Source organism: Platalea leucorodia, assembly GCF_965183815.1.
Source record: "Platalea leucorodia genome assembly, chromosome: 6".
Taxonomy (NCBI): Eukaryota; Metazoa; Chordata; class Aves; order Pelecaniformes; family Threskiornithidae; genus Platalea; species Platalea leucorodia.
The window spans coordinates 17779980-17924158 of record NC_138828.1 but is presented as its reverse complement, the minus strand read 5'-3'; the positions used below and the strand labels follow the sequence as shown (position 1 = coordinate 17924158).

Genomic DNA, 144179 nt, shown 5'->3' with positions numbered 1-144179 from the left:
AGACAGCTAATTTATGTTTGCTCTGAACTCGGTGTATGCCATCGGTATTCCCAGTTACATCGATACGTAAAGGTGGTAAGCATCTATGTAGTGCGGTACACTACTGGTGCATTGGCTTGAAATTAACTTTACAAAAGCCAACAAATGGCTAAAGCACAGACTTTTATACATGCTGTTATGGAACAGTATTATTTTGCAGTGATACATTTTTCTTACTTTAAACAAAAATAAATTATTTTAATATTTTAATAGCAAAAAAAAAAAAATCAAAAACTGCTGACTTGAGCTGAATTCTCATATGAAACCTCTCATCTCAGATTATTTTCTGCCCCAGGTATGAAATACTAGATAAGTTTCAACTAGTGGTCAGTTTCAGCACGTTGCAAGATGTCTTCTGTCTTACAGCAATTCCGCAGTAGGTGCTATTTCTGACGGAGATGATTGCTTGATGGGTTTTTTCCTCTTCTGTTGAGGTTTCTTGGTTTTTTTCTTGGACTCCCTAGGTAATGGAATAGTTATAACTGTAAACCACAAGAGAGAAATATGAAGAAAATAGATTATTTTTATAGCATAAACAAAAAAAGCCCCTTCAAAAAAGCTGTTTTAGAACATTCTCAAACAAAAATGACAGCGTTTTAAAACTTCAAAGCTGATAGTTAAGTAGCAGTTTATGAAGTCGGGATGGTGCAAATATTAAAATATTAGTGTACACTGACCCTGAGTATTCACCTGCAGATACTTTCCAGGGCCTTCAAAAAGGTCTGTGTTGAGTGGGAGGAGTCCTGCTGAATGACTTCCAGGACTTCCAGCAGATGAATCCCCAATAAGGGCGAACTCGTTCCAGAAAGCTTCTCATTGCACATGGTGTAGGAATTAAGAGGCTGGGCATTATTGACTTTTGAAATCTGAATTGTAATATCCAGTTCATGAAGGCCTGTTAAATCTTTTTCTTTACCGTGTTTATTTTGGAAACATAGTGAACCTGTTCTCTTGACACAATGTGTAGGAAAAATCTCATATTAGTACTCAGTAAATGTTAGTCACTTGTTGCACAGTGTGACTGTGGGAAGGAGTACCTTAAGCCTTTCCTGTGTTATATTTGCTGAAATTAATTCTACAAGATAAATCTAATATTTTGTTGTTGTTGTTGTTTACCAGACAAATATAACAGCACTATAGCATCTTCTGTGTTTTATGCTTTTAGATTTTGCTTCAGGATAGAATATGTTGTTCAAAGATATTGTTCCTTTTTCAGAAGATGTATGATTGAAGTGTTTTTTGCAAAAACAAAACTTGCATCTAGGCATAAGGTTGTACTTTTTGTTGTAAGAAAAGACTGAACAGATGGGAAGTAGTTTGAAGGAATCAGATGAAATGCTGATGGAGTGTCACGTGAAGAACCGGACAACAATGAAGTTCCCATATAATATGAAAAGATTACATTTTTACATGAAAATGCGTATTTACAAAGGAAAGATTATTCAAACTGAAGTTTTCGGAGTACTTCAGTAATATTGTGTGGTATCGCTTTAGTAAGATCTCGCATCCATCAGAGAGGTAGCCTTTCTGCACCAGTGAAATGGCTTTTTAACCAGCTGGCTGTTATTTAAATGTTCCCTCTGTGTGATCTATAAATAATGTTAATATACAGAGTTTATATAATAATTGGCAGTCATCACTTTGATGTAATTGAACTCTGAAACTTTCTATCTGATCAACATAGCAGCCTAGCAGCAAATCAGTTTTCTTGATTTACTTACATTTTGCTGAAAGCACTTTTGTCCAAATGTCATATATTCTGTGAGTACATTTGTACTTCTCAAATTGATTTCAAACCTTTTATTGTTTTCCTCGATTTTTATCATAGGAAGCAAACTCAAAATTGTGAAATTTGTAAAATGATTTTAGAAGACTTTTCTTACATATATAATCTGGTTTGGTTGATGTATCCTTCTGAGAAAGTACTGAATCGCTTGTTTTCTCAAGAAGTAGGTAAAAGATAGTTAGATTAGCTGGTGCTTCATTTAATTCGGATTTTATATTGACATAAAATCACATAATTAATTTGCCATTTAAAAGTGCCCTACAGCCTCTGCAATCATAGAATAATAATTTAGAAATGACTGTTTGGCTGTCTGTGACTTATCATAATTAACTGTCTTCTCAGCATAAAACGTAAAACGGAGCATACTCAAATACTTTATATTTTAATGTGTTGCATAATATTATCGCACCCAGAAATAGTAGGAAGTGTATCTCATATTTCATCGTGAGATAAGTTTTTAGTCGATCTCTAGTTTGATCTCTTTTTAGGGAGAAATTTTTCTTTAAAGGAGTTCCTCTGTTTTGCTCAGCTCTTACAGCTTAGTGCTGAAAATACAGAAAGTGGTCTTTTTAGGAATTTACTGATGGATTTAAAATGTCAGGATCCTGTTTTGTTTTGTAACATCACTGAAGCTGAAAAAAGAGCGGAGAAAGACCCAGCAATACATACCAATTTCTTGTTATCCGGTAAGGCGTATCTTCTTCTGGATGTCATTAAACTACAAGAAAGTTTTGACTTTGCTATAATCCCGCTGTTCCTTTTTAAACGTAGTTTCCAAACGCCTAACATTTTTTCACTGAAATATTGCCATAAGCTGACGTGAGATCATGTGCTCTTCTTTTATCTTCTGAAGCTTGAATTTTATGATTTAAAATGTACTTTAGTCACTTAAGGAAGAGTGATATTTTATGCTATTTTCTATGGGAAAACAGCTTTGCAGAAATTATTTATTGGAATGTAGGAGAGTTCTTTTGAAATAATTTGAATGGTTACTGTAAAGGTAAAGTATTCTGTCCATTACTGGAAAATAACTTTACATATACCTCCTGTGACTTAAATAAATCACTGACGACATTTGTTGCAATGTGAACGTGGCATTAAGATTCCTACAGCATTCAACTTCAAGTAGCAATCCAGCAATGGTATAGACTAAGGATGTTATTATATACTATGCTGAGAAAAGCACATCTGTAAAACTGTTGTGTCTTGGTTATTAGTGCTAGGATTTGAACTATCTTTAATCTCATTTGACTTGTTCATCTTCCTTAAGGATCTCCATAAAGATGCACTGAGTATTCTTTTCAGCCCTTAGTTAGGGTTTGCATCAGTGGTCGTAAACCTGCTTAGCGGACAAAGGCTCTTTTCCCTTTGAAGTCACTTCCCCAGCTTTTCAAAAGGTCCGCAAGCTGGTTCCCCTAAAACAATTTAGAAAAGTTTGAAGTGGTGCCCCTTAAACCAGCAACAAAATAAAATTTTCTCTTTGCATTATTGAAAACCATGACAATCTTCTGAAGCAATAACAATTTAAAAGCTTTTAAAGAAATCTGTTCTGCTCTACAACCAGCTTTTAAGTCGACCCCATTATTTGGAAAATCAGAGGCTTGGAAACCCCTAAATACTTGACATTCTTATCAAAGGAGTCAGCCTGACTTCTCACAGGACTCCTCTTTTACAGTATTTATTCAAGTCCTAATTTCTTTAAAGATACTATTCAGATTTCTTCTATCTCTTTTTTTGCATTAAAGTGTTTCTTTAGAACAAATGTAATTTAGTAAACAGTTGCTATAATTTATGAAACACTGATCCTGCCACCTGTAGATTTATACTCTATTATGCTTGAAGTCAAGTCCAAATTCTAAAAAGACTGCGAGCGTTACTTATGTAATTTTCCTTTTCTGTGGACTGTGATAAATACATATGCTCAGTTTCTACTTCTTGTTTTAAGAATCTTCTCTCCTACATTTTACATATATAGTTACTGACAGCCTAATGTAGGTAAAGCCTACAGTAATGTAGTTGCTGTAAGCAATGTTTACTAGAAAGATTTTGTTTATCTGTACCTCCTAATAATTCATTCAGACATTGCTTCTTATAAGTCCTTCTAACTCCAACATCTTATATTCATTACCTCCACTACAACGTTGCACATTTAAAGCTTCTCTGATTTCAAAAGTTTCATTAACATGTGTAGTATACAATTAGATTAATTCCTTGCTGATCTATGCAAGTATGTGCTGCATGCAATTTCTGAAAGCAAGAGAAAGCAATAAAGCCAGAATTCTAGAATTTTGCTAACATTGCCAGCTCATTTAAAAGAAAACAAACTAACAAGAGCTTTACATGCACAAAGCTGCCTCCTCTTTTATGGCTTGGGGACAACAGGCAGAAAGAACTGGGTCAACAAAATCAAATTGTTACTGGATAATAAGACTGTTATGGTTGCTGTTACATTTTCCTCTAAAACTTCAAATTTGTGGCTTGTCTACACAATGTTCTTTTAGGAATCTTCTGAGGTGCCTGCCCCATGTTTAGGTGAGGAAGGTTCAATAGAGCAAACTTCCTCCGAAAGGTTTGTGAGGGTGCGTAGGATCAGCCACCTGAGAAGTACCTAGACGTCGTTAAGTCTACCCTTATGCTTCTAATTTGTTGGGAGTTTTTCCCTTGCTTCTGCACTGTCTGCCATACTTCCTGGGATAGAGTGTGTTTTGCCAAACGTTATACGGAACGAAAGCAGTAGCTTTTAATGATTATTTATTGAGACATTAGGGACAATCTCTTCGGAGCAAGTTGCTCCAGAGCATTTTCACATTTAAAATGCTGATAACATACGTGTGTGTGTGTGTGTGTGTGTATGCACACATACATATTTAGTGTATATGCATATATCTAAGAAGAAACAGATCTATTTACTTTTCAATATTTTGTATTGTGGATATAAATTATAGATTGTAACAGTAACTGCAGAATAAATCCAATTTTGAAAGGTCAAAATCCTTGATTTGATACTTTGTCATAGATTATGACCTTTTCTTAAAAGCCATTTGAATGTGGCAGCTATACGGACACTCTGGGATGTGTTGCAAGTGGTCTGAGTAAAAATATAAAATATTGAGAGTGAGCTAAGCTTTTATTTATGCAAGCCCAGATCTACACTTCTTTTCCACAGAAGTCTCTCACTGTACACGTGCAGGGTCTGGGTAGCTACCTGTTTTAATATATTTCCGTAATTTCTGATAAGACCCAGTACCAGTATCACTGGTACTGTTAAGGCTCTACATGGACAAACTAATGACATTATTTGAAAAGTTACAACCCCAAATATAATTTGACTGTTGCTACCTTAGTAGCCAGTGGAGTCAGTTGGCCCTGTTATTACTCTGTCTCTGCAAAACCACCTCCTGTTTTTGAAGTAAAAAAAGTTTGATTTTACCACTGCTTTACTGCCTTCTTGGTATCTCGCATATCATCATTTATTGTGAAGTGACATTGTTCCCTGCTGCTTAAAAACTCATCTAATCCTTTTTAAAACTGCATGATAACATTGCCCAAGACACATTCTTTAGAGTTGAAATGCTTTGTAAAATGCTACGAATGAACTAATTATATGGTAATACAAAAATAATATTGTGATTTCCTTTTACCAGATTAAAATAAAATCCGTCAATGGATGTTTTACTTCATCTTTGAGCACTGTATGTGTCTCCTCTCAGTACCTGTCATAGTGACACTTGTGTTTCTTATGCTGTTATAGGAAAGGATAGTAATTGACTGTGGTCTCTTCCTCTACCAAAAAAAAAAATAGAGGGGGAGATGGAGGGAGGGGAAAACACAAATCTGTGTGCTCCAACTTCTGTTTGTTTTTACTACACACCTGACTTTTATATTAATGTGCGTTAGGAAATGAGCAAGCTGAATTCCTATAGCATGCTGCTGCTGTGCTATGTAGATAGGAGTACTGAACCACCATATGCAAACAGTAGATAGAAGTGATTTGTAGGGAACATGAACTCAAAGAGCAAGGAAACTGAAGACGCTTCAGTGATTGAAAGCAGTGATTTTGGAAATAGATTGTAACACAGGATTGCTTTTATTGTTTTTTCATTGAAGGTGATTTTGCAACTCCTCGAGCTATTTTGACAGGACATGACTATGAGATCACCTGTGCTACCATTTGTGCTGAACTTGGCCTGGTAATAAGTGGTTCAAAAGGTAAGGTAGCTGTTGCCATTTCTTTCCGTTCATGAAGCTATAATCCTAATGCAAAAAGGCATATAGTGTCAGGTGGCAGAATTTATTAACTTTATGGTGGTTTTATTTCTAACCTTTTTTTGGTTGTTGTGGAATTTGAAACCTCTTTTTAAAACTGAGGATTATTCTGACATTTACAAGAGGCAACCACATCAGTTTCCCTGGTATAGCCTACTGATTACTGTTTCTTTTTGTTTGTTTATCCGGTGTAATTGCATATAGCTTACAGTGGGATACAGCTCTCGACTGCCAGGATGGTGAAGAATGTTTGTTATGGATAACTTCTCAGAAAGGGAAGCAAAAATTAGTTTCAGGAGAAAGAGGATGTGCTGTCTTGTTTGTTTGATGAAGGGTATATACAAGCTACCAACTAAAATTTGTAGTAATTCTGTTCAGGCTCTTTGAGCTTAGCTGCAAAACCTGTAATGTGTCCAATTTGTGTTCTCAAAGACCTGCTTTTGGCAGGCAAATTGTAAAGAATGGTGTTGATTCTGTGGACGTTGTTTATCATTTTCCTATTTGCTGGTCCACACTTATTTTTAAACTGGAAATGTCTTAGAATTAGGATCTTTATGCTTTAGTGTTTCCAAAGTAAGAGACACTTTTTCAAAGTGGGGTGTACTGACCATATGCACCTATGTGTGTTTGTTTTCTGCATGTGGACACTTGTGGCTTACATGCAAATCAGGTATTTGTCCAAATATGTTAGAAAGCAAATATTTAGTGGATCATGTATGGGTTAAAATCTTAATATGAGAATATACACTTTTAGAGTACCTACATATGTAAATTAATTACACTTAACCTCTCTGTGTCTTCGTATTTTGAAAATCTCATTTTAGGATTCGGTATACTTATTTTTGTGCGCTCAAAATTAACTACTACCAGTTTTAAAAGAAAATCCTCAACAGAAAATCTGTTAGGTCTCTTAACTAGTTTTGATAGGTGCTCTATAATACCTTAATACAAAGCTCTTAAGGGATAAGCTGTTCATTTTACTCTCTGGCACCCTTAAAGTCATAGACTATCCACTTAAACATGGTAAAAATCATTATAATGTATTATGACTTCTACTTAGGTAATCACTATTATTACTTATTATTTGATATATGATGTCTTTAAATGAGCATGTAAATCAATAACTAGAGATTTTATTCTGTCTCATTAGAAGGACCATGTCTCATACATTCTATGAATGGAGATCTACTGAGGACATTAGAAGGTCCTGAAAACTGCCTGAGACCAAAACTTATTCAAGCTTCAAGAGAAGGCCACTGTGTCATATATTATGAAAATGGCCTCTTCTGTGTATTCAGTGTGAATGGGAGACTTCAAGCCACCATGGAGACAGATGACAAGATAAAGGTGAGTGTCCTCAAATGTGTGCTAGGGACTGTCAGTTCCAGTATCAGGAAAAGCTATCAATGTCAGAGTTGTGTGGAGACTCTTTCTATAGCCAGGCCGTAGAAATATATGGTATTAGACCATAATAGCAGCATTCTGAAAAAACTGTAGTTAAGGGGACCATGTACCTAATAGTACTGGTTTTAATTTTAAAATAACTCTGTTCTATAGTAAGGAATATCCTGTAGGCATTTCCTTGAACTGAAGAATACAAATATTACTAATTGTGACCAGGAGAAGCCGGGCTACTTCTTTACTTTTGACTCTGAAAGCAGGAGGTTGTTGGACATGCTGTTTTGGATGTTGGGTTTCCCTTTTTTGGCATCTCTGTCTACATTCCTTCATCTTAACTTAAGATAGCATGTGTTGTGCTGAGCTTCAGGAAGTTTATAGGCATATGTCTATATTTCAACTCTTTAGCCCTTTGGCATTTGCTGAGCAGGCAGATAGGTTCTACATCTTCAGCTGCAAGAGACATGGAGCAAGTCCAAAACTATGCAGGAGGCATTTTAAGCTCACGGTTTTATGGAAATTATTTGATAATACAAAATGCAGGTCTTTTGACAGTTCCTATGAAATAGTACCTATGAAGCAGAGCAGAACCCGCCAGCTATGCTGCAGTGAACCAGAAATGTCAAAAGAATACTTTCCTTGAATTAAAAATATTCCCACTTTTTCCTTGAATGAGAAAGAAAGGAAAGGGAAGGGGAAAAAAATGAACACGCATTACCGAGTCTAGTAGAAAGTTACAGAATGCAGCAGAGACATGAAGCAAGATCACATTGCTGGGTCAGCATTCAGGCTACCTGAATTATCTGAAGTTATGGTCTCCGTGCCAGTAGTTGTGGTCTGAGAGGCACAGAATCACAGAAGGGTTGAGGTTGGAAGGGACCTCTGAAGACCATGCGGTCCAGCCACCCTGCTCAAGCAGAGCCATCTAGAGCCAGTTGCCCAGGACCATGTCCAGACTGCTTTTGAATATCTCCAAGGATGGAGATTGTACAGCCTCTCTGGACAACCTTTGCCGGTGCTCGGTCATCCTCACAGTAAAGAAGTGTTTCCTATATAAAACTATTTAACTATTTAACATCAGCAAGAGGAGACCTTTGTTGTTGTAAGCATATAGCAGTACTACACCTCCAAGCTGACTTTCATAATCTGATGGAAAAGCCCAGCTGCTGGCATTTCCAATGTTCTCTTGAGTTGAAAACTCAAAAATTTTTCTTTTTTTTGGATTAGGTGTTTCAGAAAGAAAAGGCCTCTTTGCCCTCATGTTCATTTTACAGAATTATTGAAATTCTTTCAGATGTTGTGCAAAATTGTGAGCATTTTAAAATTTGCACCTGTTCTTCTCTTGACTCTATTCATATTGATTCTTAAGATGGAAGAATACGTCAATATATTTGAAAGCGTTTTGATCTGCATCATTTCCATTTTATAACTTACATTGAACCGTGAATGCTCCATTACCACTGAAGTGTCCAGTGTAGTTCAGTGTATTCCACTTAAAACCTTCTAAAACTCTGCTGCGTACTATTAATCCAACATGTTAATGTTAATCCAGCATCCCCGTGTTTTCAAAATGTCAGATACGTTGATGGTGGAATATGCAGAAATAGCTCTCTGTGTAGGTCTCTTTTCCGTAGTGAGAGTGCTGTCTGTAGGGGTGAGAGGGCATTTGGACATTGGATGCTATGGCAGCCACAAGTGCGGATTTCAGGCTGGGGAAATAAAGTAGGAATGCGTCTGTTTCTGTCCCAAGCCATTTTTCCAAATTAATGTAGATTCTTGCTTCAATTTTTAATCTTTCTTCAATTCTCTGAAATTGCACCTTCGGCTGTCCTTGTACAAATGCTTTTGAGATTTTCAGCCTGCCCTTCATCCCAGTTCTTTCCATAAAGCAAGTACATATCACAGGGTTTTCTCTTTGTACAATAATAATGTTGATAATCTGTCACTTTCAGTTGTGATTATGTTGTCAGCTAGGCCAGCAAATCTGTAAAATATCTAGAAATCCCTTGCCGGCTAAAACAATTTCTGTAGTGTTTCAGTCAGTACCCACAGCTTGAGGAATGTTGCTGGAGGCAATGGAAGTTCCGCTCTCTGTGGGCCAGAATTACATATGTACAGGGGTTTGGGTTTTATTTTGTTTTGTTTTGTTTTCTTTCTCTCCCAGTGGTCCCACTTGGGCTTTACGCTTAAACAATCTACAGCGTCTTTCCCAGGGCTTCTGCACTATATCATGTTAGTGGCAAGTGGCAACTGCATGATTAAAGTAGGGCATTTAAAATGAATAGTACCTACCTATGGGCTGTGCTGACAACCACTTTTTGTTGGTTTCTGCTCGAGGAGGATAGAAAAGGGAAGGAAAAGGTCCTAAGTGTTGAATCTGTAATGTAAAATTCTAGTTTCTCTTTTCCTGTGTCATTATGGGCCTGTATTTCCGAATATTATTGACAAAACTAGCAGTTTTCCATAGTGATGTTTGGAGCAACATTCTGATCTTCTTTCTTGTATTCTTGTGCTAGAAAACTGCTAGAAAATTTGAGATGCTCTGGGGAAATTCAAAGTCTAATCAATGCCTTCCACCTGTTTTTGTTTTAAATACTGTATTGCTCAGTGGAGCTTAGGCATATCGCAGTACATCCACCGTGTAATGTTTAGATATCTTAATGAATAACTTAACTCTAAATAGTCTGCTTGTTCTGAGAAGTAAAGTTATTTTACCCTAAACAAAGACTGTATGCTGTTTCACCCAGAGGAACCAATTTATTTTCTTTTCCTGAGTCTGTTTTGAAATGTGGAAGTGCCCACAAGACTCCTGCTGCTGTAAGCCAGGGCTGTCACAGTGTCAGCTCTGCTTTTTACAAAGCACTGCCTTTCAAAAATCTGAGATGTTAAAAGGGATTTGTGCAAAGTTTTGAGACTTTCCAAGGAAATACAAGTCAGAAATGCAGCTTTTAGAACATAGATGAAATTGTGCGCTTTGGGGATTATTTGAGAGTCTGAAGCTCATGTTGTGAGAAAGATTAGTTGCAGAGTTGTTTCAGTTTCATACCTAGCAGAATCGTAGATAAACTACGCTGGGGAAAAGCAGAACAGTAAAATTGATTCATGTCGTCTTCTATACCAGTTGGAGTACTTGGGAGTAAAAGCATCCTTTCGTTTGTTAAATCTTGAAGGGCATGTCATGCAACTGAAATGTTGACAGGGTGACCTTTTCTTCCATTCATTCCTTCATTCATATATATACATGTATAGGCAAGTGGCTGAGAAATGTATTAATAAAGAATAAAAGTAAATAAATCAACATCTTGTCTTCATGACAAGCCAACGAGTTAGTAAAATTGCATAGGTATTAGTAAGGGTTCAAAGCCTATACTTTATTTAATCAAACGATCACAAAACCCACTGCATTTTGCAGGTAGTGGAAGAGTTAAAGATTAATGGCTTTAATTTGCCTTTTAATATAGCATTTCTTCAGTAAAAGCCTCAAGTATAAAATTCAAGTGAACCATAACCATAAGGTTAATGGATTTTCATCAGCTGAATTTTATAAGTGTAGCAAATAATTATTTGTCACGGTCTTCATTGCAATTTGAAAATACCCTTAGGAGACTGCCATTGCTATGGAGAAGAAAACCACCCCATATTGATTTTTGCTTCTAATGAATAATCTTTTTAATAATTGTGTGTGGTATGTTACATCTCATGATCATCGACTCAGTGCATGCAAGTTCCAGATAATTTTCACGGTCTTATCTCAGTTTGTTTTCTACCCCTTTCTTACTGAGTTATTATACTCTCCTAAGAGGGTCTCTAAATGAGTTTTCAAGCTCCTTGGGGCTGTGCTTTGGGAGGTGCTTAGCATATTTTTGTAGGCGGGCAGAAACAATCACAGAAGCAATTTATGGTTGGAACATTTGTTTTTTCGGGGGAGAAGCTTCAGCTCAGAATACTCAGCTCTAACCTTTCATTTCCATACTTAGATATGGTTGGGAAAAAACTCCACATATTCTGCTTTATTGTGTCTAAATTTGCATGTATGTGTTGTCATCGTAATTCAAAACACAGCTGGAATAGGTTTATCATCTGTTCTTTTTTCAGTGTTACAATATTTTGTTTACAGTATATGTTTGTATTTCAATTACATTCATTTTAAAGTTATTGTGTGAAATAAAATTTTAGCAATGTGATTCATTCTGATTACTTCGGAGTTGTTGCAGTAAACACTCAAAATTTATAATATAGAAACTCTGTCTTAAGTGTTGCACATCATATTCTTAAAGGATATATTTGGCATCATAGTAATACAGTACAAAAATACAAAAAATACAGATGTGCAATATGTCTGACTTCAGTTATTGCTGTTCATGAAGCAGTATCTTACGTACACTGTATTTTGGTTTCTAGGCTTGTCAGAAGTCTGTATAAACACTTTAATGTTGCATGAACGTAACATTTTTGTGTTTTAGTTTCTCTCGTTTTTGTGGTGCGTATAAATTCTGTATATTAAAAAAACCAAGAAATTCCTTTTCCTGAGGAATTTAATATCGCAGTATGTTACAAGTTTTGCATATTGAAAAACTGTTGAAGCAGAGATTGCAAGTGCCAAAATACTTGCAGACTTCAGTAGAGAGAGAGAGGTTTGCAAGATCCTGTCTTCAGTTCTTTCTACTGTTTCCTAAATTGAAATTTTTGAGCTGGAATTTTGCTTGTAGACTATCATCTTGAGGCAATTTCCTTGCCTTCCACTTAGTTAAAGTGGATCAATCTCTTTGTAGAATGTGTGTGTTTGGAATTTAAAAGCCATTCCTCTGAATATCCTCCATTCTTACACTGTTCTACTGAAAAGTTTTGTGGCTCCCTGCTGTGGGTCAGGAAGCTGAAATTTATCACGATTTAGTCCTGGTGTGAAGGATGTGTATTTTGTTGAAAAGCTGCCCAAATTTAGCTGATGCACAAATCTCAGGTTAAATGCATTCAGTAGATAATGCTTTGCATCTACATTCTGTACTGAACATCTGTAGCCCAGGGATGCAACCAATCATCCCCTACAGTGAGGTGCACAAAAATGCCATGGCAAGAAATGTGATGAGGTGATCCTGGATGAGGAGGGGGAAGGACTGATAGGGAAGCAGAGGAGAAAGAAGAGCAGAATCGAGGACAGAACCAAGGACAGAATGAGAGACATTTGCAAGAGCGACAGGAAGAGAGAAGTAGAGATGGGAATGTAGAAACTTGACAGAGACTGGGAAGAAGAGGCAGAAAGGAGCGAAGGAAAAATGGGAATTGGAAGCAGGAGCAATAATAATAGATAATACTAGATAATAGTGCTTCGTAGTAGCGAAGATCCTTAATTTCCTTTTGATAACAGCAAATCATCCAGCACACAACCAGCAAAGTTGTTTCTCACCGCTCTGTGTGCTCAGATGAAGAGGATGATAGGCTGCTTCTGTGCCGAGTATTGTGTACAGAAGTAGAAGTAGAGAGCAGAGAAGGGAAAAAGCAGAAGTCAAGCTGAGGAGCAAAAGTCAGAAAAAGGACTGAGAAGAGGCATCTGGAAACAGGAGGGGAGAGTATAGAAACAGGTTTGGGCTTACAGGAGTTACTAATAATGGTCCAAACTGTAGTTTTAAGGGTCTTGGTCTCACCGGTAGCTCATGCTGATGGCATTCCACGTGACAGAATTCATTCAACTTCTTGGGGTTTTTTTTGGTTTTTTTTAGAAAACCATACAAACCCTTCACTTTTCCCAGATAACTGGAGGATGAGGCTATAAAATCAGGGCCTGGTATTTGTCTACTGCTTAAGTTTCTTTTCTGCACAGCAGCAGGACCGGGTCTTCCTTTCAGAAGGGGTTTTGTACTCTTCAGGGTTACTGTAGTAGTAATTGCTAAGACCCATGTTGAAAAGATGTGTAAGATCTTGGTATTGCTGTGAGAAAAGGCAGTAATGGGGTCTTCCAGGGATTGGTGTTGGGAACTAGTTTTATTCAGTGTTTTCCGAGGTGGGGAATGCTGAAGGTCTACAGAGTGATGAAGGCAACGGATGAGGTGAATGCAGAACTGTTACTCAGCAAACCCCACAATATGAGACCTATGGGGTGCTCATTGAAACTAGCAGGATCACTTCACAACAGATGAAACTATTTTGCACTGTAATGAACTTCTGCCAATTTTTTTATTCTTCCCTACAGAAGGCATCAGCAGGCTCAAAAAGAGATTAAAAAATTCATGGGCAGCACGTCCATAAATAGATACTAAAGGGAATGGACAGAGAGATTCTTTCTGGTATTCCTGATCCAGTGGTTGTGGGTGCTGGGGAGCAGAGGGGAAGGGACTATAGAGTGGCCAGCCTCACAGCATCTCCTGCTGCCGCTGTTGGCGATCCAGCACTGGGCTAGATGGATCATGGTCTGTCTGACCCCATAGGGTATCACTTATTTTAATAACATTTCAATTTCAATTCTCTTAAACCACATTTTGGCTTATTTAAACTGGCAAAATCCCTCTTTAAGAAGTATTTCTTATGCTTCCAGTCATCTTAATATCTGATAGTATCATCTAGTATAGTCATCAGGTAACTGAGGAAAGTTGCTGTTCTTCCAGGTACTCAGTATGTATCATGATTTTTCCAACAGCACAGAAGAAATGCCAAAATATATTGAAGACTTCTGTTTCAATAAGTCTTCGCTGTGAAAACCAATGATATCCAATCTTTCTCCATGATCCTGATCCCAGATAAAGATTTCAAATGTAGTTTTGCTGTCAGTCCTCGTGATCCATGCAAAATCAGGGTATAAGCCACTGAATTTGTCACAGGCAGTTTCAGAACAGATGATGAAAGGAAGCACAGTCTCTATTGTGGATCATTATCTTATTAATCCAGAGGAATCCAAAAACACTGGTCTAAATTAATTCTGGTAATTTGTATAACATTTCAGTTCCCTCCATCATTCAGCCCTTTACCAGAGAGAAAAGGATGATAACTCCTTCTAGGGTAGTATTTAAAGACTCTTGGGGAAATGTCGGGTACTATAGTTTAATGCCAGTGCTGCTAGATCTTGTAAATCTAGCTAACTAGAAGAGTAAATGTCTTTAGCTGACCTCATGTTAGATCTTCGGAATATGGAGTAAATCACAGGTGAGGTAAAACTGAACTAGTGACATCTAATGTATTAGAGAGACTTGTGGATAACAACATTAATTCTGTTGCTGGGTAGAGTAGCGTAACAATAATGTTGCTTCCCAAAAGCTTGTATTGATATCAAGTCTCCCTGGACATTCAGCTGTCAGTAATGAAACTTGTTATGAAAGTAAAAGGCGGGGAATAAGAGCAGCACATATTTACCTGACAAATATCTGTGTGATTTCCCCTTAGGCAATTCAGCTGAGTCGAGATGGACAGTATCTGCTCACAGGCGGAGACAATGGAGTTGTCATGGTGTGGCAGATGTGGGACCTCAAGCAGCTTTTTGCTTACCCAGGGTGTGATGCTGGAATCCGATCCATGGCCCTGTCGTATGACCAAAGGTTAGAGCAAAGTCTGGTCTTCACAAGAACTTCAGAGAATATGTACTTACAATTAAATTGTATTTTTGTTTGTCTTCTGATTTTGATTTTCTGGGGATCACAGATCCTGGTGATTATCTTGAGAATTCTGTGCTTGCTTAAGTTTCTTTCTAACATGTCACATTTAGGGCAGATAATCTTTTTCAGGATTTCAGCTCTTGGGGGAATGAAGAGCAATTCAAGAAATGTTACTTTGGCAGACTTTCAAGATAGGTTGAGTTATTGGCCTGTGCCAATGTACAGTGTGGGTCACATGGAGGTGGAAGGTTACATATGTGCTTTTCATGTTTCTTCTTTCACTTACAACACAAATCACAGGAATTCCTAATTCCAGACCTTTATGTTAAAGATAGAACAGTTAGAATAGTTGCAGAATAAGATTCCCTCCACACATTCATATTTTGCTAAAGCAAATATTAATTTTCATTTCCAGAAAAGTTATTTTGTCCACATAAAGCATGACCCTCCTTGAAGGTTCCTTCTACTGAAGGCAATCAGTTAATGTTTTTACTGCATTTTTACATTGCACTTTCCAATGCAGCTGTACTTAAAAGTCCGTCTGTGTTTTTATCACAAAAGTATTGTTTGTTTGTAAGATGGATGTTTACCATTTCATTTGTACACTTTTAGCTTGCAGGCTAGAATTTTGTTTGCTTTGGTGTATTTGCTTAGTGGAGTTCCTGTGTACTTTCCAAGCAGATTTGGCTCCTAAATCCCTTAGGAGTGTCTACATTGTGCAGTAAAGCATATTGCTGAGACTCTTAACCTCCCACTTACTAAAGTCCGTACCGAATGTCTTCACATTTTTTACGTGGACTACATTTCTAAAACTTACATAAAATGAACTTAAAAAAATCCAAGCCAGCAAAATCTGTGGTCTTCGGTCAAACTTTCAACTTCTTGTTAGGCATAATTAGAGATTATAGGCATTTTGGAAGAAACGGTTTTCCATTAAAAAGCCCCTGCTGTTAAAAATGTTTCAAAAGCCGGAGTTACAGCTGGTGAATTTTAGACTTCTGAAATGTATAAAATTTTGCATTTAGACAATCTTTAAACTGTAATTAATGGCATGTCAATATAATCTTCGCATGTCAATAAACTGAAATTTAATATGGACATCTATAAATTGATCCATGTGCTGAAGTTAGGAACCTATTCACTTTGGGTTTGAAGACACAGAAACTCAGAAGAGATTTACTCAGAGTATTTTACTGAGTAATTATTCAGTGATTACAGGTAATTACTCAGAGTAATTTATGTGGTATTCATGAATGTGTGTGTTTGAGTGATAGTGTGTAAAAAGACATTTTAACCTAATACAAAAACAATCAAAATGGTGCTCTTGAAATGAAATAGTGTGCTACTATCAAAATGCAATGTTGTGATGATCTCCTATTTAGTCTCTGTTTTGAAGGAAAAATTACAGCTTTTCACGCTGAATTTTTTTTTTTTTTAATTCTGAGGCTTTTTTCCTAAAATGCCAGAATTTTAGACATCTTCATACTTTTGGTTTTCCTAACACTTTAATATGAGACAGTAGAAAAGACAATATAGAAACTCTTGTAATTGTGTGCTATGTCAGGGTCATGGCTTTGCAAACAGATCTAAATGATCTCTAGTAGTAGGCCAAGGGTAAGGAATTTAGAAAGAAAGAGTGCCTCAGTGGGAAAGCACAGTGATTACTTTCAGGAACTTCCAAAACAATCAAAGCCTTCAGATTGCTTTCAAACCCAAACACTAACATTTCCAACCGAAGTCCTGTGCCCACATCCAATTCCTTCATGTAGATCATGTGCTTAAATGGGGGAGGCAAAACTGAACTGCACACTTCTCCTAGCCTTCCTTCACTTTGCTGCTTCACCAGGGCTTCATCCCACTCCAGTACCCCGCCAAAAACCAACCAAGCAAGCCAAGAAATAATCCCAGGAAATCTGAAGCGGGCTTGCAGGACAGTGGTGCTGGTAAACGATTCTGTGGTCTAACTCTCAATTGTAGCTTCAGGCCAACCATACAAACCGTTGCATGGTGTCTTGTACGTTTTCTGATTCATAAATCTGTCAGAGCTGGTGCAGATGGCACTTTTATTCAAATCCAGCTTGCTGGAGCCCTTGGAAGCCCAGGATGGGAACCCCTAAAGCCTGACTCTTCTGGTATGTGGAGCGCTTCCAGCTCCAGCCATCTTCAGTGAAAGGTGGTCGTTGCCTCGGGTTCTTGGGCCTATATTGATGTAACTCCTCGGTGTGTTGACTCGTATATCTGAGCGGGGAGGTCGTTCACTAACAAATATGGTCTTGTGCTTTCCTTAGGTGTATAATGACTGGCATGGCATCTGGGAGCATAGTGGTTTTCTACAATGATTTCAATCGTTGGCACCACGAGTATCAAACCAGATACTGATCTTCACAGAGACCAAGATTAGCACTGATGTGGGCAGCTGCTGTCAGAAGGAAACTGAACACAGCACGCCTCCCTTGGTGTCTTGCCACAACATTGTTCCCTATAAATAGCTATATTACATCTGAATGTAACTTAAATTTGCTGGAAGAAGCAACCTATTTTTTAAAGTTAATTGCTATTTTTGTAGACCTTGCTTGACTTTTTTGGGGGAAGGGCAAAGAAGCAGAAAAATGGCTGCTGGGTTCTGTAGTTAAAAATCTATATTTTTAGTCATAATGAGAAGTCTATTTTGATCCCTGTATGTAAAAGAAACCTAAAGTAAAGATGGTTAAAACTCACATTCTAGCTGTATTATGAAGAAATAGATTTTCCATCTGAAGCTTTATCTATAACCTTGAGGAATATATGATTTTAAGATAATGGAAATGAAATACGATCTTTGGGGAATTTTAATCTGTGCTATCTGTACCACACTTTGTCTCGTACTTTTCCAAATGATTGTACTACATCAGCACTGAAGTTTTGGGAATCAATAGTAATATTTAAATTATGGTTAATGTAATTTTAAACTTTGCAAATTGTTTCCATCAATGTTACTATTCAAGCATGTTTCTAGGCTTAGACAATTAGTTCTTTTTTAGTTGTATGTTTTGTGCAGTTAAGAGAGAGAGGAATTGGGAACGGAGCTTGTGTTACATCAAGTGTGAATCCTTCTAGTTTCTACCTGGCACCTCCTTCAAAGCACACCAAAATGTGGATTGTTCCTCAAAATCAGAAAGGCCATTTTGAAGACTTTAAAACTCACGTTAGAAACCCACAGAGGCAGGTATTTTTTAATAGGTGCAAGTACCAAAGCACACTTCTGCTGGTTGACTGTGAAAGCACTAAAAAGGCAGGTGTTTGCTGGTGCACGGCCTCCATACAGCAGCAGAAGCACCAGACTTGCAGGCGACTTTCTTTTCTTTCCCACAACCAGCCCCTGCAGTACTGTAGCACATGCCATATTCCTTTTCTGCGTATAGCAACAATATCTTTTCTATTCTGCTGTCACCAAATCCAGTCAGATCCTGCCCAATCGTATTAAATTATCTCTTTCTTTTAGGAAATGAAAAATAATTTATACGAAGGAACAATAAGTTCTTTTGGTGTTGCACAAATCTACTTTTCTACAAGATTGCTGTGCAGAACTCTGTGAAAATACTTGTGAAAAGAACTGTTATTGTTTTGTAAGTCTGTATTGCATAAAAATCTTCTTTGTATGTTGTGAGCTATATGAGTTGAAATTTACATTCCATATCTGTATTGATACATGCATTTCTCTAGCTGCCTACTAGAGCAGTTCCTGTTTTTTCTAAGCATTTAACTACTATCTCTTTCAGTAAAGATTTGGAATGAGAAAATTCAGTTTGAGTGAAGAAATTAAATAAAATTACATTTGTAATTGAGAGCTTCAGTGGAGTACTGGGTTCTTATGATTCAGTGTATATTCACAAGAGAGGAAAGAGGTGCTATGGCTAATGCATTTAAAGTACTCTTGGTGTTTATGCAACGGTGACTAAGTTTTCTGTGCTTTCTACATCTCTATACTGATATGGTTATGCTGATATCAGTAGAGTTACATTTTTGTTTTGTGTAGCAGAAGGATGATCTGATGAAGCAAAGGCTGTGTCATGTCTGTGGTATACTGAGCAGTAACATTCGTTATGCAAACCTTGTACTTCACACTTCCTTAAGTTCAACAACATTCATAGCCTTACATCAGAAGATTTTGAGGGGAAATTGGTATGCTCTTGAAGTGCAATTTGCATTTTTCTCAAGCCGGGGGTGGGTTTCCTATGCTAGGTGGAGGGGAAAAAAAAACAACCAACCAAAGGCGTATTTTGCCAAATGGAAATCCTGAAAGTCTTCTCTCTGTGATCTGCTGACTTAGGAAACACTTTGTTATTGATAGAAGTAATAGTTTCTGATCCTAGAGCCAAAATATTTCACGGGGAGTTGATTTGGTGGATTGCTTGTTTTAGAAAGGGCCCTATTGATCACAAGGTGCTTTCCCAAACGGAAAGCACGACTGTCTCTGTGCCTGCCATCCTGAGTTGCATCCAGCCAGTGCGTGCCGACGGGCAGCTGTGCGATGGTATCGAGCGCTCCTCGGGGAAGCAGCAGCAGCGGTGCAGCGCGGTGTTTTGCACGTTCCGAGTGCTGCAGCTCTTCCGTGGAAAAGGACATCTTCACCTCCTGCTCCGTGAGCAAGCCTGTGAAGACATCCCCCTTCTGGATTGCTTTGCTGGTGGCTTTGGTGAGTAGGACATACACCTCCTTCAGCAGGTAAACAACTGTCCCTTGGGCACTGCCCTGGGGGGCCAGACTGGCGCTTGGGATCTCAGCTTTGGATGAGATGCCATGCTGTTTGTGATGAGGTGGCAAAAAAGGGTTAAATTCCCAACTATTCAGGTAGTTGTTAGCCTATTCAGGGCAGCACCTGTGTCAAATGGATCGCCTGAAACTTGTTTAATCAACAGGTGCCAGGCATTAACCTGCAGCTGGGCCTCAGCTAGCTGTTGTTTGCAGAATATTCTGGAGAAGAGGGAGCTGAGTGCTCTGTTTCCTCAAATTCAGAGGGAGCATTTATGAACAGCATTTTTTTACGTGACAGTCCAGGCTTTCTTCTGTTCTGGTAAGTTCAAGCGGGCATGGTGTTAGCTGTAGTTTATGGCAGGTGCTCTGGAAAGCAGCGTTTGCTGCTGCTGAGAGCGAGGCTGGTCAGCAGCAGTGCTGCAAGTTTGGTTTGTGGGGAAATACTTAGTGCAAGTAGCTTGAAATCCATTCTGTTTTGTGAAAATTGCTGATACAAATGCTGTAGGATCTGGCAAGAGATGATGGTGTGATCAGAGTGGTGGTGTCTCTGAAGGAAGTTCGTGTTGTGGTGTTACTGCAAGCAAAGGTGAATGAATGCCATAATACTTTTGAGAATATTTCTTCAGTTCTTGGCTGTGCTGTGCTGTGTGTTATCAAAAAGCCTCTACCCCTGGAAAGCGTGCCTTGTGCAAAGTATATTGTATTTATTACTGTTTCTGGTCCTGACGTACTTCTGGTAGTCCTCCACCTATCTGCAGTACTTTGTTTCTGCTAAAGATTCCTGCTCTGCTGGTTTAGCACTTAGCAGAATAAATGTCCAAAAGAGCTAATCTGATACCAAGATAATACGAAGAGTAATCTCTGGATGTTCTGCTGATGGAGGTTGTTATTTACTAGGAAAGGGAGAGTTTAGAATCACAGAATCATTTAGGTTGGAAAAGACCTTTAAGATCATCAAGTCCAACCGTTAACCCAGCACTGCCAAGTCCACCACCACACCATGTCCCTAAGCACCACATCTACATGGCTTTTAAATACCTCCAGGGGTGGGGAGTCAACCACTTCCCTGGGCAGCCTGGTCCAATGCTTGGCAACCCTTTCAGTGAAGAAATTTTTCCTAATAACCAATCTAAACCTCCCCTGGTGCAACTTGAGGCCATTTCCTCTCATCCTATTGTTTGTTATAGGGAGAAGAGACCAACCCCCACCTCGCTGCCACCTCCTTTCAGGTAGCTGTAGAGAGTGATGAGGTCTCCCCTCAGCCTCCTCTTCTCCAGGCTGAACAACCCCAGCTCCCTCAGCCGCTCCTCATAAGACTTGTGCTCCAGACCCTTCACCAGCTTCATTGACCTTCTCTGGCCACGCTCCAGCACCTCCATGTCCTTCTTGTAGGGAGGGGCCCAAAACTGAACACAGCACTCGAGGTGCGGCCTCACCAGTGCTGAGTACAGGGGCACCATCACCTCCCTGGTCCTGCTGGCCACACTATTCCTGATACAAGCCAGGATGCCATTGGCCCTCTTGGCCACCTGGGCACGCTGATGGCTCAGTCGGCTGTCGACCAACACCCCCAGGCCCTTTTCTGCCAGGCAGCTCTCCAGCCACTCCTCCCCCAGCCTGTAGCGTTGCCTGGGGTTGTTGTGACCCAAGTGCAGGACCCAGCACTCAGCCTTGTTGAACCTCATGCAGTTGGCCCCGGCCCATCGATCCAGCCTGTCCAGATCCCTCTGTAGAGCCTTCCTACCCTCCCGCAGATCAACACTCCCACCCAACTTGGTGTCATCTGCAAACTTACTGAGGGTGCACTCGATCCCCTCATCCAGATCCTTGATAAAGACATTACACAGAACTGGCCCCAGTACTGAGCCCTGGGGAACACCACTTGTGACCGGCCCCCAACTGGATTTAACTCCGTTCACCACAACTCTTGGGGCCCGGCCAGCCAGCTGTTTTTTACAACTACTGTCAGAAGTTGGCATGATTTTGGGGTTCTCATTGTAATTCTAAAAATATGCAAATCAAATTTCCGTTAGGCTACATTATGGATGAATGTTTTCTGCTGTGGCGCTTTTAACGTGTGGGATCAGGGTGGGGATTTTTAAGGAACGGAGGAGTTTCTTCAGTTATTCCACATACCTGAACAGCAGCAACAAACCCCCGACCCGTGTTTTTCATACAGAGCTGGTGTCCTGGAACAAAAAATTGTATTAATTTCTTTTAGTAGCAAAAGGAAATTCCAAACTGGGACTTCTGTGGGAAATGAATTTTATTGCAACTTCATTCAGGACGTAATTTCTGTTAGATGTATTGAATAAGAATGGCCTGGGTATGGTGACTGGTTTGTAGCTTTTCCATTTTATGTACAAAGTTCCATATTCACAGAGATTTAAGTGTGCTTGTGTTATGGCATGTCTGTTTTGTTTTCTCTTTCTTTTATACTTAGAAGTAATTCAAAGGGAATACAAGATGACTATGTTGTTCTTGAGAAACCGGCTGCAACCTAGTTAAATAAAACCAGCGATGGCCCGTTCTGTGGGTGCTGCCCTAAACCAGGGAGGCCTTTCCCATATAGGGTTAGGATATTTGTGTAACGCTTGAGATGAGTCACTCGCTCGCGTTTCCCATGAGATACAACATTACATGAAATCCAAAGTAGTTTACTTTTATGCAGAACCAACCTAAGATCTCTAGTAAACTAAATACAGTTAATGATGCATATCTGTGCTTATGCGTCATAATTTAAAGCTGCTCTTTAAGAGGTCTGGATCAAAAACCATAGGAAATGGTCTCTGATTTTGTTTAGATTTACTGAAAGTCAACTACATGTAACCTAAAGCCCTGCAATTCAAATACAGCCAGTTTCATGAGGAAAAAAAAGGGATTAAAATATACGAAACAAAATTTGAAAGAATAAATTCTAACTTGTGTCCGTAAATAGTTTATTTTTAGTTGAGACTTTTTATTATAAAGAAGCATATTATAAGGACTATGTAAAATATTTCACAACTTTTTAGAGATTATGGGAAATGCAACTACTTTCTTGTAAATGAATTGAGATAGTATTAGAAAGCATAGTCTTGAAACCAGAGAGGTTTGTCTATTTAGTAAAATCTGAAATGACACGTAACTTCATACTTGGAACTGCATCCTATTAAATGCATTTAGATGTGTGCTTTGGAAATTACGCCGTATTGCATGGGAACAAAGACAAAAAGGCTTTCAAAATGTGGTACTTGCTATTTGCTAAGTGGACAAAGTTTGAGATAGGATCATTTACTATTTTCTTCAAGTTCTTGTCATGTATTTTCTTGCCGCTGTTGCTTTGGTCGCTGGGTATTGTGAGCTCTGAGCTGCAAAATGCTGCAGCACAGCGGAGGCTCGGGGTGCGTTTAGAATTCGGTGTATTCAGCAATAGACTGATCCAGTTCCAGACCGAAGACTTTGCAGATTGCTCTCGCATTTTGCTTTTTGTCTTGTTGATCCTGTGCGCGAGGGATCCTTTTTCAAGTAAGCCCCGATAGCCGCAAAACCAAAACCTGACCATTACAAACAATAGAGCTAACGTCTTTTTAAGCAAAGTGTTTAAACTTTAAGCAGTCAGCATTTAAAGACTCTAAACTTCAGTATTTCGTATGAATTGGCAAATATTATTTTGGGGAGAAGGGAAGAGTTGCTGGTACTTCTCGGTGAAGCTGTGCTTCTCTGAAACCTGCCTCTTACATGATTCTCACTCTGGGCTTTCTCTTTCCAAATACGACAGAGGCACTGAAAATTCAAAAGCTGTTTGAAACAAAATCAAGAACAGAAGCAACAGCTGAGGAAAAACCTCTTGGTGGATGGTTGCGTGGCAGCTTGCTTCTTCAGTCCCTGCCCTGGTGGTTTTTGGTTTTTTTACAATGCTAATTTAGTTTAAAAAAACAAAAGAAAAATCCCTCTAGAAAGGATTCCCTTGACAGAAAAGCTCAGCTAGATACCTATTTGTGTGCATTAGACATTGAAGCTGATGCCAGTAGGAGTGTGTGATTTGCTTGCCTTTTTTTAAATCTTTAAAAAAAAAAATAAAAAAAAAAATCAGTTTTACTTAAGCAGCATTTTGGATAGGTTACTAGTTCTGTGCATTTCTGTTGCTTTCCAATTGCTGCTTGAACCTAAGTTGAATGAAATAATGAGTAAATGTGAAGTATCATTTCCCATTTTAAAACTGTTAAAACCAAAGATAATCGATAAACATGTACATTTATATAAAAGTGAATAAATACTTCAGTAAATTTACTCTATCTCTCTGTAGTAATTAGACTGGGGGAAGAAAGATATGAAAACTAGGCTTAAATGAAACTTTTAAAATAAAAATTTCCAGCTTGCTGTGTAGATTTATTGGTTTAGCCCGAGATGATCAAAATAATTTCTGTGAATAGGAATTTGGACCCCTTTTTGGTGAGTGTAGAGGCAGTGGTATAACAAGTTACTGCTTCCTAGCTAACATGTTTTTTATTTCAAGTAGATTGGGAAAATGAGTCGTCTTCTCCTAAAGGCCAAAGCTGTAATCCCTGTTGGAAATCATATACGGGATCTTGCTTCTGATCTCCTCGGTGTACGCCAGGGTGCTGGAGCGTCTCTTTTATCACCAGAGCCCTCCGAGAGGTAACACAAAGTGTCTGGCACCCGCTGAGGGATGCCCCATCACTTGTATCGTGTATTTTGGCAACCTCTTTCACGTGCACTCGGTGTGATCTCTAAGCACAGAGCAAGAAAATGGCATTCGATGTAACTAACTTGCGGAAGTTACCGTTGTTGCTGTAGCCTTCTCACCACGTACCCAAATCGCAGAACCTCTATGTTTGCGAGAGGTTAGTGAGGTCTTAGAAGCCGCGCTTCCTTGAATTAAAAGCCTGAACTTCCCCAGCAAAACCAAAAAGCTCCATGCTTTTTGTTGCCAAGTCCAGTGCACTGGGTGCACTCTACTGTAGTACAAAAGCCCAGGGTTTGGTTTGGTTTGTTTTATTTAAAAAAAAAAAAATACAGGAGGAAAGAAAGGGAAAACTTGGAGTAAGAAGTAGGTTAAAAATAGTTTCTGGTATCTTACATATATAATTAATTTTTTTAAAAAAATATTATTTTTTTAGTTTAGGAAAAATTACTGCGCCATCTGTTAGTTTTAGTCATTACTTCCTCCTCTCTTCTCTTCCAGTATTCCATTTAGATGGGGAGGAACTATGTTTGCATCTAAACCCAAGAGATCTTTGCTTAGTAAAGTAGTCCAAAGTAAGATTTACTGACCTTCGTGAATATTCTTAATGACTCGCTGTAAGCAGGAGCCAATGCTTGATGAAAGTAACATCATTATAAAACGCCATCTACCTTCATGTATTTTGACAATTACTGTAATTAATTTTATAAGTTCAAGAATGGGGGTAACTGTCTGTAAGGGTAATTTTTGATGGGGATCTTAGTGAACTTAGTGTTACGCTGATTTACAGCAGGGGAAGATTCAGTTCTGGGATTTCAAATCTAGACCGGCAGGAATTGGCTCCGTTGGGATATATGAACAATGACTCACGTTCAAAGGAGCTAAAAAGACCGGGGATTTTTAAAAGGACTCTTTTTTAATAATTCATTTTTTAAAATGCGGGCATGGTAGCAGTTGTGCTGTCACTGTTGAGTGTTTGAAAAAACTGGCATTTAATCAATATCTATCAGAATGGCACATGAATTTCAGCTACTTCTATGAAATAAAAAGGTGACAGTCCTCTGACAAACGTATAACTTGAGTTTACAGTTTCTATAGTCGTTTCTTTCCCTTTATAGCAGATAGAATAGTTCTGTTTTACAATTTCTTTTCTATTTTTGCCTTCTTCCAGCAACTGACGGCTCTACAAAGGGAGAAGGATTAAATGAAAGTGCAGTAGATAACAAACCAAACATACTACTTAGAAGCCTTCCTTAAGTGTTTCAGTGTTAACCAACACATCTTTATTTTTACGTATGTTAAACTGCGATACCCTGAGCAGCGCACACATACCACCTATGCACCCACAGATTTAACATCTGTGGAACTAAATTAAGGCATGGAGTAGTGATACAACTTTCCTAAGGTCGTACACGGAGCTAAGAACTTGCCCAGCTATCCGTGTTTTTATCCGATTATGTTGGTGACATGATCATCTTTTCCACCTGTCGTCACTATTTTTAAATGGGTGTTTTGGCGTAGTCTATCAACTGCCTCTGCTCTGTGGATCCAAATTCTTGTCTAAGAAGGTTTAGATGTTGGTCAGTCCTGAAGTCAGGGACAGGAATTCAGGGTATGTAGGTCTTTACTCTCTTCTTCCATGAGACAAAGTAATAGTTTAGAACTGGCAGCTGTTGACCAGGCAAATTATCATCCTTTCTTTGCTATATGCGTGAGGTGCTGTGGAACACAACTTGTTCGATAGCTCTGCTAATCCGTGACGGTTTTTTCTTCGTAAAATAAATATCTAGGCCTTGCACAGCTGAGTATCCATCCTCTTAGAAAAAACAGAACTCAGCCCAGCGTGCATCACTTTGTTGCTGCTTCCTCGTTACTGATCTCCCAATTCCGCAGCCTGTCACTGCCTTCCCTGCCGGGGGTTCCCTTTCCTTGCTGTAGGGGGCTGGTTAGCCCGCTCCATCTGAAATTACGCATCCTTTCTTCAGCTTAGTCTAGGACTTGTTACAGAAGTACCAACTGCACACACGTGGCTCCCTAACGCACTCTTGCTAGTTTCTGTTCTGACTAAGGTTAGAGTGTTATCTTCTTATTTTTGCACTGTACCAAGACATAAATGTACATACTCTTATGCAAAGGCCGTTCCCATACTCTCCAAGTATCCTGAACTTACTCCAGTGAACTCGTAACAAAGTTAATTCACAATGACTGGTTGTGCCCAACCTTTTTGTCATAGTTTAAGCCACGTAATATGTTTTCATACCCTTACTACCCTTTTTTTTTGCCCAGATGCTGTCGTTCTTTCAGCTGTACCATGACCTTAAGTTAGTATTGACCTTTTTGATCTTTAATTGCCTCTTACACTCATGTTCAGTCATGTATTACCTATGTCTTCCATAGGAGTCAATGAACTTTAAAAGGTTATGGGAATCCCTCAGATTAATTTTATGAAATCTTTTTGGTAGGTACCTAACTGTTCGATCTTTCCAGAGAGAAGATGATGACATTTTCACTGCAAAATAACTGAGTTCTCTTTTTTTTTTTTTTTAATGAAGAAAGTTTATTGCAGGTCTTTCTTTTACAATTCTAGTAGAAAGTATAGCTAAGAAAGAAAATGAACTATGACCAATTCGGAAGAACGAGCAAAGGAGAAGAATAAGCTGAATACATACTATATTGAACTAAGCATTACGGTAAAGATAAAACCTCATCTATCTGTGACTGCAGATTAAGGACAGCTGCTCCCCAACCCTTGTTTCCAGTGCCTGCACCAGGTGAATGGGGGGATAGCACTGACAAACCTCTGACAGCTACTGATGGCAGCTATTTTTGTAGTGGCTCCTCCATCAGCTCACCCTAGAACTAGGAGCTGCTCCATTCCTCCTAGCTTAGATAACGTGCAGCAGGCTTTCCGTTCGCTTATCTAATAGGTAGTCTGACCCTGGAGAAAGGTGTGGACGGGACACTTGTGGTTAGGACAGAAAATGGCTAGAACAAAAAGGCTTCCTTGACTCCAGTCTTTGTTACAAATAAATGTCCAGTGCTCATGTTTACACCCCAAGTCACTTTATATTATCTAAACACTACCCTGCAACCTGCAAGTCCGATAACAAACTTGATGCAAAATCACCCATCCTTCCCTCTATCTCCAATGTTTGTCTCATGATATTTTACAGTTAGTCCACTAAAAAATTTTTTGTGAAAATTTGCCTCTTCAAGTTTAGTAGAAACTTGGCTAAAAACAGAGGCATCGGAATAGAAGGTGAATATAAGTTTTCTTCCCTTGGCTTCCTCTCCCGCTTTTCTGAGAATCCTCATCAGAAGAACAGAACGGGGCCTGCTTGTGGAGGTGAGGCCAGGTAACTGTTCATCGTCTCGCTGCTCATATAAAAATATGGTTAGCTACACAATAAGTTAGTCTATTTAGAGCCCAAGGCTTTGTGAAATGCAGTTAATTAAACTAACACAGATATACCTTAAAAATTACCTAGCATTGCCAGAATCCTTCCCCTGCTGCTGTTCTCAAGACAAGGGCAAAGAGCACTCCAAAAGCACGTTCGCTCACCCGCTACTGGAAGATCGGTCTCCCATGACAGAGCCTGCCTTGGGCTCGCCACGAGAGGGTGCACGCAAACTGAAAACAGACTGTCAGGTGAAATGAAGAGAAATTGTGGCGAGAGTGCAGGGAGCTTCCTTTGGATTTGGTTTCATCAGTCCTACGCACCAGGCTGATCCCCAGCGAACTCGGGAGATGCTGAGGCAGGGAGCGTGGGGGATCTGAGTGGCTCACAAGCAGCAGGGAAGAGGGTCTTGGACCCAGCCACAAGAGGATCATCAGCTGCAGCAGTAATGGCAGAAGTTTTCTCCATTCCAGCTCTAGCAGAGTCCTGACAGCGCTTGCTGCAGAAAATCTGACTCTCTTTATCTAGAGCTGTGTTCTAAAAACAAACAAAAAAACCCAAGGCAAAAGATGAAAAGAGCAGTTAAACCAAAACCCTGTCTTAACTTAAGGTTTAAAACAATCTACAAGACATTAAGGGCATGCATTGGAGCCAGAAAAAAAGGAGAAAGAACATTGGAAATCTTATATATAATTAATTGTAGCGTGTTGTGGTGCTGACTTTGGAAACCATAAGGAAAACTTATCTTCCAGACATATGTTTGCCATGATGGTGCGAGTTTAAAATTTTGTCTTGCAAGTCTGGTGTGGAAAAAAAATATGACATGAGTGCTTATGGTATGGCAGGAACTCTTCATACTAGCTGTTAGCAAAATTTATGTACCTGTGTTTTTGCAGACGCAAGGAATCGCATTCTGTTTAGTGAAAACTTAATAACACATTTTCTGTAAGAAACCACATGGTACAGAAGTGTATGTGTTTGTTTGTGAAGGTGACAGACGAAAACCTAATGATTTTTTCTGTCTTAAAGAAAAGGGTCTACTTGTCTGCTTATTGCTGAGAGTAGGCAAACGACCTCTCACGAAGCTGACACAGTGGCCAAAAATGCATCATTTCTGATTACTATACTTAAAACGTAGTTTATTGGCGAGGAGTGTAGCAGGTTGCAAAGGAAACTGAGAACTCTCTAGTGCAGTAGGTGGATTGTCTGGAGTATGCGGTGTGTCTGCTGAAGCCGACAACTATCATACCCTCTGAAGGATACTGCAAGTTATATTAAACAACGGTGTGAAGTTTAATTGCTCTTGGAATGTCTGAAGTGACCTAGAGGGAAATCTAGTCGTTCCTGTGTCAAAAATAGACATCAAAACTGCTTTCTAAGATTTGGAGGGACAGCGTAATTGGTCTTGTTTCACAGCTGATACCAGTCATTATAAAGCCATATACTTCTTGGCTTAACTATTTACTTTGTGGAAGGTCTTCAAGTACTAGTGGTAATACAGATTTAAGTTAATACAGATTAATTAAGTTCTTTGTAGTTTATTCAGTTATGTAGAAGGGTGCAAGGTACACTTACTCTGGTTATGTACAGCTTGGGCTTTCTACGGTAATCCACAAATGTGTGACACTTGAACTGAGGAGCAGAGCACAAATACGTGTTTCCCCTGCATATGTACGTGTATGCATTATACGATTTTATTTGAGCTGGGATGTGCTAATTGTAAAGTAAGGTCAGGTGCTCTGCCTTTTCTTTGGCAGTTTCTTTTTTTGATTGATTGCTCAGGAGGACTTGCTTTACTAATGTGAAAATTTCAGCGTATTCTTAGTGGAGTTTATCCAATACACTGTTCATTAAAATATGTAGTTTTAGATACTGAAATAATTTTCTGATACAAGTCAAATTCAGGATGTATTTTTTTTCAGATGTGGTTTATTGCATCGAAGTCATCAAGGACAGCAGAAATAAGGTACTTAACCTCTTTTTTTCCAAACTGATCATGTAGCTTGGTAGTGAAAACTTATTTCATAATGGGGTGCCTAAATTCAAATTTCTCTTTTACCTGAGTTGGCAGAGAGAGCTGGACTAGTATCTCCCATTTCTCAACTAGAGGAGGACTTCTAGAATTCGCAGGTGTAGGATGGTGGGTTGTTCTGGAATCGGTCGCACTCAGCCTCTCCTGCTGAAACTATTCTATTTTGTGTGACGCTGTGGCTGTGTGCTGGGGCAGAGGGGGTAGCGGGCAGCCTCGTGATACCTCTCCTCCCCCCAGGGCCTTCCTGTCAGGCTTTTTCAGACCCAACTACTGAGTATAAAAGTTTCCAAAAGAAAAGGTTAAGTGTTTTGAATTTAGGGTGTTTTGGCTTTGGTTTTGTTTAGTTTGTTTAAGTTACAACATTAGTCTACATGCATACAGGTACGGGGAGAAAATTCAATAGTACACAATTGAATTCTCTGCTACTGACAATCGACTTTGCAAATGGAGCATGCAAGGAGATGGCTAGCTGAACTGCATCTAGGCTTTTGAGATCAGCTGTGATGTGCAGTAGTTTTATCATTATCACAGTAGCTGCGAGGCTGGCAGGACTGCATTTCCTCTTTTGCTTTCTGGAAAAAGAGTTGGGAATAAACAGGTTTGTGCTGTTCAGTGGCAGGATAAGTTATTTAAAAGGGAAAGGAAATGCTTTCAGTTCATGCTGACGGTGATTTTCTCCTGTGCTGTCCTCACAGCAGCCTCTGACAGCTGTCACACCTTGCACGTAGCAATACGTACCTGTGTAATGCAATTTAGGTTTGGGTTTTTTTTTTTTTTTTGAAGATCGACGAGGAGGCTTAATTTTACTGTTGCTAAGTAAAATGTTTTTTATTAATCTAGGACTGGATTACCTTCTGACTAGCTCTGTGATACCATACCAGTGACAACTGAAATATTTATTTTAAATGGAAACGATGCTTATTTCGGTGGTTTTGATTTTTTGGTTCTGTCTTCATAGGATTCCCACCTTTTTCTCATTGCTTTTGGATATTGTAAGATACGCACATGCACAAAATTACTCCCAGGAGAATAGACCAAGATATGTCTGAGGAAGTAAAAAATAGCTAGCGATATTGCTGTTTGCTTAGAGTATTTCAAATATGCACCACTTAATACAGTGAAACTCTTTTGTAAGTGTTTAAAAGATTTTCCTTTACTGTTTTTGTGTGGCTGTAAAGCTCTTTCTTTCCACTTCAGACTGGCTGAGTTATTTCTCCTTTCTTCTTGTTACAAATGGAGAACATGTATTTTTTGTGCAGCAGAACAAAGCATTGCAGTTAGTACGTACCATTGCCTTGGACCTACTCAGAGGAAAGCAATGCAGGCATTGGGAAAGGAGGAAAAAGGAAGGAAGCAAGGGACAGAAACTAGACTTACTTTAAGCAGAACTAACACAATTGCAACAAATTTAAATTTACAGAACAATTCGAAATCGACAAAAAAAAAATCAGTAATGAATTAACAGCAACATGCTTTTAGGGGCAGAAAGAGTCTCCTGTGCAAGAACACTGAAGTAGGTATGTGCAGTTTTACTTATCTGCCACATGATGGTATTATCTGCATTGGCCAGATGACAATATTTGAATGAAGTGATGCTAAAAGGGATTCCATTAAATATGCAGGTGGACTGATAGAGCAATGCACTGCAATACATGAGAGTTACAATACTGTGCTTGTCTGAATCGGAATGTTTTTAAGCAATGAGTGCTAGTACAAGTGAAGAACTTCTTAACATGAAGATAACTAAATTTCAATGCTCTAGGTAAACCAGGGCAAGAATAACAGCCTGGGGGCTTAATGCTCATTAGATTACAGTGTTTTGAACAAGAAGTTACTTTTCCCTTCAGCAGTAAGTGGGAGCTGCGTTCAGAAATAAATAATTGTGCATTTACATCCTTCCATACCTGTTAGAAGGAAATAAGGCAGGAAAAGGGAAAATGGAAAGCTTTAACGAGGTGTACTTTCCGGGCTGAAGGAATGTCAGTAGCTAACAGAATCAGAAAAACCCACACCAATGAGAAGCCAGAAGCTACGCTGTGTCAGAGATCTGAGACAGGCTTAAGTGGCATGCAAGTTGGAGAGGGGCTGAGAGTTAGAATTAAAATGGCTCTTATTACATATAGTGCATTTTATACCAGTTTTCAGCTTCAGGCTTATCCATAGTCTCAACAGTATAAAGAATGAAGCTCTGAAGTCCCTCTCAAACTGTCAAGTCAAACTGTCAAATGAAACGTAGACAACAGCATGAACCTGAAATCCATTTTCTGACTTCTCTCATTTTTATTTTTATGTTACCACTTTTCCTACGTTTAAATCTTTGGCCTATTTAATTCACATAAACCTATTTGCAAAAGCATATATGCATGCAGAAGCAGTATTTAAATCTACCTACTTTCAGACGATTGAAACAGTTCTTTGTTACCTAAGTTGGCTGGACTTTGAGAGTAATTAATACTAACGGGGAGGGGTGGGGGTGGAAATCACTGTTATGTTACTACCATAGATGGTTTTATTTTTCTTTTAGTGACCGAAGATAACTTTTTGTGCGCAGCGTCCATCCTTGCATTGGGTAAGAACGGACCGCAATAAGAACAGAATAGCAGTTCAATCTCTATAGCGGCTGCATATTCTCTGCAAAAGGTCAATTGCAAGTGCAGTTCTGAGTACTGATAACGGTAAACTCCATTTCTTCTACCATGATTCACGCATCTGCCTTCTGGAATTACTGCTTATCTAAGTTCAACTGTAGGTCATCAAGGTTCCTTTGTATACTTTGAAGAAAGTTCCCCATTAGGGAAAAGAAAAAACATAGCAGGGGTTAGATTGGGACAAAATTAATGTGGTAAACATTCAATACTACGAAGAAAGTTTTGGAAATGGAGTCTGGTTTCCTGGCAAGCGTAGCGTTGAACAACAGTATGCTCAAGATCAAGCAATACTTGATTGGGCAGAGGGGAAGAGCCTACTTAACTAACCAGGTAGTCAGTATGATAAAAAATTACGGTTTTTATAATGAGAGATTTCAAATCATTAATAAGCTTCATTTCAACATACAACTACTTAGTGTTTACATGTTTCTGTTTGAAAGCTTGTTTTTTATAGCTTAGCTAGCACACTGCGATAGCCTCGGTTGCTCTCAAGCGATGATGAGACAATCCACACTATACACAAATAAAGACTAGAATTAGAGACTATTCTAGCTTTGCTGTTGCTATTCTTGCACCACACATGCCCATAGAGCACTGTTAGGAAAATATGCGAAGTATAATATCAATGTATAAAAATGTTCATTTCTCTTACCATGATGACAGAAACCCCAGCAGATGTGTTATTTTGCTTGGGTAGGGTGTTATTAAAGTGCTGCTTCAGTTTACCTGTTACTTCAGCTTGCATATTATTCTCCTGGGAAGCATCATCCTGTGGAAGAATAAACACAATATTCACACTAGGAAAAAACCAAAAGTATGTTTGAATGTAACTGAGTAAAAGAGAAGTTTTCTATTCTCCTCAGGTACTTCCTGCTTTTTAATGTGAAGTAAGCGTTCAGACAGGCAGCCCAAAAGCGAACGCCCTCTGCTACGTGAGATATGGGTTAAGTCAAATTACAGAGGAAAAGAACTTAGCAACCACTGTTTTACGTATGAACTTCTATTTCTTAAAATGCCATGTGATGCTGTATACTTTCGGTCCATTGATTTGTCCTGCAATTACAAGCTGCAAGTTTGATTCAAACGTGTTAAAAATAACATGCTGGAAATAATGTTAAAAATAACAAGCATATGTGTCATTTGGCTTTCTTTAAATCAGCATCTTAAATGGTCCATCATGTCCTAAGTGTGGAAACATTATATGGTACCATAAATACGTTTGAGAGGAGCTGTTATGCATAGACACTCTCATTATAGTTGTCTCCTCTTGTTTGAGGGAACTCCATAGATCTCCAGTCCCTCTTTAAAATGTGTGTGGAAATAAACATTGACTGTGTACATGTAAACCTAGTATTTATTAATAATGAACTGATTTTAAATCGATAAGCAATGCACTTTGGTGTTCCCCATCGCTGCTGACCAAAAAGATGAAGGACCCAGCAGCCATCAGCTTAGTGCCTATTAGGTATTTGCGAATTTTATTTCTTTTATGAAGCTTGAACCACTTCAAGAAACAGGAGATTGTACTTTAAGTAGCACTGCTGCAAGTAAGATGCCAACATGCACAACAGTGCTTCCACATACACGTTTTTGAGATGACTTTTTCTAGGTTGAACGTGAAACAACAAAAAAGATGCCCACGTCACACATCTGCCTGTCGTGTTATGTTTAAGCAGGGTTATCGCGATCCCCAGCACCTTCTAATCACAGTCAGCAAGCGACATCTTTCACTCTGTTCTTTCAGGGCACAGAAGCTAACGGTGCTGTCGGAGCTGAAGCCAACTTCAGACTCTTGCTGTTCTTCTACGTGGAAATGGGACTAGGGGGTCAATGAACAGAAACGGGCAGAGTGTAGAGGTGTATCGCTGCTTCTGAAAACTATGCTTTAAGGGTTAGATTTACAGATTTAATATCAAATTGGAGACAAGTAAAATGTAATTTACTCACTGACACCCAGGGATGGCTTAGGATCTGTGCTGCTGTATATCGGGCTTCAGCATTCACATGTAACATCAGGCTAATTAACTCCTTTAGTAAAAAAAGAAAAAAAAAAAAAAAAGTTTGAGGAGAGCGGGGAAGGACATTACAATGGAAAATATTGTGGCACCAAGTTCTTCTCAGTGCAATTTTCTTGCTACCCGGGTGAAAAAAAACCAGCATATGCTGATAGCAGAACCAGTGATACCAGTGTGACTTTAGTGGAATAAAAAATTTGCCGTTTAGAGCATGCTGGACAGCATAGTTCATACCAACTTCCTTATTTTATTCATGTTTCACCGAGTCTTTTGAAACCAGATGAAATGTTAAAAAAATCAGCTGTAATGTTCCAGTTTGTTCTCTATATTTTCATGCAGGTGACCAGAATGAAAACAAACTTGGGACAGATGAGATCCTCTACGGGCAGTGTAGATCCTCTATGGGCACATAGTAACAGTACGTAAAGAGAACAAATCAGAGGCAAGCAACTGCATCTGAAATTCAAGAAACTGCTGAAATTATTTGAAAACTATGTTCTCTTCTGTGTTGCTCCGGAAGAATAAAAGACATTTAACTCATTTCATCAGCTAATGATCACCTGGTATAGGAAAAAGCATATAGACAGAAAGAGAAAAATGCTTAATTCTACTAATTACATGGTTAATCCCAAAAGATTTGTTATTGTGGCTTTCATCATATTTTAGAGGCACTACAGCAGGTGTCTTTAGCTTTATCAAATAGTTCCATGGGCTTTCTCTTAACGGTGCCTACAGAAATGATAAACCTTAAGAGGTCATTGATACAAAGCAGTCAGTAAAATAAAATTAAAAAACCCAAACCAACTTTGTTTATTCATTCAAGTTTCTCCTTATGCAACTAACAACTAGTTTAACTAACTGATGTAATTCCTGGTTCTACAAGGCTATTAAGACAAATATGTCCCCCTCCCAAATGAACAACTTCCTGTACTTGGAGCCAAATCCCTCCTCAAAAAACCTTTTGCCAGTCTCCATATTCTTATCAAGAGTATTTCAAGGAAATTGTTCACCACTTCAGTTTTGGGAAATGGCTTCTTCAAGTGCTGGGTCCTACACTTGGGTCACAACAACCCCAGGCAACGCTACAGGCTGGGGGAGGAGTGGCTGGAGAGCTGCCTGGCGGAAAAGGGCCTGGGGGTGTTGGTCGACAGCTGGCTGAACATGAGCAAGCAGTGTGCCCAGGTGGCCAAGAGGGCCAATGGCATCCTGGCTTGTATCAGGAATAGTGTGGCCAGCAGGACCAGGGAGGTGATGGTGCCCCTGTACTCGGCACTGGTGAGGCCGCACCTCGAGTGCTGTGTTCAGTTTTGGGCCCCTCCCTACAAGAAGGACATGGAGGTGCTGGAGCGTGTCCAGAGAAGGGCAACGAAGCTGGTGAAGGGTCTGGAGCACAAGTCTTATGGGGAGCAGCTGAGGGAGCTGGGGTTGTTTAGCCTGGGGAAGAGGAGGCGCTACTCTCTACAACTACCTGAAAGGAGGTTGTAGCGAGGTGGGGGTTGGTCTCTTTTCCCAAGTAACAAGCGGCAGGATGAGAAGAAACAGCCTCAAGCTGCGCCAGGGCAGGTTTAGGTTGGCTATTAGGAAAAATTTTTTAACCGAAAGGGTGATCAGGCACTGGACCAGGCTGCCCAGGGAAGTGGTTGAGTCTCCATCCCTGCAGGTATTTAAAAGCCGTGTAGCTGTGGTGCTTAGGGACATGGTGTGGTGGTGGACTTGGCAGTGCTGGGTTTCCAACCTAAGTGATTCCATGATTCTATTACCTGAGAGGTTTCCCAACCAGCTAAGTTATTTAGTCTGTGTAAGTAAGTCTGAAGTGAAAGGTCACCTTCAGTACCAAGACTGCGGGCCGCCTTTGTTCAGAATGCATGTCTGGAAGAGCGTGACATGACTGGAGCTTGGGAAATGTTGGGAAATTGATCAACAGCCACTGGAAAATGCAGAAAAAATGCAAATTCTTATTGGCTAGATAACAAATAATCTCCACTTGCTAATTAGAGTCCTCAAGTATCATTCAGAGCACCTTAATTAACTTGAGAAGTGGGGTTTAAAAGTTGGAACCCTTGTCCTACAGACACAATTATTTTCAAATGGCAATGATAATACAAGAACTATTAACAAAGGCAAATCAAGCTGGCTGCACCTCTTGAAAAGTTCCAATAACTGGCTCAAGTAAAATAGGAACAAATTATGTCAACTGCATCCAGTCCACAGAGCAATAATTTTTCTTTTTTAAAAGAGTGATGAGAGGGAAAAATGCAGAGAGACACTTATTTTACAGCTGAAGCACTGAACCTGCTGTAATAGTTCATCAGTAAGTAAACTGAATAGCATGTGATGTTCACTGAATGCAATTGTCATTCTGCTACACTCACTCACTCAGACAATGACATGACGGCCTGCAAAAAAAACCTGAGCTTTCATCAAGGACTGTTGAGCTAATGAACTAAAGAGGGACAGCAGCTGGAAGAGTGCGTAAGAGTCTGTTCCGAATCTTCTATTTTACCTTTCCAACATAGCACAGTCTTTTCAGTGACTTGTCAGAAACACTATTTCAGGTTAGAAAACATTATCAGTACCTTTGCTGAATCGGTGATGTTATCCCAGTAGGGAGAAGGAAATTCCAGCTTCCCAACAAGTATCTGATCAAAGAGGTCTTCCTGAAGGTTGTTTTCACTGTAGAACAGCATAATGAAAAAAGATCATGAGAAATAAGTCAATTTGTCATGCAAATTTTTAACTTGATTTGGGGATGGAACCAAAATGATGTTATTTCAACTACTATAATAAATGCGTAATTTGCAAGCTTATATAGTGGCAGCATTTCTGAGGTGTTTGCCATAGGTACGCTGTCAGGAGTGATGAGAATAGAAAAACTAATACACTGAGGTGAAAGGACTTCCACTGGAATAGAGATTACATAGCTGACATACAGCAACAGGAAAGGGGATTAAAAAATAAGTCACTTGCCAGCCTAGTTCTAAGGAAGGGACCTGCTACAGAAAGCATATGATAGGGGGAAGAAGTGTAGTGAAATGAGCCTCTGCTGTTAGACTGTCACAACAGGAGACTTTTCAAAATCCAAAGAGGAGATATGGAAAACACATGATACATTTAGTTTACTGAATATTGGCAGGCTACTGATACTGAAAGGATAAGTACTTTTGTATCAAAAACATGGTATCATGAATATTCAGTGATCAATGGCAGTGGGTTTTTTGGTTTTTAACCTCTGTCTTAGCCACTGTGAACATCCACCCAGCCTATTTCTGTAACAAACAATTTACCTCTTGGGTTGGTTTTGCAATAAATACTTAACCTTGGTTAAGACCTGATTCTAATAGCAGAGTATGGACATTCTCCATGGCCAACCCCCAAACTCTATTCAAAGCAACTGCCATTTGCTTGTATAATATATCTTTCAAAACGTGTTTTCAGTTTTAAACATGAACTAACCACAGGCAAAAAACGAATACCCTGAACTAAATGATAATTTTTCCATTGACAATTGTTATTTTGCAAAGAATACAATATTATTCAGTCTGGTGATTTTTAGTTAAAAACTAAGCATTTTGTTGTAAAAATGGAGAAACAGACTGTGCACAAGTAACTTATAAGTTAAGAGGAGAATTCCTATTAAAACGTGCTAATTCTTTCTCATTCCCGGGCAAAAAAATTGCTGAGGCACAAATCAATCATATCCATTTGATTTTTAGTAGCACTCACACATATTGCGACATTGAGTAGCAAGAATCATGTTTGCAAACTCCATCGCTCCTAGGACACTTACTTACCAAAAGATTAACAAGGTTAAAAATGCAACACAAGCAAATTCTGCCCCCACCTCAGTTTACCATTAACCTTCACCCTCAAGCCCACTAACCAGTAAGCTGCTGTGTCCAAGCAGAAACACGAGAGGGCGGAGTATACACGCTCACTGAACTGGGCTACACATAGCGGACAAAAGGAAAAGAAACTATGCCCTCACACCAGTGTATCCCTGCGTAAAGCAGTAAACCAGTTGCTCCCTTAGAAAAATAAGTAAATCGAATTGATCCCAAAACCTGACAAGAGGGACAAGTGAAAACAGTTTAAAAAGAGAACAAAAAGGTAAAGAAAACGTGTCAGTCTGATCCATTGAAGGATGCCTTCTTCAGTGAGATGGATAGGCAAGACTTCCTCAGAGAGAACTTGGTTCTTTACTATTTTTCCCTTTGATATACAGGGACACTCACCTGCGAAAAGGTGGAAATCCACATAACAGTATGTATGTGATCACACCTGCAGCCCAAATATCCACCTTTAAGCCATATCTGAGAAAACAAGACTGTGTTACTTGTGCTGGATTAAAAAAAAATAAAAAGTCATTCCAATCAAACAATTGATGACATTTACATGAACATATATTGAGAATCTCTTCTAAGTTACTTGCTGATGATGTGGAAATGTATTTTGTACCTAAGCATCATTTTACTTAGCAGCCTTCACAGTCTTTAGGAAACCATGCTAACGTCATTTTTCATTGCTGTTGGTTTGTTTTTGTTTTGTTTTGTTGGTTTTTGTTTTTTTTTTGGTTTTTTTTTTTTTTTTTTTTTTCCCCATAAGCCTCAAGGCTCTCCAGGGTCTTCTGAATATACTCAGATTCAATTCAGTATCATCAAGGTTTCCCAATCCAGAATCACTAATGATAAAAGACGAGGATGTTCCTTCTCAGTCCCCATATTGGAGTAACTATCTCTAAGGTCACCACGTGTTGCTAAGCAACAAGACAGACACCAATTCTCCAGTCTCTTGAGTGAGTAACACAGGGAAAAAGAACTGCGCTTTTCTTTTAAAGCACAGAAATTAAATCACTAGAGGTCAGAAAGAGGTCTTTCTTCCTATTCTTTTCTATCCAGTAGGTTCAGTTTGTGAAAATCTAAAACATGCAGATGAAGTGCCCTTTGATGTTTGAGCTCACTGCAGTGAGCTGTGAAGTATACTGTGAAGTATTTCTCGATATGACAAATGCACGGAACAATGCTCGAAACAATACAACAAACCTCCCTCCATTGGGAAGACCAAATTCAGAATGGTCACAGCTATGGCAAGAGTCAGCTAGGATGGAATGGAGGACTAAAAGGAAAGATGACTTGTGAAATTGTACCATTTTACAAAATTATTTTGTATTTATGCAACCATCTGTAAAATACAGAAAAATGAAGTTGTTAAACCAACAGTTAGCAAATAGCACGTGTCACCCAAACAAGGTCACTTGAATCAACATGATCTAATCAGACCTGCTCTGAGAACAGGTTTAGACTAGGTGACCTCTGGAGTCTCTTCCAATATAAATTATTCCATGTCAAACATGAACACTGCGTTTTTCTCGTCCATTTTTCCCCAAGCAGCTGCCATGGCTGGTACAATGGGCTCTGAACGGTGAGGTGAGGCAGGGAACACAAACCAATAAACTCCACTGCACCAGCGCTGGTCCTTGGGAGATGATAAGGAAGCAATGAATTCTGGGAGCAGGGTGAGTGAGGAAACTAGCCTCTTCAAGGAACTGAATGATGCCTGTTTTCTCATAGGAGGTCTGGTCACAAAAAGATGGAGGCCCATCCTATTAGAGCATTCTAGTTCTTACAACAGTTAGGAGCTACCTGCCAAAAATAACTGGTTAAGAGACCTATGTCTTAGTCAGTCATCCTCACCCTGTCTCTGCAATGATTTCTGGAGCCACGTATGTGGGTGTACCGCAGACGGTATATAAAGGTCCTTCAACCACAGTTGCCAGTCCAAAGTCTCCTAGCTTCAAAGACTTGGTTCCATCTGGATATTCACATACCTAGAATCGGCAAAATAAAAACAGAATGAGGAGGAGAACATCTGCATTTTTTTAAATCCTTTAATTTGTTTGGAAAATAATCATCATCACACCGAGAATATAGGAAAAAGAGGTAACTTCCACAGCCCTGTAGGGAAAGAAGAGAAAACTAGTATGACCATCGATTGCCACAGTGCAGCTGGAGCTAGTGTTCAATGGAGCTGTCTGCCAGCTATGTAGGTCAGACCATGATACAGCCTCAAGCAACTAGGGGGGGGGGGAGGGAGAAAACCCAATCCTAGAATACTGAGAAGTTTTAAATACATTAAGAAAAATATACTACTATGCTTCCATTTGATTGGGACCTAGAGTTTAAAATGGGATTGGCAGCTCCAATCAGATTTGTTTAATATCTCTCACTAATTTGGCATAAATGTAGTCAGTTAGCATATTGGGTATATCCTAGGCAAATGTCTTCCCTAACCTTAGTGTGGGCAAGTTCAGTACAGGAGTGAGAAAGCTGCTGAGAAGTGTTTAGGTTTCTGTGCAGACCCAAGTGTATCTTGCCAAAAGCCCCATATAGAATCTAGCACATTTTGTTCCGAGTCATTTTGTTGATGAAAGAAGCTAAATCTTAATAGAAAGAAAAGTGTTATACGACAGCGATAGCAAGAGTAAATTAAACCAGACCAATAGGAAAGGAAACATCTCTAATAAATTAATCTTGGTTTTGTTCTTAAAGTAAAATGTTTATTTTAACATGACTTCAACGGAATCTACTTTCTAGAATGTAGGACACCAGAATCTCCAAAATGGCTGAATTTATTTGGTTTCCCCAAACAACTGAATACTGCTAAGGCGGCAATATCTTCCTTCATTCCCCTGTGTAATTCGTATCATTAACGGAAACACTCGTTCTCCTTGATATAATACCTTCATATCTGCTATTACTCTTAGAAGTTGTATTTTTAAATGCATGACTAGTAAAGAGAATGCAATTCAGACAGCTGGATGACCCTGTCCAAAAGAACTAACTGCTTGCAATTATAGGTGGCAATTGATGGGAATTATTTGCATTTACATTCAATACCAGTATGTTATTTTAACATTCTGTCACTGTCAATCACAGTGAGTAAGATTTGCATCGGTTGAGTAATCTCTTTAGGCTTTCTAGGCAGAAAGGACCTTTGTACCTATTTATAACTGATTCGATCACTAATGAGAGCTTAAAATTTCTTTGGACTGGCTGTGTTTGAAGATGTACTGATAATAAGTGAGACTTCCACCTTCATTTTCTATCTCTTAAGTGCCATGTTGCTGTGACTACATTTTCCAGGAGTAGTCCACCCCCCTGCCTTTTGCTAAACAATCTAATTTATTTGAGGGCTTATTTAAATTGCTAAACATTGTCAGTGGAAGTAGTTGGGAAAGAACTGACTATTAATTGGAAAATATTTTCAGCTTATAGCCCTATCCTTGTAATAGTTCAAAATCCAGTCTGGGATAAGCCATGACTCCTACTCTAGATGCAACCTCATTAAACAGTATTGACAACCAGCACAGAAGGCTTTAAGAAATGCCTACCAAGTGCTGACAAAAGCTACTAGCGTTCCCGAGGACAGTGGCTCAAGCAGGGGAGATTATGGCCCTCTTTGTTGAGTACACAACATGTAGTATCTAATACACAACATGTAATATGTAAGCATAACCTCTGTGTACAAGCAAGATAGCACACTGTTCCCATTCTATGAATTGTAGTCTAAGCAGTTCCCAAAGCAGACTTCATGGCAATTCTTGTCAACACAGTTATTTTATGTCTCTGCTGAAAACAAGTCAGTCCCCTAGGACAGAATAAATGTACGCACAGAGTTAATTCATGGCTAGAATACTGGTAAATGATCAGGAAGATGTTCCTGCTATGACAGTGAAAGAAAAAGAAAAAAAAATTGCTTGAGATAACATACGATCGTTCAAAGAAATGGCACTCAGCCCACCTTTTCTCCCACTTGCAAACTATAATAAATAATTCATCAGCAGAGCTTTAAAATTCATTGTTTTGTGAGACAATACTCCTGCTTATCCAAATGGCAGCCAATCAAAATGTAAATAAAGATAGGTCTAAGGACAGGTTTGAGCACAGCTCACTTGGGTTATGGTGATTGCTATCTCATGGCAGAAGATTTATTTCATACATACTTATTCTAAATTAATATTCCTGCTGTTCTCTGCTCAGCTACTTGACATTTATATACAAGCATTTGCATTAATGAGAGCAAAGTAAGAGAAAAATATTAGAAAATAAATGGGACATACCAGGAGATTTTCTGGCTTGATGTCTCTGTGCACAATGTTGAGACCATGAAGGTATTTGAGTGCACTGGCTAGATTGTAGACCATTGCACTCCCATCTCGCTCTGTATATTTTGTAGAAGAAGTGATAGCATCGAATAGATCTCCTCCCTAAAGTAATGGAAAGATGAAAAATAATTAAGATGATGGTATTTCATAAAAAAGCCACATAAAATCTTCCTTTACAAAGGGCATGCTCAAATGCCTGTTAAACAGTAAAAAAAACTATTTTGCAGAAAGATTATCTTGTCACCAAGATACTAGAGTGGGACATCTACATTAAATTCTCAACTATACTCCAGGCTTCTTGTGTCTGAGTTTGTGCAAATCACAGCTCTTCTCTGTCTTGATTTCATTCTGTTGATCTTCCTACGTTTGATCAGTCATTTATATTACCTACAGGTACAAGCATACAGTTTCCCTTTTCTTCATCTTATCAATATAATACCTTTACATAGCAAAAAACAGCCTTGATTTTCAGTAAAGCAATATAAATCAGCCCAATAATAAAAAGCCTACCGTAACAAATATTCAGCAATTGTGATGAACTGCAAATTGAAATTTCTGTAGATATTGCAGAAATAGCAAATAAATACAGCTGAAGAGTACAAACAACGTAAGCATAATTTTTTTCCGACCTATGATTCTATGATACACTGAAGCGTAGAACCTACAGGTGATTTCTGAATGTGCCAGTTGTGTAGTCTCTGATTACGGATGCCCTATTCCTCTTGGAATACATAACAACATGTAAGCGAGTTACTGATGCAGCATTTCCAGTCACTGCAACAAATTTTAGGTGGGCGTCTCTGTGATGGTTACCCTGGATACATCTGTAGGAGTGATCTGTCTGAGCGGTGGATGGCATTCCAAGCATTTCAATACATGTGAAAGAGAAGCAGCAATTCAGAAAATACAGGCCAAGATGGTGGTGTATTAAAATATAAAAAAACACTGTTTTAAAACCAAAAAAGCCTCTACTATATAAAAATAACTTCTAGAAAGGAAGAGAAATGGGTAGGCTACAGAAATTACGAATTCAACACCTACAGACTTTCTTTAGAGGTTTCCCAGGCTGGCAACCATTCTAGAGGGGACTCTTGAACCTAACAATGTTTCAGACACAAATAAAAAGTGATGATATACGTTATTTGTTATCTGACATGCCGATTAAGCTGATGTGCAGTGTCGCTGTGTATGTACAGAACGCAGACAAGACAGTGCATGACTAAAACTTGATGCAACTTGTGTATTTGGTTCACCAGGTGACAGCAAAATGAAGATGTTTGTTTTCTCTGTACATGTATGAAAGCAGCATCTATTTTCTGGTGAATTGGAAACAAGGTGAGTAAATGTTTGATACAAGCAAAACAGGTGAGATTTTTTGAGTTTTAATTTTGCTGGACCATAATCACTTGAGTTTAAACTATTCATTGTATCTATTGTCTACTAAGATAAGTTCATTAAAGAGAGTTTGTTTCTTTAAAGCAAATTATTAAAGATATTAGTGGAAAAAATCCAGGTGTTCTGTCAGTAAATGCACATCACTATCACTCCCACATATTGTAAATGTGATATAAAAAACACTGCCCACTTCTCTCTAGACTGCGCACATACTTTGCAAAATCTGTGTAAATAGTCTAATTACAGCTGAATAGACATAAATTCCAGTAATATAACTGAGTGACAAGACTATTTGCATGATTAAAAATGCAGGTTGCCACTGAAATCTTATCTGATTATGTCTGCCAAGATCTTAATGTTCCCAGATACTTCTCAGATTTCTCACCAACACAGAGAATTTAAAAAAAAAAAAAAAAAGTCTCCTTGGTCTTGCCTTGACCAGCTCCATCACCAGATAGAGTTCTGCTGGGGTGTCCATTTCCTCTATAAGCATAATGATATTTGGATGCTTCACTCGACGTAGAATAGACACTTCATTTTCAATCAGGTGTTCCTGGTCAGAAAAGAGGACAGAAGTTTATGTGAATAGACATGAAATTGCCAATACACTTTTCCTTTGATCAGCTGACCACTGATCACTTGATCAGTGAGCAACCTTTTTGCTGTTTAATTTAAATAGTAGAGGTTTATTATCAGATGCTGGAGTTTAACTTGTATTTTAGCGCAGCTGTATTTCATCACTGACTAAATTTAATTTAAAATAGCGTATTTCACACATATAATGAAAGGGATATCTCTGAAAAGAGACCCCAGAACATGACAGCAATTCTGGAAGTGCAGATTATATTCTTATGTGAGTATTATGAGGTGAAACTAAGGTCAGACCTCCCTGCCCCCGGAGCTGGATCATTGTAACCTGCGACCCCTCATCAATAGTTAACATGTTCTTGATCCTCTCCAGCCTTCACCTCTCACTCACTGTAGGTTACCTCAAGGACAGATTACCTAGGATCTATTTTTAAGGACTTTATTTTTTTTAAAAAAGTTGTGGATTAAATACAGGAAGAACATTATAACTGCTTTGGTTATGGATTTCAGTTCATTTTATATGTATGTTCAGATTTACAATCTGCAAAATATGTAATAGCTCAGTTAAGTCGTCGTGGCTCCAACAGCTTAACAGCACACAGATTGAGTTTAATTTCCCCTTCCCTATACTTTTGAGGAAATAATGGGTTTCAAGAACAAATTAGTTTCAGAATGTTTTGTTTTCTAGAACATCTTAGCACTTGGTTAACACTGGAAAGCGAAGAAAATTACATGCCCCTTTCATGTGAAGAATGATTTGCATTTTCCTTTATAAATATTGGAATACAGATATTGTTTAGGTTCACTGCAAAATAAGTAACAATGCCTGCATAAAACACTAGTTTCCTTACACTTTGGCAGACAACAAATCATCTTGCTGGACTTGGAACTTAGTCATGTTTGATGCACTGGTTAGTAGCATGCACTTCATGCATTTGTGAGCAGAGCACTAGAAGATGTGATCCAGTGTGCATAGGCAGTGATTGAAGATCTTATGCTACTTCACCTTCTATTTCCAGAGTTATTTATGAATGCATTGTGTTTTTGCTGAAGCTTTATGTAGCTATGTAACTCAGAAACCACATGCCATGTGCGCATCTCATTTTGTGAGAGTACGGTGCGGCATATATGGGTTAAACAGTCACACCTTTGAAATTCAGTTTGAAAGAGCATCAATTGTCATTCTGAACAAACATATGTCTGCTCCAAGCAAAGTGCTCTGGAGAAAAAAAAACAAACAAACATGAAGCAATTTTGTTAAACACAGTGCTGAATCTCATCAACAGACAAAAGTGAACAACCCCAGCATACTAAGCCTTATGGATGGAAGCCTGTAAATTCAAAACCGGCAGTAAGAGTCCCAAGCGAAAACTAGAGTCTTATTACAGCTTTTTCTACCTAAAGAACAGATAACATATTAAATTTATTACATCCATTAATTATGACTAAGGCACAATAGCTTTACCTGTGCTTGCTTTGTTTTGGTTGACTAGATTGTTAATTGCTTTAAATAAAGCTCAGGCATAAGTAATGTTTATTTAAAATAAACAATAATAATATTTTTTAAAAGGGCCCCAAAATGTCGTTGAGCTACTGTTTTAATACCTGTCCTCAAAATGCTGACTAGTACGTAGTTAGTTATTTTCAGCCACCTCACTGTTTTTGCTATGTTTTGTCATGTAAAAAAATAATAATTCTCAAACTTGTTATAACGTTCTCCTGGAGAGCGCAGTATAGATTTCAGTCTACATTAATATGATTTATTTACAGAGAAATTATTGTATAATTAACGTTTAAGCCGCTTGTAGGAAATATATTAGTCAATTGGATTCAAGTTTTAGGACATCCAAGATAAACTGCTAGAGAGCAGTGAGCAACATACAAGTCACGCATATTTGGGCCAGATGGGTGTTTTTAAGGCAGGGCTTATGCTGGCATGTGAAACAGAGTGAGGGAGGACTAAGTTGTAGCAAAATTTAATTATTTTCTTTGTTGGAATTCTTCCTGGACAGTTCTGCCACTGTACAAACATCTTCCTAACAACAGTCCTCTGCTACATACATCTGTGTGTAGCTATACAGGCACAGAGACAAGTATGCATCCATGGGGTTGATTTTTTTTTTTAATTTGTTTGTTTTAAAGCAGTGAGAATGATAAATAGAAAATATGTCTAAACTCCGCTATATAAAATGGATTGTCTATCTGTGGACCATTCCAATTTATGATACCTAACCAGCTGACTCAGAAAAGTAATAAAAAACATCTAAAGTTGCACACTGTAAACATCACCCAGAAGTTTTCTTTTGCCGTGAAACACACTGGGTCACCCTTCCCACAGCCAAAGAAATGACATTTTAGTCTCAAAAAGACAATTCTAGCACTTTTTCTTGTGGTTATACATTTTTAAGATTCCTTTCTAAATTTTCCCTTAAATAAACCTAGAGAATATGAGACAAAGTGATGGGGAGGCAGGAAGACTTGTCTGCTAGCACCTAATACCCAATTTAAAATCTGCATAGATAAAACATTTCTGTTTGAGGACCTCTACTTAAAGCAAGTCATCACAATAGGTAATGCATTAGTGCACAGTAATATACAGCTCGTTACCATACAAGAACGTCATACAGACTTGCTACGTCTTCCTACAAGGTCACATGCAGCATTTGGAGCTCTGAATTACACTTCAGAGCAGTTACTCTATGTAATTGACAAAAAAGCTAGGCTATCTTTGAATTAAAACCCTGACTTGTTTGCAAAGTTACCTCTAGAATCATTTCAGTGCGATCATTTACATAAAAAAATAAGGTGTTTGCATCAAAAAAGTCCATCTCTTCAGTCACCCTTGAGAGAATGGCATATTTCCTACTCTCAAAGAGACCTTAATCCAGAATTTAATTGCTAATTAATACTGTGCCCTCAGCGTTCTTTTAGCTAACACTAAACTACGATACATTTGATTCGTAAGTTCCTCAAGAGCACTTTGGTTTTAAGGTATTGCAAAGCAGTGAAAATAGCAGTATTTTATTTGTTGTTATCTATTCCAACACTTAGTCTGCTTTCTTGGCTGTAGGTTGGGGTTTTCTTCTTCCTTTTTTTAAAATCTCTGTACTTAGGAGGAAGGCGAAGAGAGGTCTGTGACACTCTGAGATATTTGCTTCGATTATGTAACATGCTGTTCTGCTGTAGAGACAATTATGGGCTTTTTTTAATTGAGCTTGAATTAAAAAGAAAGTTTAAGGAACTCTTTCACTGAGAGATCTTTGTTATATAGGATGGTGAAACTACATAAACAGAAAGAAATGGGTGCAAAAATTTCTTTCCAAATCCATGTTCTGCATATAAAAGGAGCATGTACAAGGCAGAGAGGGGTGGGAATTACATAAATACACATATAGCTGCAGATTTCTTCTGTCATATTTTACAGATCAAAATCTTTCTAATATATTTTGGCCATTTCTCCTCTGATTTCATTTTGGAAACGTATTAGGATTTTCTTTGTTAGTCCAATAAAATAGATGACAATGTGTTTGTGTTTTACTCTGTTATCTAGTAGACTAACACTCACTACTTTTATTATTTGCTTCTTGGATACATTATCACCCAGTTAAACAGATATTCTGAAAATAGAAAACCCAAACATGCCCACCATTTATGACTAATGAGCAGCTGCTAGTGCTGTTTCTGCTGTTTTTCTTATGCATGCTAATTGTTGTACGCTACCTTTCCACAGCATTTAGCCTTGTCTATGATCTTCAGCGCAAACTCCTTTCCTGTGGATCTACCAAGAAAAATAGGAGAACCATTAATTAGAAACTAGCCAACGAATTGTGGCATTATCTGTAAGAGTATACATCATCCTAACAGAATGCCTTGACCCATGGCGGTTGCTGACAGAAAATCCACAGAACGGACTCGATTTTGGTTTTTGTTTTCTCAGCAGCATTTGCGCCTGCTGTTTCCCTGACTACCACAACCTAGCTCACTTTCTGTATTAATCCCAGGCTCCAGCTGCCATTCATTCTTCTGTGACCTGGCACAACTCTCTGTCACTTCTTGAATGCAACATGCAAAATTTGTCTGGAGACTTCCACTTAGCTTTGTTCCACTAGTAGGCTTTAAAGATAAAATCATACACGTTTATGCGTAAGTAAGCAGAAGAAAGATTGACACCCCTAGTGGAAAAATTCAATAGGATTCAGCAGAGCTGAAACCCCATAGTTCATTACAGACTAGTCTAAAATTGCGCAGAATTTATTAGGCACTAATTTTGACCTTTTGTATTTCATCCTCTCTTTATTTTTTTAAGTATTCTATAGAATTCTATAGCAGTCATCTAAAGCCCTACGACATTTAAGAGGGTGGTTATATACAAAGTAAAAGGATTATTGTTTTCAGTAAATACTGTCACAGAAAGGAGCTCTTGTTTGCCTTTTATCCCTTTAAGCAATAAAAATCTTTTCTGTTTCTCCAGAAGGGGAGAAAATGAGGGAAATAAGCAACACAAATGCATTTTTTTTTTTTCTTTAAACAAAGAAGACATTACTACTTAAATTAGTGATGAATTAAAAATCACAGGAAAATGCCATAAGACCCTGTTGCTACTATTTTACGTTGTGTCAGTAGCTACAGACTCCAGAGTGCATCAGACCACCACTAGCATGTATGATAAAAAACACTGGAGGCAGTTACAAAAGCAGAAATCAGGCATGTTTTTAAACTTCCTGGTTAATTTTCACTATACTTTTGGCATTAGATACAACTAGTCAAAATGAGTACCTTACAAAAAAAGGAACTGAATTAATCTCTCACATTGAATTTATCCATTATTGAAAAAATGCAGTGGAGAATCTCTGCTCTGAAAGTGCAGCTGTATCTGCGAGGTTGTCATAGTTACAACCTGATCTGGTCTTTAGATAGAAGCATTATCTAAATGGTATCTGTGAAATGCTATCCTCTTATATTATAGACCTGATGTAAAATCTGCTATGGATACAGTGTGTAATTAAGAATCACAATTTATGCATTATACTAAATTAAGTCACGATTTATGCATTATACTAAATCAAGTGCATTATCTGAAAGCCTGCAAACAACTGGTCAGCAAAACCCACTCAGTAAACCTTCCACACTTACGCTGCGTAGAAAGAGGAGTTAACATTCACAAAGCCAATTCATCAACCAACTTCGAATCCCTTTTGCAAATGTCCTTTACTACAGCACCTAAGAAAAATCCCTGGATATCATCCACATGATTTGTGTGCTAATACCACTGCCTATCATACACCAGAATTGTCTGACAAGTTTCTGGTATTCTTCTGTCTAGCTGTCAGTGTCCATCTGTTGACTCATGTTTTTATATACAGACATATAGGCACCCTTTACAAAAGAGACCATCTTATGCTTTTTTGTAGAACAGCTGATATAAAAGGATCCTGGCTCCACAACTAAGGCTTCTAAGCACAACGCTATTAGAAATGAAGTATAATAATTAATAGGAATTAAAAGACAAGCATTTATAGTTGCCATTTCCTCTCTCATTGTTATTATTAGCAACTATTGTTGTATATTTATTTTATGTAAAATTCATTTAATAATGCTTCACTAAATATAAAGATTGGACCACATACAAAACTAGATTTTTAAGTTTAATTTTGCCTTTTTTTTTTTTAAATAATTGGAAGGTTGTTTTTCTAGTCCATACCCCTCATTTCAAAAAGCACAGATGACATTTTGAAACCCAAGCGACTTAGCAGCCCTTGTCCCATTTTCAGTGGAACTTAAGTGAGTTCCAAAATGCAGTCGATATTCCTGAAAATAATAAATTATGTTATCTTATGCTTTTAGCCTGTTATCTTTCATGAACGTTGATCACTCTATAGATAACAAAGGATGTGTGGCTAGTTTCAGGGTGCACGGGAAAACATTATGAAGCATCATTCATTTGGTACCTGCGCCAAAACTGTGGGTTTTTAAACCACGGAAGAGCCTTTGGGAGACTAGGTATGCTGGGGCCACCTGTCCTGATGGGGAAGACGCATCTTTGGGCGTAAGCTGGCGGGGCTCAGTGAGAGAGCTTTAAACTAGAATCAATGGGGGAAGGGGATACCAACAGGATTGCAAGCAAGTAAGCCAAGGGTTGGCATGGCATCGCCTGAGGGTGGCAATGCTAGTGGGAACATTTACACTGCTCCTGGGAGCATGGAGGGCTCAGGAGCATATCTGAAACGCTTGTACGCCAACACACATGTTATGAGAAACAAACAGGACAGACTGGAAGCATTGGTTAGCTCTCAGAGCTACGATATCATTGGTATTAGTGAGACTTGGTGGAATGAGTCCCACGACCGGAGTGCTGGGATGGAGGGCTACAGGCTGTTCAGGCGGGATAGGCAGGGCAGGCAAGGTGGAGGTGTCACGCTGTATGTAAGGGAGAGGTTTGATTGTACAGCCCTTACAGTTAGGGATGATGTGGTTGAGAGCCTCTGGGTGAGGATTAGGGGGATGGAAAACAAAGGAGATGTTGCAGTGGGTGTCTACTACCAATCACCCAGCCAGGATGTAAGCACTGATGAGTTACTCTATAGGCAGTTAGGAGAAATTTCTGCATCAGTAGCCCTTGTCCTTATGAGAGATTTCAACTTCCCAGACGTCAAGTGGGAATATCATACTGCTGTGGTGAGCAGGTCTTGGAAATTCTTAAAGTTTGTAGGAGACAACTTCTTGTCACAGGTACTCAGTGAGCCAACTAGGAAAGATGCCCTCCTAGACATGCTATTTGTGAACAGAGAAGGACTTGTGGAGGATGTGATGGTAGGTGTCTGTCTTAGCTACAGTGATCATGAAATGGTTGAGTTGTTTAAAATTTTTGGTGTAATAAGAAAAAAGGACAGCAGAGTTGTTACACTGGATTTCAAGAAAGCAAACTTGAAGCTCTTCAGGGAGCTACTTAGCAGAGTACCCTGGGAATCTGCTTTGGAGGGCTTAGGAGTCCACGATTGCTGGTCAGTCTTTTAAGAACCACCTTTTAGAAGCACAAGAGCAGGCAATCCCACTGTGTCGTAAGTCAAGCAAGCGGGGCAGAAGACCAGCTTGGCTGAACAGGGAAATACTTGTGGAGCTCAAGAGGAAAAAGAAATTGTATGATGTCTGGAAGTGAGGTCAGGCTTCGCAGGAAGATCGCAGAGCCGGGGTTCATATACGCAGGGAGAAGCCAAAGCTCAGTTAGAGTTGAAACTGGCCAGTGTTGTTTCAGACAACAAGAAGGGCTTTTTTAAGTATGTTAATAGCAAGAAGAGGTCTAAAGAAAACATTGGACCAACACTTGTTGAAGATGGTCATCTGACTAATAGGGATGAAGAAAAAGCAGAGGCATTCAATGTGGTTTTTGCCTCAGTCTTTAATAATACTGATAGACCTTGGGCTACCTGGGTCCCTGAGTCGTAGGACTACGAGTGTGGGAACACTGACTTTCCATTTGTGGACATTGAAATTATAAGGGACCAGCTGTACCAGCTGAATGTTCACAAGTCCATGGGGCCTGATGAGATTCACCCCAGAGTACTGAAGGAGTACTGGATGTTATGGTAGGACCCCTCTCGATCACCTAGCAAAGGTCTTGGGAGGTCCCTGCTGACTGGAAGCTAGCCAATGTTATTCCAGTTTACAAAAAGGGTGTGAGGGAAGACCCAGGGAACTACAGACCTGTTAGTCTAACCTCAGTTCCTGGGAAAATTATGGAGAAGATTATACTGGGTACTACTGAAAGGCATTTAAAGAATAATGCAATCATCAAGCACAGTCAACATGAGTTCACAAAGGGAAAGTCCTGTTTAACTAATTTGATATCCTTCTATGATAAGGTCACCCGCCTAGTGGATGGAAGGAAGGCAGCGGATGTAGTTTTTCTGGATTTTAGTAAGGCTTTTGATACTGTCCCTCACAGCATCCTTCTGGACAAGTTGTCCAGCTGTGAGATGAGCAGGATCATGGTGCACTGGGTTTAGAACTGGCTAAAGGGCAGAGCTCAAAGGGTTGTAGTGAAAAGGGCTACATCTGGCTGGTGAGCAGTCACCAGTGGTGTTCCTCAGGGTTCAATTCTAGGGCCAGTCCTGTCCACTGTATTTATCAACAATATGGATACAGAAGTTGAATGCACCATTAGCAAGTTTGCTGATGATACCAAACTGGGAGGTGCTGTTGACTCTCTTGAGGGACAGAGGCCTTGCAGAGGGATCTAGATAGATTGGAGAACTGGGCTGTGATTAATGGGATGAAATTGAACAAGTCAAAATGCCAGATTCTGCACCTAGGACAGAATAACGCCAGGCACAAGTATAAATTGGGCACAAGAGGCTGGAGAGCAGCCCTGCAGAAAGGGACCTGGGGATGCTGGTGCACAGCAGTGTGCCCTGGCAGCCAAGAGGGCAAGACGCATCCTGGCGTGCATCAAACACAGCATAACCAGCCAGTCAAAAGAGGTGATTGTCCCGCTGCATTCAGCGCTGGTGTGGCCTCACCTTGAGTACTGCGTGCAGTTCTGGGCCCCACAGTTTAAGAAGGGCATTAAGGTCCTTGAATGTGTCCAGAGGAGGGCAACAAAAGTGGTGAAAGGGCTGGAAGGCATGTCCTGCGAGGAGCGGCTAAGGACTTTGGACTTGTCCAGTTTGGAGAAAAGGAGGCTGAGGGGCGACCTCACTGCTCTCTACAGCTTCCTGAGGAGGCGATGCAGAGAGGGAGGTGCTGATCTCTTCTCCCTGGTATCCAGTGATAGGATGTGTGGGAATGGTTCAAAGCTGTGCCAGGGGAGGTTTAGACTGGACATTAGGAAGCGTTTCTTTACCCAGAGGGTGGTCAAACACTGGAGCAGGCTTCCTAGAGAGGTGGTCGATGCTCCAAGCCTGTCAGTGTTTAAGAGGCATTTGGACAGTGCCCTTAATAACATGCTTTAACTTTTGGTCAGCCCTGAAGCGGTCAGGCAGTTGGACTAGATGATCGTTGTAGGTCCCTTCCAACTGCAATATTCTATTCTACTCTGTTCTGTTTCACTCAAGCCTCTTATGTGTAGCTTCTTGCAAAATGAAATGGACAAATACAGTTGCAATTAAGCTGGCTGTGTTGCCTTCTCACAGTTTTTGTAACAGACCGGCAGTGTTTAAAGCAGTAGGGACATGATTACACACTGATGTGGTAATGCTTGTCAGGAACCAGAGTTTGTTGGTAGAAACTGTTCAAAAAGAAAAAAAAAAAAATCAAGACCTTGCAGTTTAGATGTTAACACTGATGAGAACCATTATCTTGAACCTGCACATGCAACAGGAACTTTTTTGGAGCAGTAATTCTAGCATATGCAGATCACGTTTAGCCGTTTTTTTCTTTATCAGCATTGTACTTGGCTAGTATCTCTAGGAGCTGCCACCTCAGTCTTTATTCCTTACTCTATAAACCTTGCATGCTGGTACATCACTTTCTCAAAAAAGTATTAAAAATAACAATTGTTATTTGCTGCTATAAACCAGAAGGGCGTATTAGACATTGTGTTACATACCACCCGCCAGTACTATTCTCAGTAATTGAGAGAAATAATCCAGATACAGTATGAAAAAACAATTCTCTTCAGAAAAAGCAACAATGGCTGCAGAAAGTCATGGACTGTAAGACCCATTCACCTATGTTTCAGTAGAGGAGGCCCTAGGTTCAGCCTTAGTGTCCAACCCTTTTGGCCCATCTGGATGACTCAGCAAAAGTATCTATCTATGCATCTATGATCTGCTAAGACTGGAATGAGATGTTTCCATTCATAATTATCTTTCTTTTCATTTAAATAAAACCAGCAGATGAGGATCAAATAATAGAAACTGTTTCTGTAACTTTTATAGTTTTTACAGACATTTGCTGAATTTGCCCAGTTTTTGCGTACAAGTTGGAGATTCCTCAAAATATTTAAGAAGCTGACATAACTCTCACATTGGTGAAGATAGCAGAAGGTGGTTCTAAAAAATACACTGAGAAAGTGACAGTCAAATCATCTGTTATGTTTGCACTAGCAGCAAAGTGTGACACCAAGCTTGCAAAGGAAGAGCAGTAACACAGCACAGGTCTGTAAAGGTATCCTGTCTACCCTATGGGAAATCAGACACAAGAATATTTCAGAGTCTGGAATATTGAAGGGTTGATTTGAAAAGTCTCTGGCTACTCACCACGCGACCTCACAGAAGAAGCAAGCATGAGGGAGTCAGTAGCACAGGCTAATAGCCACCAACTGCATGCCTTTATCAGTATACTGATACACAGCCCACAGTATACTGAAAGCTGTGAAAAATCATTTAAGCAGCAGGCAGTAGGGGTACTACAGCAGCAGAATTGCTGAGGCAGAAGGGGGGCCTCCCAAAGACTGTTTAGATGCCACATACAATTTCCTGCCATCCACAACAGTCTGTTGTGTGAGGGGATTTCCTGAAGATCTGTGAGGTTTCCTTAAGAGCCTCCATTAGAAGGTGATACCTCGTTTAGTTTTGGGGATAAAAAGCCACGTTCCTCTGCTGCTCTCATATCTCTTTGCTGGAATAATATGTAGGAAGCTCTGTGTGTTTTGCTATGCCTAGATCTCCTGAAGCGTAGGCATATCTTTACAACTGCTCTTTGCCTTCATCTCATCACATCTTCTATGAAATTATGCTAATGCACAGGGCTTTATCAAGTAAAATAAACAGAAGTACTGAACAGTTTCCTTGCTCACCGTTCTACGCACTCCTTTACAACAGCAAAATTGCCATCACCAATCACCTTCCCCACTTTATACTTCTCAAGAATGGTAGATGACCCTGAGCACTTGTTCCCATTCACACCTGCAAAAAAGCAAGGTTAATAATGCAAGCTGAAGAGAAGTGTCAGCAGGATGTAACATATCCCCAATGGGCTCCACAGATACAGAACAGTCACAAATGCAAAACAAAAAAGTAAGCTGTTTTTTTCACAGCTTATTCCCTTGTTTTTATCTCAAACATAAGAAAGAACAAGATAAGACTAATCAGAGCTGTTTGACCTTTTAACACACAAATCAAATATTACTATGTTTTTGTGTGGACATATTCTAAAAGTAATGAATGCAGTTAGAAGTCCTTTGACTAAATATTTTCTGAACTCAAAATACTTCTTTTGAAGTATCTTTTTGCATACTCAAAGCAAAAATGCAAATAAGATTCATCTACAATGCACGTAAAAGAACCGAAAGTTTTATCTGCTGAATTCCTTCAAGTTCCCTTACCTGCTGCTGAAACATCCAAAAGGCAAATAAGATCGATAGCCACCTATTTCAGTATTTTTAAATTAAAAATTTGACTCTAAAATGAGATTTTAAAAAAATTTTAAAATAACATTGCTTTAAAGAGATGAGGAATGAAAGGTTAAGTTTAGCTAAGGTCAGTTGACAGGCTAGTGGTTCTACCTGAAGCACAATGTGCTGTTTTGAGGAGAGCTCCACTTTCTATCCATCCACAAACACATTTCTAGTGATACTCTGTAGGTCATGTTCAAAATCACTCAAATTCCTAATAGTGACTGTTGAAGAGCAGGGCCCACTAATATTCTACCACTTGACAAAAAAAGAACAAAATTTATTTCCTAGCTTTACTGCCTTGATGTAGAAAATACGATGTTGACAAGGTATCAAACATCTCAGAACACAAAATGATTTGGAGTCATCAGAAAAAAAAAAAGTGCTAAACCAACTGTCACCTACAACAAAATTTTTGCAAGGATTGTTAGCAACTATTGGTGTCCTACCTTCGGGACTCTGGCAATGGAGTGATTCAGGTACACCATTCACGTTAGAAGAAGATCCACCATGTGGAGGGATCTGTGGAAGTACATAAGAACTTATTATTTCTGATGGTAAAGTAATCACTAGAAGAGGCTAGACAAAAGAACAGCAAGTTAAAAAAAACCAACTAAAAAAAAAAACCACACCCTAAAAAAACCCACCTATACAGAGTCAGTTTACTTTTCTACTCCCATCTTATTTTTATTCTTGCTTTCTCACAGTTCATCATCATTACAATACATCATTGTCACTGGCACCGATTTAAGATTCAGCCCTGATATTCCTATTTAGATAAGCAGTTGAACAGATTTCAGTAAACAGCAAAGAAAATTCCCTCCAGCTGCACCAAGTTCTATCTAAACACTATAGAGCCAGCGTGTGCGGGTGCAACATTCCCTCCTCATTCTACTCAACATGATCATTACAGTACACTCTGATAACATTTTCATGTAAGCCAGAGACAGCCATCTCCAGACAACTCTTCAGTGGCCAGCACAGCAAGCACGTGCTCTCATGCTGTAGTCTAACACATCTCTTCATAGCTGGCACTGTCTGAGGTTTCCCTAACTGAACTCCGTCAATACAAGCTCTCTTTAGATTAGCACTGAAGCATGCTAGGAAGGTAATGTAGAAATGCTTGCATGGTCCTACTAGTTTTTATTTAAAGAAGAGAATTTTGGCATAGGTGGCTGGGTACATCTGTGATAGTTAGATTTGCTTGGTAACCTAGCGGTCTATATTTTAGGTTCTTACGGATGTGAAGATTTATGACATCTACAAGCATTTCAAGTTAGAGGTCTGATATACATCTAGACATAGATCCAGTTTTAGTAACTGTGACACTGTGTAAAAACCAAATATCTAAATGATTTTGAAGAATGAAGGCTCAGGAAAACTACTTAACTAACAACTTAATTGGTACTCGATCTGAATCTTCACAGTTCTACTGAAAGTCATCCTGTAATATTGCCCAGGGACATACACAACAATCGATTTTTATTTTAAAAAGGGGTGGAGGCATAAGAATGAATGCCATAAATAGTACAATGTACTGGATGTGTTCTATGCACCACTGTTTTATAAGCTCTTCCATTACAGTTAAGTATAGGGACACTCTATGAAATCAAAATGCATTTTAGATCATTCTCCCTCCTCTACATAACATTTCTTGCTGTTCTGTGAAGTCCCGTATCTTGTTTTCTTCATGGGCTATTATAGCAGTTCTCACCACTCGCCACATAACGGATTAAAATGCTTCTCTGCCTTAAGCTCAGTGTCTGTTGAAATGGCTTTGCATGACACCAGGAATGCAAATGCAGCATTTTCCGTTTTAGCTGACATTGTCTGGTTACACTGCTGAATATTTTAAATCATTAACACTATTGTCAGTGAAAGAACTGAACTGACAGATAGGGATATTGTCTAAAGGCTCATGAAATGCTAATGAATGCTTAAGTTTCTAGTGGCAGCTGAGCTGCCAAATCAGCTAAAGGTACAGTAACTAGAAGCTGTACAACTTAATTTTGCAGAGCCTCTAAAACAACGATGTTTACTAGCATTTGGCATAGAAGTAGCATCAAACAGCAACCAGTCAGTTACTACTCTGCTCCTTGCTAATAACTTAAAACCATGTTATGTTAATGCTGCTGCCTTTCTGAGTTGTCTATTTATTTAACAAGGATCAGGAACAAGGACATTTGGGTTAAATGACATTTGTTCAAAATCATGAGTCAGTCTCTTAACCAGTCAGTCACATTTTCTTCAAGCATGAAGTGGAGATAACAGAACAGATCACTGCAAAGTATTAGTCATCAGCCAAAAAGATTACTAATCTATTTTGGGTTTTCAGTGAGTGACGATACGTAGGAATATCTAGCTCACATTTCCAGTTTCCTTCATCCTTGTAATCAGGTCAGAGCATGACTGGGCACATTACTTCTTACCACAGTATTTACAAGAGGGAAGCAAACAGCAACAGAGAAAAAAAAGCTAAAAGGAATACGAAAAGGAGAAGAAAAAAAAAAATCTAATGCTGCTGTTGTGGCTGAGATGCTAGATCAGAATCTGAAACGGCAGGTTTAACCTTAGCTCAGCCACTAATTTGCCTCATGGCTCTAGACATGAGGCTGAACTCACTCTACAAGAGAGACTGCCTGTAATTTGGGTGCTGTAGGTCTGTGTCTCAGTTCCTCGGCAGCAAAATCAGTCCAGTCTTTCCCTACTGTGTCAGAGAACAGTAGAAATAAATGCTTAAGATGTCTGTGAGGTGCTTGACTAGCCAGAAAAGGGGGGGAGGAGGTAAGAATTGACAATAAGTGACACAGAATAAAGTAATTTTCTAATCATTTAACTACCCAGCGACATGTAATATTTAGAATACCTTTTACTGTTGGTCTCCCAACAACTGCAGGTATTTTGAAGGTGAAGTAAAGATTTTGGATGTGCAAGTAGACTTGACTGGTTCCCTAGCCATACCTGAAGTAGCAAGGAGAAGAGAAAAAGATGCATATTGCTTTGATGCTACACTAGTGAATATACATCTACAATCACACCACAGATTAGGTTTTGCACCAATTTTTCCTCCTGTTTTCTAGTCCACACAGCACTACCGCTCTCTTCCAATACTGTTCCCCTTACAGATGATAAATTCAGGTCTTAAATCCACTCTCTCACTCAGACCTGAGGCAGAATTTGATTCCTTGTTTTTAAAAGCTCACAGAGTAATTTAGAGCAGCACTGGCTATCCAGCCCTTCGAATAAAACAATCGCCTCAGAATGGGGATGCTACTGGCCAAGAACATCTTACACTGACAGTCATTCCTGTTGCATTTAAACGTTATGCAATATAGAATACAACAATTATTGCTTTTACTTCCCTCAAGTTGTCTCCCCGCAGTTAATTTGTGTTTCAACAGCACATTCAGAGCCAAATGCACAATACAACATAGTTGTTAGAGATACTGAGAATATCTTGGTGAACACACAGTTTGCAAAACTAGTTGCATATCATTTTACAGATTAATTAAAGATGCTGTAAAAAGTTACAATAGGTACTGAGCTGAAAAAAACCTGCCCAACTGTTTTGTTTTCTTCACATGCTGAACTATTTTCTGTGGAATAACCATTTCTCCAGGTTCACAAAAATACCTAATCATGTTTCTCTATATTTTATATTATTTTATACAGACTGACTGCGACTTTAAGTCACCAGGTTTATCAACATGATGTGGTTTTGTGAGAAACACTCACATTAGATCTGTCATATCCATAAGCTTAACACACCTACTTTAGTACTGAACATGCTTATTACTAAGGACGACATAATAACTAAGGAACAGGTATTTAGCATTCTTCCTTTCACCCCTACTAATATTCAACCCATTAAAAACTATGTTTTATACTTTGCACTGTAGGATTTTTTTAATTATTATTATTATCTGAAGCATCCAATGTATAATGTGCCAGACAGCTGCATCCTGCCAGATACTGTGTGTATCAGGTTTTCCACTTTTAAGTTAATGATAAGAAATTGAAAACACCAAAAAAACCCAAAAAACCAAAAAAACAAAAAAAAAAAACCAAAAAACATAAAAGCCTTTAAACTATCACAGAGTCCAAGAGCATGAACTGAAATGGGTGTGCAAATGTAAGGTGATGTATAAGTAGCAGGGAGGGACTGGCCCAAGATTCCCTTAAAATCTGGATCAGAGCATAAGTCAGTGATTTGGGCATGAAAAAGCAGCAGCTTGACAGTCATTTTAATCAAGCTACATCTACTGGCCCAGTAGCAAAGATTTTTAATAAATCTTTTGAGTTAAAATGCTACCATATACCTGAAAAAATGTAAACATAGTGCTTGTATATATAAAATAGAAACGTGCAGAGACATAAGAAAGTAATCCCAGATAACTACATGTCTGGTGGGATTTTATTTTTTGTCTCATGAGAGTGTGAGGAACAATCCACAGATATAAATCCCTATTTTCTCTTGAAGTGGAATGGTACCTTAGCTCACAAACCTTTGCATTGGGAATTGGATTAAGTGCCCATTACACTAATGTTTGTGGAAACATTTGGGGCTTTTTTTCATATTGAAGGAAATACCTAACTTCTTGGGAGCTACCTGGGATGCTGCCTTCTAGAGCATCCATCTAAAGGTTTCCTGTGTCTGTCCTTCTTGCCTGTCTGGACAGAAATGAAGGACTTTTGCCATCAGGTTGCTAGGCATACAAAGGCCCTGTGTACATTTTCCTGTACACATACGTGCAAGCGCTTCTTTAACTTCAGTCAGACCTCCTATCGTTGCTCAACACCACAGTATGTCTAAGACGCACCAAATCTGCTGCCCTTGTCCTCCAGCACATTCATAATGCACTAAAGAGACTCTGAACTGTATGGTACACGTGTACACGTATGTACACACACCCACACCCTTGTGTCTGGAAAATTCCAGACAGAAATATGGGACCCTTACACAAACATTATTGTTATTGTTTTGATCCTGTAATATTCTGAAAGCACATCTAGCCAAACTTAGAAAAAGTATGTCTAATATTGTTAACTTTTCCTTGAGTTCTGATCTGGCATTGCTGCGGTAATCTTTCATCTGAAGGCTAAGAAGAGAATGAACTCTCATACCTTCAGAAAACCTCCTTGATATTCTCGACGCTTTCTCTGTCTTTATGAAAACATTCAAATTGGTGATGAATCTAACTGTAGACTATGACTATTTTCGTGAAATTGTGAATTAACTGTTTGCAGAGGTATCCTATGAAATCTGGGGACACTTTTATAGTGTCACTGTAATTCATCCTGAAAGGCTGCAGTAAGAAATGGCTAAAAGATATTTCAAACATAAACGAGAAGTTATTTATATAACCGGTATTCCAGTGAGATGTTGTTAGTATTTATTATTATAATGCCTAATAGTAACATAATCTTTAAGACAGAAACTTACAGTTTTTAAGCAATACTTAAAACTGCTAGTAACCCAACTATACCGAGAAACTACTTGTAACAATACAATAGCCAATTAGAATGTGGCGATTTTGCTACTATTAATTTGAGCATACAGGGTATAGCATACATATAATGTCATGCATTTTGCTGCACTGCTCTGGAAACACTGAAGAACCACATAAAAATTTACCCTTTTTCTAAAGAGATTTTGAATTGCATCACATTATGTAAAGCATTTAGCAAACTGATGACAATGGTGGATGGACTTGACACAAAGTGCAATACCTCAGTTTCCCTACCAGCACAAATAAACCAACTCTTTTTATCCACTGTATGCGCAAGAAAGATGCTGAATTGTAAATTCAACAAAGGCAGCAGTTAAAGAATTCCTCCAAGAACTGCTATCGCACCTGTGTCACGAGGTTGGATAATTGCACGTTAATATTCTTAACACGTAACTGCTAAGAGAAGCATATGTGTACAAAACTGAAGAGATTAAAACCTTGATGAAGATAGGCACTAGTCCTTCAAATCACTTAAGCACATGTTTAACTTTAAGTACATTAACATCCTCGTTTAAGTAAAAAGGACTACTCAATAGCTTAAAGTTAAGCAAGTACTTAAGTCAATTGTTGGATCAGGTTTTAATGCCCTTTCACTTTGTTCATTTGGTCAATCAATCGAAAAAGTAATACTGGGACAAATTCAACCACAATGCTATTTAGCATAATTGGGATTCTAAGAAAGGCCTCAACTGTAAAGCTTCTTGATTTGTACAATTCTATCTTCTTTTTAAGAAGATGACACGACTTTGTGGTACTTAATTTCAAGAGGGGACAATAAAACACATCCAAGTAAGCATTAGGAAGTTACGACACCACTTCCCAAAATCTCATATTTAATCTAGTTTCGGGATGATTTTTATGGTATGAAGTGTGCATAGTAACAGATGTACTAGAAGAGCTAAGAGTCAAAGTACCCCTAACAGCATTGCATGTCTGGGTATCTATAAATGCACACTTAGAACCAAAGAAAAAGTTTAAACCTTTCAATTGTTACCTGCCTACAGAACAGCAAAAGGACTCCTCTCAGTCAGTTGTCCTGTGCCACCTAATGCACTATTACCATTATTTCTTAATCCATGCACTAGTTTTAATCCCTATGGAAAAGTTAATAGAAAAATAAACTCAGCACACTGCTCAAAAAAGAAAATCGTACAGTTAGTCATTTACTTCATGCCCATACTTGTTAACTTTTATATCTAAATCTTTACCTTGAAACAAACCCTCTGTGAAGTGAAATGCTTAGTTACAGGCTAAAATTGTGATGTCAAAAATAAACAACTTTAATAAGAATACATAGTAGCATGCAATTGGGTGCATAGTATCCATATTTGTCACTTACTGGAATAAAGGCATTTATTTGGGGTTGTGGGAAAATTCTGTAGTGTTTACTATTCTTAAGCCATAGCATAAATTCCTTACGTCAATATAATCTTAGACTCCAGTACAATTTTTTTAAAACACTTCCGCAAGATTGGGATGTTGGACAGCAAACTGGCTTACTATATGTACTGAACAATTAATAGCACAAGGGCGCTCTGGTTGGAAGATCTAAATAGAAGGAAAGCCCTTCTCTTTAAAGATAAGCTGTTCACAAGGAGTGTTTCCTGCAAGGAGTTTTCTGTGCCGAGTGTACCACTTCTGCTTATAAGGTGTTGTGAGGCAGAAGGAATCCTGGGGGACTGAAGAGACTTCACTTTAAAGGAAAAGTGGCATTTGGAGAATATGATGTAAGACTCAATGTCTGAAACCGAGAAAAAATTGCTGCTGCAATCAGTATCTTTTGCAAGTTTACTGCCTTGATGACTAGCACTGTCACTTAAGCTCTACGTTGATCGTCAAACTTCAAAAAGCTTAGCCAGGTTCTAATCTATAGTAAAATATTTTATTTTGCTCTGGCTTTTCACAGTTTTTAAAGTACAGTTCATGTGCAGCTGCTCCGATGGTTTGCTCTTCACAGGAAATAGAAACATCAACCCTGATTTGTTCCCTTTTCCTGCTGCCCCAAGCTTATATAAAACCATTATTAAGTGTTACTGTTTCACGCTCTACAAAAATAAACAAATATGATTTCTACACAACAAATCAGCCAAAATATTGCCTTTCCAAAGCCAGAAATATACTTTATTCTTTCACTGTCTGCCATGGTATTTATATCTACACTTTCATTCAGCTGTAGTCATGGCACCTTCTTTACATGAGTGCAGGAAGCCACACTACTTGTCTGAGCAGTGATGCAGTCTTAGCAACAAGGAATTACTTAACAATAGGGAAAAGCAATAATCTCAAAATAATAAAATTGGTCCCTGCTTTCCCTGTTTTCCTCATCAGACTGGCCAAGATCAACCCTACAAAAATAAAAATGGGTTTCTTAAAAGAATCTGGTTTTGCATAAAACCATGCCTCCCTGTTACTGGCTTTTGTTGATACTTCACCAAAACAGTCATTACTACTACAACATAATCAAGAAACACGGGTCACTCCACAGTGCACTTGATACTTGATCCTTTTGGAATTTATCCTGAGATTTACCAGATAACTTTCCCTATCTTTAGTCTCAGGAACACAGCTGGGATCCTCCTACTGAACAGATGCATCCTAATGGGATAAAACAAGAGGTACTCACTACTTCAGTAACATGTCAGGACTGAGATGATTCATTTGTTTTCGTTGTTTTCTTTGGTCATGTAGGGATGAATTATTTGACACGAAACCCCATTAGTATCCAGCATCAATTAAATTCCAAAGTGAAAAAGTACAACAGCCTACTTCAGTGAAATTGACAGTGAAAGGGAAAGAGGACACGTCCACTCTACTGAAAATTGCTTACTATCAGAATTATCTCTATCTTAACGGAGATTTAATCAGCTAAAAGCAGACAGGATAACATGGGGGAAAAAAAAAAACAAACAAACCAAATTATCTAGTTTCTAAACTTGTAATTTCATTAAAGAAATACAAAAGAGCGTTTGTTAAACATAGTGCAGAGCAGCTGAGAGCCTCCAGTCCAATGATTTTGGTGTCCTCTACTGTAAGTTCTATAGCAGAGCTATCCAGACAAATTTTAAGACACACAGTTCTAATTTTCAATGTCAGAACTATTACTGCTCTTGAAAATGTTTTATAGAGGAAAGGCCAATCTATGTGCTTTGGACAAAGAGAAGCTATAGGATGGTACAGCTCAACGACATAAAGGCAGAGATCAACACTAAATTGCCTCAATGAACCAAACAACTAAAAATACATTAGAATTAAACAAATAAATCAAAATCTTTTCTCAGAATTATCACAGAAGCCTCACAGAAGCCAGTGCCATACTCCTTGCAAAACAGACAAAGACTTTGGTAACAATTAGCATGTCAAAACCCAAATCTAAATACTATTCAAATCACGTCCTTTAGCCAGTCTCTTAATTGAGAAAACAGTTTTTCAAAGAATTATGCAGCCTCTTCACAACTGTTGTGTTCACCAATGGGAGCTATTACTTGATCAGAATAATCAGCGCGAACCATCCAGTGTGCTTGCAGAAAGGCTGCAATTGATGATTTCATAAGAAAATTCTCCTTGAAAGGACAGCTGCACAAATGCAGCAGAAAGATGCTCAACTGTGCTCCCGACTGTTCCTTTTATTTTACCGAGCAAAAGGCACAGAGCAGCCTCTAAGAACTGTAAATGCTACCAATTTTTAAGTGGGAGAGGAAGAGAATTCTCTTGGTGCAACACAGAGAAAAAGCTGTCAGGCATCAGGCTGCTCTCAAAGGAACCCCTCACACGCTTTCAGGCAGGAGACTGCATTAAGGGGTGAAATTGTGTGCCACGGATAAAGAAGGGTGCTTCAGATGAAATTTTGGGCAATGCTACAAGACTATAAGGTATCCAAAAGAGGATACTACATTTATAGAGGCTGAGGAAATACAAATTACTTGGGGGGTTTCTGCAGTCCACGGAACAATGGAAAATTTGGAGGGCAAATTGGCGTATTCAAGCCACCATCACCCTCTGTGTTTCCTAAGCTGAGAGTTCCATCCTGCCAACCAAAGACAAAATACAAAAATCTTACTTCAGATCTCTTCTCCACTTCAACTCAAAAATCACACTAGCAAGGCTACCCTATAGAATTATAACTTTTTTTTTCTTTTTCCTTTTTTTTCTTCTTCAGCATCGCTGTAATACATCATTCAATAAATAACGGAATTTAGGGGTTTTGATGATTATTGCACTTACCTTGAGTCCACGAAAGCTGCCTGGGCTTGTTGGTGAAGAACTGGATGACTTTGTAGATTTTGGGGTGGATAATTGACTGCTTGGGGTTCCATTAACTGGCCAAAGCAATAAAAGCAAACAAATGAAAGAAAAGATGAATAAAAGTCAGAACCCCTAACTTCCTTTTAAACATCACATACCTCTCTGACAAGCTATCACTCAAGTCTGCACACAAAGACCAAAACAGACTCCTCAGCATTTAGTAATAAATTATACGCTTGCATGCCACACAACTGTGCCCCCAAAACTCACGTGGCTGGGTATAGGATTGAGAAGACAAACAAATATTGCATTGCCATTCTAGAGATTAAAAAGGTCTATTCTGTCCTTTACCAGTGCAAGAGCTATGGGCAAATAATAGCCACAGCCTTTTAAAATTGTATCATTTATCGTGATATTGCACAATAAAACATGGAGAGAGAAAGTGTTCATAAAGACATTTGACCCTCCATCTCTCCTTTTTGGATCAACACCTTACTTTCTAGGTAGAATGTTTCACATAACACAAGTTGTTTTGTTTGTTTTTTTCCAAGAAAAACAAACAAACAAACAAGAAGTATGAGCTGTTTGGATGATAAAGAACTTAAGCAGTAGGTCAGAAAATATTGATTCACGGGGAAAAAAAACAACAAGGTAAAAGCTAGTAGCTTATTTCTGAACTTCCAGTTTAAGTGCCTGTGAAAATATACAATATCTTCCCTCTTGACTTCAAGAGTTCATTCATTTTAAGTCCAGTTTTCCAGAGGCCTGATCTGTTTTATCTCTGGTGACTTGAATATAACTTAGGTCTGTCCTTGTATTTTTCTGAAAAAAACAAACTGATGAATTTCATTACGCAGACAGAATAGCACACTGTTCATCATACACAAATATGATGCAACATTATATGACATGACATTATTTCCTCTCTATCTGAACCTCATTTTTCCTGGGAGAGGAAAATACTAGGCAGAAATTTAAGAGCTAAAAAGGTTTCATAACTGATTCATGGTGAAGAATTATTTTTTCAGAAAGAAAAAACCAATCCTGGCAAATAGAAACTTAGCTTCAAAGTAAAAAACAGTTACACCTGCACATATCCTTTACACACTCAGAGGTCTGTCATGGGTTATGCATCACTTCTTAACCAGCGCTACTGGATTTATTTTACAAGTGTCTATTAAGCTAGTACCCTAACATTCTCTGAGTGCTGAAGATGCCTTCCAAGTACTATTTTTACAACATGGGCAGTCTATCTGCCAGTAGGCCAGGCTGACTGCACTGCAACTTCCACAAATACATTTTTCACAAAAATCTTTCTTTGATGTGTGTTGTTAAGATATAACTAATTATCATTTAGCTACAGCATAAGTCTCTGTTGAAGTCTGATAAATTGGATTTACATTCCCAGATCTCTTACAGGACTAAGAGCTTAGTCTTTTCTACTAAAAGTATTCAGTATGGTTAAGATATTTTTGTCTTGACTTTAACAACGGCTGCTTGTAAGAACAACAGGCAAATTATTTCAGTGTTTTTTTAAGAAATTAAAAGTATTTAGGAGTATACGTCTCTCCTGCAGACTTCTTTTCATCACTTTGTTTTAGATAACCTTCTTGAAACCTGGCACATCAATGCATCCTTGTTTTATTAAGAATTTGCAAGTATGATGATGAAAAGGGCTAGTGAATGCTATCTTACTGTTTTCTGCTTCTCACATACACAATTTGCTCTAGCCATTAGCAAAAATACTGAGGTGTAAAGTTCATGACTAAAAATGAGATACTTCAGAAGAAGAATTTGCTTCCAAATGACCAACTGTTACTACAGGAGGAAAAAATTTTTGTTTATTCACGAATTTTTACACAACTCACAGAAAGGTCACCATTTCCTGAACATGACCATTGAGGCCTACACTGTAAGACATCCTTATCTGTCTCTAAGTCACTACCATCCTTTTAAGCATCAACAGAACCACTAAAGTCTACCTGTGAAATTGGCTGGTTAACATAATCTTCTTCCCTCTCACAACTGTTTAAGGAAGAACATCCCAGCCTACGCTGACAGCACTCTAGCTCTTTGCTAATATCTTAGATATGCTTGGTGGACAAGGGTGGTGGTTTTGAGCCAGAGGTGTGACTAGATGATGCCCAGAGGTCCCTTCCAACTTTTGTCCTTCTATGATTCTACAACACATGGTACATTCTGCTGAGGATCCTATTCAAAAGAGCTGTCTGTAGATACAGCTTTGCCAATGTCTTCTGAGATCCACTGCATGTGAGCTGGTACACAACTGCAACAACAGTAAAAGCTGGAAATGGCCCTGTGTAGGTGTAAAAATTTTGCATCTATAGGGAGTCAGCCAACTGCTTGTGCTGGTTTTGGCTGGGGTAGAGTCAATTTTCTTCATAGTAGCTAGTATGGGGCTATGTTCTGGATTTGTGCTGAAAACAGTCTTGATAACACAGGGATGTTTTCATTATTGCTGAGCAGTGCTTACACAGAGTCAAGGCCTCTTCTGCTTCTCACACTGTCTCGCCACTGAGTAGGCCAGGGGTGCACAAGAAGTTGGGAGGGGACACAGCTGGGACAGCTGACCCCAACTGATCAAAGGGATATTCCACACCATATGATATTATATTATATTGCTCAACAATAAAACTAGGGGAAAGGGGGGGGGAGGGACCACTGCTCGGGGACCGGCTGACCATCGGTCAGTTGGTGGTGAGCAATTGTTTTCATTCCCATCACTTGCCTTTCTTGGGTTTTATTTCTCTCTCTCTGTTACTTTCTTTTTCATTATAATTTTTTATTTTTATTTTATTTTATTTCAATTATTAAACCGTTCTTTTCTGAAACCATGAGTTTTCTCACTTTTACCCTTACAATTCTCTTCCCCCATCCCACTGGGGGAGAGAGTGAGCGAGCGGCTGTATGGTGCTTAGTTGCCGGCTGGGGTTAAACCACAACACTGCTATCGGCTGGGGTTAAACCACAACACTGCTATCGGCTGGGGTTAAACCACAACACTGCTATTGACTTGCTGATTATTTCATGTATGTGCAAAACTTACCTTTCTTACCTATTTTCTAAGTTCTTTTGAGGTTTCTTTTGACATGTATAGCAGCCTGAACACAGAAAAAAACTTCTTCTCTGTTGTTCTTTAGGTAGAACATATTAGGCTACAATTCTTCAGCATATTGGAATGTTTAAAACTGAAAACCCTATGAATACCTTTTAAATTGTTAACTTCTAGTATGGTCCAAAGTCTCAACTTATTTGCTAATCAAAACGTATGTTACTTGTTTTAGAGATACTTTCACTGTGAACTGAAGGTTCAAAGAGGTTTCTCAGTGTTTTAGAACTTAGGCTGAAATAACACAAGAAAACAAAGGAAGGTAAGAAACTGCAAATAAAATTAAAAACTACAGCACGTGTTATTGCACTGCTTTTTTCAGCAACTCTTACCCCTCTCTTTTAGCACTGGCTGAAATTTTCTATTATAACATGCTTTAGAAGACACATATAAACGTATTGCTTCTCAGAATGCTCCTCTACTTGTAGTCAAATTATACCTTTACAAATTTAACTTTGATACCATTAGCAGACGTCCAACAACTATAAAGCATCATTTATATTATTTCACTCAAACGATCTACTTCAACAAAAAGCCTACACCCATTAAGTCTCTGGTTCACCGAATGCAAAAACGTGTGTTTCAAGCTTGAAAATATTCACAAATACAGCAAAAAGCATACAGGTAAATGGAGAGGGAGGAGACACACTAGTGATATACAGCCATAATAGTAATGGCTCACCTGGGGATTTTGCTGAAGAATAAGCACTGGAGTAGTGGCCACCCCTCTTTACTGTACTCATATATTTGACACAAAGGAAAAAGACATTAAGGAAAGAAGTTATTAAACAGCTCTGAACATGCATGAAAGGAAAAAGGGTAAATAAAGATAAGTAAAGACTACGTGAGAAAAAATGGCAAGTAGATAGAAGGATAAACACCAGACAGTTTGGATAAATTTTTCAAATTAACCTAACCAAAGGGGTGTCCAAGTAGAAATAAGTAAGGAACTAACAGCACTGATTTCTAAATACTTCGCATAAAATTCACTGGTGATAGATATCCCATGCGATCTCATTGGAGTTAACAGGATTGCATGAAATATAGATCAGTTGTGAAATTTGCCCTTCATGCTACACTTTTCTTTGTTGTTACTGCGATCCTTCTTTGAAGCTTTTCAGTTAAATATTCAACCTTTATAAACAGATGATAAATATTCCACTTTGAAAGAAGCCCAAAACATAAAATACTTTAACTAGCATCAATTAAGCAAAACAAATATTGATATGAAAATGAGAATATGGAACGTTGCAGTTTTGAATACACACACAGGAGCTGAGGAAAAAAATTAAGTTTTACTGTATTCAGAAATCAAATGCAGAGGTACAAAAAGGAAAAAACCAAGTTTCTCCCTCCTATTTATTTGCATAAAAGACTCAATGGTTGGAACATATGGTGTTCAGCCAAACTGCTGGCAAAAAACACAATGTGAACCTTTCTTTGAAATTACAGGAAGCACAAGAAGAAGAAAAAAATTTTCCCTGTTAATGGGCAATAACATTCCAGAACATCTCTTAAATTACTTGAAACAGCAAAATCCAGTATTTCCAACAATATTAGGCTTATACAGGAGAAACCTTTCAAATTCAAAACACTTAAGGGTATACTGTAGTTCAATGAACATGAATTTAACCACATAACCGTCCTGTAGTTAAGTCTTCAAGAAAATCAAGTGCCATGCTGAAAACATATCGCAAGTGTACAATTAGCACAAATTATTCCAATGTTCATAAACTGAAACTTTTTGTGCCTGTTAATTAAAAAATAGAAACCACATTTCTTCTCAGGATTCAAAAATAAATACAAATTTTATTATAAATTAGTATTAAATCTATGAGACAAACTGAAAAAAACATTTTTTCCCTCAGGAAACAAAGCATGGCACTTGTATTTCAGACAGAGCCAACAGTTTTTTCACCTCATTAAGCAAATTCTAACTTTCATTTGTTTTATGTGTTCAGCTCTTTCCTCGAAGTAGTACCTGAGGCAGGTGATTTGCTTCGACGTGAAGGCCCTGGACTTTTGGACCCAGTATGCCTCATGCCAGATGATCGTGAATAAGAGGACTTCATAACACGGCATTCTACAAAGCAAGCAGATAGAGTTTTGACAACAGTTCAATGTACAGGCTTCTGCCAAACACTACTGTTACTGTTTATTATCCAGAAAATGAATATCAGTATTTTCTAAACATGCTTGCCCAACTGAACGAAACAAATTTATAAGAGCATCTCAGAGCTTTAACCTTTAACTATACAAACATATTTAAGCTACTCAAATGCTGTATGTAACATTCTGCATGTAATATTTCTTCATGTCTTGAAGCTGGATTATTACTATAATTCAAGTTTGTACCTACGCACAGCTGAAAGAGTAAAGAAGTCAGCTGATGCTAAGGTTCTTCCGATAATTCAGTAAATCCTGCATACTGTAATGGCAGCTTCATATAGGGCAACTGCACAGCAAGCCCCATTTACCGTCTTTTGCAAGAAACTGAGATTGTGACCAGCTTTTAAAGAGATGAAAAATGTCTATTGTTTCCAAAAGGCTGAGTCAATAGATTACTGCCATTTACCATCAGCTATATATCATTAAATAAAAGACAACCTAAATGGTGTCCTGGTTTCAGCTGGGATAGAGTTAATTTTCTTCTTAGTAGCTGGTAGAGTGCTGTGTTTTGGATTTAGAATGAGAATAATGTTGATAACACACTGATGTTTTGGTTCTTGCTGAGCAGAGTTTACATTAGTCAAGGACTTTTCAGCTTCTTGTGCTTTGCCAGGTGCATAAGAAGCTGGGAGGGAGCATAGCTAGGACAGCTGACCCAGACTGGCCAAAGGGCTACGCCACACCATATGACATCATGCTCAGTATAGAAGCTGGGGGAAGAAGGAGGAAGGGGAGGACATTTGGGGTGATGGGGTTTGTCTTCCCAAGTAACCGTTACGCATGATGGAGCCCTGCTTTCCTGGAGATGACTGAACACCTGCCTGCCCATGGGAAGTAGTGAATGAATTCCTTGCTTTGCTTTGCTTGTGAACGCGGCTTTTGCTTTACCTATGAAACTGTCTTTATCTCAACCCATGAGTTTTCTCACTTTTACTCTTCCGATTCTCTCCCCCATCCCACCGGGGGGGAGTGAGTGAGCGGCTGCGTAGTGCTTAGTTGCTGGCTGGGGTTAAACCACAACAATGGGAAAGAAATCAATAGGCATACATGCATTGACATTTTGGAAATATTTTAACTCCTACAGTTAGCATCCACTGCAAATCACTCCCAATGGAATCATATAAATTTCCCTCCTAATGTCCCTGTTATTCATCACTACAATGTCAATGCCATCATTATGATGCCACATCACCATCAATAAATAGTAAGTAGAGCCGCATGCCCTGCCAGTCAAGTCCTCTTCCACTCTGTACCTAACCTGCTTTTCTCCATTAAGACTTCCAGAGTTACTAGAGGAAGCAGGGACCACTAAAGCTGAAGAGACAAAAGGGAGAAAAAACCCTTCCATCACTGGGTTCTCAGAAAGGAAATGAGCCCAGTTAGTCCCATGGTGTAATGGGAAAAGCAAACTTACGGCCTTAAAATCTGCAAGGGAAATTATGATTTTGCCCAGACTGGGATTTGCAGTGTGAGTTAATACAACCATGCTCTTCCATTCCTGCATAAGAATAAAATCATATTTTAGCTAATCTAAAACTACGTTTAAAAAATACCCTTCTTGTCACCTCCACACTAGCTGAATCAACATAATCAGGCTGTTCTGGAAGAGTAGCATGCTGGCAATAACAACAGAATGGGAGCCAGCTGAATCCTCCATCCATCCAAATGTATGGACCAGCGGTTAGATATATACCTATACTTCTTGATGTAACTGAAGATTTTGTAATGAAATTAATGGTGTTTGTAAAAATTAGAAAAACAGCAGATTAATTTTTTCATAAAAGAAAATAAGGGTGATTCTACAGCTGAACCAATATAAACAGAAAAAACATGTCTAGTAGAGCCTGTAGTGATAGGACAAGGGGTAATGGTTTTAAACTAAAAAAGGGTAGATCCAGACTAGATATAAGGAAGAAACTTTTTATGATGAGGGCGGTGAAACACTGGAACAGGTTGCCCAGAGAGGTGGTAGATGCCCCACCCTGGGAAACATTCAAGGTCAGGCTGGATGGGGCTCTGAGCAACCTCATCTAGTTGAAGATGTCCCTGCTCATTGCAGGGGGGCTGGACTAGATGACCTTTAATGGTCCCTTCCAACCCAAACCATCCTATGATTCTACAAACATGAAGAAAAATACCTATATATATATAGGTTTTATATATATATTTTTTTCTATATATATATAGAAAAATAGAAAAAAAAAATATATAGAAAAAAACCTATATATATATGATTTGATATTCCAAGCCAATTCTAAAACTCCCTGGTAGAGGACAGAGATTTTTCCTTGAACTTACATTATAAATTTTCTCTTTACAGATAAACAACTTTTGTAAACAAGTTAAATTCATGAGTTGTCGATGGGAGAGAGCATGGGCACAAAGTCCCAGTTTCTCTCATCTCCTTCCCCACCCAACACCCCCTATAACCTCACCATATAAGCAGGCTCAGCACTTCGTCTATAACAGACAAGACCGGCAGGTGTGAATTGTCTAGGAGGACAATTCAAGATCTGAAATGAGCATGGTTATGTACATGATTTTTCAAAAATCTCATGAAGACAGCAATATGGAAATCATCTTATAGTCACAGAGGTCAAAAGTGAACGTTTTTAAGAGATTTTAGATACATTAGATCCATGACTGAACCTTTTACAACTCAACGCTGTTTTCCATGTAACTTTAGGGACAGGGTCTGTTTTCCAAGAACATAGATCAGGTTTGTTAGTTCATTTTGACACTTACAGAATCCAGATGATGGTTTGTAAAAACTTTTTAATCCATAGGAAAATATATTCCCATGTATATTTTCCGAAATCACACAACTCTTGAGGACCGAACAGGGGAGGGGGATGGGAAGGGGAAGAGTTCTCAATGAAGTTGACTATTTCAGCGGGTTTAGGATGTACAGTCTTACCGCTGTGATCCAACACGAAGTCATCCTGAGCATACCGGTACTTCTCAGGCCCACATGCAATGAAGACATCATCATCTCCAAAGAAGTCCTGCAAGCATGTCACCTTGACAGCAAAATATACAAAGCAACATAAACAAATGCAGTACTTTCAAATGCTAAATCTTCAGTTAGTCAGCAACAATTAATAAGTTTGTGTTTTCCTTTTCACAGTGATACCATAATGTTTTTTTATAATGACAGAAACACTCCAGTTCTCAAGTACTCCAGCTCTCCCAGTAGTGCAGGAAACTTCAGGGTCAAGAATGTAAAATATGACTGCCCCTCACCTCCAAAAACACCTTCTCTTACATTTAACACCTGTATTTTTGCCTATAACTACACATGCACACTGATAATTTTGACACGACCGGGTATAAACACTACTCAAATATCAAAGCTTCTTATATTCCTACATTAATTGCTTATGGGAAGATCTGTCAAGTTAAAATGATTGCATCTACAAATTTATTTTTTTATGCTCTGAGGCATTTAATTTCCATGTTTTAATGCCTTGTTAAAAAAAAGTTAATTTCCCCCTTTTATTAAAAGGTATTCCATATTCAAGAAAAAAAGAAATATAGAGTCCCTTCAATGCCATTTGCAGCTCTGACTGTTCTTCATTGTCCCAGTAATGATGTTACGATATATTTCAAGAAGGATGTGGATATCAGAAAGAAAAATGTTTTAGACATTCTTTAAAAACACTAACTCAAAGACCTTGAAAAACTCTCACTCCTCAAAGTCAATAAAAATCAGCTTCTGAAGGAGCAAGCGTCTGCTTTAAAAACAATTAAAATCAAAAATTGCCACAACAAGCAATCCCACCAAACTCATTCTAACTCCTTTGTAAGAAAAAAGCGTTTGCAGGTAGAAAGCTATTTTTTAAGTGTGAACGGATTAAAATTTTACTGTATAATTGTTTCCCTATTCTTTCTAACGTTGCACACCCAAATGAGATCTAGGAATACAAGCTATGTAGAAGCTAAGAAAGTTAGAATGATTTGGCAAAACCATGTAATTAAAAAGGTAAACCAAAATCCTGCTTTTAGGGAAACTAGCTTTTTTCCTTCCCAGATACCTGTCAACACCATTTGCATGTTTTACCCACTGTGATAATAGTAAACACTGGCAGAACTACAGGAAGGGGTCTCTACTGCCTGCAGTATTCTGAGAAACACGCAGAATATCAATGACCCTCAGCTCTCTGCAAGAACACCCACACAGGGCATTCACCAGCAGCGCAGTTGTCATGGCAGCTAACCCAGGAATAGCAGCAAGATCCTCACTACGGTGCCACATGCAGTATCCAGCGTTTGTGTCACTGGGTCATGCAGCCAAAGGACTCCTATCCATCACCAAAATCCTTTTATTGTTATCTTACCATTGCAGTGACAACCTGCTCTCATTGACAAGAGACATTTTCAGCTGTACTTTAAATTGCTGCTTCTGGTTAACCGAAGAGGCAGTAATAACTGGATTCAAAAGGCTGCACAAATTTAAGAGAAGTTTTGCCAACATGGGATTTACTCCTCTCTACTTAGCAACTCTCTCTCCTAATATGAGGACTCATTATCATTTCCACAGATTTCGGGAATCCAGCAACCAACCCAAACCCACCACTACAGGAAAAGCTGTGAGAAAGCTTTCAGAACACTTATCCCAGTAGCACCAAGATGTTCTGTGAGGCACAAGTTCACAGTCAAAGCCCCCAAAACCGAGTGCCATTGCCACAAGCTCTGCCTACCCATCGCTGCTCTACTCATGCCCCCAAAGCCCTTGCAGCGCTGTTTCGAGCCGGTTAGAGTTAAATGCTGTGGTTTAGCAGAGCCTAAAATTAATCTTTCTGTTCTGATTCAAAGCCTCCCCCTCACTCCTTAACCCATCCAGTCTAACATCCGAGCTGAGAGTAAGAGAGGATAGAATGACAGGTCTTATGTCAGACTCTGGGAAACACACAGGGATATAACTGCGTGCAGCATCATCCTTTTGTTGTCTGCAGAGCAGTTCTACAAAGGAAGGGTCAGATCTGTGCACAAAAGATGACAGGAGTACCCTTAGCACCTTAAAATCTTTTGTAAATGGCTATTGGGGTGGGGAATAAAGAACTTTAAGAAAGGTATTAATTTCCATATGTGTTTTCCCACATATTCATGTATATCCAGTTTCCCCAGGCAAGAACAGACAGGAGAAATCATGAGTACCAGTGATCAGATAAACTGCTGGAGATGGAGCAAGGGCACCTCCATCTTGGAGCTCAGGCTAATGCCAGCCTCGCAGTCTGCTCGCACACTGGGTACCAGACCTGTGTGACTCCCACCTGTCAGTCACAGGCCAAGACAGACTTTAGCTTACTGTAAAAGATACTAAACTACACTTATATAACTGGAAGCCAGATAAATGCAAGTAGAGATGCTTGCTATATTCCAGCAGTGAATATTGGAAGTCCTCCTTCTCCCTACAAATAGTCCAGACTGGCTACACGTAAAATATACAAGAAAAAAAAAAACAACATTGAAAAACTGCACTCAACAAGGAATCTCCTAGAACTTACCAATCCCAAATAACCACACATTATGAGGTGAGGGAAGTATTTTTAAAACCAAGTTCATGGAAATCTGTTTTCCTAAAGTACAACCTAATGGTTATTCTTCTAGGCCTTTATCATAACAAAGTCAAAGGAGTAGCTCCTAAGATGCAAGCAGATGCTAAAATAAACAGTCTTCATTACCTACAGAATTAAAATTAATGTATATGCTGCAATTAATGATAACAGGTTTTTGCTCACTTAGTGTGCAAAACACTATTAAGGGAAAGCCAAAATTAATAAATTGTTTGCATGGGATTTTGAACGCTGCAGGTCCACTGTGGTCTAACTTGCAAATCACACAATTCCGCTCCAAAGAATATCTATACTTAGATCATATAGCAATTTTTTATAGCTTTGAGCAGGATTCAATCAGTTTAGAAATTTAAAAACAAAAAAATTTTGAACACTTTTTTTTTTTTTAAGAGTTGCATTAGCATTAGAACTTATGCATATGCATAGCATGTGAGTCATTCCAGTAACTTAGGGATCAAAATCTGGTTAGTCAAACTAGTGTATGACAAATGCTGCTTCTCCTTCCACTAAGTGTCTATACTCTCTTACCCATTCTTTGTTTTGCTGCACTTGGTGTTAAAAAACCCCATTCAGTCCTTCAAAATACTTCCTAAAATGCCTTTCAAAGGAAGATGGTATTAGCAAAGCTGCACATAAGTGTACCATAGCAAAAATAGTCAAATATGTAGTCATTCATTCAAGTAACAACTCCCTTGCTAGTCCTGATGCTGTGAGCTTCTATGCATGAAACTGAAAATGTGAAAAGCTTTAGACACCTTGAAGAGGTTAAGCACCAAAATGAGATCTGATTTTCAATAGTGTTGAGAGCATTTTTAGAATTACAGTCAATAGATAATTTTATGAGATTCAGATCTGGCCACTTCCTAGTTTACATCCTCAAAAGCTCTATACAGGTACTTAGAATGCATGCTTTCCATCTGTGGTCTTGCAGTAAAGCTCAATCAGAACGTCTCTCTCCCGTCTGTGGCTTTAATTACCACAGATAACACTCTCTTAAAAGAAAAAGATGAACATGATTTGTTTGTCCACAGGAAAAAAAAGATCTATTTTAAATCTGATTTTTTTTTTTTTTATGGAAGGCATATACAGAGCTGCATAAGGAAGTTTTTTAGGGTTTATCATTATAGCCAACACTGCAAAGGCTTACACCAAAGGCATTTCACGCTTCCTTGAATACTTCCCACCCCCACCCCCCCCCCCACCCCCCGTAGAAAAGTGAAATATAGTTTGAAAAACTGCTTTAGGAACACTTTAAAAAAATGTTATCTTGTTAAGTCTAGATGTTTCAATTAACATGTTTAAAATGTGTTAAACCTTATTTATTTCTAAATACAACACCCTTTCCTAGCCAAACATTGCCTATGTTCTGCTGGTATTCTGCTCAGAATAAATATAACTGGAAGTCAACATTACAGTTTTTTTTTTAGTAGGGTCACCCACAGCATTATTGTGTGTCCATTTCAACAGAATCCATTCACTTGCATTCTTACCATAGCTTTCTGAGATGATGTGTAAATGACTCTGGGCATCACTGCTTCCTGATGGGCTCAAAAAGGCTGTGCTCACCATTAGACTAAAGACCAGAGGACAACATAATTCAAGCGGCAGCACCAAGAGAATTAAATTGTAATTGGCTTCAATTGCAAGAAACCCAAAGAAGTATGCAAGGGGCTCAATGGTCCAGGGATTCAAAACTTGAATTGCTTGTTACAAAAAAGCAGCCTTTTCTCATCAAACTCCCCCCCCCCCCCGCCCCTAACTGAGGAAATCTTAGGACACTGAATGGATGAAGTTTTTTGAAAAACACAAAGATCTTTCTAACAGACGTACATATTAATAAATATGCATTACGTTACAGAAGTGGCATGACTAACAGTAGTTTGCAAGACCGTTAATGGTAAAAGCACTTCAAAAATCACACAGCTGAAAGCACAAAAATGTGGTTTACAAGCAGAAAAAAATGAAGTACAAACTCACAGGAATGGGCAAAAATGTTAAGTCAAAATGTGAAAATAGGGTGTTGAAAGGAGAAAGAAACACATCTATTTGAAAAATCAATTTCCTGATCCCCTGTTGTCTACTAGTGCAGTGTTTTAATGTCAAAAACACACATCGTATTTACCTTCTAAAACACATTTCTATTTCTGATGCATATTTATAACCAAATAAGTTTGCTCTTTCCAAAGAAATACTTCTTCAGTCAGATCAAGCTACTGGACTAGAATATACAAATTGTGATCCATACAGAAATCCCTCTCCCGTGACCATCACACAGGCCTAGAAGTATAATTTACACCAACCCCTGCTTCCACCTCTGAATCTAACAAGCAGAAGATACATTCCCACCAGAAGAAACATGAATAATGACCGATCTTTTATAGACAGAATTCAACAGGTACTTAATAATTGTCCTGTATGATGAAGTTACAGTTTAAAAAAATTGAATGATATACACGAACCTTTATCCACAAGATATTTGTCTTCCAACCTCCAGAGGAAAAAAAAAAAAAATACTGAAAAAAAATTTAAGGGACTGACACCATGGAGGTTTTATAAACACCTGAAAAATTACTAAAGAATTCAATTCCTCTCAGATCTTTAGGACTAAAGAGAGTTCTGTAACCATATACCAACACCCTCCAGCCAGGAGCTCACTGGATAAATTGTATTTATTCCAGCTCTACAAATATACTTCATTCTAAATGTAGAAGGAAGAGCTGTAAAGACAAATAGTTTGGCTCAAATTAGTATGGCTGATCCAATTTAAGTAAGCAGCAACAGGACTGTACAGTTTAAGCCTGGAGAGCCACACCCTGTGTCTGGGGAAAGCTTCTCTGAATCACAAATTCTCTACATCAGCTGAAAATGGAATTAAAACATCAAAACTGGAAAAGATATGCAAGATTATTTGTATTTGTTTTAACAATGGAAGAAATATTTATATCTACTGATTTCAAGAAAACAGGATGCGGCGTAAATATTTAAAAAAGGAAGCACATAACATACTAGGCAAAAGGAAAACTAGGAAAACTGGCATGCACAGTTAACAGCTGGATTTGTGAATGTGTTTTCAGCTCAGCAGTAGTGACAGGCATTTGAGGCTGAAATTCTTAAAGAAATGCAGTGGCTTTTTTTCCATGAATTGCTGAAAAAAAATGCGAATAATTTGTTAAATGTCAGCATGACGAATCTAGACACAACCTCCCTGCTACCACCTTCAGTGTGAGGGGTCTCCACATTTCTGCTGGGAAATTCTACTCCTCTTTGACTAGGACAGATTACAGCTATGCCATCCTGGCGGTTTTGCCCTTTGCCCCTTGCATCAACCTTTATTTCTGAGTAAGCAAAAGTCAAATTTTTGTCTATTTTGCCAGTCAGGTCATATTTGTAATCATCAATTTTGTTTCCCCTTTTCAAATAAAGTTAGCGCTGCCACTTGTCTTCACTGCCATACAAACAGTCTCATTAAAATTCTTGCAGTGTTTTTGAAGCTGTCAGGCTTACAGTTCAAGGGTTTATGCATGTCCTAAAGTGTAAAATGCAAGGAAAGTACTCCTGCAGAAACAGGTCAGTTGTCTGTTTTCTATTTCAGTTCCATCACCAACAGGGGCAGACAACTTTCAAAAGGAAGAGCTTCCTCTGGGCAACCTCAGGAACTCAAAAAGGAAGGTGAAAAGGGCATTCCCACCCTTCCCTACTGAGTACTGTAATTTTAACACAGATTTTCTTACCTTGGAACTTCCCCTTGGTCTCTGCACTTTCACAGAAAAACTTGACCAAGGGAAAGGGGGTGTATGTGTTTAACCAATATTCTTAACTACTTACTAAGCCATCAATATCCTTCATGACTGAAACGAAGACCAACACTAAAGAGGTTCAGTACTAGCTTAAGGCAGCGATTTGCCTGGTTATACTGAGTCACATTTCCTGCCGTATCTTCAGTAAACAGGGAGAGAGTAGCCAGATGGGTAGCTAGAATATACCCAGGAAGCAGAAATACAGACAAAAGTCAAACCAATGAGCCCCTGACACGCCCTTTAAAAAAATACTGTAATTGCCAGTATTCTTTTTCAATTAACAACCTATTCATTTGGTAGAAATGACAAAGTGTCAAAGGCAACTATGCTAAATGATGTGGAAGCAGGCAAAAAATAAACCATTCAAGAGCCAGGCAAGTATGGTAAGCCCACGTTGTACACAAGAACAGCAACAAAAAACACTGCTATATCAGATACGTAGTAAACCTGGAAGATCAGGTCAAGTGATAAGATTCCTGCTGGCATAGAGAAGAAGCACTTGACAATTGCAAAAACTTCTGTTCCTTACCAGCTTATGTAGTAGAGCTGCGACAGCTCTACTACAGAATCTCTCTGCGAATTCCCAAATTAAACGAAATTCCACAACACCAAAAGAAGGGTAAACAAGCTACTAACCTCTGATGCAATGTTTGAAAGAGCTGAAACGCTACTAAGACTGGGCACATCTGCCGAAAACAGCCATAGGGTAGGCTGGGGAGTCCTAAAGCTTGAGGACATATAACCTTGAGCTTGATAGACTCTAGGCACCTTTCCTACTGGCTGTAGCTGCTAGGACTATGCAATGGATCATAGTAACTTCCCCAACAGCCAATTTCCATAAGGTCATTAGACCAGGACAAAAAAAACCACCTCCTTTGTTCTCTAAAAATAATTCGAATTAGGTCAAATACCTCATAATTTCTGATGCTCAAATGCACAATTATTTTGTCTGCAACTAAAACATGAAATACAGTAACAGAGATCAGATCATGTAGAAAGAATGCAAAAGTATCGACTGTGTTACAAAATTTTAAAATTCATTACCTGATTTTCTGTTACATGACTGTGCACCTTGACGAGCAAATTGACTTCAGATTTTAAAGACTGTGATTTTCCTTTATATTAATCTCCTATACTTCTTGACAAAATAAAGAAACTTTTTAAAAGTGGGGTTTTTTTGATTGTTTGTTTGCAATTTAGTCAGAGGCCCTAAGACCTTTCTAACTCGGTCTCGGTTAATCTGTTTGTGAAAACATGTTGATGGTCCTTTTTCTCTATAGCTAATTCAAATAGTTCACCTGTTTTTTGGTCTCACTCTACAAAGTCCCTTTTTAACCCATGCAGTTGGTTAGCTTTAGGCTCGAGGGCAGTTCCGCTGCAGTCAATGGAATTATTCACATTCACGAAGCTATGCACAACCACAGCTTGTGAAAGGTCTGAGGGCCTCCCCAGCTCTGCTGGACACTGCAATAGAACTATATAACAAATCTGATTTCTAGGTCAGAACATCAGACATTGTCTGATTTACATTTGAGGTTTGGCATCTGACACCCTTTTGTCTTTTCCTTCAAGTTTATTAAATTCAGTAAACAGTGAGAGAAAAATGAAATTTCCTGTTTTAGAAAAATTGTAAATGTTGAATTTGCCTGCCCTGGATAAAGGCAGCTCGTTAACCTATTTAGGAAAAAAGAAAAAAAAAAAAAAAGAATATTGCAACAAAGACCATAATGAGAATAATTCTTCTAGGCCAGCTTCCTAAATGACTATTTAATCAATGGCTGTGTCACATTATTACAGTCATCATTAGAAAATGAACCTCCTTTCACTGATACTCTGTGATGAGGAACAGCAGTGAAAAAGGAGGAGACAAACCCTTCTGTCCCACCGGGAATCTAAAGAGTAAGAAAGAAAACAGAAATGTTAAATCTTTGCCTGTTGCCTTGTAAACAGAGAAAGTCTGGCAGGAAACACCTAATACAGTATGACAATGCAGAAAGACTGCATAAACAGAATGGTCACGTCACCACAACTCATATGGCCGTACAGCTATTGGGAACAGATGACAGAATAGAGCACATATCATGTTAGTTTTATTTCAATTTTAGACAGATTTTTGCATATATTTTTTAACATCTTGAAGTTTAATTCAGAAAATGAACACACATGGAAATGGAAGATCGCATTTGGGTGCGATTCAAATACATCATCCTCACTGCAACGGAAATGACAGTAAGAAAAATAAGCTGCAGAAATATGCACAAGTTAAAGTGAGTTCCTACACATATCTATTTCTTAAAGCTGTCCAGTACTGTACGACTTTCTGGCAAGTCCATTCACCAGTTTTTCCAAAGGGCAAAACAGATCTCTTTCTGCAAAATCTTATTTCAAGTATTGCACTGATCATGTGCAGCTGTTTACATATCAGATAATTACAGTTGAAAAGGACTAAAATTCTGGAAATTTTGAATCATTTTGAATCACACTGTACAACTCATCTGTCTATCTCTGTAACACAAAAGACCTCAGAACAACCCTTCCCGCAGTATTATCCACTACTTCAACAAGAGTCAATCATTTCAGCATATTAAATGGTGAAATTTAATGTCATGCTTCTCAATTTCAAGAGTTACACAAAGAAACAACAGCCTTACTAAACATGGAATAAGTGGAAACTGGAAACAGATAATTAACAAATGCAGCTCATGATATGACCAATAATCCAGTCTGAAGAGAAAAAAAGAAACAAAACAACAACAGTACTTTCAGTTACAAGACAAGGATTACATCTTGGTCCATAGGTGCATTAATCACAGCAGCTCAAAAGTCAGTGTAACAGATTCTTTCCTTAAGTGGTATAACTGGGAAGCCTAATACAGAACCAAAAATAGCACCTGACTTCACACAGCTAACCTTCCATCTTACCACTGAGCAGCTAGTCTAAAAATAAAAGCTACTTGTATTAGGAAGGAAGATTAAAAGAAAAAGTGTACATATAAGGACAGATAGGTGGCTTATCCCAATTCAGTAAAATCTTATGGATTTAATGACACCCTGTTCCACGACACAAATGCAGTTAAAATGTTATACCTTTTTTTTTCCCCCATAAAATTACCCCTTTTGCACTATCGTAGAAACCAGTGCCCTTAGCACCCTACTTGAAAAACATGGCATTCACATACTATGGAGAACTTAAAAAAAGAAATCATATGGCCAAATATTCAATGTACTTTCATTTCCGTGATTCTCTAGATCAGAAGAGTTGCTGTGACATGCAGCGATAATCTACTGCAATCCAAGGTTTCCACTGTTCATGGGCAGACAGTATTTCCTGGAGGCGTTACAGAAGCAGCAGTTCTTTAAATGAGAACTATTTTTCCAGAGACAAAGAAGAAATTCAAACTCAGTGTTTGTGGGCAGTGCAGAAAGAATAAAAGAAAAGGTAGAAATCTGGAAAGGTCCTTTGATGAAGGCTACAAATAAATTTTCATGGATCTTTAAGCTTTAAATGGAAGTTTTAAGTTTTATACTGGAACAAGTTGCCCAGAGGGGTTGTAGATGCCCCATCCCTGGAAACAATTCAAGGTCAGGTTGGACAGGACTCTGAGCAACCTGATCTGGTTGAAGATGTCCCTGCTCATTGCAGGGGGGTTGGACTAGATGACCTTTAAAGGTCCCTTCCAACCCAAACCATTCTATGATTCTGTGGTTTTCCTATGCTTGAATTGTTCATGTAGTAGCTGCTAAAGTCAGGTTTCTGTTCAAATTCTATTAAAAAAATCAAATTAAGTAACTCTAAGATTCAAAATATTAGTTGAAATGCATGACTCACAGCATTTTAATGTGGTTATGTAGAGATATAAAAATCTATTGTTTTCTGAGTTCCTGTGCCAGGGTTTCAATCTTGTATTAATTCAAAGCTGTTTCTCACAGCACTACAATAAGAGGGGAAAAAGTTTAAGTACCCTATAAATTCAGGTCTGTCTCTCAGTTCTGTCCCCTTCATATATATCACTTCGCAAAACAAAAAGTCTTGCTAAAATCCACTGAGCTCCTCACAGACTAGAAGGATGCTTTTCACATGTATTTTAAGTTTTGGTCATTTAACGTTTTTAACCCTTAAATTACTTCATTTCATCAGCATTCTATCTGTTTCAGCACAACAGCACTTCCAACTAACCTTGCAATTCTATTTTTATAATATTAGCTTATAGGTTTTGCAATGCTAATTGCTTGCCATACATTCAAACAGCACGCAGACCTTTCAAAGGCATTTGGTTCTTGAAGTATCCTCCTCACTTAATTGCAAACTGGAAATACAGAAACAAAATTAAGCTTATGGATGCTCTCTATTCACCATTTCAAACAATGAAATTTCACAGATGAAGTAACAGAAATTCAGTGTAAAAATACTACCATATATACTGTGAAGGTATTTGGGGCTCAGCAAATCAGCTTCCATGCTTACTCTGCTTTGCCTGTCATGAACTTGTATGTAACATCTGGAACAGTTATGCTGGGCTAGGGGCATCGAGTAAAAACAAAGAGGATATAACTGATTAATTGAAAGATTAGATGGTCAGAAATGTGAGAAAAATTACAGTAATACAGGAAACAGAAACTGTACTTTGTAACTAGCTTTAAGAGATCCAGTTAAATTCCATTAGCTCCCAACTTCGACCAACATTATTTCTAAGCCTGTTGCTTCTGCTTTTCAGTTGCTTTACTAAGCAGATAAACAGATGAAAAACACATTTGAAGATGTAGAAACATCTCTGATTTCATGTTCAGACAACAAATGGATTGGGAAGACAGTGGAAAAGTAACATTTTTAGGCACTGACAAAAGACCAGATGTATCAATACTGTTATAGCAGAACTCCTGCCAGGAAAAAAGGTGTCTCCATCAGTTTCTCCTTTAAAACAAAACCCGACAAAATCTCACACATGTTTCTTACTTCATGTCTGAAAATGTCAGTTCTTCCTTCGAACAAATGTCCACACGTTTCAGAAAAAAAGCAAAATGGACACCACTCCCCCCAGAAGCATGGAACAAAACCAACCCTGCTCCCCGAAACTCTCCAGACCACATAACAGTACAGAAAAGAAGTGCTAAGCCCCGTTTCTCAGTCACTTGACATTTGTGGCATCTGCTGTAAGGCTTGGGTGAAGCGTTTTAGATACCCTATTTTAAAAATCACACTGAATTACACTTTTATTGCTATGCTGCTATTAGCAGCTTGGAACTTGACTTTGGTGAGTTAGGCAGAGGATTTAGGTGACTCAGTATTTTTTTTAATTAAAGGCTGACTCAGTCTGTTGGGTTTTTTTTAGATAAAGCATGAGTAAATTGGAAGGTGAAAAATATGCATATAAGGTCATAATTCAGCAATAAACCACTAAATATTAAATTTATTAATTTATTATATTATAATTATATTATTTTTAATATTTAATATTATATAATATAATATATATATATATATATATATATATATAAATATTATATTATAATTAAATAAAAACCCTAAAGTGGTCTGGATGACTGTTTCTGCTGAACCAGAACATCAGAGACGCTGCTGAACGTTAGAAGCAGCTGGTAACACTGTCATGTTTTGTGGACCTCTGTATCAATTATATGATAGGTGCTTTTGAAATGCATGAGAAAGACCATCCTGTTTTGAATTAATTAGTCCAGAATTCATTACTTGTATCTGGAAAGAAATTTTCGGAGAGCAGGAACATCATAGATTGTTACTGAAGAACCATTTCCAAACCACTGAACTGTTTTCTTTTGAAGAAACTTTAAAAATACATTCCAGGCCTCATTCTATAAGATACTGAACTATGAAGTGTAAAGCAGAGCAAACACAATCTTCCAATCATAGCATCAACCACAGTGAAACTCAACACTGAAGGCCAGTCACTGAAGGCTCTGCTACCCTCAGAAAACAATGTTGGCACTTTAAAAGAATTTTTCACTTTCTTCCACTTATATTTAGCAATACTTGAATCAGTACTTTCTTCCAAACTCCTACCACTCATTGAAGAGCAAATAAAAACCGTATTTATTCCTGCAGTACAAACCTCTTCTGACTTTAGAATTATATAAATGTGACTTTAGAATTACATAAACCTAATTTACATAATGGAAGGCCCAATGCAAAATTTAGATTTGTATAATCTTGAGATTTTGGCTGACCAAATCTTTTCAGTGCTTTGGCTTAGTCTATTTTTCCAAAATTTTACTCAAGATAACTGCTGCTAAACTGTCAGTCTCCCAAGTTTGTGTTTTTCCCATGATAAAGTCAGAGTTCACTGAATACATTATTTTATCCGATGGCTGTTTTTTCAAATAATCCTTTTTCTGCTACTTAGAAGCATTAATACATTACTGAAAGCCATTTAAATACAATGAGAAATGTGAATTGGGATACATCTGTTAATTTCAAGTTGCTGGTGCTTCGGGTTTTTTTTAAATCACCAGTTCATCAAGCATTTCATCATACTTTGTCTTCATGATGCTTAAAACCTCATGTATCAGACCTCATTATTTTCACTGCATTGATCACATTTTTTTCACATCCAGAAATGGTTTCCTGTATGTGAAAAAAAATAAATGTAAATGCAGCAGTAGAATCCCTTCACATTCCTAGTCATATTGTGTACAAAGCTAGCCAGTCTGTAAATCACTAATCACCTATTTCTTGTTAAATAAAAAAAACACACAAACAACAAGCAAAACCTAGTCTGCTTCAAGCTAAAACTAAGACCAGGCTATGGAACTGGAAGCAAGAGTAATATATGGAGTTATCATCTTTTTTTTCTCATTAACCACATATCCGCAAGAACAGTTATAGTTTTGTGCCTGCTAGTGTCACTGTGCAATATAAATAATACAGCTTCACTGTTCTGGGGGGAATGTGTTCCATTTAATTAGTTTTCTTCAGCATTTGTATGTATCTATCATACCCATTTTCAACTTTGATGAAAGAGGATTTTTTAAAAACATCACTTAAACTGCAAATATAGATAAAAATGTAAACTATGTTACAGTTTACAACAAAACTGGGAACAGATGAGGGTTCCCAGCTGTAATACATACACTGCTAGTGACACGGAGATCACCTCCAACAATACAGAGGATGCTCCCTGTGTTCCTGATCCTAAGCTAGTCTGGGGCAGCTAAGAATAGCAAATGCAGCCCCAGCAGGTGAATTGCCATGTTATTCCACACAGAACTGGAAGCTACTGTAGCTGCAACACCTCTCTGGCATCTCTTATGATGCTCCCATCGCAGCTCCCAACAAGTGGAATTAATCAAGGTCCAGCTCAGTCTGGCTTAATTTAAGCTGCAGCACTGATGCCTTTGCTCTATGCTCCATATTGCAGTTTAAAGAGAATGGTATCAAGATGTTCAATCTGGCTCAAAATATACCTATAGTGCAGCTGATGGAAACACCTATGCAGATAATTTGGGAATCCTTGGATTACAGGTTGGTTTTTTTTTTTTCATTGCCATTATCAGGATTAATTTGCGAAACAGAAAAAACTTCCAAATTCCTTCCTCCTCCTTTTCCTAAAAACCAAAGCAATGGCCTCACCAAGACTAAGCTCTTTATGGCATAAAGAGCTGGAAAGTGTATTCGCAATAGGTTTTGAATTTATTCTGTAATAAGATAAAAATAATGTTGAGGTTGGAGATGACAGTACCTGCATACAAGTTCTACACTTGACTCCACTAATATGGACTCCATCTCATGCAAACAAATCCAGGGTAGCTTTAATCTAGCTATATTCAATACGAACAGCAGCAACGCTCCAGCATAAAACTTTGCAAAAGGCAGTCTGGCATCCTGGCTACCAACACCAGCAGCTGAAGCCTGGGCTGCTGCCAGTTCACTGCAGTTTGTATCAGAGCCAACTTAGAGCCATGCTGCAATTGCACCTATTCACTGTCAAGTGATCCTTCTAGAACTGAAATGTATTATAAACTCGCCCCTGCTCCATGCAGAAGGGAGGTTTGCAGTACAGACAGCTCCACAGCCTGCATCTGGGTACGCAACTGCACAGAAATGCGCACTGTATGCTAAAGTCTGCTTGCAATGCAATAGAATAAAAGGAGTATGGGCAGTCTCTTAATACCACAAACATACCTTGCGACTAGCAGCAGCACCTAGGAGTGCTATTTAGTAGCACATCAGGAGCAGATACTGGATCTGCTCAGAATTACATAGGCTTTGAAGCAAACAATGCAGCAGGCTGTCATTGTCACACACTTCTGATTACACATACAACAACATCACACTAACCCCATTCCTCCAGTTTTCTGCAGTCAGGTCAAGATTTTATTTGTTCCATCTCCAAAAAGTATACAATGTCTGGAGAAGCATCCTAATTTAAGAAGCACGTAGTGTGATTCGTCTTTTTCCTTCCTGCTAACTGCCATTACATGTATGCCTTAATCTACAGTTAGTTGTCTGATCCTGAACAAGCAGATTAAAATAAAAATATATATATTTCTCATTTGACTAATATTTTGTAGGTACCTTGTGTCAGAAACAGAAACATCTGAATTTTGTCATTCTCTTCCTCCTTAGACCACTAGACTTTTATACTCCCCAAGAGCAAAAAATGCTTCATCAGGCATGATTTCTGACATTCTCTTCAAATGCTGAAATATCACCACAGCCTTGAGATAACATAGACCATAAAAGGGTAAAGCAGGCACTTAAACAAAAATGTGTCAGGATATCATCATTGAATCTCACATATGAGTTATACTAACAGATTCACTTTACGCCTCCCGCTCTTGCAATTCCTCCCGTTGAAAGAATTTCTGCCCATACTGGAGTCCTGGTTCGAATTTCAACCACTCCTACATTTGTTTACAGCAGTATTAGCCTTAATCCATTTAGTCACCATTGCTAAAGCAGGAGTATAGTTCTGGCGACTACACCTTCATTATGAGGTTATTGGTGTCCTTATTTCTACTCTCAAGGTCTAAGGCTTTTGCAGCTATTCCCCAGTGCTTAAAGAGCTTCCTAAGCAGCTTCTGGGAACATATGTTGTTTTTACTAGCTCTGGGTAGAGTTTCACTATGTGTGCCAAGCAGACCTCCGTGGGGCCCTGTCAGTGAGCAACTGATTTAGTGTTCAAAATTAGAACCCAAGCCCAGCTACATTTGGCAGATTCACTGCAAGAGTCTTAATTCTTATCTGCATTCAGCACATCCAATCATAGTTACTTCATTTTGCTTACCCTGACATTTTCTCTACTGGTACATTAAAACGGACTGGCAGTACAGTGCACTCTGTACAGTGCATTAAAATGGGCTAGCAGATACCTGTCTGACTTGCCAAGTCTTCCCCAAACAAGCAGCTCTCTTAGAAGCTGCCTTAAAGAAAATGCCTAGAGATACGATTTGTATTGATACAAACCGACTATTCGACATTAACAATAATCTTTTTTAATTCAGTTGCAAGTGGAAAGTCTGAGGGATAACAGGCAACATGGCTCATTTATTCCCAAAATAAAGGCATAATGCTAAAAGGTCTTCTAGAAAGTATATACTGGATCAGTGGAATTTTTTTTTTCCTTTTTCTGAGCCTCCCCAGAAATATTTCTAGCGGAGATGCAGATCCCCGAGAAGTGAATTCAAAATTATCAGCTATTACTTTACTATTGCTAATTAGCTTTTAGAAACCATCTGTTTTCTGTGAACACCATGTTGAAACTGCTGCTAGAATACCGTATGGAAAAGTTAACTGCAACTCCAGGAATCCATGGTTCACACTGTATCTGCTAAGTATTCCATAGATGTTTCCCTGACAGGCTTTTCTTTTGTGGAAAGGGGACTGTAGCAATATTTTTTGTTATAAAACTCTTTGCTTACTAGTCTAAAAAAATCCTTTGAAATTGTTATACAAATATTTACATTCAATACATGGCAGTTACATAATGGTGCCTTTAAAGGAGTGAGAACTATTAATAAACACGGAGGAACTCGGTCATCCTGAAGTTTGTTTACATGCAAGGATTGAACGCAGCTTTCTGCAGAGCTGTATTAAAGACAAACTGATTTTTTTAGGATTCCTTTATTGCATTTAAGATGCAGATCAAACAAAACATGACAGCTCAAAGCCTGCAAGTAAGCAATGGTCAGATTCTCTGGACTTGTGCTGATTTTTCTCAACTTAATATCTATCAGTATGGGTATTCCTGAAAGTCTACCTGAAGAATGCTCCAAAAGATATAGTATGAAGTGCCTGCAGTACAAAAACCAAGTTCAGTGAAAGTTCTTAGTCCTCCTGGGAGGATTCTTTTCTCTGATTTGGTTGATTTATTTGTAATACTTAGGATAACTCTAAAAACAGTAGGCTTAAAAAAAACCAAAAAAAAACCACTTAAAAATTTCACAGTAGAAGTGCAATCTCCCCCTACACACAGTTTCTCTTAATATGCTTCATGTTTAATTAAGTACTGTCAACCCAAATTTAAGTTTACACACACAGACGCCAGAAATGTTCATGTATTTCCCTGTGCATCAGCAAGTTACTACTGTGATAAGTATACGCAGGGAAGTAAAAAGCAATGAGACTCAGCAAGAATAGAAAAGCAGCTGAATTTAAGAATATAAGTTATAAAAATAACACTATTTAAAACACGTACATGTTTCATCTCCCTCCAAGCTTATATTAGAGATGGGAAGAGTGAAAGTTTAAAACATTTTTGTAAAGAGATGAGGTATTTTATGGCTTTTTAGCAAGTATAGAAGTCAGAAAAGTAAATCTCATTAATTTTAATGCCTCATAGGCAATATGCAAATGTATCTACCCTCTAACTGTGCCACCCTCTTGGCCATGCACTTTAGAAGTTATTCCAGTCATTTGCCAACATTTTACAGTAAATATTGACTCTTTCTGTCAAAATTTGCAAATTTCACAGACATTTTTGCTTTTAAAATAAAGGTCTCTAAAATAAAGGCTTTTACTTCAGTCAAGTAGACTGCAGTAAAAGCTACGCTTATTGTGTGTCATTGTAAACTCCTTATATCCAAGGCAAATGAATGCAGAAATCTTCTACGTGGATTTATTGTCTGCCAATATGAAGCAGCAGATGCTGCATCAGCTTTTTCTAAAACCGTCAGGTGACATTCTTTTAAAGAAACACCGCAAAAGGGCATTTAATTTAATTCATGATGGCCCCTCCAATCTCCACTTCACAATTCCTGGGAAACACAATTACTCATTCTTTACTAACGTTAAGCTTGTGACAAATTCGGCCAAAGGAAAGTAAAACTTTAACCCACTGAATTGAGTTCATTTCAAAAAAAATAGTCTTCATTTGACAGAATTCCTAAAAAAATAGCATTCATTTGACAGAATTCCTTTCCTGCATAGTGAGATTATATTTACTTAATTTGAGTGTTTTGAAGCTCCAGTATTTCATCAGTTAAAAACCAAGAAATATTTTTCATCGAGTTGCAAGATTACTTATTCTTTCAATACAGTGTTTTAAATAACTTATTACATCCACAACCAAAAATTCATAGTGGTTTTACAACAGCAACAAAATAAAACAAAAAAACCCCTATTGATATCATTAAGTTACAATGTCCATTTTTTACTAAAAACCATTCCGCACTGGGGGAAAGATTGGAAGAGAGGGAGGAAAGGTCATGATGCGCTACGATAATATGAAGAGGCAGCATTTATGGTTACATTGATGCAATTTTAGAATTACTGAAGTGTTACACCTGTCTTTCAGTAGAAACTGTATATTATCACCAGGAACCAAACAAAGAACATTCCTTAAGTAAAGCATTTGCAACAAATACACAAAAAAAATATTGAAAGCTGTAGATACTCTCAATCCTTTTAAGTTATAAAGATCGAAAAGAGGGAGAGCGTGTAAGCAGGTAAGTTCATCCCTCAACTTGTATGTTCAACTTTGTACAACTAACACCTTGCCCAAAGATGCCTTTATTTACATACCTTCCCTAGCACACGCTAACATTACTGATGGTAGGAGAAAAAAAAAAAAAGGGGGGGGGGGGGGGGGGGGGAAGCGTGCCATACTTAGACTGAAATCACTTGAGGGATTTCCAAGGCTATCTTAATACAGCACAATAGTAGAAGCAAAACAAACGTAAATCAAACCCCATCAGAGAGGTGATGGAGAAGGGTCACAGTGAATGAGAGGAAGGGAGACATCAAGTTCCTGCTAAAGTAGTGATGCAGAACAAGTAATTTGCAACCAGCAATTTCATAATCACAGTTTTACAAATGAATAGCTTGTCAAGTGCTACATACTTCAAGCATATCTACGCACTAGTGAAAACATGCAGGTATTTTGGAAAATTAATTTCTCAGAACTCAGATTTTGCCCTGAGAATTAAATTTTTAAAACAGTTGGAAATGTGTTCGTGAGTTTGGAGATTTTAACTATAGCCTAATGTATCAAACTCTAAGAGCTGTCAGCCATATTTAAGCATCAAAGAATCTAGTCTAGTAGAATATTAAAAGTGAACAATCTGTTTAAACTATACTTTCTATTAAAAAAATAGCCCTATTCTCACAGTTTTTCCATTGTCTAGAAAATATACCTCAATGTGTATTGAGCATTTGTTTCCAAACACTTGAGAACAGGTATGAGGTATGCACCTCGTTTTCCTTAGCTTACCAGTTGACTTTTTTTATTATAATTTATCTTTTGTAACTAGAAGAGTAAGTCGAAAATGGTTTGTACACGACAGCAACATTCTCCATAGGACAGTACCATGGACTATCCCGCTTCTTCTCTTAAGGGAGGCTTTTGATAAACAAACAATGCCCTCTACTCCCAAGCACCAAGTGAAGATCCTGGTGACAGGGCTAACCCAATGGAAGTTGCTTTTATTACGTATTTAAGAATCCTTATTTAAGCAAGATGGATAAACTGAAGTTTTCAATTTCAGATAAGCATTTAGGCACTACTAGGCTTGCATCTGCCTCCCAACAGATGAGGAAAGAAGGTCTAGGATGTGACATGAGGATCTTCCCCACTATGTGAGCATGAAGTAGAAATCTTGGAGGTCTGGCTATTAATAGGTTTGGAGTCCCTCTTCTTTCTGGAAACCTGCTGGGTTCTGAGCTGATAAAAATCCTCGCAGAATATTTTGCCACTAATATGCGAGCAGTGGAGTAGTTTTGCATACCTTGATTTAGCAATACTTATACAAGGAATGCATTAGACTAAGGAGGATTAAGGAGAACGAGAGCAAACAAAGTAGTGTAGCTGGATGACACAGTGCTCTGGCTGTTCTGTCTCCAATCAGAAGTAGCTCAGGAAAAATACAAATAGCTGTGAGGCTATCCTTTATTTCTGTAATGAGTATAGGAGTAAAGAATGAAAAACCCCTCACGGTAACAGTTCACATGTCCAACACAATTTCAAAATGTGTTTTTCCCCTCACATGGAGATACAACTGAACATTGACTTTACAAAGTATATCACTGTTCTACTTGTTCTCACTAGAAAACTACATTCATTAAATCAGGTCATCAGAGACTGAAGGTTTAAAGTGTTGTGATCTGGCCTTATAGAATCTATTTGGCTAAACGTATTTTAATTTTCTTAAACAGCAATCAGGCTGAATTTTCAGAAAGACCCTCCCCCATACTTGATAACTTATATTAGTGTTTCACTCCAAAAACTCCATATAAATCTTATTTCTTACTAAGGACTGGGACAGAGACTTCTTGAAAGCCTCAGATAAGACTATGAAAGGTACTAAACTCCTAATAATTTTTAGAGGTACATAATGTCTCAGTACTGATAATTTTCTGTTCATGTCTTTTCATTTGTATTGGCACAAACAAAATGGTATTTGGTAAGTCTTTTTCATTTCCATTAATATATGTGTAGTGTCAATCATACTTTGCTACATAGGTCTTCAATGAAGATGAAAAACTTTCTTTAAAAAAAAAAAAAAGTTCATCCACCTAATCTGCACTTCTCTACATGCAGTTTTTGGCAAGAAAATTGTTACATAATATAATGACCAGTGAACACTCCCAATATTAGCATTTATTTTATATCTCCCATATATTAAGATACTTATATATCAAAGATGGTGTTACTGTGACGGTAAGTAAAGTTCCAAAATAGAAGTTCAAGGAAGAGAAACTTTCACCTCACACTGATTATTGCCAAAATATGCGAGTAAGCCATGATAGTTACTTTGGAAATTCCAGCCAAGTGTCTTCAATTCATAAGTAGTAGTATCAAACGCCTTCATTCACCCACTTATTATAATACTGTTCTAAATTTTGTATATTTAGTGACATATATATGGGAGGAAAAAGAAGTTGTTTAAATACAAGTATCATAAATACATTTTTTTTAAAGTAAAATATTTGAAAAGTAGAAGATAGGAAAAAATTATGTGCAAAAGAGGAAGTGCACTGAAAGAAATCAAAATGTATTCATGTGTCAAAACCAAGTAAATCTAGATAATAATTACTAGCTCAAAGAGTATCTGAAGCCCTCTCAGATCCTAAAAACTTCTCAAACACCTTTATATCTTGGACTGCACCTTCTCTCATGGGCTTCTTCGTAATGTGTGAAAGAAGACAATGATGAGATTCTCACACATCCCATTAGGTACGTCAGTCCAAAAGCAAGAACAAATCCCTTTCGGTAAAGGAGGATTAGCGCCTGAACTAGAAGTGTGTTCTTAAGCAGGCATCAGACTTCAAGGGCTGCAGGTAATAACAAGTCCATTGTCTATACCAATAGTCACTCTGATACTAAAACTGCAGGAAATTTTATTGTTTATGTATGAAAACAAAGGACAAAATACAGAGCTTTGTGAATCAGATTTCATCATTTGTTCATCTTCTTCCTCTTAGACTTACAATACTGATTTTACTGTATTTATGCTCTAAGAAAAAATGCATAAAATATTATGTATTATGAAATTTAGAGGTAGGTATTAACATAAATATTACAAATATGCTCTAATACATAAGTTTTTACACACTAATCTTCTGTATCAAAGCTTGCACAGGTACCTGCAGAAGACAGACAGATTTTCCTGCTTAACCCCTCAGCTCCAGGGAAGTAGAGAGAATATTCTTCCCTTTGAGGCAAAAAAAATCAGCCACAATGAGAACTGGCCAGAATACTTAACTCTACCAGTAACCTTCACTGCACCATGTTTCCTCTTATGCTCATATAAAGCCAGCTGTGGTATATGGATTTTGTTGGCAGAGATGGTTTTCTGAGTCAGATGTCAGGTACACCAGCGTGTTCTCTTTGCTCATAAAGCCAGAACACATCCAATTTCTAGAATGATTTTGGAATAGCCCATCTAAAATTACTTGGCAGTTTAGGGCCTGAGGATATAAAGAACATTTTTCATCTCTCCCACTCCTTCTCTGTAATACACAAACATCAAAGTCCCAAAGTTTCACAGATTAGCAATCTTCAGTTTGTTACAGGTCCTGGGGATGGATCTGTGACTAGCAGTGTATAGGAGAAGGACACAGTGGACATTCTTGTGAGCTATTCTGCCCATAAAGCATACAAGATTGCTGATGCCAATATAGGCAATCGGATATTCTCAGCCATGCTGTCCCTTCCAGTCCTATATCTCAACAGGCTGTTTACTTCTGCTATTCCTAAAGTGATCATATGAAGCATTCTAGTTAATAGTTACCTTTAAATGTACCTTGGCTGGATTACTATTCCCAGCTGGCAACATGACTGCAGGAAAGAATTTGGGTCTAAATGTGTCTGAAAACTGCCCCAAGTTCTAGGAAAGCCTAGTAACTAAATGCTCAGAATACTTTTGTTTATAGCACAGTATATGCTAGAAACATAATCTATAGACTAGAAATATATTAGTAGAGCAAATCCAGAAAAATCATACAGCTACGATGTCTCAGTGTCAATACGTGTAGTACTGCTCAATCAAATGCCCCTCATAAAAGTCACTCTTCATTTCTGCAGGAAAAGGAGAAACAAAAATCTGAAGCTTGGTAATAAAGGAAATATATCAGAGGCAAAAATACTAATTTTATAAGCTTTTTCTTACTGTCTGACACATGGGAAGGAGGGCCCATAAGAAGAGAAAGAATGGGGAAAAAAATCAATTGCCTCTCTACTACTCCCATAGAAGTCTGGTAAGAAAACTATCACGAAGTGCACACATTCTATTCGGATGGTCTTCACAATAAAAACACTACTTCCGACCTCAAAAAGCATTATATACTTGACTGGGTAAGAATACATTTATCCACATGATAGCAACTAGACACAATGTCAATCAGCCTGCAGTCTGATGAGACATAGACCCCCTCCAGGTCATACAGACCAAAGCTAGCTGGTGTCAAACGTCTGCCTGTACAACCATGTACGCACATTCCAAGTGTCTGTATTATCAGGTCCCTTGCAAAATATAGGGAGGAGAATAAGGCAAAGACTCTTTAAGTAGGATCCAACTTCACATTAATCCATGCTTGAATCTCTCTTGTTCAATTTTATTTAGATGAACCAAAACCTTGATTTCTTCAGAAGAGAAACTGCAAGTTTTCCACATGCAAGAAAATGGCACCTTCAGAAAGCACTTAAAGAGGATTCTGGCTGTCTGGTACTCAACTATCTTTATTTTTCTTAACTAACTGGCCTATTTTCCAATAATTTTATCCAGACTGGAACTCCCTAACTAAATACTAGTTTAGTTGGAGGTTAGAGATAAGAAGGGCAAAGACAAGAAATGCCAAACCTACTAGCCCAAAATTCTAACTTGCCATTTAGTTTACAAGTTATGTTCTATTCTTTTTGCTTTCTTCTGAAATATTTTAGTTTCTTCAAAAAGCCTTCCACAATTGCAGAGATACCCTGTGCCATGTATCAATAAATAAACCACCAAATAAATATGAACAAAATAAATATTTAAGAACATGGCATAGATTGCATATTTGCACAACAGAAGAAAATGATTGTTGACTTTGTAAACAAGAAAAGTGCTACAAGAACACTGAATTTCACTGCCTACAGTGAAAACACCGACTATCACTCCTTCCTATGCAAAGCTTACTAACTTCAAGCCACAAACAGGGTCATTGTTCCATTTAAGTGCTGGGAAGCTCTTTGCTTTTAAAAGTTGGCTTGTGTTGCTATTACTTCAACATTACTTTCCCTTCAGAGTCTTCAGACTACTGTGTTTAAAGGTTCATTGCAAATTAATCAGCCAGCAATATTTTAAACATGAAAGATGAATATGCCTCTCTCTGACAAACTGTTTCATGTTTCATGCCATTAATTTATTATGGAAGAGAATGCCATTTTTCTTAATAACTGATACAAATCTAGAATAAAAGTTCATATTGTAAGATTTTGGTATTTTCGCTTCAATAGACTTAAGAGACACCGACAATCTGATTACAGCTAACCAAGAAGCAACTACTATAACAGATCCATCAACCTGACAACCTGAAAGACAAATCTTAAAACTGGAAAGTCTGCTTATAGACTGTGTTATGAACAGGAATGGATAAAATTCAACCTTGAAATCCTTTCATATTGTGTTGGTAAATATCTTGACACTGTAAGGTGTAACAGGCTTCTTAAAGAAAAGTTTCCATGTTTAAATGTAATAATGCAAGAACTGTTTACTGAAATAACATAGGGTAATTTAATTACAGGAAAAAAAGATTCCAAGATCTCAAAGTAATGAGGAACCTGTGACACAAATCCTAATCTGGCATATGACAGCTGCAGAATGAATTCAAAAGATTTTTACCAGACTAATTATCTGTTAATGGCCAGGCTCAGCGGGACACAACAAATTCCCAAGGTTTATTTTCCAAGTCATGTGATTCGATCTTTAGCATGGCAGATGGCAGACAATGACTGCATACCGCTCTTTTATTCCAAGAGCTACACACACCATTTCTGTAACCCAGCACTAAAATTATGGTAATCATACATCAACAAAGATACAACGTTACCACTGGTGACACCACTATTTTTGCAGTGATTGTTTCCCACACTGTGCAGCATGTCATTTTTATTAAGTGCTGTCAGCTCTTGGTGTGCACAGACAAAAACTGAAAACCCAGTAGGATTTATCCTCTCTATAGATCCACAAAGACTCCAGTAAGTTGGATGTCACGTTTAACAGGACACACATGCTTGCTTTTAGCTAAAATATCAGCAATTTTTTTCAGTTGCCATGCTCTAATTTAAAAGTGCTGACTTCAATCAGGGTCTGATTTTGCATTCATTTTGATAAATACTCTATTATTTTAACAGCCCACTTCACTAACCTGTTAGTTTGATGGCAATGAGTATTACTACCTACATATCTAAACCTTACCTCACTAAAAGATTAAATTCACACTCAGTGGACCTCAGCCATTACATTCTCAGTAACGTTACACCACATCCCCAAAGCTAGAATTACGCATCCTTGCGGGGAGGAGAGAGATGTACATTCTCTATTTCATCTGTACTATATTTTGGGTTATTGATCTCCAGAAAGAAAGAATAATATGCAGGGGGTCCTCTGTCCTTCCCCCCGCACCCCCCCCCCAACAAATTCTAAAGACCTTTGTTCCAGAGAGCCAAGTTTCCCAGTGCTAGGCTGTGGCCATTTCACATGGCAGGACCTTTATTTTTTGGATGTGCAACAAAGCTAAAGAATTTCCCCAGCATTATTTTTCACTGCCAGTTTAAGACACTCTTCTGAGATGACTCACTAGATGTTCAAGGTTCTGCTTCTTTTTTAATACTTTTTCTGTAGCACCTTAAGCATCATAATTTTGTTACTTTTAAACAAAATCCTTACCATTTTGCCTTTTCTTTTTTCCTCAAAATGGTAATTGGACTGATAATATAATCCCCAACAACTGTGATAAAAATTTTAAATACTTTATAGGGTAAATCCTAAACCACACATTATCTGCCTGTGGCCCTTGTACCGCTGCATGTAATTAAAATGCTTTAGAAAGTGTTCCATGACAAGATTTGTAGCTGGAAAAAAGATCTCTGTATTTTCATATTTAAGGTATTTTTCAGATCCCTGCATCTATGACAGGGCACAGTTAATTTCAGGTTAGTTTCAGATAACCCTTCCATAAATAACTACAGATGGGAATATTTCTACATCCATGGACAGAGGCCAGAATTCTCTCCTCTGCTTGAGTACACTATTTCCTCCTTTCTTCTAGCAATAAATAACTACAACTTCCAGTTCTGAGCATACCAATTGAAAGTCCGAACAAAAATATCACGTAGCAGTGCCCATGGGTGAATTCATTTCCTGTCATGCAGACTTCCTCAAGATTAGGGCCACTTTAATCCTTTTGTTTTCCTTAGACTTGCAAGATTTGTATCCCACACTGACTAGATAGACATCTCTCCACAGTTGTTCTCTGAAACAATTCTAACCTCTAGTACAAGCCCAACTTCCCCTAAATCATGTTTCATATAAAATATTAGAAGAGGTTTGCTAGCATTGGGATAAAACTTTAACTGTAAACCCTGCTGTATGAATTCTCTGTGCAGGTGTATATACACACACATTTTAATGTTAACTGGCATTCAAGATTTTTGTTATTTTATCTCTACCTCAACAGCTCTTCCAAAGTTGTAGATAGCCTTTAGTTACAGAAAACACTCAGAAACAAACAAACAAACAAAATGTTCAGAAACCTCAGAGACTGTTAGACTCCATTTATCTACTCCAACAAAAAAATCACCTCTTCATTAATCTTAATTTTACAGTGACTCTTTACCACTGAGTTCTGCTTAACCACTGGATCTGATTAACTTTAAGCCTGTTATTTCTTTTCCTATACACAGGAAAGACACAGAAGTCATTTCCTTTTTCTTTGCTGATAGATTTTTTTTTGTTGTTCATCTCCCTGAAAACTTGATGATCTTTCCCTAGTCTAAGCAATCCCATTTCCTTCAGTCTTTCTTCCCAGAACATGTTTTCTTATTTCTTTTTACTCTTCTCTGGATTTTCCATAATAAAGCTGTCTCTTGCTGCTATCAGACAGAGCAGAATGGCCACCTGACACGTGCATCAGAAACAAGATGGTTGACCATACCTTCTGCATGGATGTTGGCTTTCCTCTCCTATGCACAACCATTGACACCATTAACTCATCTTCAGCTGTGATCCTTTACCACTTCAGTCAGAACTACTTGCCATTTCCTATCTGCATTGTTAATAACCAGTGAGTCTAAGATTACTCAACCTGCCTTATCCTAAGCTATTTCTGCAGTTTGTCAAGATTATTCTAATTTTCTGTTGTCCAGGTTTCCTGTAGCTCATCTGTTTGGTGTATTCTTTGTATTTATTAAGCATATTCTCCATTCCATCTTCCAGGTCACCTACAGTGACTAGTATAGACACACATTCATTGACCCCTACTCAATATAAAATTCCAGTTTTGCAGTGAATCATCAATAATCATTGAGAACAACGGTATTCCGACTGTGCATCCAGTAAGTAGTGCATTTTTTCTAGACCATGCTTCCCTAGCTGACTGATGTGAAAAGACAGTATCAAAAAGCTTACTTCAGATACAAGGAAGTAGCGACTATTGTTTTCTTCTCCTTGTCTCCCTCCCCAGTCAAGTCATTGTTTCGTAACTCTTAAAAAACCACCAGCAACAAAAAAACCAACCCCACCACCACCAAAACCCCACATCATACACTCTGTTGAAGCATTTCGTGTCCTGAGCTCAACCCAAAACAGCAGGCTCCCTGAACAGACAGGTGCTATGTCAGAGCCCTTCTCACCTAATAACACACATAAAGGTGACTGTACCAAATAATGTGGAATTTTGCAACTTCTAGGTAATAGAGGTGTTCCACTGCTACATATTTACTCTTAAAAGGGGAAAAGGATCCAGCCAACCATCAGCAAATGATTCACAGTATTGCTTGCTCAATTTTTTTTCCCCATAAGTCTCAGAGTGAAGTTTGTTTAGCCCAACCTCAGGGACGCTCGTCTCATCCAATGAGCATCAGCTGTAGGACAATTAGACTCTTCCAGGACTCCTCTACACTCTTTTTCAGGGTTTCCTTATGCCTCGGAAAGTAATCTCTAGCTCTTCCACATCGGTTTTGTCTCACGTCCATCCAGTGAACGAGAAACATCGCTCTTGACAACATCTAGTATGAACTTCTCTTTTCCTCCTCTGTAATGTAAGTGTGTACCTTTTCTGATTTAATGTCCCAGGCCACTTAGTTCCTATCCTCTTGGAAGGTCTCTCTCTCAGAAGTTCTATTCCCTCTCCTTCAAAGACAATCTAAATACTACTTCTGGTTGCATCTCCATCAATATGTTTTATGATTTCTTACACAATATTAGTTTGTGGACTCATGTCATCTTAAAAAAAAAAAAAAAACAAAGAAAAAAAAATCAACAATATATATGCCTCTTTCAAATTGATACTCCACTCTTCCATTGCAGTGCTATCCACTGCTGCATCAAGAAGTCTCAGAGGTAATGGTCCTGTTCCCATTCTCTCATACGATGTCGCACACACTCTGCTGATATTCAAGTCTTATAAACCAATATAAAGACTGCAGTGATTTTTTTTTTTCCCTCCCACAGAGCAGATAATACTATCATTTGTGTAATTTGCCGCACAATAAGCAGATTAACATGCTTTTTCTTGTGGACATCAACCATGAATTCTGAAAAGCCTTTCTATCCAACATATCTACTCTTTCAGTAGTTATACTGTCAATCATATCCATAGTGTCAAATCACCAAGTGGTCTGCTGCAGTTTGGCAAATTTTAAATTGCTTTCTAAGAGTTGACTCTACCTCTTCTGACCCTCAGCTTTTAAGATGAATGTAGGGACTATCATTACTGTTCAAGGTCTTGAAGCTAGGTGAGGAAAGACTCCTTGCCCACAAATGCCAAACTTCTGTGGGATCCGCAATGCAGAGAATCACTCCCTTTGCAGCTGCCACTGACATTCCTCTATAACAATATATAAGCCTTTTTAAAAGTTGTGAGAATTTCAAGGGCTTAAGAGTTTCCCCCCCTCATACTTGCAGGTTAATGCAACATTTCAGCTTAAAGTGTTGTTTTAATTTTCAGCTGAAATAGAACTGCACAAAAGTTGGAGCTTTCTATGTTCTAGCAAAATTGCCTGTAGCAGAAATTCATATCTGTGCTATTTCCAATACATTTGTGAATTACTGTGCCTATACTAGGTTAGAGCCTGAGACCTAAAACAAAGACTTCTTTTGGTTTCAGTAGCTTTCAACTATACATAATGCCTGCTAACATGGAAGCAAGTTTCTATTACAGTTGTTTGTCAGCCTGCAATGAGATATCAGACAGTGATATAATAATACAATTACATGACACTTAAAAAAAAGTACACCTAATTCCTAGTGCCTGGTTCCTTAAAAAAAAAAGTGTACTGCTGATGAATAAGATACAGTTGAAAACCAGGTAGTCTTTCCACTGTCATTAGGTAGGATAGAATTGAACTAAAGGTAAATATTTGCTAAAACTACTTAGTTAACTGCAATAAAATTATTTAAAAAAAAAAAAAATCAAATCTCATCCAAGTATGACTTCGCATACAAAACCAGAAAACAGAAAACCAAAATTCATATGTTCCAAAACTTGTCTCAGTACTAAATAGTCAGCACTCACTGAGATTAAGATTCTGGTAAAAACACTACATTAATGGAAATTTTCAGATCTGAATGACAGAAGCCTATATGCCAAGAGAACTGAAACAAGAATATGGGGAATATCAGCTGTACTAATAAATGAGATCTCTCCTGCTCACCCCTTGTTTCGGTTTCTGCCCTCTATCATAGGTAGGCTGATAGTTCAAGTTGGTCTCCTTAGTATTTCCACTACAAAGCAAATACAAAATTCAGTTTACAGAAGCTATCATGTCTACTATGAATTTTCAAATCTTTCACTGGAAAATAAAAAAATTAGTGAGAGGAGAGCATGATGAGTCTGATGAATATTTCCAAATGTAATTATCTGTTTTCTTCAGGCACCCATTTACTTTTAATGAGCACCTTATGAAAAACTTCATTAACAGAAAATTAGGGAGCTTTTGGTTTCAGAGATAGCCACCAACATATCTGTGGCCCATCAAAAAAGACCTTTAAAGTAAGGCTTATCTGTGCTATGTTCTCACTATTTTGGGAATGGAGTATAGAAAAGGTGGCTCATCCACCTTTTCAATCCTGTTATGGATATTAATCCATGAAGCTGCAACACAATGCAAGCTTAAAAAGTTACTATCTTCCTGGAGTAAAGATGTAATTTTCTTTCGTGTGTCAAATAATACATGCTTAAGAGTTCTGCAGGGCTTTTTCTGAGTTTCTCACAGGCAATTCCCCACCCCACCACCCCATACATTATATTCTTTTAAATAATTAGTGCACGTAATTTACCATTAAGTTGCTAGCCTACACTTCGCAATGACTGAAGCTTGAAGCTTGTTTAGCAAGATAGAAACCCTCCGTTCTCTTCCGAGATAACAAAGGGTTAACTTCCCAACTGGAGAAGTTTCAGTCTGACTGTCCTTGCTTCACAGTAGGATAGTGACAGATTCCAGCAAAGAATAGAAAGGAAAAATGCAGCCAAGTAAGGAAAACACTTTGGTCAAGCAAATACATTAGGCAAACCTCAATGCCAGAAGCACGAAGACTGGAACAGCAGAAGCCTGCACTGCAGAGTTAAAGCCTAGTTACTTTTACAGGAATATTTTTCCTCACATAGAAACCATCACAAAAGTCTTGGGAGGTAAAAAAAGATGGTTGCTCAACAGCTGAAAAGTGAAAAGTCAGCCTTGCATCAATGTAGTTTAAAAAAAAAAAAAATCTGTACTTGAGGCTACAAAGCACTAATATTCTAAATTACAGCATCCATGTTGAAACTGAAGATAAAAGGAAACCTTGTAAATGTTATAAAATCTTACAGTTAAAACCTAGATAAATGTCTATCTTCGTACACAATAATCAATGAAAATATCCAACATGGATGTTATTTTCTGTGTTACTATTATCATCAAGATGTTGCTACAGTCAAGATTAATGAAGTCATTAGAGTAAATAAAAATTATTTTGAGGACATCCTTTCTGTTGTACTGCTCGAAATGAAAAAGATTTCCTCACAGATCACTGGTTTCATGGTCATTTCTTACTACACATGTTAAACAGTTCCATTTGAAAACAAAATCGCCCTGTAAGTTAACAGAACAACACATTCCCTAATTAAAGGATACAAATTTTATACATGCATGTTTTAAACCCTCAAATTTCAGCATCAATTCCATATTAAACAGATAATACAACCTAAACCTATTCGCTCACAAAAACCGCAAAAATACGTATTTCCTCACAGATAAAAATATGAAGGAGCAGGGGAAAGAAAAAAAACAAAACCCTGAGAAACACAAGAGCTACATTTATAGGAACATAGCCATTTACAAAATGCCTTTTTTTTATTTAATGGTTGCCTTTCAAGCTGTGCCAACACTACAACGAACATAAAAGATCTGCCTCCCTAGCAGATTTAGAAGAATAAGCAATTACTACATTAGAGAAAATAGGCTCAGAAATTTCCACCAATTGGTAACTGGCAGCAAAGCAACTCTTTATTTGCCAAACCCCACAAAGCCCTTGGGCACCAACCTCTACATATACCAGCAATGAACAAACAAAGAAAAAAAAAAATCCCTATGGCCCAAAACTGGGGTCAGCCCTTCACTTTGGAGAAAAAGAAACAAACAAAAAAACCCCAGAAGTCTCTATCCTCCTAGATAAGCAGAAGGAGGCTTTATTATCAGGGTGTTTAAACCCATAGGTCTTCTATCTAGGGCACTATATCCCATGACCACTTATATCACAATTACACTATGGCTGTGCAAGCAAAGGCTCTTTCCCAAAGTCTATGGAAAAGCAAAAGGCCTTTCTTCCAAACGGAAGGGAGGTCTCCACGTTTACGCACTACTACTGCTGAAACAGTTCACACGCAGAGGCAGTTGTAAGAAGCAGCTATTTGCAGGCTGTCAGCAGTGAGAACTAGGGATTTCCCAATCCTGCTCGAGAACACCTACATCTACATCTGCAGTCCTAGTCTGATTATTGCCTTTACCGCAGAAGGGCAGGAGGAGGTACTGCAGCAATTAGAAATCTTATACTTATTTTGGAGCATTACCAATGATTGGCCATCCTCACTGTGGACTGAAGACAGCTATCATCCACCACGAGCGACAGTAATGTGCAAGAAACATATGTGAGATTTAATGTTAATTAATTTTATTGATCCACATCAGTGCAGACCACTGAATTTCTACTATATTAACAAAGCAATAGAAGAGGTGAATCTGAACTGACAATCCTAGTTTTTGCAGTTTCCTTTCCTGACTCTATCTACTTGCTTGAGAAGATTAAAATCATCTTATTTGAGACAGTAATAGAATGGGCAGAAGAGACTAATTAATAAAATATATTATTATAATAAATATCCTCAAAGCTATTTTATTATGAATTAAATTAAACATGACTAAATCACATTTCGGATGTTCCTAGAAAGGAGTCTCTCTTAACAAATCTCATTAACAAATCTCATTAAAAATCAAACCCATTAGAAGAACTAAAGAGCACATTATATAGTGCCACCAAATACTGAAAGTCAAGACTATCAGTGATGTATTTGCCTTGCTACATTTAATACCAAAGAACAGAAGTTCTTTTCAAGTACTTAATTATAAAAAGTGTATCCACACCACACAGAACATAACCAGAGAGACAGACCTCATATTGAGACAATCTGAGTAAGCACACTTGTTCTGCAATACATTTGCTAGCAACTTTCAACACAAAAAGGTGCTTCTTAAGTAGTCTATAGGATTACAACCATTATAAAAAGCTTGACAATGAAAATTCCCACATCTGTTTGAACTCAATTGAAACTTTTACAAGTAGTTGATGCAAATATATAGGTATGCAGGTGTGCAAAAATACCTGTTGAATGAGCAAGGATCCTAATATTTAGTCAACAATACAATAGTCCAGGTACCTGATACTGAATGTGATCTACTTCTCAGTCTGGGTTGCTCTGTATTACTAAAGTCACAATGCTGTCAAAGTTCCACATCAGTGTCAAATAAAAGTATCAAGTGTCAAAGTCCTGTTCTGTGAAGGGCTGAGTCATTAACCTGACTGATCAACAGCAAGTGTATTCCTGACACTTTTACCTGGTACAGCAGAACATTCTGTGGGTCACTCCTTTGTATTTCTGAGTGAGAATAAAAACCTAACACATCATTAATCCTGGCAGTATGTTTTTTTCAGTGGTAAAACTAAAAGCAAAAGCAAGTTGCAAAGACATGACCACCCCCCCAGAAATATTCATTTCAGAAAAAATTCTTGACCTTAGATCATGTCAGTTACTACCTCCAGAAAAACATTTCAGTCCTTTCGCTACTTAAATAGCAATCTGTGGAAGTGAAATGAAAGGAGGCAGCAATGTTTTTCTTATACCCCTCAACACTATGTAGTAGTCTGAAAACATGACTCTGCTTCCGAAAACACATACGTATTTTAACAAGCTTGCTTTTAAATGTTTCAAATAAACTGTATTACTTAATTGACAGACTCTTTTAGCAATGCAACAGTTAGTATACGAAAGAGATTTTTTTTAAATTTTTTTTTTACTTAGAATGTAAAATGGTCAACTTCTTTTGCATTATATAAAATTTTATTTTTTGTAGATATTAGTATTTTAATACAAATTTTAAAAGTTGCTGTTTATTAAACTCTCCTTATTCAGAAGCAGGTTAAAGCATATACAGTAACAAGAATTCAAGTTACGAATACAAAGAAGCTTAGATTAACTCATAATTATTAGATGGTCACAGCAATTTATTCTCCTACCTGCTTTCCATCCAGCGTACAAAGCCTCTTGACTACACCCGAATCTAACTTAATGGCTTCTGTGATGTCAGTCAAGACCTGTTCGAAGGAGTGAGCAGTCTTCTTATTCAGCAGAATTCTCACAGCTTTCCGTGGTTTTACTCCACTCCTAATAACAGTCACTAATTTAGGTTTAATGAAATCTTTACTCTCCTTCACTTCACTCTTTGTGGATGTCAAAGATGTCAAGGTTCGAGTGGACCCAGTCCTTATGTTCACACACCAGTTTGGATTGACATTCTTGGTGTAATCAACTTTGCGATACGGTTCATTGGATGCACATACATAACTTTCACCTGAAAAGAAGATGACATTTTCATAATTTAAGGAGTTTTGCAGCTCTTTTTGTCAATTAAAAAAAAAAACAAAAAACCACAAACAACAAATTTTTCAGGAGGAGTGATTTTCCTGCATTTCAACTGCAGGCCATTTTAAATGGAGGACTGTAAATTATCAGAGCTTTCCACCCAAACAATACTCTCACAGAGTGGTTTCAACAGGTTTCAAGAGACCTCTGGTTAAGAGGAAAAAAAAAAAAACCAAAAGAAACCCACAACCAAACAGTAAAGGGTAATGCGTGGGTTGAAGATATTTCCTATTTCTTTTGGATCATAAGTTCTGACCACATAGTCATTTTGCAAGTGCTTAAGTTACCTGAGTTCACAATACGTGACATTAAGAGCATTCTCCTACAGCAAATATCCAGGTCCTTCCCCATATATTCCTCAAGTATATACTTCACAATGTGTACACACATACCTATGTTTAATAAATAATTATTTTAAAAGGAGCAAGTTTTAACACAATAAAATTCAAGCATCTCAAGGTCCTTACCCTGAAGTACACATTAATTTACCAGGAGTTACTGCCTTCCTACCAAGGATACACTGTTGAAATGTATTCACTTCAACATTTTTTAGACCAAAAAAGCACCTCCTGAGGCCACAAATGAGACTTTTAGATTGCAGTAATATGAAAGCACACCTACACGTCCCCATTTTAATTTCTTTCCTAATTCAAAGCCTGCACTGCTGGTATCTCCTGAAGTCATGAAAGGCAGGTTGGAGGACAAAACATGTTATCACAGGCTAGTCATACACACCTTTACTTCAAATTATTTAAACTGGCACCAGTCACGATACAGACTTAAGGAACTTGTTACTTTTCTCCATTCCTTGACATAACGCAAGACTGGAGACTAGCTGGCTTTTTTTTAAGAGGACGACAGTTTTCTCTTCAAACTGCTGTTTGTTGTTTACCACAACTCTTTTAATGTCTGACAGCAATATTCAACATGCAGACCATGACAAAAGACATCTTTAACTCTGGGTTATTTCTGCAACCCACATCCTTGGGGTGTCACAAAATAATATCCAAAGACTTTCTCAAAGAGGCAGAGTATTGCTGGAAGGATGAAATGGAAGCATTCCAAACTGATGGAACACACCATTCCTCCAGGCAGAAAAGCTACCTACATCTTAAAAAGTTTAGTCTGTTCTAAGATTAAAGCTACACACTCAAGGTCTCTGGTGGAACAAACGAAACTCACCTCCTACATACACAGCAAGAGGAGTAAAGACTACACACAGTGCTGCCAAATAAGAAGCATCTCAAAGAAGCTGGTAGTTTGAGTTCATACCAATTGACTTACTAACATTATAGCTGCTGGTCATTTTGTTATTCTCTGCTCTACAACTAGTTTAGTGTGTGACGTAGAACACTGGCATGGTTTAACCCCAGCTGGCAACTGAGCCCCACACAGCTGCTTGCTCACTGCTTCCCGGTGGGATGGGGGAGAGAATTGGAAGGGTAAAAGCGAGAATCATAGAATCGTTAAGGTTGGAAAAGACCCTTAAGACCATCGAGTCCAACTGTTAACCCAGCACTGCCAAGTCTACCACTAAACCATGTCCTCAAGCACCACGTCTACCCATCTTTTAAACACCTCCAGAGATGGAGACTCAACCACTTCCCTGGGCAGCCTGGTCCAATGCCTGACAACCCTTTCGGTGAAGAAGTTTTTCCTAATATCCAACCTAAACCTCCCCTGGCACAACCTGAGGCCATTTCCTCTCATCCTATTGCTTGTTGCTAGGGAGAAGAGACCAACCCCCACCTCGCTGCCACCTCCTTTCAGGTAGCTGTAGAGAGCAATAAGGGCGCCCCTCAGCCTCCTTTTCTCCAGGCTAAACAACCCCAGCTCCCTCAGCTGCTCCTCATAAGACTTGTGCTCCAGACCCTTCACCAGCTTCGTTGCCCTTCTCTGGACACACTCCAGCACCTCCATGTCCTTCTTGTAGGGAGGGGCCCAAAACTGAACACAGCACTCAAGGTGCGGCCTCACCAGTGCTGAGTACAGGGGCACTGTCACCTCCCTGGTCCTGCTGGCCACACTATTCCTGACACAAGCCAGGATGCCATTGGCCCTCTTGGCCACCTGAGCACACTGCTGGCTCATGTTCAGGAAGCTGTTAACCAACACCCCCAGGCCCTTTTCCGCCAGGCAGCTCTCCAGCCACTCCTCCCCCAGCCTGTAGCGTTGCATGGGGTTGTTGTGACCCAAGTGCAGGACCCGGCACTCAGCCTTGTTGAACCTCATACAGTTGGCCCCAGCCCATCGATCCAGCCTGTCCAGGTCCCTCTGTAGGGTCTTCCTGCCCTCCCGCAGATCAACACTCCCACCCAACTTGGTGTCATCTGCAAACTTACTGAGGGTGCACTCAATCCCCTCATCCAGATCATCAATGAAGATATTGAACAGGACCGGCCCCAATACTGAGCCCTGGGGAACACCACTCGTGACCAGCCGCCAACTGGATTTGACTCTATTCACCACCACTCTCTGGGCTCGGCCGTCCAGCCAGTTTTAAAATCAGCACAGAGTACACTTATCCAAGCCATGGGCAGCCAGCTTCTCCAGGAGAATGCTGTGGGAAACAGCATGTGGAGAAAACTCGTGGGTTGAGATAAAGACAGTTTCATAGGTAAAGCAAAAGCCACACACACAGAAGCAAAGCAAAACAAGGAATTCATTCACTACTTCCCATCAGCAGGCAGGTGTTCAGTCATCTCCAGGAAAGCAGGGCTCCATCATAGTTAACAGTTACTTGGGAAGACAAACCCCATCACCCCAAATGTCCTCCCCTTCCTTATTCTTTCCCCAGCTTTATATGCTGAGCATGACGTCATATGGTATGGAATAGCCCTTTGGTCAGTTGGGGTCAGCTGTCCCAGCTGTGTCCCCTCACGACTTCTTATGCACCCCCAGGCTACTCACTGGTGGGGTGGTGCGAGAGGCAGAAATGGCCTTGGCTCTGTGTAAGCACTGCTTACAAAAACATCCCTGTGTTATCAACACTGTTTCCAGCACAAATCCAGAACATAGCCCCATAGTAGCTACTATGAAGAAAATTAACTCTACCCCAGCCCAAACCGGCACAAACCCTTAGGACAATTTTTTCCACAATTATATGCTAAATTTTTTGTGGATGCCCCTAGAAAGTGACTTTGTTTTTTATGTGTGCGTGTTGGTTAAGAACACTGATTATTACTTCTTCCTACAAAAAATGAACAGAAGGTAATTTAGTCATTATTCTGGGTGCATAATATTAGGCATTCAACTTTGGAAAGTCCTTGACCACTTGCTTCAAAGTTTATTGATCTGCATAACACTTCGGTAATATTTAATCATCCTCTGATAATAATTTATAGATAAATAAACCTGACAGCATACTATGCGTAAGAATACCTTTCTAAACACACTCAGTACGCTAAGATTTTACATAAGCTTCAGTACATGAAGTCACTTATCACTTCAGAGTAACCTCTTCAGTACAGCCTGCCCAGCTGTGTGCAAAAGAGTTAAATAAATTCTAGCTATCAGCACTACAAGGTACCTCAAAACTGACCATCATTGAGCATATTCAGAATTATCCTTTCAAACTCAAAAAGAATGCGCTTCCTAGACCATTTAAAAAAAACAAAAACAAAAACAACAAAAAACCCCCAACAAATGCACACAAGATGATTCAAAGTTAAACCTCAGGGCTGAAGCTTAAATTAAAAAAGTTAAAAAACCGAAACAACGAAACACAAAAAACCCTCAAAATTAAGGCTATTCAGAAAGAGGCTCTCCAACTTGAAATAAATTAATTGCTTTACATAAAGAAGTACAGGTAGAGAACAAAAGGTCCCTTTGCTAGAGGATTTACCATAGAAGAGTCTCAATATGGTATGCTAGCTTGGTCTTTTACGGACACGTATCACAACACAGTATCTTCTTTAAACTATCATGGAATGTGATCTGCTATCTGTCAGAGCTGTACTACAACACGCTGTAGGACAGCAGAAATTGTCCCATTATAAAAATTTTCGGTCAGTATTAATCCAAAAGTATCTTTATTTCTTTAAAATAGCAGTATAAGACTCTTTGCTTTCTACTAGTTCCCTTGCCTGATGCATGAATAAAATAATTTCCTGCTTATCTAAATAGGTTGCAATGCCCATTTACTACAGATTTCTTATTATTATTTCTTTTCCTTTAAGCAGAGGCCTTAGTTTTCTTTTTCTGATAAAAAAATAGGAAGTGCTTTCAACTTAAAACAACGTAATACCTTAAAAGAACGAATTTCAAATAACTTGTTTCAACTGCATTTAGCCAAGCCTTAAGTTGAAGCACAAACTATTTTAGCTTTTTACAAAAAAAAAAAGTATCTGGCAAAAGCGATTGCAACATTTCCTATAATTGGCAGATATGGGATGCCTAATTACTTGAGAACTGTAATATATTACAGGTTGTTTAGTAAGTGTTTTAAATCCCATGCCTGCTTTCTTATACCAGTCATATAAACTAAACTTAGTAACACAGGTTTTACATGGAAAACAGATTTTACTGCTACACCTGCAAGGCAGGCACATATGGCAGGATTAGGGCAAGGACTCTGAGAAAACACATGCCCTGAGTGACTTTCTTGGTTCATGACTTAAAAGATAAAGGATGAAGTTTTTACTCTATTGAAATTACTACTTAAACTCCTAATGATTTCACCATAGCCAGGACTTCACCCACAGTTTCTAAGTTCTATTGAGAACCTTGCAAAATACCAAAACAACTCTAGAAATAGAATATAATTAGGAAACCAATTGCTGCTTTCTGCATAAAGAATGATTTTCTAGGAATGAGTTAAACATTGATTTGTTTGGTTTAACAGGGGTATACAATTGATTATTCTACAGAAGAAAATATTTAAAGAAGAAAAAAATGGCAGGGGTGAGTTAAATCACACCTATAAAGTTCACTACAGGAAACTTTCCTACAGAATGGCATATTCAAAAAGCAGGCCTAAGAAAACACCACCCCTTGATGAGCAGGCATTAATTTTTGAACACTGTGCTATTGTTTAAATTGTTATTTTAGCCATCCTCTGAAGTAGAAAATGCATTTTTATATGTCTGTTTGGAAGAAACATCAAGTCATTTGTAAGAGTATTCTCTCTCTTTTACATTATATTTTGTAGGTAAAAACCTGAAAGTGTAATGTTATATATAATATTTGCTCACAGCTTTAACATATGACCTGGTTTTAAATCTGCTTGGGATTAATTCATGTATAAATACACACTTCTGGTAATCTCCACACTCTCCCAGAAAACCAATATTTATTAAATGTAACATACAGCACGTCATTTGGGGGGGGGGGGGGGGGGGGGTAAAACCAGTCAAATTGATTCCAAACACTGTTAACAAAGTAACAGATAACTTTACAGTTAAAATCACATACATAAATAAGTTTGGCTGTTTCACTAACTGCCTTGAATGAGATTTTTCATGTGTCTAACCTAAATACATATAATCTCAATTACCAAGAAAATCTTTCCTGAGACTTCAGTGGCATTTTGATCAGGCTGTAGCTTTTTTTTAATCATTTGTGCATCCACCAGCCCTAGAAAGGTGACACAACTCCACAAATAGGCATAAACAATGCTTCAAATATTTACAGTGCTGACTTCAATATGGCCAATTGTATGGCTTGAAGGCCCACTTTCCATTTATAGCCTTGAAAGATTTTAAAGCTAATGCATCCTAGCCTTAACTGGCACATAGTCACAGCAGTTACATTACTGGAAATAAACACTATGTCTTTAGCTTACAACATTAGCATTAACATGAATCACCTCCCTAGTTTTTAGACCAGATCGTGAAGTTAGTCACTAATATTACATTGAGATTTGCAGGTAAAGAAGTAAATTATAGACTAATGAAGTAGAAAGATCTATTAAGCAATACTTTCTTCTTTTTTTTTAATGCAGAAAAAAATGCAAGAATTACAGACGTAGGTTACAGCTGGGACTCTGAACCCAGCCAAACTATTCTACAGCAGAAAGCTTAACCGGGCTGCAGAGCAGTTTTGGCAGAAGTATGAAATCTCCTCATAAATTGGCATTATAATTTCAACAGAGCATATGTGCCACCCATCCGATGCTTCGTGACAGTACTCAAAGCAATCTAAAAGTGTCAATCTTTCCACGAAAAAATCTCGCTACCACCAAAAATTCCTCAAATGGTGCATATGCTCACTTAAAAGGAGTAACATCTGCTCATATTTTGGGTCACAACATAATCAACAAATGGAGTAAGTTTACTTCTGATTCTCTATGCCTTATTAACATTAGAAAAACAACTAGAAGACATGAAACATTGCCTATTAACAAGGAAACATTACCTGCTTCTAAATAATTTACCTGTACTGCATTAATAACCAGACACACTATCCATGAAGCAAGACCTGTGTGTGTGCAGTGTGTACACAGTTTAAACACACTGTACAAGGATTCCAGTTTCAGAGAGCTAACAGTCTAAACGTAAGACTTGCCATTCCCTCACAACAGTAAAATACAGATGATGAACACAGAGAATGGTTAAAAGAGAAAACAAGATTACATTAGTCAATCTGACAAATAGCCATAGACCATTAGTTGCCTAAAAACTGTTTTGCTTACTTAAAAACTCATCTACAAAGGTTTTCTTTTGCCATCTGTTTCTTCAACACCCTTATTCCCAGGAAATGTGCGTAGCTCACCTTTCAAGATATAAATGCAGGAATAAAGAGAGTAGGGTGTATGTGAACTCTCCAAAATTCAGCCATGCAATTTTAGGTACTGATAGGAAAAGAAGGATGTATCTTGTCCTTTTGTATCACAAGTGTACATCACTTGCAACTATGTGCAGTTTTGAGGAAACACAGCTGCCTGACAACTTGGGATTCTTCACACCACAAGTTTTGTGAGCTGAAGCCCACTGCTAGGCATTTAACAAATAGCCTAGAAACATTCAGACTTTTTGTCCTTAAAAACAGAGACTACTAAAGAAAGACTTGTAGATATTTCGTTTTCCTTACCATTAGGTTAAAAAAAAACTGTGGATATGCCATGTAGTGGGTAACGTAAGGAAGAAATTAAGTGTACAAAACTCAAAAATCCTGAGTCAGGATATCTGAAACAAAAGTCTCTGATCAGGGTTTTCTGGCTTGTTCTTTGCAAGGTGTTAACAAGCACTAACTACTGTCTCCTGAGAGTCACATAAAGCATCATGTTTTTAAATGACACACTGCATAACAGAGAATGATATAGCTGGCACAGGTAAAAACATCCCTACAGAAATAAAAACCATTAGTCTCCATATTTTTTAAATATGTGTTCCCCTGTGAAGCACATAGGACAGGGCAGGTTTCTAGGTATATTTCATCTATCCATCTCACATTCCTCAGCTTCTTGTGGTGGAACTCATTAGTTTCAAGGGTGCCAAAAGCTGCTTGTTCAGTATAGTACAGTAGTTACTAGGGCTACTACCCTTCTAACTTTAGGAATCACAGGAGAGTACCTTTTTTGTGTTCTGTAACACAAAGCCAAGCAAATTTCCAGAACAGTATATTTACGGCATGTATAAAAGGACCGATCTAAAAATAAAACAACCCCTTTTATGAAGGATTAGGTTATCTAGAACTCTCCTTCCTTCCTTTCTTTCACAGAACTTCCTTCCTCACCAGATTCTTACAATTCCTTCACTTTCACATCCCCTCCAATAACCGTTGTAAGTCACGATCTTTCCTCATCTGCAGTTCCCCATGCACTTTTAAAAACCTGGGATGACAACCAGGATGGTTGTCAGATAGGAGCAGATGACTAATTGCTCCTAGTTCTCTTTTGACTTTATTTAGTCAGGAGGTTCAGATAACAGCTTCCTACAAGCTTTTACAGAATCACAGAACAGCTGAGGTTGGAAAGGACCTCTGAAGGTCATCTGGTCCAACCTCCTGCTCAGGCAGGGTAAAAACTTTCAGAAGACAGTTAAGGTCACCTGGTATCAAACCCCCCTAATACCATGTGCCTCCTCCACAGCAAGTAAATAACTCTTTTCGGGTAAACTACCTTTCTCCCATCCCTGAAACTAGGAGATGCACAGCAGTAGAACTATTTTATTTTGCTTGGATCGGAAGTTAACTAACAATTACATCTGTATTTCATATCCACACCCCATTGCTCTGGGACTGTGTAATTACAGTCATTTGAACATATTTGAGGAAGCATGTGCTTTTAATGTTTTTTAATCCATCTTTCATCCTTCCTTTTTACACTTCTTTGTTAAGCCTGCTACATTTACCTCTTTTTAGAGCATTACAGCTCCTGGCTTTAGCACAGGAAGGTAATCCTTTGCTTTTGGAAGAAACACAAATACAAACTGCCTCCTTGCTGTTACCATCTGCTTGCCCTGACAAGAGAAAAGATATTCTTGACCTAATAGAACAGTGTACATAAACTAGAATCACAGGTACTTAAGCAGGATTAAAATGTAATATGCAGTTACAATAAGAATTATCTAAGGCAGAAAATACTTGGAATGTTCAATACGTCGTTTCAAAAACATTTTTTTACTCTGCATTAGTGTGACAGAGCCCATTTCTTCAAAACAGATACTGTCCTGCACTACATGTCCTAGCCACGCATAAGGACTGCCCTGCTCAGAACCTTCCCACCTCCTGCCCAAAGACTTCCCCGCAGCTGCCTGTAGATGGTCTGCACAGTTGTGCAGACAAACCTACGGGCATTTTATAAAGGACTGTATTAATTAAGCATTGTAATTGAAAGAACAAAGACTCTCCGCAATGCTTCCTACCTAGGGAACTAGAAAAATTCCCTATCACATGCCAAATCAACATAACTTTTCTTGCCAGGAATAGAGTCTACACTTGGTTTCCTCTCCCAAAATCCAATGCCTCCCGACTTTGCAGCAGACCTTAACAATCAGTTTTCTCCATGTCTACCAAGACAATGAAAGCACAGGATAGCAAGACAGAGCATAACTGACATTAACGTAAAACACAAACCTCAGCACTAAGGAACTGCACAGTTCTTACTATTACCATTGTGTCATGCTTTAGGAAGCTTACATTTTTAAAGAGAACTGAAGGATTTAGACAAACACTTAATTAGTTAACTTTGGTAGAGAATAAAAATGAAACTATTATTTCATTATTGCTATTGAAGGGCAAATATAAAATTAAACGTGGAATCCGCTATTCAAAAGTAAAAAGTAGTGTAAAGTCTGATAGCAAAATTGAAAGAAAGAAAACTAAGAAAGTCATAATATTCCCAACCACCATCCCCTCTCTGGATCTGTCTGCTCAAACAAGATCAGGAGCACACAATGAAATTCTTCACTCCTCCCATTCCAAGAAAGCAATGAAAACTGTCAAACTCATGAGCCATAACATTCCCTAATCTACAGGGGCTGGGATATAAATGATATTTGCCTAAGGCTGGTACAGCAGAGCATGCTTTTTTGACTGTCTTATACAGTTAAGAAAAGCAATATGCTTAAAATGAAGCTGGTCAATTTTTGACTAATAAACCTGATCTGGTCAAATTTTTAGCTGACTTAACCTGTAACAGTAATATTTGAAATCTACAGTACATCTGTGCATTAGCTATTTTCCTCTTAAAATGATAAACAGTAAAACAGATTGCCAAATATAGCCAAACACCAAAAAGCATTCATCAGTGACTCAATTCAGCTAGTTTGGACTATTATGATATAGAATTTGATACTGCCAGCTTTTATACCCCAGGCAGATATTAACCTGATAAATGCCAAATAGGCCTTAAAGAGCTTGCCTGCACTAGGGCACATCAGTGTCCAAGAGCTACACACACAAGCTTGAGTTGAGGGAGGTTTAATGCAGATCTTGCTGGCTTGGCAAGGGTGGCTGAGCATTCACCTTCTGCTCACTTCATAGAGTTGCCGCTACTCAACCTGAGCTGCTGCGATTCCGTGTACCAGTTCAACAACACGGATGATGTGCAAACAGACTAGTCAATCAGGCATTGCATCAAGTAGCCATGTTTGGTCTGGTGTTCAGCCTGTAGCTGGCATGCACAACAGCACTTTAATTTTATTTTCCTTTCTGAAAATTGAAAAGCAATACAACAAAACACCATTTAAAACTACTGCTGGTGCTACTGCAGTTCAAGCTTTAGGATATCACCAATGTTCAAGTATTTATTCTAGAGCAGAAATTCAAGCTTGCTGTGCTGGAACTACAAGAAATAAAGAAAATAAAAACAAATGAGATCCTCTTCCAGCATCTCAAAGAACAAAACAGCTGGCAAAGAGCTCAGATAATTTCAAGGAATGATGGATTCACTACTTGTTTGCTTTCTTCCTGCCCCTGTATATGCTTTCCTTTCTCTGTATGGTGATTAGACTTACATTAGCAAAGTTTTTGGCATGCTAATTGGAGAACATACTAATCCAATTATGATGCTACAGGATTTTCTTAAGATTCCTGAGAGTTGTATTGGTCATGGATAGATGACTAAGTAATTGGGACGCTTTTTTTCCCACTTTACTGAGAAAGCAGGGAAGTGGCATTTCAATTGTGACATTTGTTTTGCTTTATTCTTCCAGTGAAGAGCAATGACAAAGGTCACTCATTCAATGAGTATTTGAAGAGACAGGAAGTAAGTTTTTGCTTTCAGTTACTAACTTAAAAAGAGTTGTGAGAGCAAACACTGCATTTATACTGTTGTCCAGCAAGCCATTTTGTCCTTGTTTTAAGACATAAAAGCTTCAGATCATTCCTTCTGCAACATTTCAAAAGTCACCCCAAGTTATCATTAGTTTATCCAACTTTTGCTTCTTTTCCTTTCCCTACCATCCCCACTCCAGCATCTCTCTTTTTTTTTTTTTTTTTAAGCTATCTCTAAATTAATCACTGAATCACGGAAAAGGTTTTGGTTGATTTCACATTTATTTTATTACCACAGAGTCAGCATTTCACTCTGCAATCATCTCCCATTTCCTCTGTTTTGACTGTAGAACAGCCTTATGGTAGATCACATGATGGAGAAAGTCCTCAGGCACTATGTTACTATTATAAAGAGCACTTTCATGCATATCTTTTTTGAGTGAGAACCCCTTGATGAAGCAAGGCTGCATCATCCCATCCTCTAACATGTTCTGGAGTAGCTGGTCCCCAACTCCCAGTACCTTTACTGGTGGATTATATCAAGGTGTTCAGGTTCCCTTTCTCATCAAATTCTCCAGATGTGATTCATCATTGCTTTGAAAGGGAAGTTTCCAAATCAAAGCCTAAAGGACACACAGCTGAAAGCCTAAAAAGCAGTCATTAGAAGACCTACAAATGAACTTCTTCATTAACACAAATCAGCTACACCTGGCATATAGAGTCACTGGGTGGAAGACAGCAGTGGTTGATGTATTAGATACCTGAGGACAAGCATCAAGTGCAAATTGATTATGAACGGCACAGCGTACCCAACATAACCAATATATTTGAAAGCCTGGTTCATCTTTTGCTCAGTTTAAACTGTATTTTAAGACATCATGAGAGAACATGGAGGAAGTCTGCTACTTATTCTGGTAATTATCATTCCCTCCAAACAGGAGGCATGTGTTTCACTTACAAAAAAGTACTTCTGGCCCCATTTTGAGTAGTCAAGTGCTGCTCTGCTCAGATTTGCAAGGTCTACATAACCTTAGCTGCTAACTCCCATTATCAAAAACTACTTAGGGACAATTCTGAAAAGCATTTGATTCTATAAAATGCTTTTGGAAGTCAGTCAAGGTAGATAATTCCCTCTATGAATATGGACTCTGATCACATTTGAAAATAGGACTTTACACCAGTTTGTTTTAGTAAGTGGTAGGGTATAAATATCCCTTTTCACAGCACAGGCTCTTTCTCTCAGAAAGCTTAAGCCACTGTGAGGTATCAATGACATAACTGTCAGAGAACTAAATGAGAGCATTTCCCGCTCTTACAATGGTGATGACTGAAAGGCAGCCAGGAACTTTACTATGGTTCCTGTAGAGGAAAATAGTACCTGCTGCTTAACTACCATTAGAGTCAACCCCCACACATGGAGACAGCACTGGTCTGGGTGGTGGGCGAAATGGATGGTCCATGCTAGGAAAATGAGGCCTATCGCAGCTCACAGCAGCAGGCAACCCTGGCCCACTTGCCCTCAGGGGCTCCACAGCTGCCTGTTTTCAGCAAGGTGACCTCCCTCAGCTTTGGTCGGGGTAGTGAGAGGAAAGCCCACCCCAGGGAGAGCCTGCAGCCCACCACCAGGCCCCATGCCGCCTCTCACCAGACCTCCGCATGCCAGGGCAGAAACGCCCACGGCCTGCGCCCTGCTTGCCCCTAGCCCACTGGAGCCCCCTCACCTTCCACCAGCTCGTCCAGGCTGGTGAGCTTCTTGCTGCCGTCGATGGTGTAGATGGTGCGGACGCCCTGAGGCAGGTTCACGTTGTCCGACAGGGACCGGGTGAGCTCGACGAGGAGGGCGTCGAAGGAGCGGAAGCGGTCGGTGGAGATGGCGTACACCAAGCCCTTGAAGTACCTGTCCCCGTTGCGGTAGAAGCGGGCTTTCCGGGCCTTCTTCTCCGAGCTGAGCGCCTGCAGGGTCCGCGTCCGGTAGAGGCTGCAGTGGGCGCTGTGCGCCGGGCTGGGGATCAGCCCGTTGCCCCGCGGCCCCGCGCCCGCACCGCCGGAGCCGGTGCCGCCGCGGCGCGGCCCGGCGCGCTGCTGCCTCTTGTCCCGCTCCTCGAAGTGCTCCAGCTCGATGCTCCGGTTGCTCGCCATGGGGAGCTGCCTTCCCGCCCTCCCAGCTCCGCTGGGACCCAGGCCGGCTACCGACTGCTAAGCCTGCCCCCGCGCTCGCAAGGGCTCCGGTCGCCTAATTCAGCATCGCGCCCGGCCTCCCTCGCCGGGAGGGCTGCGGGTGGCCGCGGCGCCCGACCTGCTCCACAACCGCGGCCCCAGCTGCCGCTAGCTCCGCCGTTACCCGCTGCTCCGCCCGCAGTCGCGCACAAAAGCATCCCTCATGCCTTAACTCGGCGGCTACGGGCAACGCCGGGGAGGGAGGCTCGGGGGAGCCCCACGGCCGCGCCCCCGCGCCGTGCCCATGCAGGCTCGCACAATGCGGAGGACGCCGTGCGCGCAGGTCCCCTCCTCAGCCTCTTCTCTGCTGGCTCCGCCGGGGAGAGGGGGTGGGGACGCAGAGCCTATTCCGCCAGCTCCCGCCCGGCTCCGGCTCTGGTCCCGGCGCGGGGGCACCAGGACCCCTGCGGCGCCAACGGCCACCAGTCAGCGCGGGGAGCGGCGCAACCTCCCGCGTCCTCGGCGGGCAAGGGCGCTGCTAGCGCCTGCCTCCGACGGAAAACAGCCGCAGCGGATCCGGCGGGAGGAGCGAGCTGCGGCCCGGCCGCCCGCGGTGCCGGCGGTGAAGCGGGAGGCGGGCGGGGCGGCTGCCGGGCCCTAGAGCCGGGCGGGCGGCGCGGCCGCTGTGAGGGCGGGCGCGAAGAGAGGCGGGGGCGGCGCCATCTCGGCTTGAGGCGGGCGCGGTGGCGCCGCTCTCCCCAGCGGCGGCGGGCGCTGAGCGGGAGGAGAGCTGCGTTGGTGAGACGGCCGGCTCCTCGGCGGGGCTCAGGTGACGAAGCGAGAAGGGAAAGGGTTCTAGGAAAGGAGAACGATGCCGGGGAAGCGGCTTTCCCGCAGGGGCAGCTCTGTCCCTCTCGCGGCGGCTCTGACAGGACCTGTCCATCGAACCACCGCCCCCTCAGGCGCGCCAGTGGAGCTGCCTGCTAGCCCTCTCCTGGCCTCGCTTTGACTCGGTTACTGGGTTAAAACGCTAAAAATGCCTCTAAGGCTCATTCCTATATGGCTTTCTCCCTAAAATACATCCCCCAGGACAGAAAACTATGCATCTCTGTCATTTCCCTTTCTTATTTGTGAATGCCACTGCCACTGAGCTTCCCACCCTCTCTGAGGAACCAAATAAGGCCAACTCCTCTTCCCACAGTCTTAACCTCCTAAACGCGCTTTAGCCCATGGTTCACAGCTTCCCCAGGTAGCTTCTCAATGCTCCCTAGGTTGCTCAAGTCAAATTCATTTTTGGTAGAAGTGGCTGACATGCATTCAAATGGATGCCGTGTCAACTTTTTTCCAACTTATTTTCAACTGCTACAGAATGTATTTTATTTTCTTGACATAACGAGTACGTAAAAAATGTAAAAACTGTAAAAGGCATTTACAACTAGGTACAGGCTTTTGCTTTTTTTCAGGTCTCTTGAGAGATTCTAGTCGTGTTATGTCGTTACAGCTGGTCGCAGTTTCTGCTGTCTTGTCCTGGGCCTGTAAGAACCTTTGCCCGTCCTTCTCCACGCTGCTTACTCCGTTGCTGTCAGGAGGTGGCACTCAGGTTGATCCTCTGCATTGCAAGTGTAACTGCTGCAGGTGGAGCTTCTCTATATAAAAATTAAATTAGTTACTGAAAGACACATATAGGAGAGGGTAGGTTTATGAAAGTCCTTTTCATGCTTAGGACAAAACTCTGTTCAGTAAAGACATTCTACAGAGACAGAAGATACATTTTCTGTCTATTTGTACATACTGGGAAAGGGAAGAGATTTGGCTAAGAAGATTTATCTATGTTTGGGTTTGTGTTTCAGCAGTTTTTGAAAATATTGTTTGCCATGCTTTCTATAGATTTTTTATTTTTCACTTTTTATATTTTGAAATACCAATAAAGTTAAGCACTATCTCACTATTATTGCTGGGTTTATTACAAAGTAGATGAAACATCTAGCTACAGTATTCCTAAAGACAATACCTGGAAAACACCAGTGAATTTCACTCTTTCTTGAAGTGCCAGCTTCTGTGATGCCTGGAAACCTCCCAAGCACCTTCTATGTCCTCCCAGCTGCTAACTATTGCCTACTATCCACAGCACAGTGCTCAGCACAGTGTAGAGGACTCATGCAGATTAGCATGTAAAATATATATATGAATTGAATATATTAACTGTCTCTATGACTGAATTTAGGTTGGAGAATTCAGTGTCAGGGTAGACATTTTATTGGTTTCAAGTTGTTTTGCTGGGTGGTAGGATATGCCATGCGCAGGACTTGCTCTGACTTCTGAATTCTCTAGAGATGGGATGGTGGAAAAGGAATTTTACACAGTCCCCACAGTAAAGTAAAACTAAAAGGGAGTTCTCACTCCTTTGACCAGGAAAATTCTCTCTCCTCCTCAAAGAGAATCTCCACTACAGAGAGTTTTTGAAGTCTGTACAGCCACAGTGTTTTATAGAGTGTATACACATGAAGTTGAATTCTGGCCTGTAAAGCTAAACTACTTCTATATTAAGAGGCTATTTACAGAGAGATTGAGATTAGACCTGCATGTGTAACTGCCAAGGAAATCCCTTGTGATACCTCAAACATGTTCCTACAACTTGTGCTCTTCCTTTTTGGTTCTCTTCAGATGTTTGTATTTTTAGTAAGCTCTGTAAGCCCCCATTGGGAATGGTTCACAGTGCTTCTATTTGTATGTATGCTTTGCCTTTTCCTTGTCACCTCATTTCCCCTAGAGATTTATCTGTAATCAAACAGAGATGTTTCAAAAGACTTTCAAAGATGAGGAATAGAACCCCAAAACAACCCCATATGCAGCTGAACTACATTTGCTGTTCCACATGAGAAAATTTGTGGGCTTACTATGCAGTTCTGTATGGAACCGAGCTATGCAATCCCATTATCTTCTTCCCTCTTTATCTTTACAAATAGGGTTGATAAATTAGCACTTCACTTAACAACAAGCAATGTTACATGTATAAATGATACTTTGCTTATTAACCTAAATCTCCTGACGCCATAAAAATGTGATTATCATTCATACTTTGGATATTCTTATTCTATAACTATACATTTCCTATTTGAAAAGAAGAGAGCTTCCAGTTTTCATGTCCATCTAATTAATCAGTTCTCCCTCCTGTCTTTGTTTTATTTTTTTCTTCTGCTTTATTGTGGTAGGCATAATGAATTCTTGGTTTAAAACTCTTCCTGCATCTAGAAGACCTCCTATGTGGTTTATTTTTTGGTTTTGTCTTGGTACATTGGTTTGGTGTTGTTTTTTTTTTTTTTTGTAACAGGCAACCCCTCTAAGAAAATTCTAAAAGGAAACCAAGAAAACTTTACCATCCAACACAATGTCTCTTCTTCTGTAACCTGAACTCCTTACCTTCCTGATTGGAATCAGTGGAATTCAAGTTATTTAGCACATTTAATGGATTGATAGGCAAAATTCAGTTCAGGAGCAGAGTTTACAGTGGGTAGTTTTAGAATATTTATGTATCTGACCTTTGCATTTAGCTCATTGATTTCACCTTGAAAATGATAATATGTAATGTTGCTAAAGAAGAAAAAACCCACCATAAACTTGGGGTCTGCTGGTTCAAGATTTATTATGGGAAAAACATTCTTTGAATAATTCAATAACAAAATGTTTACTTGTAGCACCAAAGATATCAAATTTGAGTATTTAAATAATGAAATGGTTATTTGTAATGATTTGTTTTCAACCAAGAATGTTAAAATGCTTTTAAAATATTCATACAATAAAACCTCTCAGCATCCCTGTGAGATGCTGTGCCCTACTTCATAGATACATAAAATGGGAAACCAAAAGCTTAAGCAACTTGCCCAAGTAGCAGAGAAGTGAGACTGGAACCAACAACCTTCTCTTCAACTGTATTCAGACAAAATATATAATATAGATATTATAATATTAGACTATTATATATAATTCAGAATATAGACAACTATACAGAAACAAAACATGCAAAGAAATACATCAGCATAGGTGGCATAAGAAGGATGCGTCAGTCCTCGGTCAGGCATAATCTGCTTATGCTGCATGTTCTTGTCACATTAACACTTGTTGACTAGTGGGAATGTGAGTCTGAGGCTCACTGAATATTGAATTATCTTAGTGCATCTTAATGTATCATAGTTAGAGAAATGTCTGAATCCAGTATCTCTGATAAGCCATTGTAAATGTGTATTCAAAAGACCTCAGAATTGTTTATTCACCTGTTTCAATAGACTAGATGAAAATGCCATGCTTCAGTTACTTGTTAAATGACTTTGTACACTTCCCAACGGATTCCTTTGTCTTTAAATTTACCTTTAAGAGTATTATTTCTGAACATCCATTTAAGAGTTCTGAAAGTAGTAAAAACCATATGAACAAAAGCCTTATAAAACCAATGTTGAACCTGAAACACAAAAATGTAGAGATGGAAAGATCCTCACAGTATGTTCTATTTCAATTTGCTGTACCAAGAAAGAGTCAAATATACCAAAACCATTCTCAGTAAGGTCCTGGTTTTAAAGCCTCTTCATGGGTGAGATTTCATATCAGCCAGTAGTTTGCTCAAAGGAATGTTTTTCTTAATATCCACTTTTTTTTTTTCTTCCAGATTAGCATCTTTCTGCAGAACTTCTCTAGCACTTTGCTGTTATTCAACAGAATCACTTTTGTCCTATTTTGCTGTCCCTGATGTGGGAATGGATGAGAGGAGTGGGATGCTACCTCCATCCAGAGCAGCATGAATGAAGTTGTAAAGTATTCTCAAAACAAGTAAATACTTCACATAAACCTAGTTTTTGTGATACAGTGAACATCTTGGAAGAGCTAGGATACCCTCCCAATAGGCTCCTACTGAAGCCAACTGGGATCTCAGTCTTTTTGCACTCCAGTAAAAATCAGTTCCTAGTTATCAGTGATTGCTCAATGACATGAGGTCATGATTCTCATCCATTTAAATTTGAACAGATTGCCACATTAAATAAATGGAGTATGTGTGTCTATGATATAAATAAATGCCTAACTCCCAGTGCCTTTATTGGTGGATTATATAAAGGTCTTCATGTTCCCTTTCTCATCAAATTCTCCAGGTGTGATTCAGCATTGCTTTGAAAAGGGAGGTTTCCAAATCAAAGCCCAAAGGACAGTTGAAAGCCTAAAAAAGATGAGACATTAGAAGACCTACAAATCGTACTTCTTCATTAATGAATCTACATTGCAAGATATTTGTGAATTTTGTTTTTGCCAACTGTTTAAGATGGCTACATTAATTTGTATGAATCATTTAGGCTTTGCATATGGCAAACCAAGAAGGTGTATCAGAGGAATTCTGACTATCCAATACCACGGTAACTGGATAAAAACAGAAAGAAATTATTATCCTTATAGAAGAGTACAGCATTTGTCTGTTATATATTCTCTAACACCTGAGAAGTTTCATTTCTACTGGTAAATTATTGTATTGCACTTACCAATCTAACAATTCAGCTTCTGTAATTAAAAAAATAAAATTTTTTAAAAAATATTAAAGACATTTTGCATATGGGAGTCAACAAGACTGCTTGATATGTTTATTATGAATTAACCATGTTATATATTCTAAGATTAGGACCTCAGCATAATTTTGTCTGTAAAAAAACAAAAAAAAATTGATAATTTGAAGAGGAAAAAGGCATGATTTACGGACAAAGAAATTCCTCTTTTACTCATCTTTTTTTTCTAGGCCATTTAGAAAGAAGCCATTGGCGTTTTTAGAACGTATCTATTACCTTTTTGCGGTTAACCCTATCATAATTTTTGTATAATCGTTAACAATTTTAGTTCCATCTGTTGCTGTTTCAATACAAGACATCAAAATTATGTATTTTTAATAGAAATGGCAGTCTGGATAGTTGTTATAAGTCTGGTTGAACAAGCCATGATCCAGGATTAAATGGCTCATTTCATCTGTTGTCTTACTTAAAAGTATGATTAGTCACACAGTCTTAAAAATAGGAAAAAAGTAGGATCTTAAAAAAAAACCTGAAGAATTATGTTATTTCAGAGATTAAAAAATTAATAAGGAGAAGATTCAAATAAGTCTTTCAAAGATCACTGCCGACAGTGATTTGTTATAGTGAATTACCAATATACTTAAAAATGAAAAATTAATTGTGCTTTCTGAGACAGCTACTTCAGCAAAGTGGTCTACAGTTCACTGATGACCCATACCTGATGGAATATGGAAACTAGAGATGAAAACAACAATGAAATAATATGTCTTTTGAAACAAATGAACTCCTCAAGAATTATTTCAAAATGTAATTTTATGAAACGGTGGTTACTGAAACAAAGCCAACTACATAGAATTGTCTCATCTACACTCTTGTTCCTAGACGTTATTTCCCACCCAGCTGGGGTTGCTGCCCTTGTTTCTGCTGGTACAAATATCCCTGCAAATTTGATCTGGGGAACGACCTTGGTTGAATATTAACCCTCACCTCCAAAAATGGGATAGTGCAGGAAGGTAGGATAGCATATTTAGCTAGCTTTGAGAACAAAATAATATAATATAATCTGTGCTAATATATGCTCTGTGCACATCACTGGAGGCTGGTTTCAGCTTAGAGCTCTAGTAACTTTTGTTAGAGAATTCTTGCATCTAAAGATAAGTGTTGTTTTGGAGCTGGGAGACCAAACCCAATCTTGGCCTTCTAGATTTGTGTGACTGCTCTAGTAATTATGGTGTGAAAATTTTTGTGTGTGTTGTCAGATTTACTGGAGAATGGCATGCTGCTGTTTTGTTCCTAACTACAAGCAAAGGTTTTAGTTAACTTCAGCAAAATTATTTTGTCTGTTCATAGACACAATACAAAATGAAGTTTAGTCAATAGGGTCAGCTCCTGTACAGAAACGAGAAAGCAGTCATTTGGCTTTCATTTGATAAGAATCTTGCTTTAATTTTTAGAAGGAAATCAGATACAGTTTTGTGAAATGTTCCTTTAATCTTCATATGCTCTTTCCATATCAGTCATACTTTAGCTTGCATGTTTCAGTAATCTTTGTATCTTTGACAAGAAATCTATATATTTGACTGCTTGCTGCCAGCAAAACCATTTACAGTAGCAGCAGAATGATGTCTCTCAACTACTACAGTCAGCATGGTCGAAGCTTGTGCTGGAACTTTGCCAAATTGAGCTTTTGGTCTTAATAAAATAATAAAGTGCTGCTTTGGGTCTTAATTATTGGCAATAATGTTGTGAATATCACATTTCTTCTCTACACATGACTTAGATTGAGACTATTGCTACCTCATGACTTCTTATTTTACTGTTTTCTTTAGGATCACTCATCCTGACAGGTCTGGGAGGAGCAAAAGAAGCTGATTTATCAATAAATAAAGAAATCATGAGAGGCAAGTGGAGGAAATCTGGTGAGTTGCTCAGATCCTGGTAGTGCGTATGGGCTAGAAAGTGAACAATTTGCTGCAAAACCAGTCATGTTTCTTCCAGAAGGGGTAGTGGTCTGTGCTGCTTTGCAAAGAGCTGGAAATAGTATAGAATTAAAGTATTTGCATAGAGATCATCGAGTGCAGTCAACTATTATTCTCGAGAAGGCAGAACCTTAAGCTAAATAATTTCAAGGTCAGTTGTGAATCAGTTAGGAATAACTCTCAGTCATTGTAGCTGAAGGGCACAGGAGGTCATGAGAAGCTAGCGGCTGACAAAAGAACAAGTATGGCTATAGGCACAAAGTAACCTTGGCCTGTTTCAGAGTTTTCATTGTATTTGCTGAGGTCTGAGTTTGGAAAAGAAGTAATAATTCTGATTCTTTTTTTTCTTGTAGAAAAGTCAGATGCTAGGGGTTAATTCTAAATCAAGCTGCCTCAGAGAACTCAAGGAGTCTGAATCCTATTTTCATGATGAACTTCCTCAAATCTTAGAGTTGGGAGATTTTAGATGCAATATAACCCTTTGGTTCTGTAGAAGTAGGGAGGAGGAAACTGTGCCTGAAGTATTTAGTTTTATCCGTCCTTTATTTGTTCTTTCCATAATGACAATGGGCTAAGTGCCACATGTACACTGAAAGGACTTCGTCCTAAACTCATAGAGGTTACAGTCCAAAGTTCTTATCTTGAAAGGGTATGCATGCAAATGGTAATTCATTGACTTCAAAAACTGTCCCATGTGTTTGCAGAACAGGAACCAAAATACAACTGACAAACACAAGAGTTGCAATAAAGTGTCCTGGAGAGGGTTTTCTCCTTACCATTAAATGTTTGATTTTTTTCCAAAACTGGAGAGTCCTTTAGTCACTGCCATGTTCCTCTCCTGCCATATACAGAAAATATCATATGACTGGAGTACAGGGAAAACAAAAAACATTCATTGCTACTCAATTTTTTCTGTTGCATACACACAGGTGTTCCATGTCTCTCTTTCCCTCAGTGGTCTAAAAATCGCATGTCTAGGCTATTTTGTACAAATTAGTGGTAAATTATAAAGGTGAGCAAAATCTATGGAAAAAAACCTTTCTAGGAACTTCTACTCTCTTCTAGTAGAGAGCTCTTAGGAAATATGATAGCTCTTATAGGTTTTTATAAAAAACCAAAAGTGTTTATATATATATATATATATAAACACACATATATATATATATATTTAGTTTCAGTATGTGTACTACTTTATAGAACAGAAAACTGTAACACCTGGAAACTAGTAGTTAGCCAGAGCAGATAACAGGGAATTAGGCTATTAATCTGCTTAACAAGGACATATGCCAAAGTAGTTTAAATTGTGCTAGTTTGTAATTCTATTCTTATATAAGAGGAATTCGAATTTAGCAAGACATGCAGGGGTGAAAAAGAGTATAAGCATACTAGTTCATTCAAAGTCCAAATGCGAGTGTAGTAACTGTCCTATTTCAGTGTTTCAGCCATTAATATACAGACTTATGGTCCAACGCGAGCTCGGTTTACACCAGCTGGGATGATACATACTTGATTGGTGTGCAAACCTACATATTTCAACAGTTATTCCATCTGGTTTTCTGTTCTGTTGTCTGATCCTTTACTGGCAAATTAGTCATGAGAGTCTGCTGTTATCATACTATGAAAGTACTTCTAGTTTGAATTTATTTATTTTTTTTTTTTAAATTGGACACTTGTGTTGCCCACTGACATTTTTATTTTGTTTTGAATATCAGGAAAACAGCTGTCCTGTGGACATGCTAGAATTTTTGCCACTCTGCTGCTCATTTACTGTAGAGCAGGAAATTCTCAAAGACTTAGTGACCTCTAAAATTGTAGGTCAATATTGTTTGGCCTTGGAACATCTATTGCAAGACTATGCTGTGGATTAACTGAGGGATTAATATTTAGTCTGTAAAGTATTTCTTATGTGAAAAATTTTGCTGATAAAAGGTCATAATCGTGTTCCTTCTTGATTGATACTTGATTTTTTTTTTTTCCTCTGAGGGAAGATTTTTAAATTGGGGAAACAAGTGGTAGCCCCAACTTTGCATTAGACTGAAGATACGTAGATAGGTAATGAAAAAGCAGCAGAGTGGTGATAGTTTCACAATAGCAGAAATATTCTCCATGTTTTGTTCCTTTGTCTAAAACAATGATGTTTCCTTGCTTTTCAGATAAAACATGATTTAATCTGGACAGTGAAAATCTGTGCAGCTAAATGAAAATATGACTGTAGACCATGAGGGTGTTCTGTATAAGTTTAATATTGTTTGCATGAGCAATGAATGAAAACTAAGGGTGTGTGAGGAGTTTACACTGACTGGCTGTCAGTTATTAGCCTGTAAAATTCATTACTACAGCATGTTAAATACTGCGCAGCCAGTTGCTGAATGGTGAGGGTTTTGTCTGGATATGAGTACAATACCATCTTCTGACAGTGTATGTGTAGTCAGGGGAAGATAGGTTGTACCAATAATCGGTTTGGTCAGATTATTCTGTATGATGGAAGCACTGCCATCTTGTGGATAATTTGAAGATGTGGAGAAATTTTGCTTATTTATTTTAGAAGTATGAATTTTATATTTGTGTAGGTTAATATTTGCAGGAAGAAAATTTTGGTATTGTCATAAGCAAGGAACAAATGTGAAAAGAACATAATTTCCCAATTCATGTTGGTTCTTTAGCTAATTGTATGTTGGTATCTTATTACACAGCTTAGTTTTTTCTTGCTTTTTCATTGCTTTTCTTAAGTTAAGGAACATATTTGCTACCTGTGGCATTTAACAGTAACAAAAAGGGAAACTTAAATCTCATTTTCTGGAGTACAATTCTTTGTCTATTAGGAAAAAAAATCCAATCAAAACCCCCAGAAAAACAGAACAAATAAACAAAAAAAACCCTATTGTCTTAAAGATTCCTTTTAGAACAAATTGCTTGACTGATGTATCTTCGTATCTCTATCACTGAGGAGTACCGTGTGGCCTATTGCTCTCATGCTTGTCTTCGGTCCTGGTGTGGATTAGGCTGGTTCACAACAAATTATTGGACATTTCTTAACTGAGAGATAGGACGGGCTGTGAGAAGAGATTATGCACAACTGTAGAAATCTCTAGCTCACAAATTGGATCTAGCTAGCCTTATCTCAGGCTGTGTGATGTTATGTACTGAAAATAAATAGGTGTGTTGTGTACGTCTCTGATGGTCCAAAAAAAAAAAAAGCAAGCATGGGGAAAGGCTATTTGGGGATGTAGACATCAACATAACTCACTAAACTTGGTTAACGTGGATCTATTTCTTTGTGCAACTCAGAAAAACAACATTTGGAAGATGTCGGGTGACTTTTGCACAAGTATGCTGGCTCTAGCTGAGAGTAATGAGCTGTAAGAGGTGCTCTTCAAACATACCATAGAATCAGAGAATAGTTTGGGTTGGAAGGGACCTTTAAAGGTCACCTAGTCCAACCCCCCCTGCAATGAGCAGGGACATCTTCAACTAGATCAGGTATATATATATAATGACATGTAGTACCCAAAATTTTACCTTTAGAGCAGGCTAGACAGAAGAAGGGAGGAAGAAAGGGCATCTTATCGTCCCTTTAGAAAAGGGAATTAGTACAGCAATATCGTGTGGTGAGACTCCTAGAGCTAGAACTCGTATCTCCTTTTTCCTAGACCCCTTTCATCTTCACAGTTTTACATATTGTGAACTGTTTATAATGGCAGCAGACCAACAGGAAAATAAAGCAAGTGAGTTGGTCCTTATTTAGAAATCGTATCACATACAGCAAGTTAAGTGAACAACTGAATGGAAATTGTATGTAAGCATTGCTAGGAACAAAAGAAGTTGGTGATTTGGACCATTGAGGAGAGGGCTATGTGTCAAGATGAAGCTCTCCATGGGAGGACTGAAAGGTGGTATGAAGTCATTAGACTACAGCTATTTTATGGGTTGAAGCTGAAGAATGTGATGTTTTCATGGTATTTTGTGAATACTGCATGCCCAAATATAACAACAACAAATATTTTAGGAGTGGGTGGTACAATGTGAAGAATGGGGACAATAAACTTCGTATGTCTTAAGTACTAATACTTTACTGTGTGTGTCAAGTACCTCAGGGTGTTTCTGTTGAACATATCAGAATGCTTAGTTGGAACCCAGACAGGAAAACAGAACAAAATGCTTGGGGTGAACTAAAGGATAGTCCTGAAAAGAATAAGGTAGAAATGGGGGCAGAGTACATCTTTGCTCCCAGAATTTGAAATACCCGGAAGGAAATAAGGCTGTAAGTAAAAAACGTGAGCATAAATCTTTCATTCAATTGAAAACAGTTTTGCCTTGGTTATGATGTGTTCCTGCTGTTTTTAATTAAATGTGAGTCTCTTTAAAAAAACAAAAACAAAACCACAAAAAACACCCACCCCACCCCCACCCCCACCCCCCCCCAAAAAAAAAAACCCCAACCAAAAACCAAACCACCCTAGCATGAATCACTGCATTCAATTTTGGTCGCAGTTCTTGAAAGGAGAACTTGCAGCCCAGCCCAATCCAATCACTCAAGTCAGCCCAGTACCGGAGAACTGCAGTAAATGTTCTGGGTATGTCCTACGTCCAGTCCCTCTGTCCAGTCCTTACGGAGCAACTAGTTCAGGGAAAGGCGCCCTCATTTGGCTATGAGTATCCACAGTGAGAGATTTCATAGCTACTACAGACTACTTGTTTCCACAATACTCTTTCCTGTTAATTTACCCATGTGGATGAGCTCTAGGAATAAAAGAATTGAAAGCTATTCTTTGGAAGGGTAAAAAAGCAGATCTGAAGTCCAGTTAAAAGAAAAAAAGCCCAAACCTTTCTCTGACAGCTGAAGCTAGCAAACATGCAGACTCACCCTTGCAGGCTATTGCTCCTTGGGCCACTTTTTCTCTGATGGAAAGCAGAGGGCAAATAAGTGTTTAAAAAAAAATGCACAAAGGATGTTAATAGTTTGTCTTGAATGAGACCCTAGCCGCAGTGGCACAAGGTAGCTGCTTCTGCGAAGAAGCCAGAGGTTTGTTGCCAGAGAAATATCCCTGTGTGCCTTGTTCCTCTTCTCAAAGGAAACAGAGCTTGTGTGTGTTTTTTAAAAGCATACGAAGGCTCTGACAGACAGGTTCTGTCAGTTTTACCTCTGGTGCTTTAAGCTGCTACTTCCCCATCTGTCTTTGTCTCTGAAGAAGGTTACTTTTCCTGTCAGCTCTTCAGCTCCCTCTGTTCCCTACCTAAGGTACAAGCTGTGGTATTGTGTTTGCTGGTGAATTAATCAACTACACCAGACTCTGAACTAGGACATTTGAGTAGTTTTACAGATTTGCTTTTCTTGATTGTTACGGGGGAATAACTTTTTATAGAAGGGAAGACTATAGGTGATGGTAACTGTTTAATCAAGTGCACGCAAGTTCAAAAGATCATACGTTAAAAGACCTGTAATAGATTTTTAGCTGTAAATGGGGAAGTACTTCACAGATCCCAAACTTCTTTTTCACCTCATCAAAAGTGGGTTTTGTGGTTTAGTTTTGTGGTTAAATAGTTGAACCTCTAAGAGAAAATAAATCTGGAAGAAACAAGCAGTACTGAAAAAACAAGGTTTAAAAAAGCAAAGAACTAAAAGAATTTAAGAAATTACTATCTGGTTCTTAGGTAATGGTACTGTAGTTAGCATACAAAAATGACAATTTACATTAACTTTTCTAAAAATGCATTTGGAAGAAGGTTAAAATTAAAATAATTAAAATAACTTTAAAATGTTGTAGTTGCAAGGATTTAAGAGTCTCTTGCAAATGTTGCAGAGAAAGCAGCAACAAAACAAGAATGTTGATGCTAGAGCATGGTCAGCAAAACCTGTAGCATTAGACAAATCAGAAGATGTGTTGTCCTTGCTAAAAGGCAAATGAGATAATTATGAAAACACAGCTACGTCAACAAAAATCAGAAGATTTGCAATGTAACTGGTCAGAGTTGGTTTGAAAAAAAAAAGTCATAATTTTACAGAGCTGGAGTAAAAAACACTTACTCAGAGCAATGTGAAATCAAAAAGGCACTGGTATCAGCCACCCTGTGTACTGATTTGCAAAGTATTAGTTGAATTAAAAGTAATTTTATTTTTGAATTTTTATAATGCTGCTCGTTGCCTAACAAGGTATTCAGCTCTTTTTTCAGGTCTTTCAGTCAAGCTCCCTACTACAAGGTCATCTGCCTCTTTGCTTTAAAATACATCCATTCTATCCTGTTTCTCAACTAATATTTTCTATGCTTTCAAGTTTTTTTCCTAGAGGAGAGAAAACAAACCACTTTATGACAGAATGCTGATCCAAACAAAACTGCAGCACAGGAGAGATCTCCCCCTGTCAGTAATAGTGAAGAAATTTAGAATTCTTTTATGAAATTGATATTTTAGAACTAGGTTTGTGATCTTTATTGCTGAACATATTTTGTTCTCTAGAAATAAGATACCCGTATTTACATTTAGTGAAGTCAAGGGGTGCTTTCTTCTAATTGAGAACAGCTGGTTGTTCTGTGCTGTGGAGGACAATGATGCTACGTGCTAGCACTTATTTTAAAACTTGTAATGATATTCAATTGTCATTCCAGAGATACTATGATGCTCAAATGCACAGGACCAGATTTTGCTATTTAAAATTCTATGTCCTACTAGGTTCCTGATTAAGTACTGACTTTGCGCAGAGCCTAGCAATATGTTGTATCTGGCGTTTGCAGTCTGCATAGTGATTTGTATGTTCAGGCTGGAAAGCTGAAAGATACCAAGCAAATTAGAATCATAGACTACTACTAGATTGGAAGAGATGTCTGGAGGTCATTTCGTCCAACCTCCCATTCAAAGCAGGACCAGCTTCAAAGTTAGATCCAACTTTGTCAAGATCATGCAGCAGAGAATTACACAGGCAGAATTAGAGTTCTGACATTCCTTTGATGTAAAGCTGCTAAACAAGTCACCAGAATCTGTTTCACATACTCCATCTGTGAAGCAGAGAGAATTCTTGCATAAATACCTGTAAAGTATTTTGATCTCTCTGGGTAAAATAAAAGCTCTAGACAGGAGTGGTTCACTTCAGTACAGGGGTAAAATGATTTTTTTTCTCCTGTTCTTGAAGATGTGGAGGAAACAACAAAGATATCTTACATTTCCTGTCAGTATCAATGAGGATTACAAGTACTGCTAATATCCTTTTCATTGAGTAAACAGGTCAGATTTGCCTTTTCTAGCATTCTTGCTATTCAGAGGTTGAATTGCCCTTTTTGCTGTTTAGCCACTTAGGGGACGTGCTGTGTTTGTGACTGCTAAAGTTCTGAAAGCTTCTATTTCTGTTCAGTTCATGACACTACTCACATCAGGGACAGCAGAAATACGATCTCATGACATTATTTATATGAACTGAAACAAAAAGGTCATATTCTAACTGTGCTGATTTTAGTCTTCTCCCTGAACACTGATGAATAAATAAGGAGACTTGAATAGTGCATGTTAGTGACAATGGTTGAACAGGCAGCTAAATCCAAACAAGAATCCCCACGCTGAAAGCAGAGTTGCATGTACTGGCTGGGCAGAAGGTTACAGTTCTCTGGGTTTCTACAGTACTGCTAACACAAGCTTGAAGTCTTCTACATGTAGCAATTCATTCTCAAAACACTATCTGAAAGCCCTTCTTGTTTTACTAGCCCTCAGTCTTGTTGCAAAGGTGAGGAAATCCACAGAATGTAATTTGGCTAAGATCACAATGCCAGTCAATGACAAGAATAGAGAAATATTGTTATACCCCCTGCCTTGTTCTAACTTGCATTTCACCCTTCTAGAGTAGACTGGCAGAGCAAGGCTAGGGCAGGCATATCAACTGGCATAGAACATGGGGGCTAGCTATGAAATACAGGGATAGTGGCAGATGTGAGGGATTTTGAATAGCAGAATCGGGGCCAAAGGATGCCAGAAGGATTGACAAGAGAACACCTCTAATATCTGCTTCTCACCTTTTTAATTTTCTCGGCAACAATTTCGTCATGTGATTTGGCCATGACAAATCAGAGTTCTGAAAGATAGTTTAAATTTCCTTTCAGGATTTTTCAGTTTCTTCCTCCTGCCCCTGAGCTATTTGTCTTCCACCTTGCTATTTTGTTCTTTCTGGTATTTGCAATATTTCCTAATTTATTTTCTTCTGGTAATTTTAATTGTTATGCTGTTTTACTTCCCTGCCGACTCATTAATGGCAAGACACGTAGAATACATCACGTTTGTCAGGAATAAGTCAGGTTTATGCTTCCTATAATTAAGCAAATATTTAAGTGTAGATATAATGCTTGCATTTCCTGATATACCTCCTCAGCTCAATAAACAGAAGTTTTATCAATATTCTTTAATTGCCTTCCATTGATTGACTTTCAAAAGGTGAAACAGTTCAGGCAAATCCCTAATGAATGTGGCCATTAGTCTTTTTCTTTCCCTCGTCTGGATTTTTGTTTTCTGGTGGCTTAATACAATACTATCATGCACATGTGAATTGAAACCCCAAAAGATTCTATCAAATAATTTTCAGAAATTCCATTTCCTATTGCCTCTTTTTTTTAAGATACATTTAAAATGATGGTTGGGTACAATTTATAACCTATGATGTTTCTAGATCACAGCTCACTTACCTCCTGCACAGGAAATGGTTTAGTTCTATTATTTGGCCACTAATTGGAGCTGAATTTACTGAAAATAATCACAAGATTTTTTTTGCCTTTGTTAAAATGGTACCATATTTGCCTTTCTTTTCTCCTATAGCTTGGTGTCTCTCAAGGCATGCATGTCTTGAAAAAGAAATACCTCTTCTGAGTTCAGAAGGACTTAGGTACATATGGTCATGTTTAAAAGTCCTCTGTTACCTACAGTCAATACAATGCATTACATATTTCTACCACTTGGTGACTTGCCAGTTCTGTTCTCAACTTGCAACAGAAGACACGTTTTTATAAAGCAGTGCAATATCTCAACCATTTGATGTGCCTCATTAATTTCAGCAGCCTCCTCATTTATTAAGAGTCCTTCATTGTCTCTGGTTTTATTCTTTTCATGATTTGTTATAACCCATCCAGTTTTCTCTTAACTGATTTGACTGCACTAATTCATTCTGCATTTTGGCTGCCCTTCTCTTTGCCGCAGTAACACACTCTGTATATTTGTATTCTGTTGCTTCCATTACTCAATTTTCTTTTAGTCTTAGATCCATGATTAGTCCCTGATTGCTTCCTATTCCTTTTATTCTTTTCCAGATTTTTTTCTATACAGCTGATAATATCCCTGCTTGCAAAGGAGTGTTCACAAAACCTTCCATTTCATTTTTGTCAAACTTAAATGAAAAATTACAGAAATGACAATTTTTTTACAAGTCAATGGGAGTCAATAATTCCAAATGGCTAGCACTCTGAGTAGAGGTTACTCTAATCAGTCTGAATGGAGGTTACTAATGTCACTGTTTTGTGTTTAAAACTCAAATGAAATAGAAAGATACTAGTAATTGACTGTCTAGTTGTGGCATGGCTAGTCTATTAATCATGGGTCTGTATTGTTTTTTCCTTGAAATGCATTCCAATGTATTTGCTGTTTGTAATAATAGCTTGCTGCTTTTTGTACCAGGTGTTAAATTAGGTGAGCTTTACACTGCCTGATACTGAATAGCTTTAATATGGTATGCTACTGAAACGTAGAGGGTGTTAACAGGGCAGATGGACAGCTACTCTACTGCAAGTGCTCACCCCAGGGGAGGACAAAAGGTCAAGAATCTGCTGCAATCCTTTCACGTGTTTTATAATTTAGGAGAGCTGTTTACACTCCACCTGGGATTTAATAGGAGCTCTTCAGACCAAGACTCCCTGCCTATGGGGAGAATTAGTTTTTCCTTTGGATGAACTGTCTATGCTGTGCTAACTATTGGAGCTGGGAACAACTTGTCCCCAGCTGATCCTAAAACCTAGCAGGAGTTGTGGGTTGACTTTGACTGAATTAACAGAGCAACTGTTTATCATCAGACACCTACTGCCAAGCGTCTATCAACTGAACCCTGTTGAATCTGCCTCTGGTATTCTGTATTTGATTTCTTCCCTATTTTCCTTTCTCTCCTTCTCCTTCATTTCCTTATCTGTTTGCTACAGGTAGTAGTGCTATGGTCAGGCAAACATGGATTATAAATTTCTGTAGCCACAGGAAAAGTCTAGTGGCTGGCTGGAGGATCTCAGTTTGCTCATGCTGTTCAAGTTAGCTTTCAAACTGAGCAGATCAGACATTAGCATTGTATCAGCCAGTGCTAAGGTAAGACAAGTCAGGACTGTGTGATGATAGGAGAGGTGTGATCGTTGTTACATATTACAGTTTTAAATCTGTCATATCAGTGCTATGGACAGTGTTACGTAAAACTTGGTGGGGAGGGACTAAACCATTGCAAAACTTTAGGGTGAGGGACTATCCCAAGGACATGAGTCAACAACTCAGGAAAGCCTCTCTTAGAAAGCTAGTATGCTTGGGGGAGTGGATTATGGAATGAGAACCATTAATAGAGCAGTTTGTTGCAATACAGAGAACAGCAAGATCCTAATGAAGCTCTTCTACATAGAATTGGTGTTTGCCTTGGTTAGGCACTTGGATTACATGGTGAACCACTCTGCTACATTTGTTTTGACACCTGTCTGCCTTTTTGCTTTCTGAGAGAATTGTGCTCAATGAAAAAGGTCTTGGATTTAAAGTTCAGGAAACTCTGTGATGACAAACAGCACCTTGAAAGGGCTGGTACATTTTCTTTCATTTTATTCTATGTTTTCCCCAAATAATGAATTGTTTGCATGTTTGAGGAGTGAAATAAATTCTATACAAATTAGCAGAATAGATGAAAAATGAGTCTCTTTAGATTCTAGCCAAGTAAACATGCTTAAGCCTAAGCTTCCTTTACACATTTCACAAAACTTCCAATGAAATGGGATGCTGTCAGCACCAATTTACTCTTTTAAAGGAATGTGTTTTAGCATCTCTGCCCTGTAAACAGTCAGTTTACTTTTTCTTTATTGTGTCTGGAAATTTGCAGGCAAAAGGAGATAGTTAATTGTAAGTAAATATCCCAGGAAAGGGGATTTGTCTGCATGTTACCTGCTGGAGATTCAGAAGTCTACTCTGCATCTTTTCAGCTGTTATCAGAGGATAAAGGAATGTGAGAGATGGGACTATGAGAGACTTTACCTTAGGGAGTCCTTTCTAAACAGGCTCAATTTATGTTCCTAGCATTTTTACAGAAAAGGGCACGATACCTCAAAAATGACTTAATTCTGATAAGGCTTATGTCACTGTCTTCTTACAGTGTTACTTCTTCTCTGTTGATGAGTGGGAGGCTGGGAGGAGGTGGCTGGAGTATAGAGCAGATGAGGCTCATTTAACTGTGGGCATTCAATTTAGGGACATACCCACTACCTGAGTTAGTTACATAAGGGGGTAAAACGTGTAAGAATTCAATGAGCTACATGGATATCACCTTCATTTATTTATAACAAATGCCAAACTTACCATTTCACTAGGATACACAGCAGCTTATGTCTCTAATTTTTTTTTAAACTGCTATGTTCTCTTTAAGAACACATAAGTACAGTTTACTTCGGGCACATTTCCATTATGCTGAGTCCTAAGTCTGCCATAACAGAATGTCAACAGTAGAACTTCAATGGGAAGCACCTCTTGTACTGATTTTCTCATTGTACTGATTTTTTTTTGTTTCAAATAATGAAGATTACTGAAAGGGGATGGGGTTTCAAGTGCACAAAATAGAGCGTGTGATGCCTAAACATTACTAAAAGTTATACTACTGAAAATTTTCTATTCTTCTCCCTTAGATTTTCTTAACAAAACCTAAATAAGCATTAAAATCAGAAGAGACCCGCACTTTACAGATGATCAGACCTGTAGTTCCTAATAGTTATGTTTTTATCATTGCTGAGTTATTTGCATGCAAATTCCCCTGCAGATGGATATTGATCACTGTTTATGTGATGTTTATCACTGCAAATGCTGTTGTTTGATGTTCAGCACCATCCTTTAGTTGAGGTCAAGATTTGAAGGAACATCAAAAAGGTTGATGTTTCTGTTTGTAATGCACCTGCTGTGAACAGGATAGAAACTTTGGTCAGCTGGCCCTCTTCATATAGGAGGCGGCCTTCTCCATGTAAGAATTAAACAAAAAAATTAAAAGTTTTTAATAAGAAATTGTTGCTAATGTAGATTCTAGCCATTCCTTAGAGGATGGAAAGCAATGGTTATGGTGACATTCTGAAAAAGGTAATGTAAGTGTGAAATACAGATGAAAGTGAGTGAACAGTTGGAGGCTGTTATTTAGGTAGTGCTGAACCATTACTTGTGTTATATGAACTATCACTTCGAAATGCCTCTGTACCAGAGAAGGTGGCAAATGCATTACTAGTTTTTAAAAGGACTTTGGACAAGATGTGAAAAATTCCTGACTGGTGAATCTGATGTCTGTACAGGGCAGTGAAGCCATAGATAAATATAAAGTATGCAGGAAGAACTAGTGTAGCTTCTGCAGGGGACAGTCATGTCTCACAACTCTGCTGTAGTTCCATGAAGGAATCACTGTTGTGTGCTTGACAAAGGTGATCTAAACGATGTTGACTTTAGAAGGCCTTCAGAAATCCCCCCAAAATACTTAAAGAAACCAAACTGCCGTAGGATAAAAGGAAAGGTCTTTACATAGATTACTAACAGTTGAAAAGATAGGAATCAGAAGGTAGAAACAAATGTTCAGTTTTCTCAGCGTAGGATTTTCAGCGGGCAAATTTGACTGAGATCTGCGTTAAAGCCCATGCTATTCAATGTAAACAATCTAGGAAAGAGAGTAAAGAGGGAGGTGACAACATTTGCTGATAGCATTAAGCTGTGCAGAGCAGTAAAAGAGAAAACTTACTGTGAAGAAGAAAGGTCTCGTGACATTGAGTGATAAAATGGAAGATTAAATTCACTGTAGAGAAAGGTAAAGCAACACAGATGAAGAAAATGATTCTTAACTTTATATACGTGATGAAGAATTCTGAATTAGCTGTTACCAGTCAGGGAAGAGATACTGTAGTTATGAGTATTTTTATGAAAATGTAAGCACAGTGCTTTGTGGTCGTTACAAAAAATCAGATAGGAGTTAAGAATGATAAAGATGGAATAGAGAACAAAACAAATACTGTAAATTCCCTGATCTCAGAAGTCGATAGCAGAAAGAGAAACAAGGAAAACTGAAGTTACAGAATGACTTCCAAATGAGAAATGACTACAGACCTAATGACTCTACAGTCTGTGAAAGTCTGCTGATGGGGAATATAATAGGATCTATAAAATGATGAGTGACATTGAGAGAACAGATGGGGTCCAAGTGATCGTTGTCTTTTCTGGTCTGTGAAAGAAGGGCATCAAAAGGAACTATCAGGAGGTTCAAAACAAACAAACAAACAAAATGTGTTCACATAGTGTGCATCTGAACTGTGGAGTTTGCTACTGAGGGATGTTGTGCATGCCAAAAGGTTTGTGCAGGTTCAAAGTCATGAAAGAAAATCCATCTAAGTTTATTAAACACAATGGTAAGACTTGTAGCTGAGGAAGTTAATTCCCCAAGTCACAGACCACTGGAAGCTGGAAGAGTAATGGGGTACATCACTGCATGTTTGCTCTGTTCTTATGCGCTCTTCCCTAAGCATCTACTATTATACCAGTACTGGAGAGACTAAATGGGCTATTTTTATGTTCTCAGATATTGAAGATCACAGAGTAATTTTTGTAAGCTGCTAATTTGTGTTTGTACAGTATACAACTAGCTAGAACCTAAGCAAGCCCTTCTGTGTAAACTAGCATTTGGTGACATTAAGATAGAAAAACACACAGATGCTATATTGTGGGACATGGACAAACAGGAACACGACACAGTAAGATACAGAAGACGTGTCAGAATGGTGAGGCTGTGACTTAAGATTGAATTCTGGAGTGTTCTCTGAGGTCTTATTCCCAGTTAAAGTATATTACTTATATCATCAGGGAATTGCTTGAGCTAAAATTAAGTTCAGAGGTGTTAATGCAAGAAAGAAAGGGAGACTTTTGTCTCCTACCCTCTGGTAAACCTATGTAATTCTTTTGCCAGTACAGTTTTCTATTTCAGGTGACAGCATTATGGTTGCTGAATGGGACAAATGTGGGGATCTGCTGGTAACCAGAGCTGGGGAGGAGAAAATTCATGAGAAGCATGCTCCTGAGGCCATAGAACATCAGCAGAGGAAATACACCTGTTCCCTGCTAGCACCTAGATTGTCTAGAAGATGCACAGGCTTTGTTGTTTCTGTGTGAAATGAAGCTACAAACATGTTCTTCCAGAGGGGGAAAATAATTTCTTCTACAGAGAGGATGAATCTGTTTGACCTTTTTGGAGGAGATTGTTTTGCTGTGGAATTGATGTGGTATCAATCATAATATTGACATTATTATATTACTTTTAATGTTCTGGACATGGAAATTTTCTTAGATAGCAGGGTTTTTTTAAACTACACGTAGGACAAAGGTGGATGAAGTTGCCCTAGGTGATAATAGAAGCAGCTGCTTTGACCTTTTGGACGACTAGAGGCCTTTCTAGTGACTGAAGGTTTTTTTCTGTCAGTTTTCCTATTCTGGGCAGGTAGTGTGATAGACAACTTGCCCTTTTAAAACTGTTTTTTTCCTGGGAATCATAAAGGTAATTTTGAGAGGACTTGGATAGCTGTTTTTTCTTCTGTTGCATGAATGTTTGTTTCCCTTGGGAAATGTTCACTGCTTCCCTTAGATGTCACTATTTATCGCTGCTAGACTTCCACAGGCTCCATATTTGGCTGAATGGCACAGTTTTGCTCTATACTTCAGGCGTCTTGGCAAGTGTAGTGTGTATAGCCTGCTCTGCCAGTCTGTGCTGCCTCACATCCTTGTCTCCCTCCTACATCAGAGAATAGCAGTGACAGCCTGTGTAAGGCTGTTACCAGAGATCTATATTAGTGCAATGTTATAAAAGATACCTTGCCAGAAATTATCTCAGTGTGGGCTATGTTTTAAATGGGGTTAATAGTTGTATATACTTATTTTCTTAAAAAAGAGTGCTGTTGCTAGTAAGCATGAAATTTCTCAGAAAGCTAATCTGTGTGCCCTTTAATTTTTTTTTTTTTTCTTTCTTTAGTTTTACTTCAGAAAGATTTAGATTCTGATGATTTTTTCCCTTTCTGGGTCAACTTTTGTTTCATATCATTATGTTTATTAAAAAAAAAGGTTTATGTGTATTAATGATGGAAAAAATATTGCTGTGAGCACTTACCATTTACCTAAGAATTAATTCTTATCTCAAACCATCTATCTGATGGCTTGGGTCATAATACTGACTTCTAAGCAAGCCCGTTAATTTCTTCCTGCTTCATGTGACTACTGTATGCTCTGGCATACAACTTCAAAACTTGTAAAATCGCCAAAGAGAGATTTATTTTACCTGCCATGATCCATCTATTCCTACAATGAATATCTAACACTGTCACACCAGGAACATTTGGTTATTTACAGTTATGTTCACTAGATCTCCCTCATTACGATAGAAGTTGGACTCCTTTGCAAAATCCTCGCTCTGTGCTCAACAAAGGCAGCAAGCTGTGTCTATCACCACGTCCTCAGGAGCTTGCTTGCTTTGGTAGACAGGAGCTTTTAAACAATTCTTAGGGCCTTGCTGGGAGATGTGGCTCCTGTGAGGCGCTGAATCCTTACCTGGTTGGTATGGGCCAGCCTCTTTGACAACCAGCGTTACCCATTCTCGTCGGTGGTGCTGGCTCTCTACAGTTCACAAAGTGATGGGGAGTTTTCCTCTAGTTTCTTGCTACTAAGTTTATGCTTGCAGAAACCTTAATTATTCTCACAAGAAGCACAAAAATCTAATAGTTGCAAAAGTTGAACTACCATACGTAAGAAGTTTACAATATTGAATATTTA

General features: G+C 38.5%; 2 protein-coding genes across 3 annotated transcripts in view; one reads left to right on the top strand and one right to left on the bottom strand.

The window, feature by feature from the left end:
• The window catches only part of LRBA (LPS responsive beige-like anchor protein), a 416862-nt gene extending 398110 nt beyond the window's left edge, over positions 1-18752 (top strand). The window contains exons 53-56 of the mRNA XM_082315661.1: positions 5933-6034; positions 7242-7438; positions 14861-15012; positions 17358-18752. Coding sequence (XP_082171787.1) covers positions 5933-6034; positions 7242-7438; positions 14861-15012; positions 17358-17448 — 542 coding nt within the window. The 3' untranslated portion in view covers positions 17449-18752. The remainder of the gene's footprint in view (positions 1-5932; positions 6035-7241; positions 7439-14860; positions 15013-17357) is intronic.
• An 8302-nt stretch (positions 18753-27054) lies between these two features.
• Positions 27055-120618, bottom strand: DCLK2 (doublecortin like kinase 2; the record flags this gene model as incomplete). Of its 2 annotated transcripts, XM_082314771.1 has the most annotated exons (17): positions 27055-28425; positions 33221-33337; positions 34516-34596; positions 37160-37256; positions 38816-38893; positions 40274-40407; positions 42700-42846; positions 44573-44692; positions 48448-48505; positions 55463-55571; positions 56509-56581; positions 65791-65885; positions 69624-69674; positions 70923-71024; positions 74028-74130; positions 107418-107752; positions 120201-120618. In XM_082314771.1, 17 exons carry the CDS (start codon positions 120616-120618, stop codon positions 28204-28206), a joined length of 2340 nt encoding a protein of 779 aa, XP_082170897.1. In that variant the 3' UTR covers positions 27055-28203. The 2 variants fall into 2 exon arrangements, with proteins under 2 accessions (XP_082170897.1, XP_082170898.1); XM_082314772.1 differs by lacking the exon at positions 69624-69674.
• Positions 120619-144179: the final 23561 nt, after the last annotated feature.